Raw genomic sequence first — 114,851 nt, 5'->3', positions numbered from 1 at the left:
CAGCTGCCATATCTTTGACCACTCTTCCAGTTTCCTTAGATCCCGTCTCATTCTCTCCACTCCTTCCGGCGTGTCCACTCTGTTGCAGATCTTAGTGTCATCCGCAAAAAGACAAACCTTACCTTCTATCCCGTCCGCAATGTCGCTCACAAAGATATTGAACAGGACCGGTCCCAACACCGATCCTTGCGGTACACCACTTAAAACCGCTCTCTCTTCAGAGAAGGTTCCATTTACCATCACACGTTGTCTTCTGTCCATCAACCAATTTGCAATCCAGGTCACCACCTCGGCACTCACTCCCAAGCTTCTCGTTTTATTCACCAGTCTCCTGTGCGGAACCGTATCAAAAGCTTACCTCAGTTTCAGAAAGAAAGCAAAAGCATGGAAGTTTGACCAAGCTTCTCCCACCTTACTCGACAAATAACCTTATCCAGCCACCAATGAACTTACCATGGAAGGCAACTCAAGCAACGAGACGCTGATAGAGAACGGCATTTCTGAATCACTCGAAGATACTGCAGTCAGTCTGTGTTGCTACTTCGCTATCAGCTGGCGCCTTCACCACTCGATGGGAGGTCAATAGTGCTATCGTTCTTTTCGTCATAGAAACATAGAAATGACGGCAGAAAAAGACCAATCGGCCTATCTAGTCTGCCCAGCAAGCTCCCACACTTATTTTCCCATACTTATCTGTTTCACCAACCACCAACTTCAGGGCTCTTGTTGGTAACTGTTTGATTCAAATTTCCTGCCATCCCCTTGTCTTTGATGCAGAGAGTAATGTTGGAGTTGCAAAGGTGAGCATAAGGCTTATGGTTAAGGGTAGTAACTGCCGCATCAAGCAAGTTACCCCGATGCTTGTTTACCCAGACTGCACAGATCGATGCCTTGTTGGATGATGTCTGAATGTAAATCCTGTTTTCCTCACTTTCCCCTGCCAGAGAAGCAAAGAGCAATGCTGTATATGCTTTCAAAGTGATGTATCAGGCTTAATTGGTTTAGGGTAGTAACCGCCGTAATAAGCAAGCTACCCCCATGTTTATTTATTTACCCAGATTGTGAAGTTCAGTCCTTTTTGGTTGTTATCTGAATGCAAATCCTCTTTTCCACATTTCCCTTTGCCGTTGAAGCAGAGAGCAATGTTGGGTTTGCATTAACTGTGCAAGGGATTTTTTGAGTAAGGGTAGTTTCTGTTTTGTCTTACACTGAATATTAAGTTATATTAGTTCTGGTACTGTCTGTCAAAGTTTGAACCCATATTTTGTGCTATGTTAAATTAAAATAATTTTGTACTGTTGGTTAAGATACTGATTTGTTAAGCTGCTCTGATTTATTGTAATCTGCTTTGAGTCTGGTCCGGATAAAAGTGGAATATCAAATGTTTGGAAATAAATAAATAGAAGGTTCTTAGACCGGCTTGGTGGGTGAGGGGCAGTGCTGCACATGGACCTCCGCTGCTTGGGCCAGTCAAGGCTGGGGACCAGGGTGGGGGTGGGGAAGTCATGGACATCGTGACTGGATTTAGGACCCGTGATTGCAGAGGTTCTGGGTTGCCCCAATGACTGGACTAAGGTGAATGGGGAGGGAAATCCCCAGGTAGTTTGTGAACAAATGTACCTCGCCCCACAGAGGCTGCTTCTCTCTCAGGCCTAAATGTGCGCAGAAAACGGGCGCTCAGAGTTGAAGGCCCTGCTTTCCTAACGCACGCCCAGCCACTTCTGGGCACGTGGTTGAATATTTAAATGAGGCGTCATGCTAAAAAGGAGGCATTAGGGACAAATGTGCAGCCCTAGTGCCTCCTCGGCATCAGGCCGTCAAGTGAGCTGGGAAAATAGATGCTCGATCTACGAGCGTCCGTTTTCTCCTGCTACCGAATAGACACGCACAAGATGCACGGCCTGGACCATGTAACTTGGGTGTGTATTGGATGTCCAGGATTTTTTTTTTTTCAAAACCTTTTTTTTTTAACTAAATCTGCTTTATTTGGTTCCTTCTACTCAGTGTCGCTACAATAGTATTAGGAGGAATCACAGAAAGCAGGAGTTTTCCTTTTTTTTCCAATGCTTCCTTGAGCGTGGCAGACCTTTATGCCAGCGCTGGACTGTTGTAAAACTTGCTGCTTTGCAAAGGTGCTGAGGCCGCGTGGAAGATTTGTTGGATCGTGGGGATTAGCTAACAGCCTCATCTACATGGATTTACAGGTGATGAGCGCTGTCAGCTACGCGGTGTTTTGGAAGCGCATTCCGGATGCGCTGATCCCCATCTTGGATCGGGGTTTTGGGCGTGCATCAAAATCGTGCATCCAATCGTGTGCTAAGCGATGCGCAGCGGCTAGCGCACAGTATTATTTCGGCCTGATTGAGCTGCAAGCCCAAAGAATAGGAGAAAACTGCCAGGCAAAAAAAAAAAAAAAACCCTATTCCTAGTCACTGGTTTTGTGTCAGATTCTGTTCTGACTCATTACTGACTCTTCTGCCCTTCTTTTGTTAACATTAAGCAGCTACTCACATAACAGAAAAGAAAAATATTAGGAAGCTAAAAAAAAAAAGAAACGAAACAAGGCTTTAACCTGGGGGAACCCGCTGAGCTGGTTCAACCACGGGCAGACAGCAAATAATGAAAGAAAATGAGATCAGAGGAGAAGGGACCCCCCTCGTCCACCTCTGCAGCAGAGCGGCACAGAAAGCAGGAGTTAGGGGGATTATTATTCCTGCAGCGTGACCAGTGTACCCAGCACTGTACCCAGCTCGGGAATCACACTGCCGGCCCTTCACAGTGAGGGAGCAGACTTTTAAAGAGAATTTATTGTGGCATTTGGGGGAATCTGTAAAGATTCCTGTAAGAAGTCATTAGGTGTCCTTCAATCATGATTCTCATGTCAGACTGAAGCAATAATCCCTACCAGACCTAAAATTCATTCAAAGCCTCTCATTTATGTATTTATCTATCTATTTGATAACATGTTGAACTCTAATGAGGGTTATTTGCTGAAAGAGAGCTTGGGCTGGAATAAGCCAGAAGAAGTCTTCGGTGGTCCGGAGAACATTTGTTAAAACAATGTTATTAATTTGAACAGTAATAATTACTCAAAAGAAAAGCAAGAAACCCTTGCTGTTCTGCTCACCAATTCATCAACTCTTATGCCATCTTCTATTATTTGAATTATTTTATTTCAAGTTTATAACTATAAATAATTTCACCATCTTTTCACATGTTTACATTATACACTCACACATCATTCACACCATTCCTGTAAACCCCTAAACTCCCTTAAACCTCCATTAAAAATCACCCATATGTTTGCACAATGTAAAACCACCCTCACTTATCTCATACCCAAAAACATTCCACTTATACACTTAATAGGGTTATTCACTTAGAAAGTCCCAGTGTATCGAACCTCCTTCTCATGTATGAATTGGTGAGCAGAACAGCAAAGGTTTCTTGTTTTTCTTTTGAGTAATTATTATAGAACAAGGGATTATCGGTGTTATTCATTGAGTGTAGGTATTCATTTGAACAGACCAGGTCTAGGGCTTTTGCTTGGCTTGCACCCACTATGTGGAATTTGTTGCCAGAGCAGCTGAGAAAGGAGAATAGCAAGACAGATTAAGGCACTATTGTTTAATGAAACTTTTTGTGCTTAGTTGATTTCTTATTTTAATTGTGATTTTATGTATTATTTTAAGTTGATTTTTTAAATATATTTATATATGTGTTGTTAATATATTTATATATGTCTGTATTGCATTGAAAAATATTTGTTTGGATTTTCTGGTATATAAGATTTAAAATACATAAATAAACAGTAGAACCTCCCTTCTTCGGAAGGATAATAATGACCGATGCTGCAGTTCCCTGCCAGAAATTGCTGGAAGATGCTAAAGGTCTGGGAGGCCGGACATTGGTGGGACATTAATGACAGATTCCTGAGATCCGTTTCACCATTAGAAGCCATGGGAGAGTGATAAAGAGCCAAAGTTGATAGTTATTTGATGTATTTGAAGGAGAATGCTCTCAGGTCCAGTGAGGCAGTGGGCATTTTCTGTCCGTTTCATCTTTGATTTTCTCTATGTTTCCATTCAGCATTACAGAGTAGACTCCAGTCTCAGCCTCCTTAGCCTTGTAATATGGGGTCAGGAAGATTATTTTTAATTAAAAGTTTGAAAGTTTGGATGTACAGTATTTGAAAGGAAAATCAGAAGATTATAAAGTATATAAACTAAGAAATTCAACCCAAATCATAATTACAATCCATACTTCTGGTCCACTGTCAGACCAGAGAACATAAGGTATACCATACTGGGTCAGACCAAGGGTCCATCAAGCCCAGTACCCTGTTTCCAACAGTGGCCAATCTAAGTCACAAGTCACCTGGCAGGAACCCAAACATTAAATAAATCCCATGCTACTAATGCCAGCAACAAGCAGTGGCTACTTCCTATTGATTAATAGCAGTTTGTTTTAAATGTGCTACTGGCTAGCTTCATGGAGTGCCTCTAATCCTTATATTACCCAAAAGCGTAAATAATTGTTTCGCATTTACCCATTCAAGTCCTATCATATCCCCCTTCAGCTGTCTCTTCTCCTGTCTGAACAGCCCTAACCACTTTAGCCTTTCCTCATAGGGGAGCTGTTCCATTCCCTTTATCATTTTGATTGCCTTCTCTGTACCTTCTCCATCGCAATTATATCTTTTTTGAGCTGCGGCGACCAGAATTGTACACAGTATTCAAGGTGGGGTCTCACCATGGAGCGATACAGAGGCATTATGACATTTCCATTTTATTCATTCCCTTCCTAATAATTCCTAACATTCTGTTTGCTTTTTTGACTGCCACAGCAGACTATTTCAATGTCCTGAGTGGTAACTCCTAAGATAGAACCTAACATTGTGTAACTACAGCAAGGGTTATTTTTCCCTATATGCAATATCTTGCACTTGTCCATGTTAAATTTCATCTGCCATATGGACGCCCAATCTTACGATCTTGCAAGGTCCTCCTGCGATTCATAACAATCCGCTTGTGCCTTAATTACTCTGAATAATTTTGTGTCATCTGCAAGTTTGATCACCTCACTCAGTCCTCCAAACAATTCTATTTTCAAAAATTGATTACTGCAACTCTCTGCTAATTGGCCTTCCAGCTACCACCACCAAACCACTACAAATGTTGCAGAACTCGGCTGCCAGGATCCTAACCAACTCTAGTAGAGGAGAACACATCACACCTATACTAAAAAACCTCCACTGGCTCCCTATCAAATCTAGAATCATATTCAAAGTACTAACCATAACCCACAAGACCATTCATTCCCAAACTTCGCTAGATCTAAGCTGCCCACTTCGTCCTCACGCATCATCCAGATCAATCAGAACCAGCTACTTAGGCACCCTATATGCACCTCCAGCCAAGTCATTGCTCAAGAAACGTGCATTCTCGACTGCCAGCCCCTTTCACTGGAATGCCCTCCCCACGGACCTTCGTCTAGAAACTTGTAGTCGAACGTTCAAAAAGAAGCTCAAAACTTGGCTTTTCATAAAAGCCTTCACTTAAAGGTCTCTCCCCGAGCCTTGACTCAGGGCTAGATTCACACACTTCATACTCCAATACGCTAGATGTCTGATGCCGTAACCATTTAATCTTAAAATTTAGTCTCATGATTCCACCTGTTAGATGTATGTTATGCTACACTCATGCTTATTAAGTCTGATGTAAATCTAAGTTTGTTGACTGTTATTTGTAATAATTTTTAAGTCTTGTTCTCTGCTTTATCTATAAGTTCTTACGAAGTTAGCCTTGTTATTTGTACCCACTTGTTTCATGTAATTTCCAGTTTCCAACTTTGGTTCTACGTAAACCGACGTGATATGTACTAGTACATGAACAGTGGTATATAAAAGCCTTTAAATAAATAAATAAATAAATAAATAAATAAATAAATACAAAAAGACATCACCTCCTATTCCATGACTTTTTAGTTTCCTAGAAGGCTCTCATGTGGTACTTTGTCAAATGCCTTCTGAAAATCCAAATACACCACGTCTTTATCCACATGCTTATTCCACCCATCAAAAAAAAAAAAGTAGGCGATTTTTGAGGAAGACTTCCCCTGGGTTAATCCATGTTGGTTGTGTCTTATTTTCTGTGATTTTATTTATTATAATAGTTTCTACAATTTTTCCCAGCAGTGAAGTCAGGCTCACCAGTCTATAGTTTCCTGGATCTCCTCTGGAGCCCTTTTTATATATTGGGGATACATTGGCCACCTTCTAGTTTTTAGGTACAATGGATGATTTTAATGATAGATTACAAATTACTTACAATAGGTCTGAAATTTCAGTTTTCAGTTCTTTCAGAACTCTTTGGAGAAAATCCAAGTGAAAAAGTCAGTAGGACAATGACATAAAACTATTAATGTAATCAATAGAATCTAGGTACTGTTTTGGAATATTTTAAGTAGTGATTGTATTATGAATGTAAAATGTGTTACCTGCACCGAACACTGCATGGTTATAAGTGCTGCAATACAATGCAGGCATATTTACCTATATCACAATACCGCCAATGCAGATCCTAGTCAAAGTTAGTGCTCTTACACCTTAGAATTCAAAAAGGATCTCTAATGTACAAGTTCATAAAAATACATTTCACTGCCTCTATAACAACAATGCATTTCCATGGAAAATGAATACAACAACTGACCCTTAAAGCCAAGACCTGAATGTGTCCAGTTACACCTGGTCTAGCTTTGAAAAAATGAATTAAAGCTAAGGCTTCCTTTGGATGGCCCAGAGTGACATCAGGGATCCTTGAACTCTCCGGGGAAGAGCAGCTACTCAAAAGCCACATCTTTACAGTAGCAAAGCTGAAAAACCCCATTTCATAGCCCTCAAAATTGTAATGTCTCAAATTATAAATATAGAAAAAGTGGGAAAGGAATGACATAATCCTGAAGATTAATAAATGGAGAGGTGAATTTTGTATTCCTGTGGTAAATGCATGGAGAGATGAGTCCTGTTCTGGGAACCCAATGTTATAACATGTCATCAGCTTTCCTGTCGGTGAGATGCGTGTCGTGCCTGAGGAATGCAGAGGCAGAGGAGCGCACCTGTACAAAGTGGTAAAACCACTTCCATCTCAGGTGATAGCTGCAACATTGCATCACTGTCACACCCCTGGTTTCACAGAAAAGCCCCACACCCTGCAATGAAAAGCCCTCGGCTTATCTGCAACTTAAACAGAATCCCCACACGCTCTGCTCAGGTCTCCCAGAGGATCCCTCTTCTCCCAGCACAGGTAAGTGCGTTCCTGCTGAAAAGAGGGGGTAGAGCTTCCTGTGGAAGGGGGTTTGCCTACAGGGAAGTAATTCACAAAGCTACTGTAACAATAACATTCACCCGGTTACATTATAGGCTTCTATGGAAGCAACACTGTATCCAGTACCAGTTAAATATATCAAAGAATTACTCCAGGATCAGCAATAGCTCCTGTAACCCTAGCTTAATTATATTTGCTGCTATTTTGCTTCTTCAGGATTTGTTACCTTCTGCCATTCAGATTTCATGATATTTGCTGTTATTTTCTCTCATAGATCTGCACAAGCAAATGCACTTAATGTAGGTTATGGTAACAGCCTTTATTAGAAAGGGTTTATGTCCTGTACTGTTATTTAATGGGGAGACTACTCCATGAGATGCTGACCCACAAAGGCTAGAGGTCTGAGACATGAAGAAAAGGGTGCATGGGGGTAACCTGCATGGAGAGACGGACGGCATGGGAATTACTGCCTTTAACCAATTAGCCTTGATGCTACTGATGCAACTGCAAACATTGTTCTCTGCTTCAACGGCAGGGGCAAAAGGCAGAAAGGAGCAAAGGATCCAGACGACAGCCAATGCTGGGCCCTCTACTTTTATGGTCCGAGGTACTGATATGCAGACAGGGAAAGAGCACAGGGCTGCATCCATGGCCAAATCCAAAAGCATTGTCTAAATTATCAGGAAGGCTGCTCACCCTGTAAAAACACTGCTAGCAGTAACTTGGCTATTTATTTATTTATTTATTTTTCGGGTTTTATATACTTTCGTTCGGTTTCGCCATCACAACGGTTTACAAAGTTTTGATGTTTAACAGAGTTTTCAAAAGGTTCGTTCAAATGGTTGTTAACATAGATATTATCATTTCACATAGATATTATCGTTTTATAAACTTAGTTCGTAGGATAGATTACACATGTTTCAGTTCATTGTTATGTTATTTTCTCACATTGGTTCAGTATTTTTTGTTGGTGTCAATGTGGGGGGAGTGGTGATTTAGAGTCATTGGGTGAGTTGGTCGGCTTTGGTAAACATCCAGGTTTTTAGATCTTTTTGAAAGTTTTTAGGTTTTCTTGTGTTCGGAGTTCGGTTGGGAGGGAGTTCCAGAGTTTGGGGCTTCCAAGTGAGATTGCTCTCTTGAGTTGAGGTGAGTTCTTTAGAGCGAGCAGGAGGAATCTTTAGAAGTCCTTTATTTGCTGATCTGAGGTTTCTGTTTGGAGAATGCAGTTTTATGGATGAGCTTAGCCAGTTTGTTTGTTTTTCATATATTATTTTGTGTAGTATGGAAAGAATTTTGTATTCAATCCTAAATTTTATTGGGAGCCAGTGAAGTGATATAAGTGTAGGGGTAATGTGATCATGTTTTTTCGATCCAGTGAGGATTCTTGCAGTTGCGTTTTGTAGGATTGGGAGAGGTCGGATGGTGTTAAGGGGTAAGTTGAATAGTAGGGAGTTGCAGTAGTCCAGGTTGGAGAAGATGAGTAGTTGAAAGACTGATTTGAAGTCATTGGGGGAGAGGAAAGGTTTTAATTGACGTAGTGTTAGAAGTTTGTGATATCCATCTTTGATTTTAGTTGTGATGTGGTTCTTAAAGGAAAGTTCCTTGTCAATTATAGGGTTGACAGTTGCTTGGTTTTGATTGTAAATATTATTACCCTTAACATAAGGCTTGGGGGTAACTTGCACAGAGTGGCAGTTACTACCCTTAACAGAAACATGGGGTAACCTGCACAGAGCAGCAGTTACTGCCCTTATCAGAAACAGGGGTAACTTGCACGGAGTGGCAGTTACTACCCTTAACAGAAACATGGGGTAACTTGCACGGAGTGGCAGTTACTACCCTTAACAGAAACATGGGGGTAACCTGCATGGAGTGGCAGTTACTACCCTTAACAGAAACATGGGGTAACCTGCATGGAGTGGCAGTTACTACCCTTAACAGAAACATGGGGTAACCTGCATGGAGCGGCAGTTACTACCCTTAACAGAAACATGGGGTAACCTGCATGGAGTGGCAGTTACTACCCTTAACAGAAACATGGGGTAACCTGCATGGAGCGGCAGTTACTCCTTTAACAGAAACATGGGAATAGCCTGCACAGAGCAGCATTTACTACCATAAGAAACTTGCTGGGCAGACTGGATGGACCATTTGGTCTTTACCGCTGTTGTTACTATCTTAGTATGTTACGTACACTCCCCGAGCTTTTATCTGGTGAGAGAGATAGCCCCATGATCTGCTGACCTTTACATTCCTGTGTTGTCCCATATACTTCCTGTGCTGGGAAATGCTGACCCGCACCTCTCTCTCATGCCATGTTCTAGGAGGTGCTGACCTGAACATGGTCCATGCTGACCTTTAAACATCCTTTGCTGTTATCTGGTGGGGGAGGCAGCCCCATGAGATGCTGACCCTTGCACACCCCATGTTGCGCTGCCATTTCAGACTTATGTTAGGAGATGAGATTTTATCGAATGGAAGTCTATTATGTATTTTAAACAAATCTCAGTCATTAGATAAAGGTTTTATGCATGAGCAAAGAGCAACGGTCAAAGCAGGAGAATAAAACTTACATCTACTAATGGTTGATAAGATGTTACATGAACTCTTGAGCGTAGCTATTTTGCTTGGATTGTCACTGTCAGAGTGAATTTGAATTGAATTTAAATTTATTAAAATTTATAGCTGCTCCCTTCACAAGCATATGAAGCAGACTACAACATTAAAATAACATACATAAAATATTCAGACATAACATCATGGTAAATCCAAAAAAGGCATGGCCTGAACTCTTTCTGCTTACACATCAAGCCGAATAGAACTTTCCAGAATGAAAGCGGACAATAATAATTTATAAGGAATAACAGTAAGAAACTTGCCTCATGCTATTAGTGAGACTGTTACATGCCAGATAATTAAGCTAAATAAAGTCAAAAGGCCTATTTCAAATAAGATTGACAGCTAAGCATGTGCCACGCTCTCTTGAACTTATCGTGGGACTCAATAGCTTGTATTTGATTGGGCAGAGATTTCCAAAGAAGTGGTCCAGGAATTGAAAGTGTCCTGACTCTTGTAATGTCCAGATGTGCAGTCTTCATTGACGGAACTTCCAGCAAACACTTTCTCTCTGATCTTAATGCATGGGAAAGTTTACCCAGTAATCAGAGCCCCTTGAATGATTTTATGAATCAGGGATGCTAGTTTAAACTGAATTCTGCATTTAACTGATAGCCACTGCAAACAGAACTGTATTGGGGTTTATTTATTTATTTATTTAAACAGTTTTGTATACCGTTATATGGTCCTGCACAGGGTACCTGTCAAAATAGCATATTTTTCAATAAAATCAATAAGTTGTGCATGTACCACATTTCAATTATCTTGGCCAGATAGGGCAACGTAGAAATGGGTCTATAGTTAGATAAGAGAATGGCTTTTTAAAAAGGGCATGAATAGACGCTCATTTCAGTGGAGAACTCCAAATGACAAAGATAAACTTACAAGGTCAGCAATAGGAATGTCTAACATCTTCTCTCAAAGTCTTAATGAAAATGGTTGGGTAGGAGTTAAGATGATATGAGGATGAATTCCTCTCTGCTAGAATGTTGATAGCTTCTTCTTTGGAGGTTGGCTCAAATGAATCCCATTTCGACTCAGACTGAACATCCACAGTGGAAGATTGTACCAACAGCAAAGTTGGATGCAAAAAATCCCACAAATTCATTACAATGGTCTGTGAGACCCTCATTCATTGGTTTAGGTCCAGTTGATCGAGATGTCAAAGATTTCACTATGCAAAACAATTCTGAAGAATTGTTTAACAAACAGCGGATCCTCACAGCATAATATTGTTTCTTGGTAGCATTTATTTTTGCATGGTAAAGTGTGAGTTTTAGGTAGTAAATATTTTTTACATTTTTTGATGGATATTTTTGTCATTAATGCTCACATCCTCTTAATAATAGTTGTTTCAAAACATGTAGGCGCCTAGCTGAGAACCATGGGGCAGATTGATGATGCCTAATCAGGAAGGTCTTTTGAGGAGTGTATCTGAAATACAGGGGTTCCAGAAGTCGGTTGTCTCCTCAATATTACTACTTGGAAGCCTAGATAAGCTAATAAATATGAACCCTTTACATTATTCAGAGTCGGTATATCCATGCTTTTTTCTTAGCTGTAGCTGAACTTGAGTTAATATAACAGGTGATATTCAATAAATAGTAGTCAGACCAGGGGATCATCTGATGTTTGATCTTTATAGACTCCTGTGGGATGGAGATAGTGTTCATAAAGAACACTATCTCCATTCAAGGTATGCTGGTATCTATGCACGGAAATGCAAATTTGTTGTTCCCACCCTAAGCCACACATTGCAGTCAAAAAGGATTCAGCAACTGAAGGAATTGGGTCTTGATCAATGTTAATATTAAAGTCGTCTGAGCTAATGATGATAATAGCTCTGTTACTGGAGAGGCATCACGAGAAAGGCACCTCGGTGGACAATAAGATAAACAGAAATTCACGATAGTAGATGTTTCCAGTAAGGAGCGGCAGCAACACTGAGATGTCATCAAACAATGGGAGAACAGCTCCTCTCTGCTGTGGTAGATTGTAGTGGCTCATTACCCCACAGTGAAGACGAATAAGATAACAATAATGTTTTCATACAATGCCTCTTATAGGTATAATAAAGGGGTTATAACGCTGTAGGAATCCTGACCCACCTCTGGGGGTGATGGGGAGAATTTCAAGGCACCACAGGACGTTATACGGAGGAGGAGGAGGAGGAAGAAGGGTGCTTTCCTTGCTGCATTATACTAGAGGAGGGGCATTTGTGTTTTTTGTGCTGCTTTTCATGAATAGGAGGACTAATTATCTGAATGAACAATCTGAGCATGAGAGAGCTTCGGGTATTGATTACCCAACAGAAGGCTTTATTTATTTATGTCACCTAATTCGAGAAGGCTCCAGGTGCATAGAACAACTTGAAAGAATACAAATAGTACATAACATAAACTTGTCTATATATGATGGCGTGCGAGAGAGTCCCTGTGGTTATTAAAGGCTTTCAGCAGTCACTTCTGCCTTCAGCTCTGTCTGCAGGCTCCAGAGCTCTCACTGCAATGCTAAGGGTGCGGGCTGAAGGACCTGTTTAGCACGATTCAGAGCCAGCGGGAGAAGGGGTTGGATGAAAAGTTCAGATTGGTCGTTTCCTGCTCAGATTGTCTTTTCTTTTCCTAAACTGATCGATGGAGATCGTAGGCAGCAGCCTCAGTCTCCGAGTCACCAATTTTCTTAGAAGAAATGGTTGGGGGGTTTTCTGCCCACTGCCAGAAGCCTCCCATGGCGTGCAGACAGAGGGCAGAGGAATATCCACTGCGCGTGATGTGCTGCACAAGAAAATGGAGAAGTTGATGTAACATTATATTATACTCGTATCCCACCTTCCTTGAATTATAGTTTAATGATCCGTGTGGCAAAATAAAATAAAATGAAGCAGGTTAGGGGCACATTCAGTGAGCTGATCCCAAGCCCTTCAGTAGATGTTTCTGTCATAACACAGTCACTAATGTGGAATAACACAGTATCAACTCAGAGGTAAAAGGAGAAGACGTGAAGGCTGAGACCACTGGACTAAAGTTATGAGACATGGGACTGTAAACTAATACATCTAAATTGGGTTGTAATCTTATCGCCAAGCCTTTGGGAGAAAACTTAAAAATTACCCCATGGATTGGACTGGAATAGGAATAAAAGGATTAATTGATTGAGATTACAGAGTCACAAATTTATTGAGGATCAATACTATAAAGAGACTATAAATCACTAGAACTTGCAATTGAATATTTCCATCAACTTTCCAAATTTAATCAGTAAAGGTTAAACCATCAGTTGCTTCCAGCGTGATTGTTGATGCTGTATTCAAGAGACTATAGAGTTGAATTAAATGTGGACCAACGCTCAGGACCTAAAAGATAATCTCCCCCCACTCCTGACGGGGAATTTTGGATTTTCAGAGAGGCGTAATGTCAGGAGAGGAAAGTTTCACACTTAAGCCCATAACGAGGTGTGGTCCCTGGGGTCCAATGAGGGGACACTAGCCCAGAGGTTATATAAATAACCAAGTTAGAACTGAGCCTCTCTATTCAAACATACAAGTCAATGGGAATATAAAAACGGTTAATTACAGCCCAAATGCTGTATGCAAAGCGCAGACTCTACGGACCACAAAAGATCATTCTTCTGTTGCTTCCATGCGTGTCTCATTTGAAAATGTCCATCCTCCAACCAATGAAGTGACAGAAATAAGATAAGCCATGACATTCAACACCCGGCAGAGCTTAACAACAAAAACTACTAAAATCAACACAGTTCTGAGGTGGTCAAGTAGATATTGGCTACTCCATTATTAGATCTTATACTACTTCAGTTTGTAAAGGTACAGAGGAAAAGAGTTAGTGGCTTGGTGGGGTTAATTATCAACTCCTCTGTGAGTATAAGTAGCATCTTCTGGTCCAAGGCTGAAAAGCTGGAAAGCTCCCATTTTTGGGGAACGTGATGGAGAGGGCAGATCTTTCCCAAATCCAGGAATATCTCTTGTGATCTGGGCCAGTCCAAATTCTAGGCTGGTTATGGGCTGGAAATGTTATTGGTTGTCTTTATGGATGACTGGTTCGGACCATGGACAAGGGCCTATGTTTACTGCTGATATTCTTGCTCTTCTCTGCTGCTTTTGACCTGGTGGATTGTCAGCGGTTGCTAGCCAGTTTTCATGGAACCATGCTGAATGGGTTTAGGTCATTTTTGAAAGATCATATTCTCGTGTTCAACCCTAGTGGGGCACCTGTTGTCCCTCCTATTATTTACTGTTTTTAAAACCATTTGGAAAGTTGATCAGGGGATTCCTCGTATATGTGGATGATGCCCAGCTGTATATGGCTATGGGGGTAGATGGTTTAAAAGGAAGTCACCAGCAGAAACAGAATGTTTATGGACTTCCAGAAAGAAAGATTGATGGCCTTTCCTTGGACTAACTTGAGCTCTGCTACCTTCATTACGTCAGTCCTGAGGAAGAGAGCAGAGCTCTAGGAAGATTGTCACAACTGTTAATCCAATAAATAAATGTGTTGCTGACATCTCGTTTGTTGATTTGATTTCTGTGCATCCAAGCCGAATAACCCGGCTATCATACAACTTCATTTTTGACTTCCAGAACTGACCTTGCTGTTGCAGTTGTCGTGGGAGATTGCTATCCAGTGGTTGAGTTCTCTGTTTCTAGCATTAACAGTGGGGATGCTTAGTAAATGTCCTTCCGTGGTGGAAAGGCGCTGAAAATGAAGTTTTGTCTTGCGCCCATGAATTCTCTCAGCCTCTCAGCATTCTGTGCAGCAGAGCAGCATTTTATTATCAAAGCAGCTTTAAAATATCCCCACGTTTACATTTCTGACTAGCAGAGAGGGCCCTATCTCTCCCCGCAGGGATTTCTGCAGACCTCCTACATCTCAGTGTAGGAATAGCTGAATTCAAGGGGCATGACACAGCTTGCCAAAGTCCAATAGTGACTTTCTGACCAATCTTGTCAACCAGGGAGAAAAATGGTTCTGCTTTAGATGTCCATTTCACGTTGAACTGCTGTGAGGTCGTTACCATAACTTGTAGGCTTGGTGGGAGCTGTAAAATTGCAAGGGACCTTCCAGTCTGACCCAGGCAGGTAGGCTGAGTAAATCCTTTGATAGCACAAATGAAATGAATATTAAATTACGCTAACTTGTTTAAAAACGTAGAATCGAGCAGAGTGTGGTCAGGTTGAGTCAGCCGTGAAAGCGCCTTGATCCAAATGGCGCCATATCCATCAGCCAACTTGGGAACCCAAAAGACTGCAGCTGGAGCACAGTCAGCTCACATATTCCTATAATAACAGCTCAGTAACTGCAGATTGTGCTAATTTTATGTCTTCCAGGCAGGCTTATGCATTTTCTTTAAGATCTCCACACCTACCCATCAACCATGGTGCACATCTCACAAGGATTCCTGCTTCTCGCCATCTCCTTGGGTGCGTAAACTCCTTTCTTTATGTGCTTCAAAATCAACCCAAATTTAATTCCCCCCATCTGTAAAACTGGATCTACAGGGGCAGCTGAGTGGCTCATGCAGAGGGCCAGGGTTGTCAGACTGGCTGGGACTGGCCATGCAGTGGAGGTAGCGTTCATAACCTCTGGGGGGTGAATGGAGTCTGGGCCAGACTCTGGGTCCACTGTAGCCAGGTACTAGAGGGGGCTGCAGTTTGTGGCTGTGGACTGTCGCTGCAGTGGTGGGTAATGTTAGGAGCAGGATATAAAACAGAGGAAGTGAGGGATCATGATTCTCGGTTCCAGTCCCAGCCCTAATGAACCTGGAAGGACAAAGGAGCAGGAGAAAAAATCTGGGTCCCCTCCCAAAAACCTGGATCTATCATCCCTTTATTCCTTCAGCTGTTAAGTCAAACATGCAGGGCCATCCGAGCTTTGGAGGGTCCCACATTTCGATCCTCTCCCTTCCCTCAGTGCACTCATCCTTCCCCCACTCCCCATTCCTCCCACTGGCAGGAAGAGAGCAGCCCTATTTAGCTCCACAGTGGTCTGTCTCCTCCTGTGCCAGCTTGAGTCTGAGGCCCTGCTGGCAGCCACATTCAGACTTCAGATTGAAGCTCACAGAGGAGGAGGCAGGCACAGGTAAGAAGCGCTGCTCCCCTGCTAGTGCCGGCTCCACACTGGCCAGGATTCTGCACCCAGTGAGTAACTTCCTCCCGGGCTGATGCCTGCTTGAGCTGGCGTGTGCATGAACGCCTGTAACCTGCCCCTGAGTCCCTCAGCCTAGCATGGCAAGAAAGAACATTCACCGTGCGCTGGTTAAAGTGTTCCTGTGCACTTGTTAATTTTGAAAAACTTCAAGCTGCTTTCCTGTCATTCTTCCGAGGCCACCTGTGAAAGGCTCAGCTCTGCAAAGTAACATTTGACTTTGTAAATCTGAGCTTTTGCATCTGACATTTCAGCCATTGATTTGGTTGTAGGGAAGAAAATAATTCATAATAGAACATGTTAATATCTTCCTGAACATTGTTTACTATTTATTAACCTTCTCATCTCCAATTTATTAACGCATCAGAGCAGGAGGAAGAAACAATTTAGAGTCCTGGGGCACGGTGAAAGCTTCTCTGCCACTGACTCTTTTCTTTCATTCCAGGTGTCATAGTGCCCATAGTCACTGCTGCAGTGGTAAGTGATTTGTAGTCACTCTTTTCCATAAAGTACACGCATGCATAAGACCTGGACTGCTTTATACATTAGTATTCATGACTGGGCAGAAATCATCACAGGACTGATTTATTTCATAGTTATCTGCAAATCTCTTTGACCTAAGCTAATTTAAGTTCTTTTTCTTAAAATGAGCAGTGAGGTGCATGTGCCTTCTGTTTTACGGCTCTCAATGCAGTGAGCATAGTGACATCTTTCTATTATGGCTTATTGGCTTTTGCTGCAGTGAGCGTGGTGATGTCTTAGTTTGTACTATGGCTCTCACAGCAGTGAATGCAGTGATGTACCTGTATCACAGTTTTTGCTGCACTGAATCAGGTGATGTGTATGTATTATAGCTCTCCCTACAGTGAGCACAGTGATGTGTCTGTATTATGGATCTCACTGCAATGAGCACAGTGATGTGCCTTTATTATGGTTTTTGCTGCAATGAATCTGGTGATATGTCTGTATTACGGCTCTCCCTACAGTGAGCACAGTGATGTGTCTGTATTACAGCTTACAGTGAGCATGGTGATGTGGCTATATTACAGCTCTCACTGCAGTGAGCACAGTGATGTGTCTGTATTATGGATCTCACTGCAATGAGCACAGTGATGTGCCTTTATTATGGTTTTTGCTGCAATGAATCTGGTGATATGTCTGTATTACGGCTCTCCCTACAGTGAGCACAGTGATGTGTCTGTATTACAGCTTACAGTGAGCATGGTGATGTGGCTATATTACAGCTCTCACTGCAGTGAGCACAGTGATGTGTCTGTATTATGGATCTCACTGCAATGAGCACAGTGATGTGCCTTTATTACGACTTTTGCTGCAATGAATCTGGTGATATGTCTGTATTATGGCTGTCACTACAGTGAGCACAGTGATGAGTCTGTATTTCAGCTCTCGCTGCAGTGAGCACGGTGATGTGTCTGTATTACGGCTGTCACTGCAGTGAGCACAGTGATGTGTCTGTATTACAGCTTACAGTGAGCATGGTGATGTGGCTATATTACAGCTCTCACTGCAGTGAGCACAGTTATGTGCCTGTATTACAGCTTACAGTGAGCATGGTGATGTGGCTATATTACAGCTCTCACTGTAGTGTGCACAGTGATGTGTCTGTATTATGGATCTCACTGCAATGAGCACAGTGATGTGCCTTTATTACGGCTTTTGCTGCAATGAATCTGGTGATATGTCTGTATTACGGCTCTTGCTGCAGTGAGCACAGTGATGTGTCTGTATTACAGCTTACAGTGAGCATGGTGATGTGGCTATATTACAGCTCTCACTGCAGTGAGCACAGTGATATGTCTGTATTATGGCTTTTGTTGCAATGAGCACAGTGATGTATCTGTATTATGGCTCTCGCTGCAGTGAGCACGGTGATGTGTCTATATTATGGTTCTTGCTGCAGTGAACATAGAGATGTGTCTGTATTATGGCTCTCGCTGCAGTGAGCACAATGATGTGTCTTATTAAAGCTCTTGCTGCAGTGAATCTGGAGATGTGTCTGTATTATGGCTCTGCTTCCGTGAGCACAGTGACATGTCTGTATTATGGCTTTTTTTTCAGTGAGCACAGTGATGTGCCTGTTTTAAAGCTCTCGCTGCAGTGAGCATGGTGATGTATCTGTATTATGGCGCTTGCTGCAGTGAGCATGGTGATGTATGTGTATTATGGCTTTAGCTGCAGTGAGCACGGTGATGTATGTGTATTACGGCTCTCGCTGCAGTGAGCACGGTGATGTATCTGTATTATGGCTTTAGCTGCAGTGAGCATGGTGATGTATTTGTGTTTTGGCTGTCACTATTTTACTTTGACTTTACAAAAATGATTTAACGCTATATATTTAATATTTTTTTTAGTGTCCTGGCAGAACAATAAATGGTAGGTCTGATTCTTTTTCTGGTTTCCATGCTATAAATATTTTTACTTTGATTCTATGTTATATATGATTTTGTAGGTTTTATTATTATATGTTTTATTGTAAACCACTTGTGTAGTTTGATTGAATGATTATGCAGTATATTAGTATGTTAAATAAAATAAAATAAATAATTTCATCTTATGTGGAAATCAAAGATTAATTCTGCGTTGTTTTTATTTTGTTTTGTATCAGAGACAGAGATTTGCCAGAATGTAAACAGGTAATTGGCTCTTATTTTTCAGTTGCCCTGGCCTTAGTGTACATTTCAGAAGCTTTATTGCTAATAAAAAGCCCATTAAATAAATTCATCTGAATTTTTAAATACTAAAATGTTAGGAAGAATTCCTCCCCTGTGAATGGTTGCCAGTGGTTCTGTGCAGTTATAGAAGTGTCTGCACTGCCCAATCAGAACTGGAAGAGATGTCCACGTAGCCGTCTAAATGACTTACCAGGCTATATTCAGCCTTTATCCAGCTAAATTCCAGCCGGCTAACTTATGGGACAGGTTTGGGAAGCTGTTATCCTCCTGGGTCATATATCAGCCCCTGTCCATTTCTAAAACAAGATACTGAGCAGGTAATAAAGACCTGAACTTCAACAAACACATGGGATCTGGACCTAACAATACTGTGTAAAACTGGAGCATTAACTAAGAAATTGTCATTTAAGCCCCAGCGACAGAGCAAATCTCCTGTAATCACTATGTGCTCTTCTGACAGAGGTGTGGAGCAGTTCAAACCTTTCATCCCTCCATCTAAGGGAAGCTTAGGGGGTGAAGTCCTTCCATCCATCCAGTACACCACCTCTTAAAAGACCCCGGGAATATTTGCTTTAATATCTTGGAATTTTGCAGAGAGATTGGAAAGAAAATAATAACCATAACTTGTGCTCTATTTTCTTTCTCTCACTGCCTGCCACAGCACTGGTCGCATTGCACAGCTGCCTTTGATAGTCCCAGGAAACCTCTCTCAGTTTGCATGCGGAAATGTAAGTTTCTAGACTCTTTCTGTCAGTTATTCCAAATCCACTTGTGTAGGGGCTGCAGCTCTACCCTCGTCCAGTGGGGTCCTAGAAGCTAAGCAGGGCTGGCTCTGGCCAGGTACAGCGGGATCAGCAGGGCTTTGTATTTTGGAGGCAGTGCCGGCTGAAAAATCCTCTCACCACCTCCACTGATTGGCTACATTTAAACCCACCTCAATTGACAAGGCAGCTAAATTTAGCTGCTCGAAAAATGGGCAGCCACAGAGGCAGAGTTTGGGTGGGGAGTAAAAGTTAACCAGCTAGTACAAATTTTCAACAGCCAAAGCCAGGTGCACCTATTTCCGGATTAATTGGCCAAATTGCCCATCTAGATTGAAGTATATTTTCAGCCATTGCCTAATTGGTTACGTTGTGTTTGGAAATCAGCTTAATTTACCGTTCAGATTTTGGCCAGCTATGAAAGGTGCCTAGCAGTGCTTTGAAGCATAGGGCTTTCAGTGCAGTGCATCCTTTTGGAAGTCCTTCGTTCCGTATACCTTTCTGAAGGTGCAGCATCCAGAACAGGACACAAGACTGCAGACGTCTTGTACAGAGGAATAATCACTTCCTTTTTGGGTGCATTTCATCCTAAAGTGACGTGCCTCTTGTCATCATTCAGCCTGCCCATCTGTTTGTCCATCCATATGCATGGACTGAGGGGGCTTCTGCACGGATCGGAGCACTCCTGCCAATTTTTGCAGAAATAAATGGAAGGAGAGAGCCCCTGATCCAGATGGTAGCAAAGTGGGAGCCGCCTACTTTGTGTTACACTGCAAGTAGAGACTTTACCAACGTCTTTCTTCTGGTTATACCTCTCGCCAATGTCTGCTTCTGCTCTAAGAGTAGATTTGGTGTTTGATGTTGGTGGCGTTGAGGACGGTATCTGAAAGCACGAAAGCCTAGGACAGGGCAGGCCCAGGAGATCTGCGAGGCAGTGGTGTGGGTGGGGAGACCAGATAGGCAGATTGGTCTTTTCCTGCCTATGCTTCAGTGACTGTAGCCAGTGCTGGAAAAGGTCACAGTTAACTTTCTGGACTATGAAGTAGAAATTCTCTCAGAATAGGCAGAGCATCCACCACTGAAACCTGCAGGGACTGATGATGACTTGGACGCATTATTGCCTCCCTTATTCAATGCCCAATGTATTGCGCTGCGGTACGAACACTTTCCACTCTCCTTCCTTCCCTCCAGGCCAGCGATCTCGCAGCTCTGAACAGCAGTAATATCCTCACTTTGTTGAACAACATGGGTGTAAATATCAACATCAACGGAGATCAACTGATCTTGTTCTTCAGCAAAGTCAATGGGACAGCACTGGAAAATGCCCTGGACAGCTTTAACAACCAGGTAAGGAAGAACAAGCAGGTAAGGAAGAACAAGCAGGTAAGGAAGAACAAGCAGGTAAGGAAGGCCCAGACACCGGGCTCTGGCATAAATACCTGGCTGCATATACCCACATTTACCCAACACTTCTGGAGCAAGGATTGTCACCTGCTCTGCACCCCCTTTCCCTCTCTCTCTCCTGCCCATTGCTCTGCTCTGCACCCCCTTTCCCCCTCTCTCTCCTGCCCATCATTGTCTGCTCTGCACCCCCTTTACCCCCCTCTCTCATGCCCATTGCAAACAGTCCATCTGCAACTCACCCAACTCCTTCAGCTCCTGCTATTGCCTCTGAGTGAGCGTTTATATTTGCAGAAAGATCCCACCCAATGGGGATGGACTTTGTAACTAAAACTCCACTCCTTTATACCCATTTCTAGAACATAACTTCATCCTGAATAGCCTGTGCCTTAGCAAAGCCATTAAATTATAAATGATAATACTTCTCAAATGCTAATGCAGACGGGGGAATGTTTCATTTGCAGACTGTCAGCACCTCAGTGGTTCCATCCAAGGACCTCTTCCTAGCTGCTCTCTGGGAGGTAAAGCTGAGGAACGCAACCCAGTACAATCAGACGGACTTTGTGCAGAGCTGGTTCCAGGCCAGGCTACAGCCCTTCCTGTCGGCCATTAACACCAGCGTGCTCCAGTGTCTGCAGAACGTGTCCATGGGCTGTCAGCAGTACCAGGCAATGTAAGTCCTATTCGACCCGCTTGCTTCTCCTAGACCCCGACTCCGAGGGGGGGTTGGCTCGATTCGGCCTTGTCTTTCAGTTCCTGATGCAGCTGGGTTTGTTTTTGCAGGAATTGAAAATGTTTTGTAGACAACATTGCTGTCAGTGGGGAATGCAAATGTTAGGTAACTTATTGAGGGGGCCCTGGCTTCTCGCTACAGGCAGTAACGCAGGCAACCACACAGCCCTAGGGATGTTCACATGCAAATGCAGAGGCCCGGAAACAGCGGACCCTGGACCAAAACAGGGAGGGCAATGATGAAAGGCATTAGCTGTGCAAATGAGCTCTTTCATTATAGCCTGCCATGCCCACAGGTAACAGTTTGTGCATTTACCAGCAACGTGTGTACTTTTATCTGCATAGAAACGCAGGCAGTCCTGGTCCTGTGCAACAGCGCCCACAGTGCGGCTGCTGCCGACAAATTACCTGCAGAGCAAGGAGGCACAAATCTCTGCCTTGGGCAGTAATCAAAGGCAGAGTATGGGAGTGTGCGCTGGTTACTAACGTATGGGAGTGTGCGCTGGTTACTAACGTACGGGAGTGTGAGCTGGTTACTAAAGTATGGGAGTGTGAGCTGGTTACTAAAGAATGGGAGTGTGCGCCGGTTACTAATGTATGGGAGTGTGCGCTGGTTACTATAGAATGGGAGTGTGCGCTGGTTACTAACGTATGGGAGTGTGCGCTGGTTACTATAGAATGGGAGTGTGAGCTGGTTACTAAAGTATGGGAGTGTGAGCTGGTTACTAAAGAATGGGAGTGTGCGCTGGTTACTAACGTATGGGAGTGTGCGCCGGTTACTATAGAATGGGAGTGTGCGCTGGTTACTAAAGTATGGGAGTGTGAGCTGGTTACTAAAGAATGGGAGTGTGCGCCGGTTACTAAAGTATGGGAGTGTGCGCCGGTTACTAACGTATGGGAGTGTGCGCCGGTTACTATAGAATGGGAGTGTGCGCTGGTTACTAACATATGGGAGTGTGCGCTGGTTACTATAGAATGGGAGTGTGCGCTGGTTACTAAAGTATGGGAGTGTGAGCTGGTTACTAAAGAATGGGAGTGTGCGCCGGTTACTAAAGTATGGGAGTGTGCGCCGGTTACTAACGTATGGGAGTGTGCGCCGGTTACTAAAGAATGGGAGTGTGCGCTGGTTACTAACGTATGGGAGTGTGCGCTGGTTACTATAGAATGGGAGTGTGCGCTGGTTACTAAAGTATGGGAGTGTGAGCTGGTTACTAAAGTATGGGAGTGTGAGCTGGTTACTAAAGAATGGGAGTGTGCGCCGGTTACTAAAGTATGGGAGTGTGCGCCGGTTACTAACGTATGGGAGTGTGCGCTGGTTACTAACGTATGGGAGTGTGCGCTGGTTACTATAGAATGGGAGTGTGTGCCGGTTACTAACGTATGGGAGTGTGCGCCGGTTACTAAAGTATGGGAGTGTGCGCCGGTTACTAACGTATGGGAGTGTGCGCTGGTTACTAAAGTATGGGAGTGTGCGCTGGTTACTAACATATGGGAGTGTGAGCTGGTTACTAACGTATGGGAGTGTGCGCTGGTTACTATAGAATGGGAGTGTGCGCTGGTTACTAACGTATGGGAGTGTGCGCTAGTTACTAACGTTTGTGAGTGTGCGCTGGTTACTAACGTATGGGAGTGTGCGCTGGTTACTATAGAATGGGAGTGTGCGCTGGTTACTAACGTTTGTGAGTGTGCGCTGGTTACTATAGAATGGGAGTGTGCGCTGGTTACTCACCGGCCTGAGAGCTGGAACAAGTTCATGGTGAATTAATGCTTTAACAGGCAGCCACTGCAAAATTAGAACAATGCTTCTGCTTTTGGTCAATTTCTTTGCATTTTATTTTTCCTCTTTTTATTAAATGATTCTGCTTTGGGTTTTCCTTTCTCTTATTTCTATGGCGTAACTTCTTAGAGGAGTTGCCCATCCAAAAACTGAGATGTCAACATTTTCCCCCAATCCCTGGCTAAATATTGTCCTGCCTAATTTATACCCCCATTGTATTTTGTCTCAACGTGATATGTGCATAGCACCAGATTTTCAGACTCAATGTCCATGGGTACCTTGTGTTTGAAAATGGCCTTGGTCTCATTGGGTTTATTGGTAGCTGTGTAAGTTTGCAGTTCGATGTCTTACTGAATTTGTACCCCTAGATGTTCACAGATCACATTTATTGAGTGAGTTGCACTTACCAAGTGTTTAATTGCTGGACTGGGCATCCATTCTGATATTCTGTTATGGTTTCAAATGTCTAACGTGCAGTCTAACTGTTCCCAGTGTTGTGTGCATGTAAGCCTCACACACAGTTGCACAAATGCCCACCTTGACATTTTACTCTTAAGTGTGCCAATCTTTTCTGATGAGTGGAAATGCCCACGAGATGCCCTGTAAGTTGGCAATCACTCACAACAAGGCCACTTCTCTGCCTACTGCCTAGGCCAGCCTCCTGCATGAGTTGGGCACAAAGAGCGTAAGAGGTATTCTGACTTTAGTCATGTGATCTTGACAGCTCTGTTCTGTGTTCCAGGATGAAAGGATTGACTATGCAGTTTAACTCAATGTCTCCTGATACGCAGACGAGTGTATACAACAGCCTGGCCTTACCTTACCTGCAGAGTTTAAACATCAACAACTCCTCAGGTAAGAGAGTGCTGTGCTGAATGCATGAGCCGTGGGCAGGGCAGGCAGTGCAAATACGCATAGTCAGCTGCAGTCCGTTCTAGATGAGAACCTATGTCTCAGAATTCATGTGCTGCCCAGTTCACGCTCTGCAAAACCAGAGGGAGCATGGAAACAAAAGGGAATGCCTTCAGTATTTCAGGAGGGACGCATCATGTGGCCAACTGTGCATGGACATCATCTCTTGTACTTACTCTCAAGCCTGCACTCGTTCACACACACATTCTCCAGTGCTCACAGGTGTGCTCATTCCTTCTCTGTTACACACTCATTCTCAGTCATTCATTCACACATGCTATCACTTATTCGTACACTCATTCTCCATGTTACACACTCACTCACTCGTAATCAGTCATTCACACATACACATATTCTCCAGTGCTCACACATGCGTTCATTCTTTCTCAGTTATACACTCACTCTCAATCATTCATTCACACATGCTATCACTTATTCGTACACTCATTCTCCAGCGCTCACATGTTCACCTATTCCTTCTTTGTTACACACTCACTCACAATCATTCACACACACACACACACACACACACACATCCTCCAGTGCTTGCATGTGCATTGATTACTTCTCTGTTACACATTCACTCGTAATCATTCATTCACACTCACACACATTCTCCAGTGCTCACATGTGCGTTCATTCTTTCTCAGTTATACACTCACTCTCAATCATTCATTCACACATGCTATCACTTATTCGTACACTCATTCTCCAGCGCTCACATGTTCACCTATTCCTTCTTTGTTACACACTCACTCACAATCATTCACACACACACACACACACACACACATCCTCCAGTGCTTGCATGTGCATTGATTACTTCTCTGTTACACATTCACTCGTAATCATTCATTCACACTCACACACATTCTCCAGTGCTCACATGTGCGTTCATTCTTTCTCAGTTATACACTCACTCTCAATCATTCATTCACACATGCTATCACTTATTCGTACACTCATTCTCCAGCGCTCACATGTACACCTATTCCTTCTTTGTTACACACTCACTCACAATCATTCAATCATTCACATACATTCTCCAGCACTCACATATGCGCTCATTCCTTCTCTGTTACACACTCACTCTCAGTCATTCATTCATTCACACACACACACACACACACACATATCCTCCAGTGCTTGCATGTGCATTGATTACTTCTCTGTTACACATTCACTCGTAATCATTCATTCACACTCACACACATTCTCCAGTGCTCACATGTGCGTTCATTCTTTCTCAGTTATACACTCACTCTCAATCATTCATTCACACACGCTATCACTTATTCGTACACTCATTCTCCAGCGCTCACATGTACACCTATTCCTTCTTTGTTACACACTCACTCACAATCATTTTCACACACACACACACACACACATCCTCCAGTGCTTGCATGTGCATTGATTACTTCTCTGTTACACATTCACTCGTAATCATTCATTCACACTCACACACATTCTCCAGTGCTCACATGTGCGTTCATTCTTTCTCAGTTATACACTCACTCTCAATCATTCATTTACACTCACACACATTCTCCAGTGCTCACATATGTGCTCATTCCTTCTCTGTTATACACTCACTCTCAGTCATTCATTCATTCACACACACACGCATTCTCCAGTGCTCATACATGCATTGATTCGTTCTCTGTTACACACTCACTCATAATCATTCATTCACATATACACACATTCTCCAGTGCTCACACGTGCGTTCATTCTTTCTCAGTTATACACTCACTCTCAATCATTCATTCAAAATCACACACATTCTCCAGTGCTCACACGTGCATTCATTCTTTCTCAGTTATACACTCACTCTCAATCATTCATTCACACATGCTATCACTTATTCATAAAAGCATTCTCCAGTGCTCACACGTATGCTCATTCCTTCTGTTACACACTCAATTGCAATCATTCATTCACACACACATTCTCCAGTGTTCACACACGCACTCATTCCTTCTATTATACACTCACTCTCAATCTTTCATTCACACAAGCTATCACTTATTCACACACACATTCTCCAGTGCTCACACGTGCGTACATTCCTTCTTTGTTACACACTCACTCTCAGTCATTCATTCACACACGCTATCACTTATTCACATACACATTCTCCAGCCTCACATGTGCGTACTGTTACACACTCACTCTCAATCACTCATTCACACACGCTATCACTTATTCACACACACATTCTCCAGCCTCACATGTGCGAACTGTTACACACTCACTCTCAATCACTCATTCACACACGCTATCACTTATTCACACACACATTCTCCAGCCTCACATGTGTGTACATTCCTTCTCTGTTACACACTCACTCTCAATCTTTCATTCACACACGCTATCACTTATTCACACACACATTCTCCAGCGCTCACACATGCGTACTGTTACACACTCATTCTCAAACCTTCTTTGTTTTGGGGAAAAAGCTTACAGGTCACTTTACAGCAGGATTTAGCCACCTAACTAAAAAGATGGATGGATCGTTTCCTCAGAGGTATTCCCAAGGTTAGGGAAGGAGAATTTAGTCGCTGACTGTGAAGATGGAACTTAAACAGTTCTGTCTTTTTTTTTTTTTGTAACAATTTAACAAAAGTAATTTTCAATACAAATATTTTGGGGATTTAAAATATTATATATTATGTATAAGTAATGTTTCTTATGATCTTCTGCAAATTCCTTACATGACAAAGAAGTAAAACAGAAACACATGAATACATTATTAATATGACTTCTGTAATTATTATGCAATCTATAAAAATTGAGCAAAATATAGAAAGATACAGCTCAAAACCAGAAGTTTTCAAGGTGTGGATGTTGTTAATTTGCAGGTCTGGTCTGTACTGATGGTCTGAATGGCAGTGCTGCTTGGCTAAGCGCAAACTTTGGAAACTTCAGCGTATTTGCTATGCATAAGGACTTGGCCTCTCTGAATATGAACTTCAATGGGGTAAGAACCCCTGATAGACATGAACATATAGGAGTTGCATGCATAAAACCTAAACCTTTGGAAAATTACCTCCACAATGATTCCATGTCCCCATGGTATTAGGTGTTTTGTATGAGACGGTAAGAAAATGCTTTATTTTATATTGCAAAGGTGTCTGCAAGCTTGAGATGCCGAGATGTTGTCTCAGCTCAGCGAATGCTGGGGAGCCCATTGCCCTAGAATCAGCTTTATGTAAGGATAATGTACGTAGATTACTGACTGTGGGAACCCGAGACACAGAATCTCATGGCCAATCTAGGCCCTAAGGGCCACCGTTTCCTCTTGCATTACCATAGCCTTCCCTGCCCTCCTTTGTTTTGGTTGCTCCTCGCCCCTCATCCCGGGCCTTCTTAAATTCTGGTGCTGCTGTGTCTTCCTCAAGAGCACAGTAAGAGGTGAGGGTAGAAGTAGGATTAGAGTCCGGCAGCCATATTAAAGAGTAAAAAATAACCTGGGGGTCTCCGGAGGCACGTTACTCACTCTAATCAGCTTTTGGTAATGTTCCAGAGGAAGATCCTCCATGGGTACATGAGACATTAATCGTGCCACACATGCACACACAACTGGTGTCGTCATGGTTGGTGTAACTGATTGTTTTTTGGTTTACCAAGAACGTGGCCTCACATTATCTTAGTGTCCTGCTGTTGCCTTCCTGTTCACAGCTTACTGTCCTGAATCTCCTCACTGCCGTACAAATAGCGGATGCTACGGTGGAATCTGGTGCTCTGAACAACACCGACAGCATTACCACGATCTTTGGCAGACTGCAAAAGAGCAGCTACACAGTGCTAAAGGAATACTACACGAGATTCTACAATGTAAATATAACGGGATGATTATTTTGTGTGTTCATTATTGATACATAGGATTGTCAGTTGTGTACAAATTATGGATGTACGCATGTGATCCACAATGAACACCTTTTGCGGGAAGCAACGACATACAAGAATTTATAAATAATAAATATATTTTCAAAAGCTTATGCGGGGGTTGTGGGTGTAAAACTGGCACGTGCACACACGAGTAGCCTCTGTGCGCAGTAAGGGAATTAGCAGAAAGGTGGCGCGCACGCTGCCGCGAGAAAAAATATGAACATATAAAGAGCCTGTTTCAAGGGCATCCCAGCGCGGAGCTTGGAAGCACATGCATTGCACGCATCATCAAAGCTGTGTGCATGCTTTTACAAACTGCAAATCAGATAGTGGAAATGAAATCCCACCTGTATTTTCTGCGGTTTTTGGGTCTGGAGAAAGTTGTGGCGGGCGTGGGTTACACGTGCAGCAGTATTTTCATAAACGAGATAGGCGCATAGGTCAGCCAGCTTTATAAACTCTCTGCCTCCGTGCACAAACTCCAATTATTTCACACATAAAATACACATGCGTACATATTTATAAAAAAAGGGTGCTCAAACCGTGCGGATGCCTACATTAAAAAAATGCGTGTGTCCTGAAACCGATGTGTTTGCTTTTGGAGTGGTGTACGTGGCTTTTTATCTGCTGTGTGGCATCCGCTGCAGAATTTATAAAATCCAGGCCTAACGTTAGGCGTTTATGTGCCGAGCTATGTGCACGATTGCAAATAATCCTCAATATGTAGTTAGCAAACAGAATATTTAACAGCTCTCATGGGGAAGTTTTGTGGCTGAAGATTTTAATACTAAGACGTTTCGAACAAGGAATAGCGTGCAGAGCCTTTTTTGTATTGCAAATGCCCTTAGGGTTGTGTGAAAGGGTGAAACACTGGGGTTAATTTTCATATCAAGCCTGGTTTATGCCTGTAAATGCACCGGGGATCAGTGTGTGCATCTTGATTACAGGTGTACACGTGTGAAGCATTTGCGGGACGAGCAGGTGAGGTGGGGGAAGGATTTACATGTATTCTTTTGATTTTCTAAAACGTGCGTGTATACCTGCTTAAACAAAGTTACACCTGTTCACAGCCAGAAATTTTCAAAGTGGTCATACGTAGAAGTCTGCTTTGAAAATTCAGGCTAAAGGCTGTGGGTACTCAGACTGCTGAAAATTACCCTCTGTTAGAACAATCTTGCAGATTCAATTCAATGATTAAAAATGGCTAACTCACAAGGGTGTAATCTCGTATTTTGTCTCAAAAGCGAACTGCAACAAACGTAAACGTAAATGCAACAGTCGGAGCCATCATGCTGAACACGACCCTGGGGCTGCTCTACCCACAGCTGCAAAACTTCAGCACATCGAACTATTCAGACTGGTTCAGGCACAAGCTAATTCTCCTCCTGCCCGTTATCACCTCATCCCAGCTGAGCCAGATCATTACCAACACGACCTGTGACTCCTACCAAGTTGTGTAAGGATCATTCAGGATTTTCTGTCCAGTTGCATCTTTACTGCTGTGGAATAAACTGAGCACCCAATAAAAAGGTTATGCTTTCCATCTTCCTGTATAGTTTTTTTTTGTAATCCCCAGGATTAAGTGATGACCATTCAGATGATTAACCTTTAGCCTCAGGTAGCTTGCAGGACTCCAGGAGGACATCTTTATTGGGGAAATGGATGCCTTTGTTCACCATGTGTAATGTCTCCATTCTCATCTGAAATGTCTTTGTTGTTGCAGGGTGAGTGGTTTGAATGTTGCATATCCATCTATGACTACTGCAACAAGGCAAGACATCTATGGAGCTCTGAAAGTCTATCTGACCAATCACACTGCAGGCGGTAAGACTGATTGTAAAAGCAGGAGAAGGAAATGCAACCAGAAAAGGATGAAATAGTGGAAGTACAGTTTTTCTGAAGAGAAAGGCTAACTTACATAAGGACTAATCATATTAGTATAATATACTGAGAGCTTTATTTATTTTGAGACCGGGCAATTGAGGCGTAAATTTTCAGTGATGTGTCTAACTGCAAAGTTCCATGCATGATTTCAAACATGCGGAGGATGAATATCAGGTGGTAATTCAGCAAAATATTTGTGAATAATGGGGGAAATTTCCATACTCGCCACATCGGTGCACGTGAACGCCTACGCTTCACCTGTGCACCTTTCCCATATGCTTGTGCTTTCAGTGAGAGAATTACCTAAGAAAAAAGTGACGGCAGAGATTTGAACCCGATCAAACCTATGTGAAAAGCTTTGAAAATCCAAAACGATGCATTAAATTTTCTCCCCTGACCTCAGTCTGTCCTGGGAATGGTTTAACTACAAAGCGGCTAAATATACACTGCTTACACAACTCCAAGCATGGGTGGGCAGTATTCAGACATGTGATTTACATGGGCAAAGCACTTTTTATCCATGGAAATCCCTTCCAGAATTGCTCTCATTATAATGTGTGGCAAAACTGAGATTAAAGATAGTGATGGGAACGGAATAACCAGGGCCGGTGCAAGAGTATTGGGTACTCTAGGCAAAGCTTTGGTCATGCACCCGCATCCCCAACGTACCTACGGGTGGCAGCTCCAGCAAGCGCTCTCTTCTTTGGTGGAATTGTCTCTGGCACAGCACCTTCTGGAACTCATGCGGGTAGGATTTTGCTGTCCCCCAATTTTTCCCGCTACAGACAACTGCCTAACTTGTCTAATGGAAGCACCGGCCCTGGGAATGACATTTATGAGTGAAAATTGAAGTTTTGTTCACAAATGCATAATACGTGCATTCATTGTCTCCCTGGAATGCCTCTTCTTCATTTAGTCCAATTTATGTCTGTTGTGAACGTAAACGTGTAATTATTGGGAGCTGAAAATCCACTTAAGTGCATCCAGCCAATGTACATGCAAAGCTCCTTATTTCCACATGTAAGTCTCGATGAAAGTTTTGAAATAATTCCAGATTCATTGATTGGAACTGGAATAGAAATCCACTCACCTTTGGGACTGCAAAGCTCAGGGGCTGGGCACTGGAAGATCATCCCGAATCTGCAGAGGAATGCGTAACCTTTGATCTCTAGGGCCGTATGACTCTGGGGACTGGTACAACAATACAGAGCCTCTCACCTCTAGGGTCAGACATTGCAATAGAGAACTTGTCATCTTTAAAACCTTTAATCTTTAGGATTAGATGGTTCAGGACCCTGGTTCTCACTTTGCATGTTTACTGTACCTCCTGCAAGTGTGTGAGATGTCACATAAATTCAAAATTTATAGCAAAAGTAGCCCTTGTGCCCATCCAGGACACAGGGACTCATGGGGAGGGTCACAGCCTAGAGCAGGCCCTGTCCAAAAAGTACAAAACCAAATCTCAGTCTCTTTCAAAAGCTGCAGTCACTGTGGGGCAGAAAGGCTCCTTCCTTGGGGCTCCCCAGGAACCTCCCCTTCCATCTCTCTAGCCTCTCTCACTCTGGCAAGCTCCTGTCTGACTCTTCTGACAGTCAGGAATGTCTTTGGGGTCCTTCCTCAGATGGGCAGCCTTTCTCCTTGCAAGCGTCCACCACAGCTCCTAGAGCTCTCTCAGGAAGACGATGAGATACATTCAGGGCCGTTGGTCTCCCGCAATTCCACGGCTGCAGAAAGGAGCACAAAATTCAGTGCTTCCCACAGAATTGACCAGTCTTGGCCAGATTGCCAACGGAGATAGTGACCCTCTCAAAGCATTGTTGGCAATGGACGGCACATTTCCCATCCCCCTACTTGCATGCACCAGCTTGCCTGCCCTGGAAAAGAAACATAGGTAGGAGTGGGACAGCGCCATGCACCCTCCCCTCCATGATCTCTTCATTAAACACTGCTGCAGTGAAACAGTAAGAGGAAGCTGCCAGCCTTAGAGTGCCCCAAGCACAATGTCCTTCTCCTCCTCTCTTACTGAGCAGAGCATTGCACATTAAAGCACATGGTTGTGGTCTGGTTGTGCACTCATTGACAGGCTTGCAGCCACCCCTGCTTGAAAACCACTGGTTCAGGGGATTTACACAGGGGTGCAGAAACATTGATTTCTTGGACTTGGTGACTCACTTGATTCACACCAATGAAACTCTGGAATTTATTGCCAGAGGATGTGGTTAGTGCAGTTAGTGTATCTGGGTTTAAAAAAGGATTGGATAAGTTCTTGGAGGAAAAGTCCATTACCTGCTATTAAGTTCACTTAGAGAATAGCCACTGCCTTTAGCAATGGTAACATGGAATAGACTTAGTTTTTGGGTACTTGCCAGGTTCTTATGGCCTGGATTGGCCACTATTGGAAACAGGATGCTGGGCTTGATGGACCCTTGGTCTGACTCAGTATGGCATGTTCTTATGTTCTTCTTATGTTCTTGATACAATACAGGCCTGAAGCTCAGGGTGACCCTTACCAGCTGAGCAGAATGTGGAGCAGATTTCCTGACCAGATGTTGCCATTATGTCCCCTGCAGGTGTTGCGTGTAGCACGTATGGCAGTAATGTCACGAATGAGAACAGAGACTGGCTGCAGAAGAATCTGGCTGCATTCAGCGCCAACGCCCAATATATGGATTTACGTCTTCTGAAAAACAACTTTTCTGGCGTAAGTCATGGGCATGGAGGACAGTGTCTAGTAGTAGTGTTGGACTTTTGGATATGACTTGTGACCCTGTGGAGAACAGGCGTGCGCTACAGATGCCGCCCTTGACCCCCACAAAGGCTCAATCTCAAAATGTCATACTATTGAGAGATTAAGTTTATTTTAGTCTAGCAACATCCATTGATTATTTTGTAATAACACCAGCAATATTGAGAATATATTTTTAATTGTAAGCTTCCAAAGTCACATTAATACACACCCACGTCGGGTCAATGCTCCCGTCTGATCTATTGCAGGTTTTTGGTATTTTCCCATACCAGTGTGCATGTCACCGGTTTATATTGAAAGTGTTGTTGCATGAGTAATGACCCAACAGAAACCTTTCCTCTGCCTCCAGTGTGCATGGGATAAGGTGGGGAGACGTGGGAGTATCAGATAGCATCAGTGGTTCTGCCTCTGTGAAAGGTCACTTAGAAGTTTTCAAAATGAATAATCTGCTGAGCATGGCAGAGACCTCACCACATGGTGTTTTCTTCTTACAGTTTGATCTCCTGGATCAACTCACATCCACCCAGTTGGCAGATTTGTCTGTGGACTCTGGGGCCACCAACAGCTTATCCAATATCACCATCATCTTTGGTAGCTTGAAGAGGAGGAATCTGGCTGAACTGGCTGCATACTTCAAGGAATTTAATGCTGTAAATATACAATTTATTCCACATATGTGATCACTGTTACCAGGGAAGCAATGTCTAGGCTTCCCTGAACAGGACTGAGTATATTGGATTCTACTTGCAAAATATTTTTCCCTCATTCTTTGCTTGTGTTACAAAAAAATCTTTGAAGTTAGGTCCCATTGAGTTTTGTATTATCGTTGTGGACATTGGTCAAACCAATTATGAATCTGACTGGTGCTATCAACCAATAGCGCATCTCCATGCCTAATGCATTGGCCAAGCTTCTACAACTTCCATTCTACTCTGCTTTTAAGAATAAGAATTTGGCACAAACACATGTGGGACGTTGGTAGAGGTGGTGCGGTCTTTCAAAGTTTTATTTGTATTTATCATCAATAGCCAGTAGCCCTGTGTTAGTGGGGAGATGGGGTGGTTTGGCAGGGCTGTTTGTGGGGGTTTGGAAGTTCCCGCGTCAGTAAGCGGAATTCACACACACATTAGTGAAGCTCCACGCACACGTTTTCACCTCTTAACTGGGTCGTGGAAATTAAATCACAGTGGTGTTTTGTCTGCAGTTTTTGGGTGATTGGTCTGGGTGGGGGCAAAGGTGAAGTGCTGAACTGATGATTGCACGTGCGTACCCACAAGTAATTCCATAAGTGGAGTACTTGCATGCTGTAGATAATAGATTTTAAAACGTGTACATACTGAAACAAACCCGCACACATTTGGGGCTCCCGTCATAGCGTTTATAAGATACATCCCCCATACCTGCCTCTGTCTGAATCTGCTGACTTATGCATACTGCTGAAAATTTCCGTCTGTATGAGGAATTCTTTCTAATACAAGGAAAACATCTGTACTAAGAGCATCTCTAAGCATAACTACCCTCCAGAAGGGTTTCCTCTTTCCTCATTCTTTAGGATTTGTATTCTAGCTGGCTCTTTTTTCTGACTAAGCTTCTCTATCCAGCCCTGCTCTACCTTGACATTGACTACTGTGGGCCAAACATGACTTAGCTTGCTGCATTGACTGGATATTATCATGGAAAGTTAGATGACATCTTTGACCACTTGGCTTCTCTCTCCTATGACCTGCTCTAATCATCAGTGAAAGTCTATAGGAATAAGTGCATGGGGTGGTGGAGCTCACCTTACTGAGTAACTGGTAAGCAGGGCTAGGCAGCTGCATGCTGTGCTCTCCAAGAGGTCATTGCAAGCCGCATAGTAAAGAAATCACCATAGCCCTCAGAAGAGATCCTTCCGGTCCCATGTGACTTCCTGGAATCTGAAGGTTCCTGCAGGGTAACAAATTCTTTTCCTTCTTGCAGAGAAATGTCTCAGCACAGAATCTGACAGCTGCGGCTACAATGCTGAATAAAACCCTGGAGATGCTCTCCCCACAGCTGCAAAACTTCAGCACATCGAACTATACAGACTGGTTCCAGAACAATATTCCTATCCTCCTGCCCGTGATCACCTCATCCCAGCTGAGCCAGATCATTACCAGCACCTCCTGCGACTCCTACCAAGCTGTGTAAGGATCATTCAGGATTTTCTGTCCAGTTGCATCTTTACTGCTATGGAATAAACTGAGCACCCAATAAAAAGGCTCTGGCTTTCCATCTTCCTGAGCCTGTTCCTGTATAGTTTTTTGCTAATCTCCAGGATTAAGTGATGACCATTCAGAGGTGATTAACCTTCAGCCTCAGGTAGCTTGCAGGACTCCAGGTGGACATCATTGTTGGGGAAATGGATGCCTTTGTTCATCAGGTGTAAAGTCTCCATTCTCATCTGAAATGTCTTTGTTGTTGCAGGGTGAGTGGTCTGAATGTTGCATATCCATCTATGACTCCTGCAAGAAGGCAAGACATCTATGGAGCTCTGAACGTCTACCTGATCAATCACACTGCAGGCGGTAAGACTGATTGTAAAAGCAGGAGAAGGAAATGCAACCAGAAAAGGATGAAATAGTGGAAGTACAGTTTTTCTGAAGAGAAAGGCTAACTTACATAAGGACTAATCATATTAGTATAATATACTGAGAGCTTTATTTATTTTGAGACCGGGCAATTGAGGCGTAAATATTCAGTGATGTGTCTAACTGCAAAGTTCCATGCATGATTTCAAACATGCGGAGGATGAATGTCAGGTGGTAATTCAGCAAAATATTTGTGAATAATGGGGGAAATTTCCATACTCGCCACATCGGTGCACGGGAACGTCTACGCTTCACCTGTGCACCTTTCCCATATGCTTGTGCTTTCAGTGAGAGAATTACCTAAGAAAAAAGTGACGGCAGAGATTTCAACCCGATCAAACCTATGTGAAAAGCTTTGAAAATCCAAAACGATGCATTAAATTTTCTCCCCTGACCTCAGTCTGTCCTGGGAATGGTTTAACTACAAAGCGGCTACACATAAGCTCCGGACACAACTCCGTGCACGGGTGGGCAATATTCAGACATGTGATTTACATGGGCAAAGCACTTTTTATCCATGGAAATCCCTTTCAGAATTGCTTTCATTATAATGTGTGGCAAAACTGAGGTTAAAGATAGTGATGGGAACGGAATAACCAGGGCCGGTGCAAAGCTTTGGTCATGCACCCGCATCCCCAACGTACCTACGGGTGGCAGCTCCAGCAAGCGCTCTCTTCTTTGGTGGAATTGTCTCTGGCACAGCACCTTCTGGAACTCATGCGGGTAGGATTTTGCTGTCCCCCAATTTTTCCCGCTACAGGCAACTGCCTAACTTGTCTAATGGAAGCACCGGCCCTGGGAATGACATTTATGAGTGAAAATTGAAGTTTTGTTCACAAATGCATAATACGTGCATTCATTGTCTCCCTGGAATGCCTCTTCTTCATTTAGTCCAATTTATGTCTGTTGTGAACGTAAACGTGTAATTATTGGGAGCTGAAAATCCACTTAAGTGCATCCAGCCAATGTACATGCAAAGCTCCTTATTTCCACATGTAAGTCTCGATGAAAGTTTTGAAATAATTCCAGATTCATTGATTGGAACTGGAATAGAAATCCACTCACCTTTGGGACTGCAAAGCTCAGGGGCTGGGCACTGGAAGATCATCCCGAATCTGCAGAGGAATGCGTAACCTTTGATCTCTAGGGCCGTATGACTCTGGGGACTGGTACAACAATACAGAGCCTCTCACCTCTAGGGTCAGACATTGCAATAGAGAACTTGTCATCTTTAAAACCTTTAATCTTTAGGATTAGATGGTTCAGGACCCTGGTTCTCACTTTGCATGTTTACTGTACCTCCTGCAAGTGTGTGAGATGTCACATAAATTCAAAATTTATAGCAAAAGTAGCCCTTGTGCCCATCCAGGACACAGGGACTCATGGGGAGGGTCACAGCCTAGAGCAGGCCCCGTCCAAAAAGTACAAAACCAAATCTCAGTCTCTTTCAAAAGCTGCAGTCACTGTGGGGCAGAAAGGCTCCTTCCTTGGGGCTCCCCAGGAACCTCCCCTTCCATCTCTCTAGCCTCTCTCACTCTGGCAAGCTCCTGTCTGACTCTTCTGACAGTCAGGAATGTCTTTGGGGTCCTTCCTCAGATGGGCAGCCTTTCTCCTTGCAAGCGTCCACCACAGCTCCTAGAGCTCTCTCAGGAAGACGATGAGATACATTCAGGGCCGTTGGTCTCCCGCAATTCCACAGCTGCAGAAAGGACCACAAAATTCAGTGCTTCCCACAGAATTGACCAGTCTCACTTGATTCACATCAAGATACAGAATCTTTCTTCTCCAAGAGTTGATATCTTTGGCTTATTTGTGGATAAGGATCCTTATACCTTGGGTACAATACAAGCTCAGGGTAAAGCAGTACCAGCTGAGCAGAATGTGGAGCAGATTTCCTGACCAGATGTTGCCATTATGTCCCCTGCAGGTGTTGCGTGTAGCACGTATGGCAGTAATGTCACGAATGAGAACAGAGACTGGCTGCAGAAGAATCTGGCTGCATTCAGCGCCAACGCCCAATATATGGATTTACGTCTTCTGAAAAACAACTTTTCTGGCGTAAGTCATGGGCATGGAGGACAGTGTCTAGTAGTAGTGTTGGACTTTTGGATATGACTTGTGACCCTGTGGAGAACAGGCGTGCGCTACAGATGCCGCCCTTGACCCCCACAAAGGCTCAATCTCAAAATGTCATACTATTGAGAGATTACATTTATTTCAGTCTAGCAACATCCATTGATTATTTTGTAATAACACCAGCAATATTGAGAATATATTTTTAATTGTAAGCTTCCAAAGTCACATTAATACACACCCACGTCGGGTCAATGCTCCCGTCTGATCTATTGCAGGTTTTTGGTATTTTCCCATACCAGTGTGCATGTCACCGGTTTATATTGAAAGTATTGTTGCATGAGTAATGACCCAACAGAAACCTTTCCTCTGCCTCCAGTGTGCATGGGATAAGGTGGGGAGACGTGGGAGTATCAGATAGCATCAGTGGTTCTGCCTCTGTGAAAGGTCACTTAGAAGTTTTCAAAATGAATAATCTGCTGAGCATGGCAGAGACCTCACCACATGGTGTTTTCTTCTTACAGTTTGATCTCCTGGATCAACTCACATCCACCCAGTTGGCAGATTTGACTGTGGACTCTGGGGCCACCAGCAGCTCATCCAATATCACCATCATCTTTGATAGCATGAAGAACAGGTCTACGACCGAACTGGCTGCATACTTCAAGGAATTTAATGCTGTAAATATACAATTTATTCCATATATGTGATCACTGTTACCAGGGAAGCAATGTCTAGGCTTCCCTTAACAGGATTCTAAACATCAAACCATTCAATATATTAGTTTTTACTTGTAAAATATTTCTCCTCATTCTTTGCTTGTGTTAAAAAAAAAAATCTTTGACGGTAGATCCCATTGAATTTTGTATTATCTTTGTGGACACTGGTCAGACCAATTATGAATCTGACTGATGCTATCAGTCGCTGAATATACCCGGATAATTTACAGTTAGCCGTATACATATAATTGACTAAGTTTAGACCTGCCTATGGTTAACTTAACCGGCTAACTCAGCTCCTCCCTGAAACACCTACCTTATCCGTCTAAATGGCTTTTCAATATGTAGCTCTCTATGTTGTTGTGTAACACCAGATACATTTCTAGTTGCTAAGGGACAAGGCATGGGTCCAGAGTGAGACCTCAGGGAGGAATGTATGGCCTCTAGAGCAATTTCCCAAACAGCTGCAGCTGTCGGCTGAACTGAGCAAGACACCCTGTGACCCATTACCTCCCTCCATGCCGCCCTCTGTATCTTAACCTTACCATGCTCCCCATGTGTCTGCCTTCCCTTTCCTCCCCTTCTGTCTCTGTCTCCTTTGTCTCTCTCCTCTCCTCACCCTGTACCTCCATCTGTCTATCTGTTTCTCCATCTTCTCCTCTGTGCCTGTATCTGTCTCAGCTGGCTCACTGCAGGCCCTCTCTCGGGTCCTGATGATTTCTACAGAAATCTGTGGAGCCATTGGTTGCTGAGAGCTCTGCTGGGTCCCACATCCTCTCCCTATGCTGTCCAATCACAGCATAAGAAAAGAGTTGGGGGCAGGACAAGAACGCAGCTCTCCTCTGAGAGGCTCTGACCTTGCCTTTCTGTGGGAGAGAGGAGGGGCAACCTGCAAAACCGGACTTTTAACATCTGGTACTTTTGACTGGACACTGCACAGCATGCCTGAAAACCTAGCTGTCTGGTTCAAAACCAGGCAGATGGCAACCTAGCAGAGGGACAAAGTTTTATTTGTATTTGTCCCAGAGTTGAGCCAAGACATGTAGTGTTTGGTCAGATATATATATATATATATATATATAAACCTTTATTCCTATACAAACGAACAGCAATAATATAACCTCAGCAAATATGTCCCAAAAGTCTAAGCAATATAACATAATCTAATAGCAAAGCATTTAGATAATATCCTAACCAATGACTAGATAGGTACAGTATATGGTAGCACACAAGAATAAAAAGATAGCAATGAAATATATATAGGACTACTTATGAGAATGGCCCAAGAGAAAGTATATATACAGTAGATACATCTCTGATCAATTATTCCCCTGGAACTGTCAGCTGTGTCTCTGGAAAAGGTGGTTTCAGAGGGAGATGGTCAGTGTACTGCTGAATAACTGTCATCTCAAGTGGTCTCGTGGTCAGTGCTTTGGTATTACAGTGATCCCTTTTTTGAGCTTTCCAGATTGGACCTGGCTTGCATAGGTACAATCTTATTTTCTTTGTTCTCAGCTACTCAGAGCTGCCAATCCATCACCCCAGCCAGGAAATATGGGAGAGGGAAAGGAGACAGAGGTCCAGCAGCAACATGTTGGAAGTCATTTATACATTCTTAGCATCATCTTTTGCAAAGGCAGAAAAATAGTTCCTCATTCTGAGCTGTAGTACTACTTCCTGTTCTGAACCATAGTGCCTCTTAAAACCTAAGCAAAACATTAAATATATTTAAGAAGAGTTTCTGTAATTTAGCTATAATATTTCAAGAAAGTTTCTCATCTTTAAGCTACAGAGTCTCTTCCATCCTATCTGGCTTTATATTCATCTATACTATTCCTTAGACAAAATAGTTCCTCATTCTTTAACTTGCAATGTTCTTGCCAGAGACTTATCTTTTTACAACAAATACAGAATTTATCTCCAGTAGCCTAGCCCCTATCATTCTGAGGTTTCCAGTTACATTGCTTAAAAGAAAGATTAAGAACTTCAGAAGAACCAAAAAATTGATATAAATTAGAAAACAGAAAAGGAAAGAATATGAATTATATGTATGTTATGGGGTCATTTTCAAAAGGGTTCAATATGTAAGTAGTCTTCTATAAAAGCCTGAAGTACAAGCACACATGTTAAATTAGAAAAAAAGGGCAGTTAAGGGTTTGGAAGTTCACACACTAGTAAGCGGTATTCACATGTGCCTTAGCGAAGTTCTACGTACACTTTTACACCTGTTAACTGAGACATGGAAATTAAATCACAGTTATGTTTTGTTTGCAGTTTTTGGATGATAGGTCTGGTTAGGGGCAAACGTGAAATGCTGGAGAGCGTGGGTGAACGGATGATAGCAAGTGCGTACGCACAAGTAATTCCACAAGTGGAGTACTCGCATGCTGTAGATAATACATTACAAAAATGTGTACATACTGAAACATACACACATACATTTGGGACTTCCACAATATACTTTATAAATAACAGGTATAACGTTCCCCATACCTGCCTCTGTCTGAATCTTCTGACTTACGCATACGATTGAAAATTACGCTCTTTGGAGTAGATTTTAAGAAGGTGCGTGCGCTACCCAGCGCGCTCGCTCATGTGCACCTGATTTTATAACTTGCACGAGCAGGCGCGCGCAAGTTATAAAATCAAGGGTCGGCATGTGGAAGGGGGTGCACAATTATGCACCTTGTGTGTGCCGAGCCGCGCTGCCTTCCCCTGTTCCCTAACCTGACCTTCCCACCCCTTCCCCTAACCACCTCACCCCCCCGATCTTTGTTTTACCTTTTAAGCCTGGCGAGCTGGCCGATTGCCCGCTCGCGTAGGTCTTTGAAAATCTGCCCCATTATGAGGAATTCTTTCTAACAAAATGAAAACATCTGTAGTAGGAGCATCCCTAAGTATAAATAACCTCCAGAAGGGTTTCCTCTTTCCTTAGGTGTAGATTTTAAAAGAAGCGCACACAGCCTCTAGGTCGGCGCGCACACATATACGCCCGATTTTCAAGCCCCCGGACTTACACGCGTCCCGGGCCTTTTGAAAATAGGCCCGGCGCGCGTAACCGACTTACGCTCGTGGGTCTTTGAAAATCTGCCCCTTATTGTGTAAGATTTGTATTCCGTCTGGCTCTTTTTTCTGACTAAGCTTCTCTATCTAGCCTTACTCTAACTTAACTTTGAAAAATCTGGGCAAACATGGCGTAACTCGCTGCACGGTCTGGATTTTATCATGGGCAGTTTAGGTGACATCTTTGGTACGTGTTATAACGGTCAGTGAAAGACCATGGGAATATTTGCATCATGGGGTGATGCATCTCACCTGTTGGATGACTGGATAGGCAGGGGTAGAGACTGCAGGCTCCAGGACGTCATTGCTAGCCTTATAACAAAGAAATTAGCCATCTCAAAAGAAATCTGAAAAGACATCATTGTCTGTTCCGGAATCTGAGGGTTCCTGCAGGGTAACAGACGCTTTTCCTTCTTGCAGAGAAATGTCTCAGCACAGAATCTGACAGCTGCGGCTACAATGCTGAATAAAACCCTGGACCTGCTCTCCCCACACCTGAAATACTTCAGCACATCGAACTATGCTGACTGGTTCCAGAACAAGATTCCTATCCTCCTGCCCGTGATCACCTCATCCCAGCTGAGCCAGATCATTACCAGCACCTCCTGCAACTCCTACCAAGCTGTGTAAGGATCATTCAGGATTTTCTGTCCAGTTGCATCTTTACTGCTATGGAATAAACTGAGTGCCCAATAAAAAGATTCTGGCTTTCCATCTTCCTGTATAGTTTTTTGCTAATCTCCAGGATTAAGTGATGGCCATTTAGAGGTGATTAACCTTCAGCCTCAGGTAGCTTGCAGGACTCCAGGTGGACATCTTTGTTGGGGAAATGGATGACTTTGTTCATCAGGGGTAAAGTCTCCATTCTCATCTGAAATGTCTTTGTTACTGCAGGGTGAGTGGTTTGAATGTTTCGTATCCATCTATGACTCCTGCAACAAGGCAAGACATCTATGGAGCTCTGAACGTCTACCTGACCAATCACACTGCAGGCGGTAAGACTGATTGTAAAAGCAGGAGATCTGCTGTCCATTCTCCATTAGAAACCTCACTTCACTAGGCCCTGTTTTCAAATGCCTGTCTCCTGTTCTTGAGTGAGTGACTGTAAGGCATTGCCCGTTAGCTCAGACTGGGAAATTGCTCCTGACCTCAGCATGGCCCAAGTGGTATTAGTGTTCACAAATAGTGTCCAGCAGGGAAAATAATGCTTGTAGGACTATGGGAGCATAATGTTATCAATGGAATGAAAAAAAAAACATTGAGGGTAATATAGAGAGCCGTGGACAGTGGGAAGTGGCCAAGTAAATTCACCCAGGCAATTTTGGCCAGGATATTCAATGGGAGACTTAACCAGTTAGGTGCTGTTGAATACAGCAAGTTAAAGTTAGCAGTGCAAGTTTTATCCGGCTATCTGCAGAGCTGCCTCCACCATGAGCAGACTTAGCCAGGCAGCACTGACTATCAGCGCCATCAGGTTCTTAGCTGATTAATGACTAAACTTACCTGTTCAGCGGGGGCAGGAAACGGAAACCTTGGCTTTGTCTGGATAAACCCACTTGAAGAAAATCAAGTATATTTTATTAGGAGTTAAAGTTAGAAATGTATGATTTTGTCCATAAATAAAGTGATGAGCAGTATGGTGGAAAGGGAGTATGATATAGACTTGAGTGCTTCTAATGCCCGTGGGCATGCATAAGATTTGCTCTTTATATACATTGTGCATGGCTTGAGATGACATTTGCCTGACATGCTTGTGATTTGCGTTTTAGGTTTTGCCTGTGCGAATAACAGTAATTGGATGCAGATGAATTATGGTCTGTTTAGTAGACTTGGTGCTATCCAAGATTTTGTTGCAGTGAACAAAAATTTTAGTGGGGTGAGTACTGCAGTGGTGTTTCTTTTTGGGGTTCCTCTGTCATCTCCCTTCGTCCTGCTTTTCTAGACCTTCCGATGTGATTGACTTGCCAGCTTCCACCTGCTGGGCACAGCTGAGGTGGGAAGAAATGACACAAGAACTGCAGAAGGAGAAGCCGGCACTCCCATACTGAATTGAATTTCAAACAGAAAACATGTGACCTTTTATTTTAAAAAAATGTGTGTCTTTCACCCATAAGCTTGCCTTTACATTTTTTTCTAAATTTCATTGCAATTCGATTGGTAGCATATTCCACGAAGCTGGTGCTGCATAACAGAAAGCTTTGTTTCATGTTTCTTGTAATCTAAAATCTTTAAGAGATGCATTTCTGGTCCACTGAGCGCAAAGCACCTGGGGGCTTCATAACAGCTGTGAGACCGTTAGGGGTATCACTTTACATCACTTTATGGATCACCATTAAAACATTAAACTGAATCCTTTGCTGTACTAGTTCCAATGAAGCTCTTCCAATTTTTGGATTAACACTCTCTCTGTAACTGGAGTCTGTTATTATTCTGACTGAACACCCTTAATTAGGGGAGCCTAAGTATAAGGGGGTCTATGATAACATACGAGTGGTCCTAGGCTTACAGAGCAGTCTGGACTCTGGGCCTTTCCTTCACAGGGCAGTTTTATAATACACTGTTGCGGTGATTCACCAAGTTTTACCTGAGTCCTTGCATAGACAAATGCAGGTTATCCTGCAAACAGGGGAGAAAACCAAGATGGCCGCACAGGGAACTACATTTCCCAGAGGTCTTTGATGCACAGCATTAGTAGCTTACCCAGCTGTATAAAGGGGGAAGTTGCTGCTGTAGAGGGGAACCTGGGCAGAGATGAGGAGATGCAGTGGTTGCTCCCAGAGCAGAGCACAGTACAGTCCAGGGGTTGTAATGACTATGGAGCTGGAAACTGAGGAGGAGATTCCAAGCTATGCAATTATTAAGCTATGTACATTTTCCATTACCTTAGGCTCCTTAATAGAGACAGGACTGGCATTGCTGGTGATTTGGGAAAAGGACTTGTAAAGTAGAGAAACTGTTATGGACACTACCCTTAGGAGCCAGCAGTTTAATACAGAGCATGAGGAATGAGTGTTGCCTCAAGTTTTGGAGTGTTTTTAAAATACTGAAGAGCACAGAGCTGCTGTAAGGACACAGGTGGGCTCTGATATCCTAGAGAAGCAAAGCAGGATGAGAACTTGAAGAGGAGTAAACTTTTCCTGGATTAGCAAATCAGAGTGGGAACATGGGATTTGGCTAAGAGTTCCAATTAAGCCCCAGTCTTACTTGGTAACTGTAAGGGAAGAGAATGCTAAGCAGGAAGGAACTGCAAAGCGAGGTAGAGCTTGCATTTTTGTAAAGTGCATTTGTGAAAGTTTCAGCGAAGTGAGGCTGTTTCAAGCAGCCTGCTCGAACCTCAGTGTGCATGGCAGTAAAGCCGAATTAGTTCAGCGGGCAATGCAAACTGCGAGGGTGAAAATAGCGCCTGTCGAAGCTCTGGGGAGCTAGAAGCTGAAAAACTGTCTTTTGAACTGACAAAGTAAAACTTGAATGTTCGGGAAAGAACAATCCTGTGCGATCAGCCAGCGAGGTGATGTAAGCAAACCAAGTCTCAAACCCGCACTTATTCACTGACAAAGAATCCAGGCTTCATAGTCAAGAATTGGTTTTCCTGATTAACAGGCGGATGCGATATTTAAATGGGCTGCTGCGTTAAAAAGGAGGCGCTGGGGAAGTTGTGTGTCTCTCGCGCCTCCTCGGCATCGGGCGCCCAGGAGAGGCGGCGCTCGGCGCGGGTTAGGAAAAGGGACGCTCGTTCATCGCGTCTCCATTTTCCTAACCACACCACTGGCGACTTTTTTTTTTCTTACTCTTTTTTTAATGCTCCTCCGACTTAATACTGCCATGATATTAAGTCAGAGGAACCGAAAAAAGGAAGAGAAAGCAGTATTTTCTGCTTTTCTGTTAACTTTAGGGGCTGCTCAAGAATTAATGCCTGCTCCGGGGCAGATGTTAATTTTCAAGAGTGAAAATGTGAATGTCAGGGGCACTTTTTTGTTTTTGCATCAGGGGTGAAAGCTAATAGCCTCATTAACGTGAATTCACGTGTGACGAGCGCTATTAGCAAGGCGCTGCTTAGGACACGCGTTTTGGGCTCGCTGATCCCCTTATTGCACTGCGTCGGCCTGTAAGTGGGGGAGCTGTGGGTGCAGTCCTGAGCTGCTCCAACTGGGAGAGAAGACGTGGAGCGGAAAGGATTCTGCTGGGTCTGCCTGAACTGGGGAATCTGCTAGGAGCAATGCTAACCAACCCAAACCTTATAACCCAGGCTGGAGAAACGGGCAGCTGTTTTATTTGAAAGTGATTTATGATTAACATTTGGAGGAAGAAGATGTTTCTGAGTGAAGAATCTCTCTATAGTCTTGATGAATGGAAATAAAAGCCATTGTATGAAGCATTTCTGCCGCTGGGGACTCCGAGACTGGCCTAGTAGTTAGGAGACAGGTTTACTGTGATGGTAGCCACTGCTACTGATCACCCTGAAATATTAGCCAGAATCCAACAAGAGACCCAGAGTCCTAGCAGGTACAAGTGAATACACCCTCAGCCTTCTGGTCTGCAAGCGGCCACTATAGACACTGAGCAAGGCAGATGTGGACAGAGGTCTCTCCTCATATAAAGAGGGTCTAGGTAGGTTGGAATAGAAGCCCTAGAGAAAGGAAAGGTGGCACCCCCTACAGGCCATCCAAGCCACTCCTCTGATTCCTATTGATTTACTAAACATTGTTGTAGATTAACTACAATTGAAGTCCGAAGTAGCATTATCAGCCGTCCAGCGGTCCTGTACCCTCTCCAAGGCTGGCTCCTCATCACAACTGCAGAACAGAAAACAGCAGGAAAAGGTCTGCTTACCTCAGCAGCTTTAAATCAGAAGTCACAGCAATCACAAGGGGATAGTTTTAGTGTAGGAGCTGCCTTCTCCTCTGCTCCTCCCTGGGTCTGAAATGCCCTGTCTTGGCTTTGCCTCCTGGCTCCTTTAAGGTGGACTGCGCTAGATGGGCTGGAGCAGGTCCTTTTTTGTGTTCTGAGGGATTCTCCCGTATACCCCTTCACAAGGCACCGGGAATCAATTCTGCTCAAGCCCAAGGCTTGCACTCCTGCTCTCAGATCCCTTACAGAAAGTGATTAATCTAGGATCTGAATGCTCTAACCATCTTCAATGTAAAAAACGCTGCTTTTGCTACCATTCTTACTTGACTTTTAAAAGAAAGACCTGAATCAAGATAGACCCCTAGATCCTGCCCTTCCATCTCTATAGGAATATTAATACCCCCAGTTCTTAATGAGAGCTTATGATCCAGGTGCTTTGCTCATCTTTACCTGGGCATTTAATTTTTATTTCCATATTCAAAGGCATTTAGCGCTAAGTGAATATGTGGACATACATCCAGCATAACTTAGGGGCGATCCAAGGGCATAAACGTGAGGAGTTGAATCAGCTGGCTACCTCCGATATTCAGAGTTTGCCGGATGACTTAGCTGGTTACCTCCGATATTCAGAGTTAGCCGGATGACTTAGCTGGCTAAGTCTGGTCGGACCTAAAGTTAGCTGCACAACTGCAAGATAGCCGCTTATGTTTAATAGTGCGGCTGCACTACTGAATACAGCTCCGAAGTTAGCCGGATAGGTTTATCCAGCTAACATTGCTCTCCGGGCAGTGATTTTTGCAAGTTAAGTGCTCTTCCTTGTTCTTGTCACAGCAGTGGACAGGACTGCTCTGATCCTAGGCATCCTCTGGAAAACCTGATTTGTTTTCTTTAGTTTGTTCTGTTATTTTCCCAGCATCTGAAACTCTTCCAAGAATAATCCTCTTTTCTTATCTTCTAAAGTACCTTTAGGAAGGGATAATGGATTGCTCTTTCCTGAAAGAGCAGCAGGGTCCTTAGTTAGTGCTCTGCTCTCTGAGTCTCCTGGGCCATAATATTGGAAAGATTAATCTTTATTTATTTATGTAGATGGACAAAATAGGATGTAATGAGTGTGTAAGGGCCGAGTTTTTGGGAGATTTTGGTGGAATGTATGTGTGTGGATTGTGGGATGTTTTTTTCAGAGTGATATGCTGTTGTGTTATGTTTGGTTATTTGTCTTGCTGTTGTATTCAGCTCTTTGTATTGTACTCCAATTAGAGTGTATCTTTTGATAAGTGCTAATAAATTAATAAATAAACTAAAAAAGCCTGACAAATATGAATAAAACAGAAAATAGAAGAGGTATTTGAGCTTCTCACTGCTTGTTTTGTTCATTGTGATATTAACATGAACTTTTTCTCATCTCAGCTCGATATATTGAATCTTTTGACTGTGAAGCAATTGGCACAGTTATCGGCCTCCAACGGGACGCTGAAGACCCCGGGTGACGTGCAGAGCGTGATGCGTTATGTGAACAGCTCCGTGATCACTGAGTACATGGATGAGTTTAATAATCAGGTATTTCCTGGGAGGTCAATTACTGTAACACTGCATTGGGGGGGATTAGTCACTGTAATGTGGCATCAGGGCAGTCATTCCCCCCTCCCCCAGCCAGTTCCCAGGATCATTTGCATCATGGGGATCATTTTTAACATGGATCTTCCCTTTCTTCACTGTTGATTAGTTCACTGGTCCCAGGATCCACCTTACTGCAGGAACAGTGTTATTAGTAGTATTTATTTTCTTTGTTTTATATGCCAGTGTTCTAGTACAGTCATACCACTTTACAACAATGTAAAATACAACATAATAAAACTTTAAAATAAGCATCAATAATAAAATCAACAAAATCAATTATAATCCAAAATAAAATAATAGAAAAGACTGTATCATGGCTCTAAATATGGATAATTGATAGGGGTTCAAAAAATATACTTTAAAATAGAATAATATAAAAAATTTCTGTCCTCTAAATCAACTTTATATTATTCTCCTTCTTCTCCAAACCCTTGTATAAACAGCCATGTTTTAAGATTTTTTTTAAGGGATTGAAAGTTAGTTTCTAATCTCAATTCCATTGGCAAAGAATTTGATATTTTAGGGATCTCTCTCTCACTTTGTTCAATCGTGCGGTTTTCAGAGATGGAATAGTTAAAAGCCCTTTGTTCCGTGACCGGAGGTTTCGCTGTGAAGCGTTTAACCATTCGATATTATCATTATTTAAGGATTTGTGTATTAAACATAGTACTTTATATTGAACTCTGTATGTAGTGGGCAGCCAGTGCAATCCTCTTAATATCGGAGTAAGATATGGTCATATTTTTTTGTTCCAGTTAGAATTCTGGCTGCCACATTCTGCAATAAGAGAAGATGATGTGAGATCTAGCAACGGCACATTACAGTGGTCTAATTTAGAAAAAACCAGGGATTGCAAAACAGTTCTAAAATCATTAAAATTTAGTAGGGGTTTTAGTTTCTGTAGAATGTGTAACTTATTAAAACCATCCCTGATTATATTTGAAATACATTTTTTCATACTGAGTTCACTGTCAAGCACAACCCTGAAATCTCTGGCCTGAGATTAGTGTTCTGCAGATTAAAGTAATCCTCTTCTCTGTCCACCAAATTCAGATTTCTTTCCACTGATGAGAACATTTCAGTGCTCCTAAGATGCTAACCTGAAGGACCCCTCCTCAAGCACTGGGAGGATCAGAAGGACTGAAGTGTCCAAAATATAAGCCCCTCCGTTTCCTGACTGACTGACGTTCCTCACCATCAGTGTTTCTGTGCTTTTGTCTTGCAGAATAACATCACCCTTCCACGGGACGTGAGGTCTGAGCTATTGTTTCAAGTTCTCAATATTTCTGCACCTCAAAGGACAAATGAGATGCAGTTTGGGACCTGGCTGAGTCCTCGCCTCAGTAACTTACTCCCAGGACTGAACAGCACCAGCGCACCACTGCTATTCAGAGCCCTGACATCCAGCAACTGCAGTGCCCTCAGCAATCTGTACGTACCTCTAGCTTCTGTTCTCTGCAGGCCAGAGGGGGGAGATTGCACTTAATTATAAAAAAAAATCTCTGTTGAATCTGTGTCATGCAGAGAAACGCAGTTTGCAAATAATGAATACTGCATGATTGAGAGTTAACCTCGATTGTTGAAGATACACATCTGTATCACTAGCACCCATGGGCAAAACCACTCACGGTGGAAAGGAAAAGGCCATTTTGCCTTTATGGAAAGTTTTGCAAAAAATGCTTCTGCAGATGTTTTCACCATAAAATGAAATAGAAAACTTTTTAAACTAAACGGGTGGGAAGTGGTAAAATTCCCCTTTTATGCTGCATTCCAAAACCCAAATTAAGAAAACTGAAAATGCTGCAGAACTGGCAAATGTAGATTTTTTCCTCCGATTCCCCATTCTTCTTTTGCAGTGAGAATACTTCCAGATGCACAGTAGCCAGGGATGTGCAGGCCCGGGATGGATATTCATTGCGCTTTATTTTCTCATTTTAGGGATCTTTTAGTTTTCAGTTTTATAATATATATATTTTTAGGTTCAGTTTGTTTGCCAAAATAAAATGAAAACATAAAAAAAACAAAAAAAACTCCTTCTCCCCTTAAAAAAAATGAAGCTGGTCTTCCTGCCCTACCTTTAGTGAAGGTGGAATATCACCTGCTGCTCATAAATGAATAAACCTCTCTGTTACAGGACCACGCAGCTGAATTCCTCCATCAGCCAGTTTGATAACAGCACCCAGCAGGCCATCTACACGCAGATCCTTGCATTGGCAGGTGAGGGCATTATTTAACGCTTCCTTTTACATTTATTAAGGGGGAAACCTATATACTATGTACATTATGGGGCTGATTTTCAATGCCATTTGCACACATAAAACACAAGTTTATGCAGGCAGTGGCTTGGGTCTTTTTGGTTGAATTCATTAATGATGATTTAAATGGGATTGTTTGTTGCACTAAGAATTACAGTTTGGGGTTTTTTTACAATTGGTTTCTATAAAACTTGAAAAGTTTTTCGAGTGTAAGTGAATTAGTGTGTCCTTGATGATATAAATATTGTTATAAAATTGCAGGGAGTTTGTTTGCATGACCTGTTTTGTGCCTACTTTTATGTACACAAAACACAGGCCTTGGGGGGGGTGGGGGGTGTCAGAGTTGGGCTTTATACACAAACGTTTGATTTTACAAAGCTTGCACAGAAATGGACTCACACCCTGCAAAGAGCAGGTGGGGGAGAGGGAGTTGTGGTGTCTGAGGGAACCTATGGGGGTAATTTTCAAAAGGAGTTACATGCGTAAATGTAGCTACTATTGTAGCAATTTTCAAAAACCCACTTACTCGAGTAAAGTGAATTTACCCTAGTAAACCTGGTTTTTACTCGAGTAAATGCTTTTTAAAATCAGGCCCAGTGCGTGCAGCGTGAGCCGCATATTGCAGGCGGCCACACCCGTACTTTCAGATATTCTAAACTGTGCAAAAATACAAAATGCAGGTACACATTGGTGCAGATGATTTTTTTTGGATGGGGGAGGAGCAATAATTAAAGAAGAACTACCTCCATAGCTTTGCGTTGATTGCGATAAAACCAGCGGTGGGGGTTTGCGGGAGCGCGGGCATCGATTAGGTAAGAACGATAGCGCGCGCGCAGGGTCCTTCCCGAGCGCCAGAGCTTTCGCGCAGCAGTCGCGGCCGCGCAAGGCTCGTGTTTAGCAGCACAGTCGCACCTGCCAGTTTGTCTGAAGAAGTAAAGGAGGCGGGCGGTTCCCCCTCTCCATCCCCGGGAGCGCTGCGTGCCCTTTTACCCCCAACGGGGCAGGCTCAGCCTCATTCAAGGCCCCCGCCGGGGCAGATCGCCCGGTCTGTGTCGTTTTCTGTTTGTGATTATAAAATGAAAGAAACAAAACGAAATGAAATAAAAATTGGTGTTGGGTCTGGGGTAAAGCTAGCGCGTGGAAAGCGCGCGTCCGAATGCGAGTTACAGTGCGCTCCACTGGAGCGCACTGTATCGTCCTGCTTGTGAGGTGTAAGTCATAAAATAAAAGGATCCACCCGTTTCTGAGGGGTTTAAAGGGTCTGGGGTAACTGGGGGGGGTGGGAGTTGGAGGACCTAACTGTTAACTGGGTGAACTGGTGGGTGAAGTGGTGAAACTGGCAATGGCGAGGGCGCGCACCCCTTTTAAAATTTCCCCGACTTAAGCGGGATTTCTGCACCCACGTAAAATTAGGCGCAGGTGTCCTCGCGGCCAGGTTATTTTATATGCACGCAAGTTGTATAATGACCACGTCCCCGGGCGCAGGCCCACGCTCGCACACGCACATGCACACGTGCATCCGTGCACGCACACGCACACGTGCATCCGTGCACGGGAGTGAAAGTCACCGGCCCTGTGAGGAATCCCCTGCTGTTAGAGGTGAGGCTGGAAAAGAATTGCTTGAGATTCAGGAAGGATGTGAAGCAGGCTTTGATGGGTTTTTAAGCAAGATTTTAGCTCATTTTACAGGAATCACTGTTGAATGGATGATGTTTTATAGAGGACATGCTTTATTGTCGTGTGTGTTGTGCTGATTTGGGTTTAATTTTATTTTTTCTAAAATAAATATTTTATCATTTTGATTTTATTGTACCCCGTTTTTATCTTTATTAGAATAATGGTATATCAAATAAATAAAATCTAAATCAATCCCACATCCACCCGAAATAGCCGATCTTCATCTGACCTTCACAATGGGAGGTCCTAACGCTGTAGGCATGGTGGTTAAGGCATCCTGATTAATAATATTGTTGGCGAACTCACATTAAAAATGCTTTTATTGAGCTGGCTTTCTATTTTCCTACTTGTCTTTCAGATCCTTCGCTTCCTTGTTACAACACCTCATCCAGTTTTTCCAAGTACTTGAAGAATACTTTCCAGGGCTATTATACATTTTTGAATTTGGGAGATGCTTTCTCTGTGGTCTCATCTGCCAGAGTCCCTGTGGTAATGCTGAGATGCACTTCTCATACAGTATTTCATGCTGTAGTAAAGGGTTTTCCCATTTTGTGTCTTTGGGAAAAATGCTTAATACACCTGGCCCTCCACTAGATTAAGAAGCGTATTAAACATTTTAATACTATGTATTCAAGATCAAATTAATTTTGAAGTTTGACACTAACCTGGTTAACCTGTCTCAGATGGGTAACTTGTGGGATGAGTCAGCCAGTTTTGTTGTTTAATCCACATTAAAGGCTAGATAATAACTAGTATTTCTGACCTCAAGATTGCCTCGTTTTTCCATTTATTTGGATATTGTGGTCAGGCCAATCAACTCAGCCTTAGGATACAAACTTTCACTATCAGTCAACTCTGTACTTTCAGGGGAGGCTACAGTAAGAGGCATACACATAGTGGATGCCATTTCCATGAGCCTCCATTCTGCTAACTGGGAGTGACAGAAGAGGGGCTATGACAGAGGCAGATAACTGGGAGTGACAGAAGAGAGGCTATGACAGACGCAGATAACTAGGAGTGACAGAAGAGAGGCTATGACAGATGCAGATAACTGTGAGTGACAGAAGAGGGGCTAGGACAGACGCAGATAACTGGGAGTGACAGAAGAGGGGGTATGACAGATGCAGATAACTGGGAGTGACAGAAGAGGGGCTATGACAGACGCAGATAACTAGGAGTGACAGAAGAGAGGCTATGACAGAGGCAGATAACTGTGAGTGACAGAAGAGGGGCTAGGACAGACGCAGATAACTGGGAGTGACAGAAGAGGGGCTATGACAGATGCAGATAACTGGGAGTGACAGAAGAGGGGCTATGACAGATGCAGATAACTGGGAGTGACAGAAGAGGGGCTATGACAGACGCAGATAACTGGGAGTGACAGAACAGGGACTATGACAGACGCAGATAACTGGGAGTGACAGAAGAGGGGCTATGACAGACGCAGATAACTGGGAGTGACAGAAGAGGGGTTATGACAGATGCAGATAACTGGGAGTGACAGAAGAGGGGCTATGACAGACGAGGTTACCGGGAGTGACAGAAGAGGGACTATGACAGACACAGATACTCTGCCTGGCACTTCTGACCCCTTGACTTGCTAGAATCTGATCATCGTATATCAGTTCCTTAATATGGTCAGTGCTGCTGCTGGTACTTATTGGCTGCTCTGTGCTGTTTGCTTCCATAATTCATATTTCTCTTCCTGTCTCCTTTTTCTTTTCAGGTTGTGAACTCAATGGCACCGGCAGACTTTGCTGACATGTTGGGGTCACCTAGATTCATAAATAACAACAGTCTTCTCATCACTCTTCTGTCAAATTATAACCAGACAAGTTCATTTATTGATGAATTCAACAGCAGGACTATAGTGGTAAGAAAGAGAGTCTGACAGCTCTTGTGCGGTGCTGATGGAAGTAGACGAGCCCTTCTGTCAGGTCACTGTCTCACAGAGCACAGTCTGAATTTTATTTTACATTTCGTTGTCCGTTCCAAATGACATGAAGAGAGAGGTTTCTCTGCCTTCTTTGATTTCCTGTAAAGTATTGGAAGACAGCGATGTGTTCACCCTTTGAATCCTGTTGCTTCCCTCGAACATGTAAGATAAGCAGTGAAAAAGAAAGTGGGGCACTATTTCCTCTTAGATCACACGGAGGGAGACGTTCTCTGGAGTTGGTGGTGCCATTGGATTACCCATACAAAGCCCCAGCAGATACGCAGTGAAAGAAAGAGCAAAGCATGCTCAGTGTTTACTCCCTACAAGTCTGCCTTCTTCTTCATACAGCAGACAACAGGCGGTTTTCAGCTCAGTCGCATCCAAACCCTGAACAGAGATCTAAGTCCAAAAGGGACCTGCTGATTCCAGCTTGCCAAGGTTTATTTAAACTCAGAAACAGGGATTTCTTCCACAAAAATGAAACCACAAGTCCAACAGTAAATTGTACAGACAGACAGCACACACAATAAAGATATAGCACCAATTCAGTCTCGTTTAAATCAGAAAGTCATCTCCTGGCTAAATGCAGCACGAATCCTTTCTAACTCATGTAACTTACTCCATTAAAGGTGAATTTTAAAAGCCCAGCGCATGCATCGATTGGGGGGATGTGCGTCCGAGTTAAGTTTATAACCGCCCCCACCCTGTTTTAGAAACTCGGAAATGCGCGCACATCTCACGGAGTTTCAGAAAGGGCAGGACATGGCATTCCAGGATGGGGCCACAACGTTCTACGTGGCCGGCCACGTGCCCAGCTCCGAGCCTCGCACAGTTACTTCTGCTATGGAGGAGGCGTACGTTTAAAAAAAACCAACAACAAACCCCCAGCTGTTTTGGAGAGGTTTAAAGGGTCTGGGGTAACTGGGGAGAGTGCAGGGGTTTGGAGGACCTAGCTCTTAATTGGGTGAACTGGTGGATGAAGTGGTGAAACTGGAAATGAAATTTCCCTGACTTATGCAGGGAGTTACGCGCCTACGCACAAGTCCTTTAAAATTCAAACTTAAATTCAACATTTAAAAAACTTTACTCCTCCTAAATGCATCACCTTATGGACTCCTACATGGGCAGAGTTTACATTATTAACTCTTAAGGGTACAATCTCCTTATGCAAGTCCTGCGTTAACAAATACAGACTAGGCGAAGGACTGACAATTTGGGATCAGTGTCACATGTATATTTATTTATTTAAAACATTTATATACCGGAGGTTCCTGTATAGTATACATATCACCCCGGTTTACAAGGAACCGTAACAATCGCTTCATTTAGCGGTTTACATTGAACAGAAATTAAACGAAGTAAATAAATTTTTACATTGAACAAATTAATTGAAGTAAGCAAAATAGTATATAATACTATATATATATATATATATATATTATATATATATATATATATAACCAATGATAAATGTAATGTTCCTGAATAGTTTGTTACTGTCAGATTGCACTACAGCCAGAGACACCCAAGTTCTCCAGTACAAGGGCAGCAACATCTCACTAACTAGATTTTCATTACAAGGGAAGGCATCTGATTTACATCTGATGTACTAAATTGCATATGTGTTAAAATGCAGTAATGAGGTAACATGATTATATTGCATTTAACACATGACTGAAAATGCAAAATATGTAATGAGCTGAAAAATTAAGCAAATCAATTCGTTACATATGTTTGCATAGTTAAATATTTCGTGCAAAACTGCATTTTATGCATGAAACTTACCTACACTTTGGGGGAGGTATAGTTACTTTTTTTTATGAAAACAAATCAGTGATGTCATGCAAACCTTACTGCAAAAATTTGCCTGTGGATGCAATTTGCATAATATGTAAATGGACTGGTATTACATGAAAACATCTGGCGCTCCTAGACTATATCTGTGGAATCCTTTACAGAATGGCACGTCATCCCTTTATGCTGTTTTTGTTACATGTGATATCTGAGACCTGCATCTTTTCCCTTCAACTTAGAATACGCTCTCCAACGACACTAAGGCTGCCATTCTGAAGAGTGTGTGGCCAGCTGTGGTAAATAACAACAACGAGTCGGACCTCAATGTGTGGCTTGGCCCAAGACTGCAGCCTTATTACCTCTGCATCAACCAAGATTTGTTGAACTCAAATGCCACGCAGAATGCCACGTGTCTAAGCTTCAAGAAGATGTAAGTCCAATACTCTTTAGAAATATATTAATGAGATGTTGCAGTTCTGTCTGCTGGACTGAAAGTGCTTGTGACTGAGATGTATCGGGTGCGATGAAGACTGTAAAAATATAAATGGATAATACTATGTGATGAATATGTACCTGCTGAGAAACCCAAGGGCAAGTCAATAGGGACTCACTTTGCAGCCAGATTTCTGCCAGAGTATCATATGAGAGTGTGTAAGCATAGCCATAGTGTTATTAAGCAGTGAATTCAGCACATAATATAGAGTTGCATGCAAAAGTGTAGGCAACCTTGATCAAATTGTATGTTTCAATGAATCTCTAAGTGAATAGAAGCTAACACAACCTCTACATGGTACAAAGTTAAATGTGAGATCTTTCTGCAATTTTTAATGCAAAATTATTATATATTTGCTGATTTTAACAGTTTGAAAATAATAAAATGGTAAATATAACATGTGCAAGAATGTGGACACATTTCCAGTTGATTTATTTCTACTTTTTTAAAAAAGTTGTTAAGAAGACAGGCGAAGACAATTTTATGGTTGCACAAATACTCTAAACTTTCTAATCACAGGTTTTAATTACTGTTCTGTCTACTTTCAACAACCATGGGCTCTTCAAAACAGCTGTCTGAAGATTTGAAAATTAAAATAATTCATGCTTATAAATCAGGGAAAGGCTATACAAAAATCTCTAAATGCTTCCAGCTAGCAATGTTAACTGTTAGAAACATTGTTAAGAATGAGAAGTTTCTACAGTATCTTGTGTAGTTGTGGTAGAACAGTTCAATTTTTGTTTCATCAGTCCAAAGTACTTTGTTCCAAAAATATTCAGTCTTATCAAGGTTATGTTTTGCATACTTTAGACAATGGCTTTTATGATGAAGTCATGGAAATAATTTTCTTCTAACAACTCTCCCATGAAGATCATAGTTTTGTAAGTATTGCAGTACTGTGCACCTATAGACAACTATTCCAGTGTCAGCTAAACTTTTCAGCAGGTTGTTTATAGTGATCTCTGAGTTCTATTTTGCAGATTTGACTAGTTTTGGGGCAATTTTATTAGAGATTTTTCCTGGCCGTTCAGATCTTGCTTTGATTTTAACAGTTTTGTTCCAGTTCCATGTAACTTCCATTTCTTAATAGTGTTTCTGATAGTTGAAATTGCTAGCTGAAAGTGTTTGGAGATTTTTTTTATAGCCTTCCCCTGCTTTGTAAGAATAAATTATCTTTATTTTCAAATGCTCAAAGAGCTGCTTTGAGGAGCTTTTAGTTGTTGAAAGTAAACAGAACAATCACAACCTGAGAGATTAGAAGGATCAGAGTGGCTGACTATTTGAAGGCTTATGAGCCAGTCATTGTTTTGGGCCTTATTAACAGCTTCTTAAAAAAAGTAGAAAAGAATCAACTGGAAGGGTATCTAGGCCTTTGCTCTTGCCATATCATTTTATTATTTTCAATCTGTTAAAATAAGCAAATAAATAGTAATTTTTGTATTAAATATTGCAAAAAATATGTCATGTTTAACTTTGCACGCAGAGGTTGTGTCAACTTTTGTTCACTCACAGATTCATTGAAACAATTTGACCAGGGGTACTTTCAACTTTTGCATGTAACCGCATAAATAATATACCTGAGCTGTCTCTTCAGGGAGGTTCTTATCGTAGGGGTTGTGACCCCATGTAAGAGAATCCTGCTCTTTAAGACCTTCTTAGCTTCTAGACCTGGTCTATGAACACACTTCTTTCTGTGAACCCAAACATGGTCAATATGCTTCATTCCAAGACGTCTAAAAGTAATATTGTGAGCTTCCATTAATGGCCCCATCTCCTCCACTCCTGCCCCACCCAACTCTAGCTGTAACACAAAATACATCTTGATGTCTTTAAATTTGCTGGTTTCTCCTTTTGATCTGAATAGTCAAAGGCATTTCTGCGGGTAAAATTCTGTTTGATTATTGCCCACCCTCTGTGTAGTTCTGCATGTATATCAACAATGAGTGTACTTTTACCTGTCAAGTTTTACGGCGTTTCTGCCAGCGGAGTTGGGTCAGGGGAGGTAAAATGTTCATAGTTTTAGAGTTTCAAAATTATGCATGTCTTGCCTTAAAAAAAAAAAAAAGCACTTTGGAGGAGGCAACAATGAAAGCAAAGCCATTCACATTGCTTTTATAATTGTGATAAATCTCATGGGCAAAAAATACCCACAGGGTTTGCAAGATCGCAGGTGGTTTCATTACACCATTTTTTGGCAAATTGGTGGAAAGAGCAGTTGTTCTGCAACAAACCTCATTTTTGGAAGAGACAGGGGGCTTGGACCCTAATCAGGCAGGATTTAGACAAGGCCATGGTACAGAGATGGCTTTAGCCAGCATTATTTAGATAAGAGTCAGGAGGTATTGCTAATTGTGCTAGATAGCATTTGATTTGCTGGATCATAATATTTTGCTGAAGAGATGCACTATCTTGGGGTTAATGTAGGCATTTCAAGGTGCACTCCAGCGTTGATGAAATGGGGGGTCTCTCCTATGCAATATCTTTTTACAACCATTAGGAATTTTATTATACGCTGATGGTGTCCAAATTGTGGTCCCGTTAAATAAGAATAGGGTAGGGGATGTGGCAAAATTAGAGGCTAAGATACCGGCGGGCGGGTGCACATGTTCACGCGCATGCTGGCTCGTGCCAAAGGACGCCTCCATTTTAAAACATATGTGAGTATATGCACACATGATATAAAATAAGCTGTACATGTGCGCACAATTTTATACAGACACACGCATGCATGCACAAATGCCACCTCAACCCATGTAAGTGGGGGATTTTAATAGACATGCCCACCAATGTAGTTACCAGTTTCCCCAGTTTGTTCCCAGTTCACCCAGGTAAGGGGTAGGGTTTTCTAATCCCCTTAGTTAAATTACCTCCCTTTTATCCTGTTAGCTCCAGCCCTTAAAACCCCGCTGACTAGCCTGGAATTTGTTATTTTATTACTTACACGCTGTCCATAGCAGTAACAAAGTTACGCAACGGGGACCTCAGCGCGCGCTTGTGCACCTAATACTTACGCCGCGCACATTTAATATTAAAGTCCCAGCATGGACGTGTCCCATTCAGACCACACCCACACCCACACCCACCCCGGGAGGTACGTGCATACACGGGCAGCTTTTAAAATCTGCTCGGTGCGCCGGCCGGACATACTTGTATATCTCCCGGTTTTGGTTCTCACCGGGCTTTTAAAATTCACCCCTGAATTGGAAATTGTGTCAAAATGGTTTTCGCAAAGTCAGTTGAAGTTAAATGTTAAGAAGACAGAGCTTTTGGGAATAGGATTTGTTTTAACTCTTTATTTATACATTTTAATGTACACCCTAATAAAACTTTGCAGGTTCTTTGGGCTGTAATGAGTTTGTATACAAAGTTTGGACCCTTGGGTATAATCTCAATCCACATCAAGGGGAGAAAACAATCAAAACTGAAAAAGAATCCCAAAAAGGAAACAGTCCAGCAATGCAGAGTACAGGCCACTGTTCAGGTTGCAGATGATTGATTTCCCCTTTTAGGATTTTCAGCCAGCGACTATGATGACTGGTAGTGATAAGGTGCATTAGTGGGAGAGGGACAAGATTTAGGGGTTAAATTAAGCTCAGATTTCTCAATGGATTCCCAGATATCACAGTTACTTTGTGAAATATACCACAGGTTGAAGCTGGTAAAGAGACTTTGCCCATTTCTGCAAATGGCCACGTTTAAGACACTGATTCAAGCCCAGCTTGTGTCTCAGACAGACTATTGCAATGGCCTCTGTGCGGGTCTTCCGGATAGACTGATCAGTAAGCTTCAAGTAGAACAAAATACCATGGCGAATCCCGTACAGTGGCAGCTAGGCTGCTTTTGTTTGAATTGCATTGGCCGCCTATAAATAAACGTTCCGAATTTAAGATCTTGATTCTGACTTTCTGGATAGTGAGGGGAAAAGGAATGGAGTATTTACAGAAGAAATTGCAGAGTATATGCCTACCCGACTATTGCGATCTAATCAAGGGGCGATACTGGTGCCGCCCAGTTTTAGGGTGTTAAGGCATTCCCGGTTATGAGCAACAGCTCTCTCAACTGTCTCCCCAACGTTGTGGAATTCCCTCTGGCTAGAAGCTAAAGTGCAGCTAAATTACTTGACTTTCCGTAAGAAAATCAAAACATGCCTATTTTCACGAGTATTTTATTCTTTGGGGTTGTTAAACAGAGTAAGGATGGACTGGAATGATTTGAGTATGTTATAATATTGCAGTCATGTTTTATGTGTTTTATGCTTTTTAGTTTTTTCTTATGCTTGCAATTTGTATACCGCAATTTAATTAAATCAGGGAGGCAGGCAATAATCTGTCAAATAAATAAATAAATACATAAATCTAGCCCTTTAAGCCCACGAGGCATGGGGCGAGATGGGGAATAGCCCAGGGGAATGCAATACGCCCTGGCCATCACCTGGGTGCTCTTCATGTCCTGATTATTTTCCACACTGCCATCTTCCTTTACAGCGTCAACAAACTGGGAACCAACCTCGCAGATTTCAGTGGTCAAGAGCAAGGCTTTTATTCTTCCATCAGGAACTATCTCACAGGTAGTTATGATGCTGTGTGTAATGGGATCTACTACCTCGAACGTTTACGGGAACAATCGCTGCACTAATGCAAAACCTGTACTTTCCAGAATCCAGAAATCCAAAAATAAGTGTTCAATGTTGAGAAATCACATATTGGATAATAATGCATGGCAGAGATGCTTTCCCTCATTGTGGAGTGGATTTTCAACAGGGTTTTGCATGTAAAAGTAGCATATTCTGCATAGAAATAGCTTGTACTCACGTTCATGCTATTTTATAAGCCTCAAACACATGCATGTACTTTGGGTTTCGGTACATATTTACCTGGGCTATCTAGGGGCATTCCAGGATGGGCCAAGAGGTACACTCGGGTTCTAGTGCTTAAAGCATAAGTCGGGGTATTTGGGTTCCAGTCCTGCCTCTGACCTTCTATGGCAAGTTACGATGTGCCCCTTCCCCATTCCCTAGCAGCTTACCCAACTCTGATTGACGAAATGCCAACTGCCTGCCCAGTCTAGTCCTTTCCCTTGTGTCTCCCTTTCATCAGTACTAATAATGTCCTGGTGTACATGGTATGTCGCCTCCTGAGCCTGAGGTGCAGTTGTGCTGATATCCTGTGATTTATTGTACAGCAGGTGTCACTGGCTCGCCTCGATGTTACAATTCCAGCGATTCATCCTGGTTGGCCACCAACCTCGGGCCATTCATCCAGTACAGCAGCTTGGATGACATCGTAGCAATGGTTCCCAATGCAAACATTGTAAGTCTGCCTTTTAGCCTGAGACTTCATGGATTGTCTTTTGCAGGGGAGAGTCATTTTTATAAATGAAAAAGAGGCAACTTTCTCTCTGAATCATCTCATACCTCACAGTCCTGTACAAGTTAGGGACGTGCACACTGATTCTTTCCATTTCATCTCTTTTTGGGGGGTTATATACTCTGTTTTATTTTTCATTTTACTTTTATTTTAGTGCATGCTATTTGCATTTAGTGTGCACTATTTATGAATGGCACACACTAAAACAAAATGAAATGAATTTCAATGGTGATTTTTTTTTCAAGTTTGTTTTGCAACAACATGAAATAAAATAGTCTGGTTTTTTTTTTCATTTCTCATGTTGCAAAATGAATGCAAATTTCTAATAAAAGCTCCAGCGGGACATCTCAGATGATAACATGAGGGGGGATATGATAGAGGTCGTCAAAATCATGAAAGGAATTGAACAAGTTCATATAAATTGGTTATTTACTCTCTCAGATAATATGAAGGACCAGGGGGTACTCCATGAAGTTAGCAAGTAGCTCATTTAAAACAAATTGAAGAAAATTCTTTTTCACTCAGTGCATAGTTAACCTCTGGAATTCATTGCCAGAGGATGTGGTTATGGCAGTTAGTGTAGCTGGGTTTAAAATTGGTTTGGATAAGTTCCTAGAGGAAAAATCCATAAACTGCTATTAAATAATAAACAATTGTAGCTTGAGATTTATTTAATGTTTGGGTAAATATTTATTTAATGTTTGCCAGATACTTGTAGCCTGGGTTGGCCACTGTTGGAAACAGGATGCGGGGCTTGATGGACCCCTGGTCTAACCCAGTATGGCAATTCTTATGTTCTTGTGTTATGATCAAAGATAAATGAATCAAGTTTCCAAAGAGCAGACCTGATGTATCCACCTAAATTATAGTTACAGTACAAAAACAGTGGAATATACTAATATATAAAGAGGTGTATTGGGAATAGTTACTAATCCATTACGGTTCTTTTTGTGTGCCTATTATATGGGGAATCGCGTGCGCGCTGTAATCATATGGAGTGATACCAAACTCCCTCTTGGTGCCTTTACCGCATCTCATATGTTCATAGCCCCATATTTTTTTAATGTAGCCTTATTTTTAAAAATGAAAAATTTCTGTGTAGCATCACGTATATGATAGGCTAGAGCCCACCTCTCAGTGCAGCAGCATATGATGAAAATAATGGTTTTTGAGGGACCTCTTGGTAAAACAACATTTGGTGCAAAAAGTGCATTTCAGGACATTCAAAGAACACTAGTGACAGCCTCTGCTCAGAAAAATAATCTGTGTAGAATAATGCTAATCTCATGCAATAATCAAGAGATGTCAATAGAATAATGCTTATCTCATGCAGTAATCAAGAGATGTCAATAGAATAATGCTTATCACATGCAATAATCAAGAGATGTCAATAGAATAATGCTAATCTCATGCAATAATCAAGAGATGTCAATAGAATAATGCTTTTCTCATGCAATAATCAAGAGATGTCAATAGAATAATGCTTATCACATGCAATAATCAAGAGATGTCAATAGATAATGCTAATCTCATGCAATAATCAAGAGATGTCAATAAAATAATGCTAATCTCATGCAATAATCATGAGATGTCAATAGAATAATGCTTTTCTATTGACATCAAGAGATGTCAATAGACTGTTACAGAAATTCCTTTCCTTCCATAACTTGATAGAGCTCTCAAACTGACATAGCTGTGTTTTGGCGCTTAAATAAATACGTCTGCTTGCAGGGTTTCTGCTTATGTTGAAAACTTGAGGTGCTGCCTCTTGCAATATTAGCATATTCCACTGATTTTGTGCTAAGATGAGCCATTTCAGCATTTGGGACAATGTATCTTGAAGAAATCTTGCAGCAGTGCCCTCACCGGCCCAGAAAGCGACTGGCAGATGCACTGTATTGGAATTATGCCATGTGTAGGTTTCATTTACCTGCTTGCCTAAGATGTTTTCAGAAACTTCTCTTTCCCCTTCCAGCTTCAAAATCTAACTGTAAATCAGGCAAATCTTAACCTGATTAATGTCACAGTGATACCAAATGATGTGGCAGAGCTGTTCGCTTCCTCCTTGTTTAGTAAGGATCCAAATTTTAATATTTCAAGGTAAGCAAAAAAATATTTGTGTTGCATCATCAACATGAAAGGTTTCAATAGAAAAAAAGTTTGTGTGTAGCAAGGGAAGGGCTACAAAGCTAGATTAGGCCTGGTGCAGCCACAATGAGGCTAATCAAGCTGGTTTTGGAAAAGCTGACAAACGTCTGTTCTGCTGTCTATAACCATGGAGTAAGAGTGCACAACCGTAAACCTTTGGGTTATGGGAGGGACATTTATGGCAGGGTTGATGAGAGAGATGGAAGGGATCAAGTTAACCCGGAGGGAGGACCCGCCTTGGAGGATCTTCAGAAGAAGTAGGCTGAGGTGGAGTAAAGCGTTAAGGTCACCGAACTAGGAAACTATTTAGACAATTCAGTTTCCTGTCCAAACAAATCAAATCTTTACAAGTCCTCTTTCTGTTCTAACTTTTAGAGTGATTAGTGTTTCTAGTTTTTGAATGTTTTCCTGCCATTATAAATTCAAATAAATCAGGGACACTGCTCTACTGATCCTCATGAGAACTTCATGCAGGCATCACACAAATATATTATATATATATGTTAAGTATAAAAATAGTATGAAATACTGCAGAGTAGATATTTAAAAAGTAGTGGTGTGATCATAATGAAATGTGAACCTTGTTTTTAAAAGGTGTAAAAATATTAAAGATAAAATAATAAAACTGCAACCAAAACTGGAAGGAGAGCAAAGAATAAGGCTAAGACCCAAGTTAATATGTTGAAGCATCCGGTTCCCTCTTCAGCTTTAAAATGGTCAAGACTAGGCAGGGTAGCAGCGAGGCATCCTTGGAAGACACAAAGATGATACACAGTTGGCTGTTCCCAGTATAACAATGTTAACAGTGGTGGCAACACTTAATATACAAAAACCCATGCAGGTTGGAGCAACCAAAAATATAGTATCACAACAGATCCAGTAATGTATAGAAATGATATAGGCATACTAGGTAGAGATTGTACATGGGCATACGTTGCTACATTAAACATTGTCACATTACAGCTGCCCATCATTATAATTATCTGGTCTTAGTTATTTTTATAAAATATTGTCTTTGTCGAAAAAATCATGGTGATGATGGCAAACCAGCGTTATAACAAGCTTTCCTGAAGCAGAGGATCACTTGAAACATGGCGCCATGTTGGTTATTCGGGAATGAATCAAGTTTGGAGACCGTCTATAATTCCATTCACAGTTTTGAGATTAGTAATGTTTCTACACAGCTGAAGTTGGGAACTTATTTTTGCCACAAAGGCCCGATACAAAACTCCATGCCCGGATGATTATATTGATGAGTAGTTATAATGTGAAGGGTCTGATGTAGCAGCTTAAGACCATGTATGATAATTTTCCTAACAAATATCTGCAGGGCTTGAGACTGATTCATGCCTACATCATTTTTATACATTGGGGGGATTGTTGTGACAGAAGCGGTGAATCATTTCAGGGAGAGAGATTTCTTGGCCCAAAGCAAGAATTGTTTCTAATTATAGCGAGATTAATTTCATTTTTGTTCTCCTTGAAGTCTTCCCATTAAGCTCCTGTGCTTTGCCAAGAATCCTAAAGGCCTGCAAGCCCTGAACTCCGACCAACTGATGAACGTCATTGGCACAATCAATGCGCAGTGCGGACCTTCAGGCGCCGGCAATAACACCGGGTCCGGTTCTTCTGTTCAGGTACAGGGAGGACCTAGGAGGCCTGCTGGGTCCTGGATTTTAAAGAGACAAAAGCCGTTCTGTCTATAGCAGAAGTGGGTCATTTTGGTCCTGGAGGGCCACAAACCGGTCAGGCTTGGAGGATGTCTCTGATGACAGAGATTAGCGCACATGTACTGCCTCAGATGTCACGCACATTCATTACGGATATCCTGAAAACCCAACCGGTTTGTGGCCCTCCAGGACCAGAATCGCCTAACCCGGTCCTTAGGGTGGGCTGGGCCCATCAGGATGAAGTTACCAGGCTGTAGTAGGGAAAGGGGCCTGCCTGCCATCCCACCAGCCTCTTCATGGAGCCGTTCAAAGCTCTCCAGCCCCTGCTGAACTTAGTGTTCCCTCTGACTTTTTATGACTTGTATGGGCCAAAAGGTTCTCGTGTGCACCCTAGTGTGCAAGGTTGTGTGCCATGTTCTTGAAACACCATTGTAATTTCCTTTCCTTGTTTATTTACAGTCTAACCCATTTTATATTGTGCCATTTCCATACGTTCAAATTTACAAACATAAATTAATCATCAACCACATACAACATAGTGACAGCAATAACATACATCATCAAAAGAAAAGTCAATAGATGTCAAAGTGAAAACTCTGCACATATTTGTCAATTAGCTGTGACTGTTTCATGACCCTTGTGCCCTGGCATCTGAGATGTGGCACATAGTGGCTCTATGGGATACAGTCTGCTTGCACTTCAGGTCTGAGGGTGGGTTTTCATGCTTCTCTCCACATCTACCGTAAATATTTATAAGCCAGAGAGTCCCACTCCAGACCCAGCTGCTCCAGCAAGGCCTTCCTGTTTAACAGGATCGGGGTTCAAGGGAACTAACTACTATTGCCTCAGTATTCAAAGCAATCTGTTTAGGTAAGTTAACTGGATCAGACTTACATGGGATATTCAGCAGCACGGCTCTGCTAAGACCTTCTCTATGGCAGGTCTGATTTATCCGATTAACTTAACCAGTCAAGTATGAACATCGGCCCCAATCCACCCACTGCCCGCCCACAACCTATTCACTAAACCACTTAGCAGGACAAATGACTCGTCTGGCTCAGTGGTGGCCGCTGAACGTAGCCGGATATTCGGCAGCTGGATAAGCCTAACTTACCTGGCTAAATAACATTTGAGAATTGGGCTCCCCGTTACTGAGTTTTTTGAGTGATGGGTAACGTTTAGTTACTTTCAGTTCAACGTTTTGCAAAGGCACAATATTTCCAGTGATTTGTCTTGCAAAAAGGGAAACGCATGAAAAGATGGCTGGAGATTTGCTAACGTGGGCAGTCCTTGGAGCCCACTTACCTTTCTGTAGAAATTTCAGGTTTTGCCATAATCTTCCAAAGTTCTGTTTTGGAAATGTGCCTTCCAGCCTCGGAGCCCCGTCAGCTCTCTGCTTGTGTGGCAGGAAATCGACGATCCAATGGAAGAATCACTGTAAGAACAGAAAGGCTCTTAAAGACAGCTTAAGCAGCTTCATTGGCTCTTGGTCATGGCTCTCACCTGGTGCTCTCTGGCTATGATTCATAGAAGGTGTTGATAAACTCTTCTGCCTGCCATGTTGGTGCACGTAGATATGTAGAAAGAGAAGGGTCAGCCAGCAGCTGGTCTTCTGACTTACATTTCAACTAGAGATTAAACCATGCTGGAGAGAGGATAGGTCTGAAGTAACTAGTTATTTTGCTTTCTGAGCAATGAGAGAGAATTAATTTTACAAAGCTGGGTAGTAGGGGGAGTATTGAACATGTTTTATTTACAGTAGCTTTGGACCGCATGTTTTTGGCTCTGCTCTTCCCCGCCAGCTCTCTCCTCTCTCTCTCCTATCAGTGGTTATTACTGGAGATTATTTGATGCATGGTGTTATAAGATAATAATCCCCATTCTCCTTGCTGTCCTTGGCAGATGGCCATGGGGCTAGTTAGCCAGTTTCCTTCCATGAATAGCTCCATTCTGCAGACTCTGGGGCAGCAGGCAGTCGGCCTGAGCACAGTGCAAATTGCTAAGATGAGCAGTGCGGATGTGAAGAATTCTATAGGACAACTTGGGAAGATCCAAGGCTGGGACGCTGGGCAAGCACAGGGCCTGGTTAGCAAGTTACTTGCTAGCAACATGTCGGTAAGAATTAGCATTTCATGCCTTGTTTTGGTACTACATAGCTTGTTTTGGCACTGATATTATAGCTTGTGTACAAAAGGATGCACTTGGCATGCATTTAAAGGATCTCAGAAATGTTTCACCTTTGGAGAGCGAATGCAAATCATACCACTCTCCTTCGCAGGGTCCCATTCCCATTTGTGTGATTTTATTTAAGGGGATCTCATGAGGCTGATACCTCATTAGCTTTTTGATTAATGATTTCCCTCAGGAAGAGGATTTTAGTCATTTTCTTACAATTAAATTGTAAGTGCAACCAAAAATGTTAGAAACTGTTCCCTCTCAGCCTGTGGACTGTGATTTGTGTAAAAAGACTGTAGCCTCCCCACACATGCTGTTACCAGTTTGTGAGCGGAATTCGTGATAACAGTGATAACAAGGCCAAAATAAATAATAACATTTACAAATCATTCTTGGACACCAGAAAGTCACTCAAATAAACAAATATTTTATTAGAATTGCTGTAATTCTAATCTCAGTCACGTTATAGCGTACATGGCTAGAGAAATGTGGATGTCAGAGAGAACTTCTGAACAGAGAGTACGATTCAGCTAGAGGAGCACAATAGGACCTGCCAACAGTTGTGCTAAAACCACTTCTTGTAGCTCAGATAAGTCTGCACCCAAAATCTGCTTCCCAATGTTGGTGATGATGACGGCTCCGCAGTTCCTTTCTTTTGTTTCGCTTCTTTTACCTCTATGGCGGTGATGTCATCCCTGTCAATCATGGGTCACTTTGCATGCGCTCTGGACGTTCCTCTTAGCATGGGTCTGCTTTGGTAAAACAGGAGAATAAGAGGGCAGTGGTCATGTGAGCCTGCACATATGGGCAGAGGCTTCAGTTTCACTCAGACATTGTTAATAATTGCTCTTTTGCTGGTGTCAGCATGTTTTTGTAGTGTAGAGTGGTTTTTATTCAGTTCAGCAGTTAGCATGAATGGTTGCAGGCTTCTTGGCCTCTATGTGCATGGAATCTTGTTTTGTGTAGTAGTTAATACAATGCATAATTCAGCAAAACCAAAACGGACTACCCCGATGCCAACATTTCAAAAGTTGTTAGAAAGAAACTTGCCATGAGGGAGGGAGTGCTCTTCACTCCTCATTTCTAATGCACTGGAAGAATAAACATTTTTAGAAGGAACATGAGGAAAAAAAGGTAATGCTCTTAGTCAAAAATAAGGATCTCACTCCTAAATAAGGGGAATTGGCAACTCTGCTTCCAGCAGGCGGCCATTTTGTATATTATATTATACCGTACCTTCCAAACACACAGCCATTTTTTATAATACACCTTTCAAGCAGTCATTTTAAGTGTTGTGTATTATGGTTAAGGATGAGCACGTTGGCTACTTATGGCTGACCTTGGATCCTGGTTCTGATCCCTTAGGCCTCAGTTGGCTTGACTCTGTGAGGAACTCCCCCCCAGTTAGTGTTGGTATCTAATTGTACTCTGTCTTTCTGCTTCACAGTTTACTACTGCAGACAGCTTTTTGCAGCTCGGAAGTCTTGTGAGTGGCATGCCTAGTGCAGTCTTCAATGGCATGCCAGGCAACGTCGCTGTCAACTTGACTAATAATGCAGACTTTATTTCCAGCATTGCAAGTGCTCCTGTTTATGTACAACAAGCCTTTGTTGGCAAAGTAAGAAGATATTTTTCTTTCCATAAGCTCTATTTGTTTGTATGAAATGTCTCCCAGTTCTCAGGTCCCATATTCCTTGACAGCTCGTTTTGGAAGACTCTTGATTGAGCCACAGTCTGCTAAAACTAATCAGCTTTATAAAATTATAATGCCATATCAATAAGAGACTACCAGCATTGTATATCCCCATACATGAACATGTGTAATTCAAGACGTTCTAAATTTGTTATGTAATACACTGGAATTTGTGTATTTATTTTATTTATAATATTTGATATGCTGATGTTCTGTATGCAGTCATAACAATTCACATTATAAATATAATTAACAAATAAATTAAATACAAATTAAAACAATTATCATAAATTCAAAATAATTACAAAAGCAATTCAAATAAAATCATTAATAAATGAGTAACAAGTAAAATAAAATCAATCACAAATAAAATCTTAAGATAAACATAAAACCAAGTTAAAACAAAAAATCAATAAACATGCATAGTGACATAACTGGTTGGGTTAAAAACAGAATGGATGTCCATCAAGTCCAGCCTGTGAATGTCTAACAGCTGCCCTTTTTTATTTTTATTTATTTAGTTCTTTTTTATACCGACATTTATGATACAGATCATATCATATCGGTTTACAAGGAACGAAGGGTAATAACGTTAACAGAACCATAGAAGAAGGCAGAAAGTTACAATAAAACAGGGGTACTGGAACTGTGGAGGAGAGAAGCCAATAGCAGAAGATAACTCGTTAACTATAACAATAACAGATCATTTACAATTCATTTCCCTTACCTGGAAATAAAATCATTTCCCTTACCTGGAAATGCAGGAGAAAGTGATAATTGAAGCCAGTCTTGGAGTTCTGAAAAAACAAATTTTCCCATCCCCAAATTTTCCATGCAGTTTAGAATTGCAATAATGGGATTGTTTATTTAGTGATGAGTAAATTAATTCAAACTGTATTGCTATGACTGGTGATTATCCCTTGGAAAAATAGATGCCTTAGTTTCTACCACAAGATCTAGATTAGACAGGCTTGACTGTAGATCAGTGCCTTCTACACTGTAGGGATCCTGTCGCAATTCTCTCCTTCTTCCCATTGCAAGAGTTCCACTCATTCCTCCCTAGCTGGCTTCAGACACTTCAAGGGGATCTTGGTGTCCAGGGCCAGCCTTACCATTAGGCAATTCCTAAAGCACCAAAACTGAAGGGAGAACAGCAAGAGCTCCCCATTGCCAGAGCTCAGCCAGCAGAAGATGAGCGGGTGTCATGGGGCGGACCGGCATGACTGGTGGGCACCCCAGGTCCTGTCAGCTGAAGAGAGAGGAAAGAGAGGTGACGAGGGACAGAGCAGCATGACTGGTGGGCACCCCAGGTCCTGTCAGCTGAAGAGAGAGGAAAGAGAGGTGACGAGGGACAGAGCAGCATGACTGGTGGGCACCCCAGGTCCTGTCAGCTGAAGAGAGAGGAAAGAGAGGTGACGAGGGACAGAGCAGCATGACTGGTGGGCACCCCAGGTCCTGTCAGCTGAAGAGAGAGGAAAGAGAGGTGACGAGGGACAGAGCAGCATGACTGGTGGGCACCCCAGGTCCTGTCAGCTGAAGAGAGAGGAAAGAGAGGTGACGAGGGACAGAGCAGCATGACTGGTGGGCACCCCCAGGTCCTGTCAGCTGAAGAGAGAGGAAAGAGAGGTGACGAGGGACAGAGCAGCATGACTGGTGGGCACCCCCAGGTCCTGTCAGCTGAAGAGAGAGGAAAGAGAGGTGACGAGGGACAGAGCAGCGTGACTGGTGGGCGCCCCAGGTCCTGTCAGCTGAAGAGAGAGGAAAGAGAGGTGACGAGGGACAGAGCAGCATGACTGGTGGGCACCCCAGGTCCTGTCAGCTGAAGAGAGAGGAAAGAGAGGTGACGAGGGACAGAGCAGCATGACTGGTGGGCACCCCCAGGTCCTGTCAGCTGAAGAGAGAGGAAAGAGAGGTGACGAGGGACAGAGCAGCATGACTGGTGGGCACCCCAGGTCCTGTCAGCTGAAGAGAGAGGAAAGAGAGGTGACGAGGGACAGAGCAGCATGACTGGTGGGCACCCCAGGTCCTGTCAGCTGAAGAGAGAGGAAAGAGAGGTGACGAGGGACAGAGCAGCATGACTGGTGGGCACCCCAGGTCCTGTCAGCTGAAGAGAGAGGAAAGAGAGGTGACGAGGGACAGAGCAGCGTGACTGGTGGGCACCCCAGGTCCTGTCAGCTGAAGAGAGAGGAAAGAGAGGTGACGAGGGACAGAGCAGCGTGACTGGTGGGCACCCCCAGGTCCTGTCAGCTGAAGAGAGAGGAAAGAGAGGTGACGAGGGACAGAGCAGCATGACTGGTGGGCACCCCAGGTCCTGTCAGCTGAAGAGAGAGGAAAGAGAGGTGAGGAGGGACAGAGCAGCATGACTGGTGGGCACCCCAGGTCCTGTCAGCTGAAGAGAGAGGAAAGAGAGGTGACGAGGGACAGAGCAGCATGACTGGTGGGCACCCCAGGTCCTGTCAGCTGAAGAGAGAGGAAAGAGAGGTGACGAGGGACAGAGCAGCATGACTGGTGGGCACCCCAGGTCCTGTCAGCTGAAGAGAGAGGAAAGAGAGGTGACGAGGGACAGAGCAGCATGACTGGTGGGCACCCCAGGTCCTGTCAGCTGAAGAGAGAGGAAAGAGAGGTGACGAGGGACAGAGCAGCATGACTGGTGGGCACCCCAGGCCCTGTCAGCTGAAGAGAGAGGAAAGAGAGGTGACGAGGGACAGAGCAGCATGACTGGTGGGCACCCCAGGTCCTGTCAGCTGAAGAGAGAGGAAAGAGAGGTGACGAGGGACAGAGCAGCATGACTGGTGGGCACCCCAGGTCCTGTCAGCTGAAGAGAGAGGAAAGAGAGGTGACGAGGGACAGAGCAGCATGACTGGTGGGCACCCCAGGCCCTGTCAGCTGAAGAGAGAGGAAAGAGAGGTGACGAGGGACAGAGCAGCATGACTGGTGGGCACCCCAGGCCCTGTCAGCTGAAGAGAGAGGAAAGAGAGGTGACGAGGGACAGAGCAGCATGACTGGTGGGCACCCCCAGGTCCTGTCAGCTGAAGAGAGAGGAAAGAGAGGTGACGAGGGACAGAGCAGCATGACTGGTGGGCACCCCAGGTCCTGTCAGCTGAAGAGAGAGGAAAGAGAGGTGACGAGGGACAGAGCAGCATGACTGGTGGGCGCCCCAGGTCCTGTCAGCTGAAGAGAGAGGAAAGAGAGGTGACGAGGGACAGAGCAGCATGACTGGTGGGCACCCCCAGGTCCTGTCAGCTGAAGAGAGAGGAAAGAGAGGTGAGGAGGGACAGAGCAGCATGACTGGTGGGCACCCCAGGTCCTGTCAGCTGAAGAGAGAGGTGACGAGGGACAGAGCAGCATGACTGGTGGGCACCCCCAGGTCCTGTCAGCTGAAGAGAGAGGAAAGAGAGGTGAGGAGGGACAGAGCAGCGTGACTGGTGGGCACCCCAGGTCCTGTCAGCTGAAGAGAGAGGTGACGAGGGACAGAGCAGCATGACTGGTGGGCACCCCAGGTCCTGTCAGCTGAAGAGAGAGGAAAGAGAGGTGACGAGGGACAGAGCAGCATGACTGGTGGGCACCCCAGGTCCTGTCAGCTGAAGAGAGAGGTGACGAGGGACAGAGCAGCATGACTGGTGGGCACCCCCAGGTCCTGTCAGCTGAAGAGAGAGGAAAGAGAGGTGACGAGGGACAGAGCAGCATGACTGGTGGGCACCCCAGGTCCTGTCAGCTGAAGAGAGAGGAAAGAGAGGTGACGAGGGACAGAGCAGCATGACTGGTGGGCACCCCAGGTCCTGTCAGCTGAAGAGAGAGGAAAGAGAGGTGACGAGGGACAGAGCAGCGTGACTGGTGGGCACCCCCAGGTCCTGTCAGCTGAAGAGAGAGGAAAGAGAGGTGAGGAGGGACAGAGCAGCATGACTGGTGGGCACCCCAGGTCCTGTCAGCTGAAGAGAGAGGAAAGAGAGGTGACGAGGGACAGAGCAGCATGACTGGTGGGCACCCCCAGGTCCTGTCAGCTGAAGAGAGAGGAAAGAGAGGTGAGGAGGGACAGAGCAGCATGACTGGTGGGCACCCCAGGTCCTGTCAGCTGAAGAGAGAGGAAAGAGAGGTGACGAGGGACAGAGCAGCATGACTGGTGGGCACCCCAGGTCCTGTCAGCTGAAGAGAGAGGAAAGAGAGGTGACGAGGGACAGAGCAGCGTGACTGGTGGGCACCCCAGGTCCTGTCAGCTGAAGAGAGAGGAAAGAGAGGTGACGAGGGACAGAGCAGCATGACTGGTGGGCACCCCAGGTCCTGTCAGCTGAAGAGAGAGGAAAGAGAGGTGACGAGGGACAGAGCAGCGTGACTGGTGGGCACCCCAGGTCCTGTCAGCTGAAGAGAGAGGAAAGAGAGGTGACGAGGGACAGAGCAGCGTGACTGGTGGGCACCCCAGGTCCTGTCAGCTGAAGAGAGAGGAAAGAGAGGTGACGAGGGACAGAGCAGCATGACTGGTGGGCACCCCAGGTCCTGTCAGCTGAAGAGAGAGGAAAGAGAGGTGACGAGGGACAGAGCAGCATGACTGGTGGGCACCCCAGGTCCTGTCAGCTGAAGAGAGAGGAAAGAGAGGTGACGAGGGACAGAGCAGCATGACTGGTGGGCACCCCAGGTCCTGTCAGCTGAAGAGAGAGGAAAGAGAGGTGACGAGGGACAGAGCAGCATGACTGGTGGGCACCCCCAGGTCCTGTCAGCTGAAGAGAGAGGAAAGAGAGGTGACGAGGGACAGAGCAGCATGACTGGTGGGCACCCCAGGTCCTGTCAGCTGAAGAGAGAGGAAAGAGAGGTGACGAGGGACAGAGCAGCATGACTGGTGGGCACCCCAGGCCCTGTCAGCTGAAGACAGAGGAAAGAGAGGTGACGAGGGACAGAGCAGCATGACTGGTGGGCACCCCAGGCCCTGTCAGCTGAAGAAGGAACCAGAAAGTGGTGCAGTGGGAGCCGTGCCGAAGCTCCCCATCCTTCTACCACTCCCTCAAACCTCGCAGGCTAGCAGCAGTGCTTCCTCACGCCGATCTTGTGCATTGTGAAAGAGACGCCCCCGACCTCTGCTGCGCTGGATGGAGGAGGGGGAGTACTGCGCGGTGCCAGAGCTGCCACCGCTAGGAGAGTGCTGGAGCTGCTGCTGGTAACTCAATGGGGGAGGGGATTCGCTTAGGGTGTCCCCTTGCCCCAGCACTGCTGTAAGTCCATTAAAAGGGCAATTTGAACTCCTATGATTTTGAGTCCTGGGCACTGGTACACAGCATAATGTAAATGGATTACGATGTCTCACTCATGAATGTTTTATCGTTTGAAGGAAAGACCTTTTTCTCTGCGCTGTGAGCTTACATGTGCTGCATTTTGATTTTCCAGGTGTGTTCAAATACCACAGACTTTATAAATAAAGTGCCCGACAGCCTAGCGAGTGCAATTCCCAATTCCCTGCTTCTCTCCGGAATTAATCTTCCTGATATAAAGAGCATGAGCAAGAAACAGTGGAGCAAAGACCAGGTAAAACTCATCTCACCCTAGCAAGGGGCATCGTGAGGGGCTGCGGATTGCCCGTGGCCTCTCTCGTTCCACTCTGGCTGCTCCCAGTCCTTTTGGTGCTTGGGTGCTGACAGGGATTCTCCTTTAGCTCGTGCCAGACTATTTCGTAGACACGTAGGGGTCCGGCTGAGAAAGTTAGCTGCATAAACATATCCAGTAACTTACCTGGGACATTCGGTGGCACAGCTGCGCTGCTACAGATACCCCGCTATCCAGAGGTTTCGTGGCACAGCTGCGCCGCTCCAGATACCCCGCTATCCAGAGGTTTCGTGGCACAGCTGCGCCGCTCCAGATACCCCGCTATCCAGAGGTTTCATGGCACAGCTGCGCCGCTCCAGATACCCCGCTATCCAGAGGTTTCGTGGCACAGCTGCGCCGCTCCAGATACCCCGCTATCCAGAGGTTTCGTGGCACAGCTGCGCCGCTCCAGATACCCCGCTATCCAGAGGTTTCGTGGCACAGCTGCGCCGCTCCAGATACCCCGCTATCCAGAGGTTTCGTGGCACAGCTGCGCCGCTCCAGATACCCCGCTATCCAGAGGTTTCGTGGCACAGCTGCGCCGCTCCAGATACCCCGCTATCCAGAGGTTTCGTGGCACAGCTGCGCCGCTCCAGATACCCCACTATCCAGAGGTTTCCTGGATGAGTTTATCTCATTTATCCGGCCAAGGCCTAGATGCATCAAGCCGCGATGTATAATCACAGGAGGGTTCCCTCTAAGCTGCGACAGTGGGACCCTCCCCCTCCCAAAAATTGTGGCTTGATGGTGCATTTTGTCTTGCAGCAAAACCCCGTGGGACAAAGCAACACGGCGTGTGGCCCTTTAGGAACGATGGCGGCCCCAGTCTTACAGGACCAGAGGCTGTCGCTGTCCCCACCCCTAAAGTAACCCAAAACTGTCGGGGTATGGTACTCCCAGCCCCTAAATGTACGACAGAAATCATTGGTACCCCCCAAACCCAAAAGTTGTAGAGGATCCTGTGATGGGGCCCGGGACGCCCCTAGCTCCAGGCCTGGGTGGGGCCCATTTTTCAGAATGGCAGAGACCTGACTGTGCTCGTCACATGAGTGGGGCAGGGATGTGACCGGAGCCCACCACAGGATCCCTTGACAACCTTTGGAGGTTTGGGGGGGTCAGGGAGTCCCATTAACTATCAATGACTTTTGTCATCCATTTAGGGGATGGGGGCACTAAGCCACCACCAGTTTGGGTTATTATTGGGGTGGGGGCACTAAGCCACCACCAGTTTGGGTTATTATTGGGGTGGGGGCACTAAGCCAGCACCAGTTTGGGTTATTATTGGGGTGGGGGCAGTAACAGCCTTTGTGTATTTGGAAAGAGGGAATTGGGGACAGAATTTCTTTACTGATGACAGGGTTGAGGGGTGGGGGCTTTAAACATTCTTTAAATTTCTGGATGTCGGGGCCACATCAAGTGGTAGCCCCGGGTTGAGCGGGGGCCGTCAGCCTTGACCCCCGCTACACTTTTTTATGTTGTTGTTGTGGCCCTCGTACTGGGGACCTAGGGCTCCAATGATAGATTTAACGTTGCCCAGGCAGATGTTAATTTATTGCGGCCACAATTAATTATTAACATAGAACTGCCTATTAATGAACTGCTTTGCAAAATCCATGCATGCAAATCGCATGCAATGCAGCTCATTGTAATAGCAGAGGGACCTCCTGTATTGCATGATATTGCCTGCCATGGTAGGGCTCTGGTACGCGATATCTGCTGTTTAATGCGTGTTAGCGCCCTATCCTGGCTTCATGCATCTCCCAGTAAGCCAGCTGGATATGTAGGCACACCCTGGACGCCTCATCCGACCCAACACTTAGCCAGATAACTATTAAGCTGGATAAATAGTTATTTGTCTACGTGGCAGCTGCTGAATGTGGCTGAATATTCAGATGGATCTTATCTGGCTAAGTGGCACCGAATATCTACCTCATACCCTTATAGAATACGGATCTGAAATGCAGAAGTGCATCCATAAATATATCTGGGAAAGGAATCGTGGTGCACCTTCAGAATCAGATCTCACCATTCTGGCCACTGCTAAGGTTGATTTTAAGCAGAGATTGTTCCATAACCGGACAGGGCAGTGTGATGTGCTGAATAATGGAATTGTGCTACCTTCACATTCGATGGTCTTCTGTATTTTACAAAGTTTGCATCGACTTTGAGAAATCAAAGCTGTTGATAGAAAGTCTTGAAAGATTTCCCATTTCAGCAAGAACGTCTTTGATGAAAATTTAATAGCCTACTTCAGAGAAGTAAAACCTGAGCTACTGACAGTGGTTAAAATCCAGCTGTGATTCTGTACTGATAAATAAAGGGTCCTGTTGATGTCGCATAGTAAGTTCTCCTTGTGCCTGACTGTGCTTTCCTCTCTCTCTCAGGCTGCACCATTGTTTGGAAAGTTTGTGAACTCTAGCACCTCAGACTATACCGAGTAAGTGCAGTCTTTAAATTTATAGGGCAATATCAGCAGTGTGAGGAGCAGGCAATGGATACTGCTAAAGATAACCAGATAAAATGTCACAGATATTTAGCAGAGCGCTACTAATTAGGTGCTGAATATAACTAGATAAAGCCCTAGTTAGCGAGATAACCTTATCTAGCTAACTTTAAAATGGCTCTCTGGCATGGCCAGACATAGCCAGATAAGTTCTGGTAACTTAATTCCATCCTGGAATGCCCTTGGAAAGTTTCCAACTTAATCGACTAACTTTTATCTGGCTAAAAAGTTAGATGGATAATTCAAAGGTGGCCAGAATGTATGGAAATTTAAAACCCGCGGTTTGTCTGGCTAAGGGGATATGATAGAGGTCTATAAAATCATGATAGAGGTCTATAAAATATGATAGAGGTCTATAAAATATGATAGAGGTCTATAAAATCAAGCTGCACGTTCTCTGTTCAATACTTTGTCTATTGTTTAATGTACTCCCTTTACCTTTACCATGTTTAATGTAACGCCTTACCGGCGACAGTTTTGTTATATGGAAACCGACTTGATTTGATGTGTATATATCGAGAATGTCGGTATATAAAAACCCTAAATAAAAATAAATAAATAAATAAATAGAACTGGTAAATGTGAATCAATTATTTACTCTTTCAAATAATACAAAAACCAGGGGACACTCCATGAAGTTAATAAGTAGCACATTTAAAACAAAATGAGAAAATTCTTTTTCACTCAATGCACAATTGAGCTCTGGAATTCATTGCTGTAGGATTTGGTAAAGGCAGTTAGCATAGCTGGATTTAAAACAAATTTGGAGCAGTTCCTGAAGGAGACGTCCATGAACCGTAATTAAGCAGATAGATGTGGGGAAAGCCACTACTTATCCCTGGACACTAGCAGCATGGGATCTACTTTGAAGTGATTGAAAGGCAAAATATAAATAAAAGAAATACAAATACAATACAAATGTCAGGATCCCAAACAGTGGTGTGTATTGGCCACTGATGGGAACAGGATACTGGGCTTGACCCATTCTGGCAATTCTTATGTTCTTATGTTTTAAGTTCTGAACTTAGCCAGACAAACTATCTCAAAATATTGATGACATATTTTAGAAATGGAAATATATGGAGTGCCTGTGTTTTGCCATGTGTACATGTTCTTTGAGTGTTTCTTTTTCATGTGTGTACATAGGATGAAGGTGAATTGTTTTCACTATTAGTATATGTGCGTGCGTACAGGGAGTAGGGTTGATGACCACATCAGCTTCATATTTTCCTCTAAACTGACTTGGAGAGACTATTGACAATTCATTTAAAACTGATGTAATCAGTTTCCAAGAATTTCTTATACTGATAGATGGAAGATACTGACCCCGACCCTGTAATAATTCTGCTAGGATCACGTTCTCTGGTAGTTTTATTTATCACCTTGAGCAAACACGGTTCCATCGCCTGAAGATTTTTTTGTTAGTGAAACTGATCAAAGATTAATTTGCGAAGAGAAGAATTTAATTTCTGCTATCTATATCCAATTCAGTTTTTCAGCTTCAGTCCTGCAAGGATTCCAGTGCAACTCTGCAAGCCAGCTGAGCGCGTCCAACTTCAATTCGCTGGTCTCCAAAATCAAAAGTACACAGACTGCCCTGGATGCCTCTCAGGTAAGGATTTAGAATGAGTAGGAAGATGCAAACCATGTAACATGAAACAAGATTCAGACTGGATTAGCATGCCAGTCTCTCTTTTCCCCCATCGCTGCTTGCTCCACCATGTCTAAAGGCCCAGGTTGGTAGTCAGGGGCAGGACAGGAAGAGGTGAAAGGTGAGCGGGAGTCCATCAGGAAAGCTGAGAGATGATGGCTGGGGTTGGGGGGAATAAGCTCTCTGGGGTATCAGAGAATGGAGGCGTGCAGGCGATAAGAGACGGGAATATGAAAATAGGGCTGCAGAGAGCTCTCCTTGACATGCACCGCGTATTCTCTGTCCTGTGTTCTCTGTCATTTTTAGCCTATAAATGCTTATTTCTGCATTAGATACTGCAATTATTGGTTAATGTATATGGCATTAAGTACATTACTTGCTGCATTGCTGCCATTAAATGTTATTGCTGTATTGTTGTTATCCACTTTCTCTTTCTTCCAGTTAAATTGCTTGGCCAAATTAAACAAGAAACAATCAACTGATTACAGCGGCCTTCCAGCAGACGCCCTGCTATTCTATGAGTAAGTGTCCAATGCAGACAGAACTTGCTGCTGCCGCTCTATCAAGGGAGGCTATTGGACTAAATTCATTAAGCTGCTTATGAAATGTAAGGGGGAGACAGGGGTTACATTATCCAGTGGGGTAGTGTCTAAGCCTGGCACCAGTGGGACGGGGGTTATGTTACTCAGTGGGGTAGTGTCTAAGCCTGGCACCAGTGCGACGGGGGTTATGTTACTCAGTGGGGTAGTACTTAAGCCTGACACCAGTGGGACGGGGGTTATGTTACTCAGTGGGGTAGTACCTAAGCCTGACACCAGTGGGAAGGGAGTTATGTTACTCAGTGGGGTAGTGACTAAGCCTGGTGCCAGTGGGACGGGGGTTATGTTACTCAGTGGGGTAGTACTTAAGCCTGACACCAGTGGGACGGGGATTATGTTACTCAGTGGGGTAGTGACTAAGCCTGGTGCCAGTGGGATGGGGATTATGTTACTCAGTGGGGTAGTACTTAAGCCTGACACCAGTGGGACGGGGATTATGTTACTCAGTGGGGTAGTGACTAAGCCTGGTGCCAGTGGGATGGGGATTATGTTACTCAGTGGGGTAGTACCTAAGCCTGGTGCCAGTGGGACGGGGATTATGTTGCTCAGTGGGGTAGTGACTAAGCCTGGTGCCAGTGGGACGGGGGTTATGTTACTCAGTGGGGTAGTACCTAAGCCTGACACCAGTGGGAAGGGGGTTATGTTACTCAGTGGGGTAGTGACTAAGCCTGACACCAGTGGGAAGGGGGTTATGTTACTCAGTGGGGTAGTGACTAAGCCTGACACCAGTGGGAAGGGGGTTATGTTACTCAGTGGGGGTAGTGACTAAGCCTGACACCAGTGGGAAGGGGGTTATGTTACTCAGTGGGGTAGTGACTAAGCCTGACACCAGTGGGAAGGGGGTTATGTTACTCAGTGGGGTAGTGACTAAGCCTGACACCAGTGGGAAGGGGGTTATGTTACTCAGTGGGGTAGTGACTAAGCCTGACACCAGTGGGAAGGGGGTTATGTTACTCAGTGGGGTAGTACCTAAGCCTGACACCAGTGGGACGGGGGTTATGTTATTCAGTGGGGTAGTAACTAAGCCTGACACCAGTGGGAAGGGGGTTATGTTACTCAGTGGGGTAGTACCTAAGCCTGACGCCAGTGGGACGGGGGTTATGTTACTTAGTGGGGTAGTGACTAAGCCTGGTGCCAGTGGGACGGGGGTTATGTTACTCAGTGGGGTAGTGACTAAGCCTGGTGCCAGTGGGACGGGGGTTATGTTACTCAATGGGGTAGTGACTAAGCCTGACACCAGTGGGAAGGGGGTTATGTTACTCAGTGGGGTAGTGACTAAGCCTGACACCAGTGGGAAGGGGTTATGTTACTCAGTGGAGTAGTGACTAAGCCTGGTGCCAGTGGGACAGGGGTTATGTTACTCAGTGGGGTAGTGACTAAGCCTGGTGCCAGTGGGACGGGGGTTATGTTACTCAGTGGGGTAGTACCTAAGCCTGACACCAGTGGGAATGGGGTTATGTTACTCAGTGGGGTAGTGACTAAGCCTGACACCAGTGGGAAGGGGGTTATGTTACTCAGTGGGGTAGTACCTAAGCCTGACACCAGTGGGAAGGGGGTTATGTTACTCAGTGGGGTAGTGACTAAGCCTGACACCAGTGGGAAGGGGGTTATGTTACTTAGTGGGGTAGTGACTAAGCCTGATGCCAGTGGGACGGGGGTTATGTTACTCAGTGGGGTAGTGACTAAGCCTGGTGCCAGTGGGACGGGGGTTATGTTACTCAATGGGGTAGTGACTAAGCCTGACACCAGTGGGAAGGGGGTTATGTTACTCAGTGGGGTAGTGACTAAGCCTGGTGCCAGTGGGACGGGGGTTATGTTACTCAGTGGGGTAGTGACTAAGCCTGACACCAGTGGGAAGGGGGTTATGTTACTCAGTGGGGTAGTGACTAAGCCTGGTGCCAGTGGGATGGGGGTTATGTTACTCAGTGGGGTAGTGACTAAGCCTGGTGCCAGTGGGACGGGGGTTATGTTACTCAGTGGGGTAGTACCTAAGCCTGACACCAGTGGGAAGGGGGTTATGGTACTCAGTGGGGTAGTGACTAAGCCTGACACCAGTGGGACGGGGGTTATGTTACTCAGTGGAGTAGTACCTAAGCCTGACACCAGTGGGACGGGGGTTATGTTACTCAGTGGGGTAGTACCTAAGCCTGGCATCAGTGGGACAGGGGTTATGTTACTCAGTGGGGTAGTGACTAAGCCTGGCACCAGTGGGACGAGGGTTATGTTACTCAGTGGGGTAGTGACTAAGCCTGGCGCCAGTGGGACAGGGGTTATGTTACTCAGTGGGGTAGTATCTAAGCATGGCGCCAGTGGGACAGGGGTTATGTTACTCAGTGGGGTAGTACCTAAGCCTGGCGCCAGTGGGAAGGGGGTTATGTTACTCAGTGGGGTAGTGACTAAGCCTGGCACCAGTGGGACAGGGGTTATGTTACTCAGTGGGATAGTACCTAAGCCTGGTGCCAGTGGGACGGGGGTTATGTTACTCAGTGGGGTAGTGACTAAGCCTGACACCAGTGGAACAGGGGTTATGTTACTCAGTGGGGTAGTGACTAAGCCTGGCGCCAGTGGGACGGGGGTTATGTTACTCAGTGGGGTAGTACCTAAGCCTGGTGCCAGTGGGACAGGGGTTATGTTACTCAGTGGGGTAGTGACTAAGCCTGGCACCAGTGGAACAGGGGTTATGTTACTCAGTGGGGTAGTGACTAAGCCTGGCACCAGTGGGACAGGGGTTATGTTACTCAGTGGGGTAGTGACTAAGCCTGGCGCCAGTGGAACAGGGGTTATGTTACTCAGTGGGGTAGTGACTAAGCCTGGTGCCAGTGGGACGGGGGTTATGTTACTCAGTGGGGTAGTGACTAAGCCTGACACCAGTGGAACAGGGGTTATGTTACTCAGTGGGGTAGTGACTAAGACTGGCACCAGTGGGACAGGGGTTATGTTACTCAGTGGGGTAGTACCTAAGCCTGGTGCCAGTGGGACGGGGGTTATGTTACTCAGTGGGGTAGTGACTAAGCCTGGCACCAGTGGAACAGGGGTTATGTTACTCAGTGGAGTAGTGACTAAGCCTGGTGCCAGTGGGACAGGGGTTTTGTTACTCAGTGGGGTAGTACCTAAGCCTGGCACCAGTGGGACGGGGGTTATGTTACTCAGTGGGATAGTTCCTAAGCCTGGCACCAGTGGGACAGGGGTTATGTTACTCAGTGGGGTAGTACCTAAGCCTGGCATCAGTGGGACAGGGGTTATGTTACTCAGTGGGGTAGTACCTAAGCCTGGCACCAGTGGGACAGGGGGTATGTTACTCAGTGGGGTAGTGTCTAAGCCTGGCACTAGTGGGACGGGGGTTATGTTACTCAGTGGGGTAGTGTCTAAGCCTGGCACTAGTGGGACGGGGGTTATGTTACTCAGTGGGGTAGTACCTAAGCCTGGCACCAGTGGGACAGGGGTTATGTTACTCAGTGGGGTAGTACTTAAGCCTGGCACCAGTGGGACAGTATTATGTTACTCAGTGGGGGTAGTGTCTAAGCCTGGCACCAGTGGGACAGGGGTTATGTTACTCAGTGGGGTAGTACTTAAGCCTGGCAACAGTGGGACAGGGGTTATGTTACTCAGTGGGGTGGTACTTAAGCCTGGCACCAGTGGGACAGGGGTTATGTTACTCAGTGGGGTAGTACCTAAGCCTGGCACCAGTGGGACGGGGGTTATGTTACTCAGTGGGGTAGTACCTAAGCCTGGCACCAGTGGGACGGGGGTTATGTTACTCAGTGGGGTAGTACTTAAGCCTGGCAACAGTGGGACGGGGGTTATGTTACTCAGTGGGGTAGTACTTAAGCCTGGCACCAGTGGGACAGGGGTACATTACTCAGTGGGGTAGTACCTAAGCCTGGCATCAGTGGGACAGGGGTTATGTTACTCAGTGGGGTAGTACTTAAGCCTGGCATCAGTGGGACGGGGGTTATGTTACTCAGTGGGGTAGTACTTAAGCCTGGCACCAGTGGGACAGGGGTTATGTTACTCAGTGGGGTAGTACCTAAGCCTGGTACCTGTGGGACAGGGGTTATGTTACTCAGTGGGGTAGTACTTAAGCCTGGCACCAGTGGGACAGGGGTACATTACTCAGTGGGGTAGTACCTAAGCCTGGCACCAGTGGGACGGGGGTTATGTTACTCAGTGGGGTAGTACCTAAGCCTGGCACCAGTGGGACGGGGGTTATGTTACTCAGTGGGGTAGTACCTAAGCCTGGCACCAGTGGGACGGGGGTTATGTTACTCAGTGGAGTAGTACCTAAGCCTGACATCAGTGGGACGGGGGTTATGTTACTCAGTGGGGTAGTACCTAAGCCTGGCATCAGTGGGACGGGGGTTATGTTACTCAGTGGGGTAGTACTTAAGCCTGGCGCCAGTGGGACAGGGGTTATGTTACTCAGTGGGGTAGTACTTAAGCCTGGCACCAGTGGGACGGGGGTTATGTTACTCAGTGGGGTTGTACCTAAGCCTGGCATCAGTGGGACGGGGGTTATGTTACTCAGTGGGGTAGTACCTAAGCCTGGCATCAGTGGGACGGGGGTTATGTTACTCAGTGGGGTAGTACTTAAGCCTGGCGCCAGTGGGACAGGGGTACATTACTCAGTGGGGTAGTACCTAAGCCTGGTGCCATTGCCTTAGAGAAATGTTCCTCGAGGGTGCAGACCCGAATCTCACATCTTCAGTGTCAGCAGTTTTAGGAAGGAGTCACTTTTGTCTTTTGAAGGAATACTTTAAAGATTTGCCCAGCTTCTCAGCTCCTAAGCGAATGTTACTGAGGCCTCTCTCTTCCTGTCACACAGGTTGTGAACTCATTGTTGCAATACTCTCAGTGTTATTGTTTAATAGATACCTCTTAATCCAAATACAATTTGACTTCTTGCAGCACGGACAGCGTGAAAGACAACTGCAAAGATTTTTTCACTCAAGCTTCTCAAGGAAATATAAATAATTTGGCTCAAAATCAAGTTCAGATAAACAAACTCCTAGCGAGATCATCCAGCTGCCTGGTAAGAAGTTTGCTTCCCATTGAAATAGGAACTGCACCCCTGTGCCTCCAGCAGGCAATAGTATTCACCAGCTTTTGTGGAAAAGTGACAGCCGCTACCCAGGAAGAATTGTGTAGTCAAGAGTCACAACCGTGAAGCAATTTATCCATAAGATGATGAGCATGGGAGCCATTTTCCAAGTATCCACTTGGCAGAAAGAGATCACGTATACGTTTTACCTGCAAGCTTCTGCCAATTTTCAAAGCAAAAGTAGGCATGTACTCTTCCTCCCTTCTCCTAAGCACTCCTGCCCCCCTCCCAGTAATGCCTGCTCTGAAAGGGGCCGATGCACTAAGCTGTGCTGAGCCTACCGCAGGTTTCTACTCACTGGCCCCCATGCACGGAGACAGCTCCTCCCCATGGCAGCCTGTGGAGAGAGGAGGAGCACCTGCAGGGATGAGGAGGAAGTGCTGCTGCGCACAGCCTCATCCCCTCCTCTCCACGCCTGCAGCAGGTGTGACCTTTGAATCACAAGTAGAATTGCAAATACCGGGAATCCAATGCAGTCTTTTTCAAAAGTGAATCTACCCTTAGTATTTTCCCTTCAGCAGGAACCTGCTTAGGAAGAGCCATCACTTTTACAGCACAAACTATTTCCCTACATATTCGGGATGGTTGATTAGTTTTGGAAGCTTCATTTGATTGGCACACGGAGGGGCTTGCCCTTTTATACACCTGAGCCCTTTGCAAACAAACAGAGATTATTCTCCCACTTCAGAGTGCAATCAGAACCGTTTCTGTTCAGTCCCTCCAGTCCCTGGGTGAATGCCCGGATTGTGGGCAGAGTTTGCAGCAGTAACTGTGTCATCAGGTGCAGCTCCATCTTATTCTTTGGCGTAAAAGAATCACATTGTGGTCCCTAAAGAGCCATATCTGGCCCCCAAAGGATCAGCATGAGCAGCCCATGTAGGGCAGACTCCAACATTCATGGCTGTGCCTCTTAAAATATGTTTAGCTTTTCACGTACGTGGGAGAGCACTAACCTCAGGACGTTCCCCTCCTCAGAGCGTAAGTGGCAATACCCTGAATGCAGACCAGCTGACGAGCCTGGGTGGCTTGGTGTGCTATATGGATCCATCTGTCATCAGCGCATCAGATCCTCAGGTTGTGGAAAACCTGAAGAAGTGCCCAAGCCTTTCGGACGCTCAGCAAGCGGCGCTGGTGACTGTGCTGAAGAGCGGCAAGACACAGTATGGGTAAGTCCTGCTGCCCGAGGTCAGATCATGATCCCCTCTCTCCTTCTCTTTGTCCTGCTGCTTTCCAGTAGAGGTGAAGAGTTGTCAAGAGATGGGGACAAATATCGGCAACATTAATATAATAACGGTGTTTTGGCCTCCATTCTGTCTCTTTGGGAACACATCTGGTCCTAAGACGAGAATTAAACCCTATGGCCTGCATTCTGAGAAATCCAGAGATGTGCAAAAAATTATGCACAAGACAACGACAAACATCCCCCAAGCCAGGCTGACTACTTTACTGCAAAATAAGAAAAGAGAAATGCTGTGGGGTCTGAATCTGTTTCCACAGCTCAGGGATTCTGCAGGAGTGAGCGTGAGATCAGCTGCTGGGAGCTGAGTGAGTGCTTTGCTCAGATCTTTTAACTGCGAATTGCTGTCCCTGTCCCAGGTCTTCCCCTCACTCCTCACTGCTGAAGAGCAGTCTGTGTGCTGTGCTCAGAAGCAATGAGAAATGTCTGAGAGACAAGCAGCCAGTGCGCTGGAGCAGGGAAGGGAGCAGCACTTTGGGAAATGTCAGCAGTTTGCATTTAAACAGGTTTCCTCGTAGAGACTGTGGTAACCTGAAGTAAAGATCTTTCCATGGCTTATGCACGAGTGAGTGATGCTGGTGCACGAGTGAGTGATGCTGGTGCACGAGTGAATGATGCTGGTGCACGAGTGAGTGATGCTGGTGCACGAGTGAATGATGCTGGTGCACGAGTGAATGATGCTGGTGCACAAGTGAGTGATGCTGATGCACGAGTGAATGATGCTGGTGCACGAGTGAATGATGCTGGTGCACGAGTGAGTGATGCTGATGCACGAGTGAATGATGCTGGTGCACGAGTGAATGATGCTGGTGCACGAGTGAGTGACTGACGCAGCAATGCAAAAAGTGTTGACTGGTTGAAAATTCAATGGGAAGCGTTTATTTAGAGAGAGCCCTTTCTCATAGGTCCTGTGACTACCTTTTGAGTGTCTTTCACCATTGAGGAGAAAAGGTACCTGGCCATTGTATTTCTCAACTTGTATCAGACTTTTGCTGTTTTGTCTGTAATTCTTGCCACATGCTGTGCCTGTTTAGCTTTTCAAGGTGCCTGGTTATTATGGCTGAGTTCAAGGCTCGCATAGCTTTCAGCAGGTTTTAGATTTTATTTCAATAAACAGTGTTATTAATCTATGCCACCTCTCACCACTATTTATTATTATTTTTAGGCTGTTTATCAAACATTGTGTGGGGTCATTTCTTCTTCTTTTTTGCATTACTATTACTTACTTATTTGCCTTACTATTACTTTGGTTGTTCCAGTATTACAGTAGCCAAGGGGTCAATATTCAGAAGATTTACCTAGCTAAAATTGGGTTTAGAACTACCCATGTAAAAATCTGACCCCCTCTAACCAGCTGCATCTTTTGGGACCCTAAATCCGATCAGGGAAAATTGCAAGCTGCAGAAAGTTAGGTAGGCATAAAAGGGACTAGATCAGAGCCATTTCTGGAATGGGTGTTTAGATTTAGCTGGTCACTGCAATATTCAGCACTAATGGCAACACATTCTGTGTGGGTAGATTTAGACAGATATTTAGCCGAAAATATAGAAAGTCTGTCTAGCCAGTAGCCACATCTCCTATTCAGCTTTACAATCTCTTCCTCTCTCTCAGAGACCCCCTGTGCATGTCCCAGGCTCTCCTGAATTCAGATCCTGTCCTCATCTCCACCACCTCCACTGGGAGTCTGTTCCATGCATCCACCACCCTCTCTGTAACATAGAAACATGAGAACAGACAAAGACCGTACAGCCATCCACACACCCCCTCCCTCAGAGACCCCCTGTGCATGTCCCAGGCTCTCCTGAATTCAGATCCTGTCATCTCCACCACCTCCACTGGGAGTCTGTTCCATGCATCCACCACCCTCTCTGTAACATAGAAACGTGAGAACAGACAAAGACCGTACAGCCATCCACACACCCCTCCCTCAGAGACCCCCTGTGCATGTCCCAGGCTCTCCTGAATTCAGATCCTGTCCTCATCTCCACCACCTCCACTGGGAGTCTGTTCCATGCATCCACCACCCTCTCTGTAACATAGAAACATGAGAACAGACAAAGACCATACAGCCATCCACACACCCCCTCCCTCAGAGACCCCCCTGTGCATGTCCCAGGCTCTCCTGAATTCAGATCCTGTCCTCATCTCCACCACCTCCACTGGGAGTCTGTTCCATGCATCCACCACCCTCTCTGTAACATAGAAACATGAGAACAGACAAAGACCGTACAGCCATCCACACACCCGTCCCTCAGAGACCCCCTGTGCCTGTCCCAGGCTCTCCTGAATTCAGATCCTGTCATCTCCACCACCTCCACTGGGAGTCTGTTCCATGCATCCACCACCCTCTCTGTAACATAGAAACATGAGAACAGACAAAGACCGTACAGCCATCCACACACCCCTCCCTCAGAGCCCCCCTGTGCCTGTCCCAGGCTCTCCTGAATTCAGATCCTGTCCTCCTCTCCACCACCTCCACTGGGAGTCTGTTCCATGCATCCACCACCCTCTCTGTAACATAGAAACGTGAGAACAGACAAAGACCGTACAGCCATCCACACACCCCCTCCCTCAGAGATTCCCTGTGCCTGTCCCAGGCTCTCCTGAATTCAGATCCTGTCCTCATCTCCACCACCTCCACTGGGAGTCTGTTCCATGCATCCACCACCCTCTCTGTAACATAGAAACATGAGAACAGACAAAGACCATACAGCCATCCACACACCCCCTCCCTCAGAGACCCCCTGTGCATGTCCCAGGCTCTCCTGAATTCAGATCCTGTCATCTCCACCACCTCCACTGGGAGTCTGTTCCATGCATCCACCACCCTCTCTGTAACATAGAAACATGAGAACAGACAAAGACCATACAGCCATCCACACACCCCTCCCTCAGAGACCCCCTGTGCCTGTCCCAGGCTCTCCTGAATTCAGATCCTGTCCTCATCTCCACCACCTCCACTGGGAGTCTGTTCCTTGCATTCACCACCCTCTCTGTAACATAGAAACATGAGAACAAAGACCGTACAGCCATTCACACACCCCTCCCTCAGAGACCCCCTGTGCCTGTCCCAGGCTCTCCTGAATTCAGATCCTGTCCTCATCTCCACCACCTCCACTGGGAGTCTGTTCCATGCATCCACCACCCTCTCTGTAACATAGAAACGTGAGAACAGACAAAGACCGTACAGCCATCCACACACCCCTCCCTCAGAGACCCCCTGTGCCTGTCCCAGGCTCTCCTGAATTCAGATCCTGTCCTCATCTCCACCACCTCCACTGGGAGTCTGTTCCATGCATCCACCACCCTCCCTGTAACATAGAAACATGGGAACAGACAAAGACCATACAGCCATCCACACACCCCCTCCCTCAGAGACCCCCTGTGCATGTCCCAGGCTCTCCTGAATTCAGATCCTGTCATCTCCACCACCTCCACTGGGAGTCTGTTCCATGCATCCACCACCCTCTCTGTAACATAGAAACATGAGAACAGACAAAGACCATACAGCCATCCACACACCCCTCCCTCAGAGACCCCCTGTGCCTGTCCCAGGCTCTCCTGAATTCAGATCCTGTCCTCATCTCCACCACCTCCACTGGGAGTCTGTTCCATGCATCCACCACCCTCTCTGTAAAGAAAGATTTTCTAAGATTACTCCTGAGTTTACCCCTCTTACCCTCAACTCATAAATCCTCGTTCAAGAGCCTCCTGTGTAAGGAAACCTTGGAGGTAATTCAATGTCGCTGTCATATCTCCTCTATCCCGTCTTTCTTCATGCTGCTTCTCTTCAATTGAAGTCCTTGTATCTTTATGTGCTCAGGGGGCTTTACATATCGACCCGCATCCCCAAAATAAATTTAAATTTAGCTTTCAAACCTAAACTTGTGGATTTTGTTGTGAAATCCCCTGAATGACCCTTGACCTTTCCATGCCTTGCACAGAGCCCCTTCAGGCTGGAACCTCGGCACAGTTGACAAGTTGGGTTCTCTCCTATTATTTATGGACAATGGCATTTCCAGCAACATCAACCCGGTAAGTTCCTTATCTGTGATGTGCGGGAGGGATCCCAGCAGCGAGTCTGCAGAGGGGCAATTCCTTTCCCAGGGCTTTGCTCAGAGCTGCAATCTGTCATTTATAGCATCACTTTCCACTCCTGCTTCCATCTCTGCACTGCCCAGAGCCGCCGCCATGCTAAGAACAGGCGAGACCTGGTCACAGCGCCCTTCAGTGTAATGGCTGGGCTTCAACATTGCCACATATCTCCCTGCAAGGGTCCTGCATGGTTCTGGATCACTCAGGAGGGAAAAGCAACTTCTCAGCTGTAGTGACAAGCAGGAACATCAAGTCCCTACCCAGCTGATCCCTTATCAAAGTCAATTAAAAGTACTAATTTTGTAACAACAAAATTCAGACATACTACAAATTGTCACCTATATAAAAAATTAAGTATGACTTAGATGGAAGAATTTTATAGTCATCGTGTAGGCAAGTAACAGAATTATGTCTTACTCACCGTAACTGCTCTTCATTTTCTCTGCCTACCTACGAACATGAGGAACTGTTCGTCTATTGAGGCTCCAAGAGTAGAACCAGGACTGTCTCTTGTCATCTGGAGCTGTCCTACCACCTTTTATTATTTAGTTACAAAGAAAAGACGAAAAACTATCATGCCAAACAATTAAATATCATCAGGAAAACTCTTTTATACAACCCTAAGAACAATGGACAGGAGGAAAGAGAGCAAGCCAAAGATTAGGTCAGAAACCGGATAGTGTGAAAGCAATATAGACATTTCTTCTCCTCGTAATTCTGAGCTTCCACGATCAACAGAAAAGACCCAAGTTGCTTTAATCATTTGTATCAAGGACGTTGCACTTATGAATGTACAACAAGCTACGATAACTGGGAGTTCATTGAATAGTTTTTCCCTTCTGCTTTTGTAGAACATTAAAAATGATTTCTTTACGAAATGTGTTGGAAAATTCAAAACGACAACTTCTCAAGGCAGGTTGCAGACATTCGCCAAGTCTTTTATATCGTCTACCGTGCCTCATCGAAGAAAACGGGGAGCAGGTAGGTGTTCATAATCAACATTTCATTGTGGATATTAAATACAGCTGTCAGGGTGTCGCTCTGGGAAAGGGGGGAGGGGCTCTCAGTACATCCCAACACTGTGATTGTGGGAAACTGGAAGGGTGTGATAGGGGATGGATCACCTGCCCTGTTCCTTGTCACTTCCTCTAAGCACCCACCACTTGGCACTGTCAGCCACAGGATGCCGGAAGGACTCTTCATCTGACCCCTGCTCTAGGGTTTAAGGGTTTTATTGTTACTATCTTCCCTGAAGCCCACTTTTCAGGCACTTATGCTGTACTCAAAATGTACATGTCATAGACACCTTAAAGAACCTCCAAAATGTATGATAAGTTGGGCCTGTCATGCCCACATGGAGATCTGATGTGGTTTGGCATTTTCCTATCTGCCGATATAAATTATTCTGTTTTGTGTTACTTAAACAGTGTTCCTTTATGCCATCATGTTGAACCATGAAATGTAAAAAACCTTATTCTCAACAGGATGCATCGCTGGAAATATAACAGCTGCCAGCATTAAAGATCCACTCTTCCTCTTAAATTATAATACTGCCCAGGACTTTAACAACTGCTTGGATGATGATGTCTTGGTGGCAAACCTGGCAGCCTTGGCAGAGCAACCTCTGCCAGATGAATATCTCCAAGTTATGAAGAGCAGGCTGGATAAGGTAATTATGACTGAGGTGTAATAGCTTTGCTGTGCAGCAGAGGAGGTCTTCAAGTTTGGTGTCCAGATGAAACCCAGGACAAAGATATAAGGGAAGGTAGTTGAGGGTGACCTGGGAGCCTTGCTCTCAAACTGTTGATGAGATTGTGATTTTCATGGCCTGATTGATCAGTGAGAGAGAAGCCTTACTGATAAGAGGCCCGTAGCATTAGAACACTGGGTGTGATATCACCGATGAGGAGGTGGCTGTTCACGCCTTAATAACAAATCATGCTTACAGAGCAATTGTACAGGCATGTATGATACTGGTTACGGCAGTCAGGAGTCCATCCACATATCTTCTTTGTACAGACAAATCTCTAGATTCCCCACAAAAGGTTGGATTCAGACCAAATATTCTGGTGAACACAGTGTAAGATTCGCTAGTCACATTCTAACCTTTGCTTTGATTTCAGATTTACCCACAAGGGTTACAAGACGACCAAATCAAGCTGCTGGGGGGTGCACTGTCCCGGTTATACACCGATGCTGATATCAGCAAGTGGAACATAACTTCCAGTGACACCCTTGCCATCCTGATGAATCCGAATGACCCCCTCTGGAATGATAGTCAGGTAGAATTCAGACCCTTCCCGGATGTAGCACATGGTGATGGCCTTCCTTGAACTGGAAGCCTCATAGAACATTGGTCATTGATAAAGGACAAAACCTATACTGTAGCCCATTTATCACGACTGGTGATGCAGTCGGAAGCTGTTGCTCTCAAGAGCTTCACCCCACACTTGCCAGCAAGCTCATTTTGAAATGTGGGGTGCCAGCTCAGGGATACAGTATGATAGCGGGGGGGGGGGGAGTACACCCAGATTACCCAGTGTTCCTTTCTCCAGAACCTCAGTTTCATTTCTGGCTTATCCCAATCCCACCCTCATAAGTCATGTCTTGTTGGGTCAAGACATCAGTGCATGGTTTGGAGCTAGTCTGCCAGTGAGAGGTAGAAGTGGAATAGCTAAACACAGTCATCAACACTTTAAAGAGTCTGCAAAATGTGAGAAATCAGGCATGTACAAGACTTCTGTTAATGTATGTGCACTGTATACTGCCTTGAAAAATAAATGAGACAGGTCAGGCCTGCCTAGAAGGGGTCTAGCACATACAGGACAGTTGACAAGTTGGCCTCCCATGGGCTGCTGCAGTTCATGGCTTGTCCAGGTGAGACCCTGTGAGAGCAGGAAGCCTGGCAAACAAACTGGCTAAAACTGGAGATCATGCATGGAAGCTCCCTGATGAGAGCTAGATGACAGTTTCCGGGGAGAAGGCTTGCAGGGAAAGCAGAAATCTGAAGAGGAGGGATCTGGCTGCAGGCCTCCGGTAGTTGTATTTTACTGGCTTTCAGCTGGCATCTGATTTCTTAGCTCCGTCTTTTCATACCACGGAGATAAATAGGGCATAAACAGGCCAACTCTGGTACGTAGAATGATGATGGCAGTGAAGTCCAGGGGTGTTTTCTTGTTTTTACCTAAAACTACTGATCTCTTGGAATGTTTATTTCCAGGCCAAACAAATTCTAACAAGGTATCAGCAGGCAGGCAACCCGCTGACAGGAGCCATCCTGAAAAACATGAATGGCCGCTACCTCTGCAGCCTGGACTCTGCCGTGATTGCTAATATCTCTTCAGATGCTTTGAAGTGAGTACTTAGAAAGCTGAGTGGTGAGGTTTTGGCCTTGTGTTTGTTTTCTGCACGTGGAAGGTCATGTAACACACACCCTGGTCTAGGGCACCGCAGCATTGCAAAGGAAACAGAAATCTTAACAGCACTGCAGACCACGGAGGTCACCATGGCAGAGGCTGTGGGTGCGATCGGCGAGTCTCAGTGTAAATGAAATCCACAACTGAGATGTGAGGATCCCAGGCTGTAATCTCTTGTAAGACAGTCAAAAATGTACTAATAACTTGTTACTACTTATCATTTCTATAATGCCACTGGACATCACAGAGCTGTAATGAGACAGCTCCTGCTCTGTGGAGCTTACAGTAAAAGCTAAAATCAACAAGCCTATGATTGGAAAAATTCAAGACTTAAAATGAAAAGCAATCTCAGAAAGGTCAGGCCCAGAACGAGTGAAGCTGAAGCCAGCCTCGGGTCCCTGTTAGTCAGGTTCCAGAAGGAGCCACCGGGTGTGGCCCCTGGCTGAGTATTGTCTCCACAAAAGCTGGGATAACTGACCCCTAGATTCGTCAAAACGTTTTAATAACACAGTGATAACAAAAAGGGGAACTGTGTGAGAGAGAGACTACAAGGCCCTCATAGTAGTGAAGTATCTAAATCTCTATAGGAGGGCCACCTAATAGGTGGAGGTGAGGTGTTAGTGGTGGATTTGGGTTTAGGGGCCAGTTTCGCATGTAGAGTGAGATGTACGAACAGCACAGTACACCTTGGTGAAGATTTGATGTCATTTGGAGTGAGGAAAGTCTAACAAAGATGAAATTTTGTACTATGTTCTCTCACCCTAGCTTGATGGACTCTACAACAGGGCACCATCAGAGACAGACAGTAAGATGCTAAGAGAAATTAGGGAAGCTAACCAAATTGGTAGTGCGGTAATAATGGGAGACTTCAATTACCCACACACTATCTCAACAGTTGTATTCAAGACACAACGAATACATATCTCACCAAAAAGACGTCATGCAATTATAATTCTTCTTAGTCACTGTGCTGTATCGTTATTTATAGGGCCATCATAACACCTATGGGCATACCAGCATTTTTTGCTTGAAGGTTTTGCCACTTCAGGTCATGTGTAATCATTGGCCCGAGTCCTTTATTATATCTTTTATATGCTTTTTTTGCTTTTTAATATTTTTTTATAAAAATGTATCGGGGTGATACCTTCCTTAGCGTGGCTCAGCTTACAAAAACCGTGGTTATTTACAGTCCAGTCCGACGCTCGTTTCGCATCGCTGCTTCAGGGACTGAAACGAAACACTTCACTTCTGTGTTTGGTCACTAACAGGTATATTTATCACTGCCCCGTTACTCATTTGCTTTATGAGTAACGGGGCCGGCGCCATTTTGTACAGCAAAACAATTCGAGTGCAGGAGGTCGTTCCCTGACCCCCGCTGGACTTTTGGAAAGTCTTGTGGGGGTCAGGAGGCCCCCCAAGCTGGTCAAAAGTCCCTGGGGGTCCAGCGGGGGTCCGGGAGCGATCTCCTACGCTCCTGACGTCGGGGGACAAAAAACAAAATGGCGCCGGCCATTTCTACAACGCACCGGAGGCCCGAGAGTAAAAGATCACACTGGGACACCCCCCCCCCCCCCCCCACTGGACCCCAGGTAATTTAAGGCATTTTGGGGGGGTTCGGGAGGGTGGGGGATTTATTTTAAAGGGTCGGGTGGGTTTTAGGGTTGTTTTAGTGTGCCGGTTTTCCCGCCCTCCCCCTTCCCCTCCCCCTTCCCCCGATTTACGATTTTTGACGATAAATCGGGGGAATTCCTATTAAATATCGCCTCTAACGATTTTTGACAATTTAAAATATATCGGACGATATTTTAAATCGTCAAAAAACGATTCACATCCCTAAGAATTATAATTGCATGACGTCTTTTTGGTGAGACTTCAATTACCCCAATAATGACTGGGTAAATGTATCATCGGGTCACACTAGAGAGATAACGTTCCTGGATGGAATAAATGATAGCTTTATGGAGCAATTGGTTCAGGAACCAACGAGAGAGGGAGTAATTTTAGATCTAATTCTCAGTGGAGCACAGGATTAGGTGAGAGAGGTAATAGTGGTGGGACCGCTTGGCAATAGTGAACATAATATGATCAAATTTGAATTAATGACTGGAAGGGGGACAGAAAGCAAATCCATGGCTCTCATGCTAAACTTTCAAAAGGGAAACTCTGATAAAATGAGAAAAATAGTTAGAAAAAAACTGAAAGGAGCAGCTACAAAGGCAAAAAATGTACAAGAGGCGTGGTCATTGTTAAAAAATACCATTCTAGAAGCACAGTCCAGATGTATTCCACACATTAAGAAAGGTGGAAAGAAGGCAAAACGATTACCGGCATGGTTAAAAGGGGAGGTGAAAGAGGCTATTTTAGCCAAAAGATCTTCATTCAAAAATTGGAAGAAGGATCCAACAGAAGAAAATAGGATAAAGCATAAACGTTGGCAAGTTAAATGTAAGACATTGATAAGACAGGCTAAGAGAGAATTTGAAAAGAAGTTGGCCAAAGAGGCAAAAACTCAAACTTTTTAAATATATCCAAAGCAGAAAGCCTGTGAGGGAATCAGTTGGATTGTTAGATGATCGAGGGGTCAAAAGAGCACTTAAAGAAGATAAGGCCATTGCGGAAAGATTAAATGATTTCTTTGCTTCAGTGTTTTCTGAAGAAGATATTGGGGAACTACCTGTTCCGGAGAATTTCATGGGTAATGATGCAGATAAACTGAACCAAATCACGGTGAACCTAGGAGATGTGGTAGGCCTGATTGATAAACTGAAGAGTAGCAAATCACCTAGACTGGATGGTATACACCTCAGGGTATGGAGAAGGTACAGAGAAGGGCAACCAAAATGATAAAGGGATGGAACAGCTCCCCTATGAGGAAAGGATAAGGAAGTTAGAGCTGTTCGTTTTGCAGAAGAGACGGTTGAGGGGGGATATGATAAAGGTCTACAAAATCATGAAAGAATTTGAACAAGTTAATGTAAATCAGTTATTTCCTCATTCAGATAATAGGAGGACTAGGGGGCACTCCATGAAGTTAGCAAGTAGCTCATTTAAAACAAACTGAAGAAAATTCTTTTTCACTCAGTGCATGGTTAAGCTCTGGAATTCATTGCCAGGGATGTGGTTACAGCAGTTAGTGTAACTGGGTTTAACAAAGGTTTGGATAAGTTCCTAGAAGATAAATCCACAAACTGCTATTATGGTAATTAATAAGCAATAGCAGCTTGTGATCTATCTAATGTTTGGGTACTTGCCAGGTTCTTATGGCCTGGATTGAGCACTGTTGGAAACAGGACGCTGGACTTGAAGGACCCTTGCTCTGACCCAGTATGGCATGTTCTTAAGTTCTTATGTTCTTGCCCATTCCTGACATCATCTCAGACACTGCAATGGTCTTTCCTTTGCTGATACAGAAATTATTCCTGTTTCAGCGTAAATCCCTCAAATTGTTTTTGGTGGCTGTAAGCCACTTCTTAATCTTGTGCCGTTTCTCTTCCTGTAGGGATGCTGGAAGCTTAGACATCTCCGCATGTTCCCAAGATAAAAAGAACATTCTGTATGCAAAAGCTAAGACTGCATTTGATGCCTCGAGAAGTACAAGTTCTTACTACCCTCTGGTAAAGTCGTACGTTGGTAGGTCTATGCCCTCTATTATTGCAGATATGTTTCTTACTGCCCTCTGATAAAGTCGTACGTTGGTAGGTCTATGACTTCTATTATTGCAGATATGTTTCTTACTACCCTCTGATGAAGTCGTACGTTGGTAGGTCTATGACTTCTATTATTGCAGATATGTTTGGACCCTGGCAGACAAGATTCTCTTCTTCTATAAGTTTTATTTCTTTTATTTAACTCCTTTGTATCCTGTCTGACAAACAGGGCTGCCAATTGTTAGTAAAAAAAAAAAAAGAGATGTCTGTAATCTCGGGCCAGTAAAACTGTCCGGAGCGACAGGGTCGGTGTCTCCAGCTGCGTGGGAGAGGGCTGCAGCACTCAGGAGTGAGGGCCAGATTTAAAAAAGCCGACGCAAATGGCCGCTGTGCCGGTAACCTCTGACCCCGCCCCCGCACCGCCCCTTTTTGCAAGCCCCGGGACTTAGATGCGTCTCGGGGCTTTATGCGCGTCGCCGGGCCTTTATAAAATAGGCCCGGCGCGCGAAAGGATGGAACTTCCCTACCCCCCCACCGCACCTCCCCCGCCCTTACCCCTCTACCTTTTTCTTCTTCTTTTTTTTGTTTTAAAACTTACTTCAGCCCTTTATAAAATAGGCCCGGCGCGCGTAAAGTGATTTATGCGAGTAGAGCTTTTAAAATCTGGCCCTAAATGTGTGTGCATTAAACGTGTGCATGTTAAACGTGTCTTTGGAAAATGCCTGTGTATTAAATATGTGTGCGTTAAATGTGCACATATTAAAGGTGTCTGCATGAAATTGTGCATGATAAATACGTCTGCATTAAATACATGTGTATTAAATACATGTGTATTAAATATGTGTGAGTTAAATGTGCACACATTAAAGGTGTCTGCATGAAATTGCGCATGATAAATACGTCTGCATTAAATGCATGTGTATTAAATATGTGTGCATATTAAATGTCTGCATTAAATGCATGTGTATTAAATATATGTGCATTAAATGTCTGCATTAAATACATGTGTATTAAATATGTGTGAGTTAAATGTGCACACATTAAATATGTCTGCATTAAATACATGTGTATTAAATATGTGTGCATATTAAATGTCTGCATTAAATGCATGTGTATTAAATATGTGTGCATATTAAATGTCTGCATTAAATACATGTGTATTAAATGTGTGTGCATATTAAATGTCTGCATTAAATGCATGTGTATTAAATATGTGTGCATATTAAATGTCTGCATTAAATGCATGTGCATACTTAATACTTGCTGTTGGTGCTGGCAGTGGGGCCACACATATCTGACAGTCACATGTATGCGCACTGTTTTACTTCCCCAACTTAAACCCACATTTGGAAATACCTATTTTCCCCGCAGCTAAAAGCACGCAGCTGTGGAAGTTGGCGTGTCATTTTAACTGGGCTCAGGAAGGCAACTTTTAATAAGGCTCTTTTACCCAAGTAAATGATTGTAAATTGCCCTCTCCAAGTCCAGCTATGCACAAATGTCAAAGGTCAAACTTATGTTGGTGAAAAAGTTTGGCAGTCAGCAAAAATCCGGTAGATTGTTAGTTAAATAAAATCATCTTCATAAATTGGCACCCCTGCTTGCAGAGTCTTCTCTCCTTACCCCTTCCCATCTGGTTCTCCTCAGGAAGTCATTGTGCCCTCTAGCATGCTGCCATGCATTAAGCCGAGTACTCTGGTGCCCTCTTGTGGCTGAGACAGCAGGGTGCAGCGCCCTGTGTTACGCGCAGCACTCAGCTGAGCGTCCTCTCAGATGCAGCTCCCACCCCTGAGAAAACTGAGCTGAGACCCACGTTTGATCAACAAGTCTCTCATTTATTGACCAAAGCCCTCTAGGTGCAGAGGCTGGGCCTGGAGGCTGTGAGGGCAGCAGAGTTTGGTTGCATTGGTCAGACTCAGCAACAAGGAAGGGAAATCTGTGCCAAGCTAAACCTTTTCCACAGTGCGCAGAGCTCAAAACATGTTCCTTCCATAATTGATACCAGAAAATGATGGCATCAGTTGCCAAAATAAAATGCCTGCCCTGGTGTTGTCTGCACGGTTATCCTGCCTGCCGCAGTGAGGAGGGCTGTAGGACACCCTCTGCCATCAATCATCTCATCAGTCCTTGCTACTGTTTGTTTCTTGAGGTGGGGCGACGGCTCCTGATCTGAAGAGCCTGGCTCAGTCCAACGTGAATATGGATATTCAGACGTTCCTCTCGCTGAACCCTAGTGAGGTCCAGGTATGTGCACGCTCTCATCTCCTCCTGCTTCTCACAGGCCTCCTGGCCAGCCATCTCTCTCCACTGCAATCTGCTTATCAGCATCCCAGACCATGTAAATCTGAATCCAATTCCTCTTTTCCCCCTGCCGTCTAAGCGGGGAGCAAGGTTGCAGTTGCATTAAAAGCATCAAAGCATATAAAAGGAATCACTTCACTCTAATCCTTAAAAATATCAGTTGTCATACCCAATATTTTATCACCACCTAAACTGCAAATATATAAGATAGTACAAATATTGCAGTAAATACTATAAAAAAAATACCTTAAAAATATAGAAAACATTGCCATCAACCATACTCTCAAGTTAACTTACCAACATATCTAAAGAAATGTAAAAAAAATTAAAAGAATCTTTATTTAATTATTTTTCCACGCTAATTCCTTAACCTCATAGGTTAAGGGGGCTTCCTATGATTACTGTGCACATTAAATAAAGGAATTAGCGTGGTAAAAATACATAAATAAAAATTATTTTTAATATTTTAAAATTTCATTAGATATGAAATACATTGGATTAAAACATATTTTTAAATGTATTACACTATTTTTTGCATATTAGGTATAGGTTCTTTTCTTTTCTGTGTAAGTGAAATTAGCCAGACCAACTGCTTTGAATATTGCCCTCAAAGTGCCCAACTTGAATGATTCAACAACAATTGTTGAGGCTGGAAACACAGGCAATCTCCCACTGATTCTGTCTGACAGATTGTAGCCTGATGATAGCATTAATTAGCAGCTGTGCATACCTGGCAAGCTGCAGCGGGATGATAGCATTAATTAGCAGCTGGGCGTGCCTGGCAGGCTGCAGCAGGATGATAGCATTAATTAGCAGCTGTGCATACCTGGCAAGCTGCAGCGGGATGATAGCATTAATTAGCAGCTGGGCGTGCCTGGCAGGCTGCAGCAGGATGATAGCATTAATTAGCAGCTGGGAGTGTCTGGAGGGCTGCAGCAAGATGATAGCAATAATTAGCAGCTGGGCGTGCCTGGCAGGCTGCAGCGGGATAGCATTAATTAGCAGCTGGGCGTGTCTGGCAGGCTGCAGCAGGATGATAGCATTAATTAGCAGCTGGGAGTGTCTGGAGGGCTGCAGCAAGATGATAGCAATAATTAGCAGCTGGGCGTGCCTGGCAGGCTGCAGCGGGATGATAGCATTAATTAGCAGCTGGGCGTGTCTGGCAGGCTGCAGCGGGATGATAGCATTAATTAGCAGCTGGGCATGCCTGGCAAGCTGCAGCGGGATGATAGCATTAATTAGCAGCTGGGCATGCCTGGCAAGCTGCAGCGGGATGATAGCATTAATTAGCTGCTGGGCATGCCTGGCAGGCTGCAGCAGGATGATAGCATTAATTAGCAGCTGGGCGTGCCTGGCAGGCTGCAGCAGGATGATAGCATTAATTAGCAGCTGGGCATGCCTGGCAAGCTGCAGCAGGATGATAGCATTAATTAGCAGCTGGGTATGCCTGGCAGCCTGCAGCAGGATGATAGCATTAATTAGCAGCTGGGTATGCCTGGCAAGCTGCAGCAGGATGATAGCATTAATTAGCAGCTGTGCGTAGCTGGCAGGCTGCAGCAGGATGATAGCATTAATTAGCAGCTGGGTGTGCCTGGCAGGCTGCAGCAGGATGATAGCATTAATTAGCAGCTGGGCGTGCCTGGCAGGCTGCAGCAGGATGATAGCATTAATTAGCAGCTGGGTGTGCCTGGCAGGCTGCAGCAGGATGATAGCATTAATTAGCTGCTGGGCGTGCCTGGCAGGCTGCAGCGGGATGATAGCATTAATTAGCAGCTGGGCGTGCCTGGCAGGCTGCAGCGGGATGATAGCATTAATTAGCAGCTGGGCGTGCCTGGCAGGCTGCAGCGGGATGATAGCATTAATTAGCAGCTGGGCATGCCTGGCAGGCTGCAGCGGGATGATAGCATTAATTATCTGCTGGGCGTGCCTGGCAGGCTGCAGCGGGATGATAGCATTAATTAGCAGCTGGGCGTGCCTGGCAGGCTGCAGCGGGATGATAGCATTAATTAGCTGCTGGGCGTGCCTGGCAGGCTGCAGCGGGATGATAGCATTAATTAGCAGCTGGGCGTGCCTGGCAGGCTGCAGCGGGATGATAGCATTAATTAGCAGCTGGGCGTGCCTGGCAGGCTGCAGCGGGATGATAGCATTAATTAGCAGCTGGGCGTGCCTGGCAGGCTGCAGCGGGATGATAGCATTAATTAGCAGCTGGGCGTGCCTGGCAGGCTGCAGCGGGATGATAGCATTAATTAGCAGCTGGGCGTGCCTGGCAGGCTGCAGCGGGATGATAGCATTAATTAGCAGCTGGGCGTGCCTGGCAGGCTGCAGCGGGATGATAGCATTAATTAGCAGCTGGGCGTGCCTGGCAGGCTGCAGCGGGATGATAGCATTAATTAGCAGCTGGGCGTGCCTGGCAGGCTGCAGCGGGATGATAGCATTAATTAGCAGCTGGGCGTGCCTGGCAGGCTGCAGCGGGATGATAGCATTAATTAGCAGCTGGGCGTGCCTGGCAGGCTGCAGCGGGATGATAGCATTAATTAGCAGCTGGGCGTGCCTGGCAGGCTGCAGCGGGATGATAGCATTAATTAGCAGCTGGGCGTGCCTGGCAGGCTGCAGCGGGATGATAGCATTAATTAGCAGCTGGGAGTGCCTGGCAGGCTGCAGCGGGATGATAGCATTAATTTGCAGCTGGGAGTGCCTGGCAGGCTGCAGCGGGATGATAGCATTAATTAGCAGCTGGGAGTGTCTGGCAGGCTGCAGCGGGATGATAGCATTAATTAGCAGCTGGGAGTGTCTGGCAGGCTAGCAGTACAGAAGGAAGTAGAAGTCCTAGTGGAAACAGGTACTCATATAGTTGGGTCCATCTGTGCAGGGGACCTAGGAGACCGGATGTTCAGGCAATAGCCCCACGAGTATTGTATTACAAAGTCTTGTGTTTAGATGGGTATGAATGGGGGTGGGGGTAAGCTCTTTTGCCCAGCATAGTGGAGTAGTAGACAGAAAGATGACAAAAATTGTCATGGATAAGAAGGGAGACCTTACGAGTGGTCCCGCTCTTTGGCTGGTAGCTGGGATTTCCTTGCAGGGTGGAGAGGTCGCTCTTTATCTGTTGTCTCCTGTTAGGTTCCTGTGTCCACTCCTTGTCAGAAGGCCCTTCGTACTGTTTTGGATGCTCTGTAGGAGATGATCAAGTCTGGGACTGCCATGTGTGTCCTTTGGCCACTCCTTGGTCACTCACTAAGTGTTTCTGAAGGGCAGCACACAATGTTCATTGTTCCCCCCTCTTGAGAACAGCAAGATGATGATCTATCGCACATTTTTTTTGCAGCAACTCAATACCACAGACGTAGCAGGTTTGCTTGGCACAAATATTGCTGATCTGAAAGCCCAGGAGGCAAATCCACTTGTGCAGAATTGGACCGCACTGCAGCTGCAGAGCGATCTGGACAAGCTCGGTATTGGACTTACAGGTGGAAGAGCTGCAACTCCAACAACCACAGCAGCGCCAGGAAACGCAACAGCTCCAACAAACGCAACAGCTCCAACAAACGCATCAGCGCCAGGAAACGCAGGAGCTCCAACCACCGCAGCCGCGCCAGGAAACGCAGGAGCTCCAGCGTCAGGAGTGACCCCTGTAGGGTACATTGTGATTTCAGTCATCTCTGGTACGTGGCTTTCAGATAAATGAAGACAGACTGAAGACATGGCCTGAATTATCCAAGGGATGGAGAGTCAGACGCTTGATCCCATGGGGCCAGGGGTGGGTGGGGAAGTGCGGGGTGCAGAGAATTTCCCCCTGTCAATTGCTAAATTTGTGGCCCCGGAGAAGGGTTAGGTTGCAGGAGGGATTTTAGGTGCCGAAGCCTATGCTCAGCGCTAGGCCCCTGACTCAGATGCCAAACCTCGGTGCTGCAGAAGAGCCTTGAATCTAGGTGACCTGATTTGGGTGAATTTTCAGGCAAAAACTTTGCCGCCTAGATTGAGGGTCAGCTGCACCCAAAAATGTTCACCGCAGTGATTGCTGTCAGCAATAAGTGAATGACACGAATTTAAAGGGCTCCTCCAGGGATCTTAACCACACGAAGGCATTTGGTTTGCATGGGAGCAGCTGCCACATGGCTTCTAGGTCATACTTACTGAGATTGGTGGTAGAAATCTTTTTTTTTTGTACAGAAAATATCTCAAGAAGCTTGGTTAGATTTTTTTCCTGAGCTGACGTCAGTAAATAATAGGTGGGTTATGATGTGGTGCCAGTTAATTCCCTGTAGATGTTCCCTGTCAGACGCTGGGAATGTAACAGCCCAGGGCTCAGGCATCATCTCCTACTCTACTTCTACTATTGCCATTAAGCACTACATTATAGCACTACAATGTGTACACAGCACTGTACCAGCACGTAGAAGAGACAGTTCCTGCTCCATGGAGCTTACAACCTAGTCAAGACACACAGATAAAACAGAAAAGAGGCTTTGGGCTAAAATCTATTTATTTATTTAAAATCTTTTATATATCGCCTATACCATATATGTAGGTCTAAGCAGTTTACAAAGACTGAAACATACATAATTAACATACATACATAATTAACATACATAATTAAAACATGAAATGAACGGTACAACTGGGAATAACCAAAGCAAGGGGCAATTCATTAAGGGAGTATTTTATTATTTTATCTTTATAAATCAGGTCTGTGCTTTCTGAAAGTCTACATGACTGGGGTGGAAGCTCTGTCCAGACCTGCACTCATCAGCAGTGCCAGGCAAGCGCTGTCAGAATCACACGGGCCTCAGTCAGACAAAGTCTATCCAGTACTACCTGGAGTCACCTCGGCCATTTGCATTGTAAAACCTTTACGGGTTCCTCCTGACTGTTTGCTTGGCCACACACTCACACACACACACACTCACATACACACAGAGACACACTCACACACTCACATACACACACACATACACACACACTCACACACAGAGAGAAACACTCACACACTCACACACACACACATAGAGAAACACAGAGTCACACACACAGAGAAACACACACACACTCACTCACACACACACACACACACACACACACACACACAGAGAAACACACACTCACACACTTATTTATATTTGAAGAGCATCCATCATAATAATACTTTCATGATATTTCTGCAGCTGGATCTATCATGAAGCGATCTAATCTGAAGTGACATCCTTCTTGTATTCTGTCAGGTGTTACCTCTAGTAAACGTTCTTTAAGGCGCATTGTAAAGTGATGCTGTTGTAATCTTCTCATGATGGTTTGTGATGTTCTCTAGCTGTCTGGAGAGAAACATGGCTAGAGGTGAGAGCATAGATTCAGGGACTATAAAAGGCACGGACGCTGTGGATAGACAGGGTTGGTTGAACTAATGACGTCTTCTGCTTTGCCTTTTCATACAGGATCAGGCCCTGCCCCCTCGGGCTATTCACTGCAAACATTGGTGATGGCACTTGGAATTTCGGTGTTCAGGAGGTTTCTGTGATACCAGCGTGATGCCAGCATGCATGCTCTGTCTTTCATATGCTAAATATTCATGTAGCTGCTATTAATAATCTACCCAGAATGGTCATACTCACAACTGAACTCTACGTAGTCTTCCGAGTCTTTGGGATGACAGACGGAAAGCGCCAAGTTTGATGAAGTCATGGTGCCCTCTTGGGAAGCCCCTGGAAGCTGAAATCTCTTTTGGTGATGAAATGGACCTATGGGCTGTGGACGACAGTGTGCTCGGAGAGTCCCAGCTCAGCCTTCCTGCGCATCTGATAAGAATCGCGTTCTCACGGAGCCGAGGGTGGTCACCTCCTTTATGGGTGCCGGCCGACTCCGTTATTTTAGCACAAGCTGATCCAGCCCTGACCTTTTGTAACTGAATCCATGCATGAGCCTGTAATTGTAATTTCCCTCTGGTAAGGCAGATAAAACCAGGGCTGGATGAGCCTGGTCGGAAACAAAAAATGGAGCCTTCTGGTGCCCCTGACCACTACAGTTTCCCCTGTTTCTGTTTCAGCTGCAGTAAAGTTTAAATTAAGAACATTATGGAGCCTTCTGGTCACTCATAATTATGCCTCTAGCCAAACTCTTAGATACAGACTCTGAAGTACATTTTCAAAGAGGTTTCATGCATAAAAACAGCATCTACGCACGTAAGTGGCACGCACACAATGATGCGCTATTTTATAAATGTCGAGAGTGTGCGTGTCTTTTCTATTTCACATTGGCGGAAAAAAGCAGCAGGCTAGGGGTATTGCAGGCTGGTGTTCAGAAGTTCCCATGAAAGAGCTGCACACGTATACATTACTTTATTCAGCACTTTTACACCTGCTCACTGACTCGTGCAAGTGAAATTGGATTTGCCTGTTGTCTGTAGTTTTTGGGCGAGCTGGTCAGGATGAAGTGCTAGAGTGAACTGGAGAAGGACTGGGTGAACTGGAAGAGGTATCAGCGAACTGGTGATATCAAATATGCGCATGCATTCTCTCTATAATCCCTGCCTCTTTATGTAAATCAAGAGCATGTGCTCTTGCTAGTTTTTTACACACCTAGAATATACATGACTATGTTTATAAAATCGGGTGAAAAGTATGTGTTCTCTTTCAGAGCAGAAGTGCACAGTATTTTATAAATTGTGCAATGCCACACAGTTTGTAAAATCCCAAGATAAATCTCTGTGCGTCTCCATGTAAATGCTGCACCATGAATAGGTCTGAAAGTTAGACTCCTAGTGTTAAGTAGCAAATTCCTTCATCTTGTTACACTCAGGCCCGTCATCACCCAAATGAGAACTGGTCAAGTCCAATTGAAACTGAATTTACTTTTATTTTTTTAAAATTAAAAAAAGCAACACTGCACCGAGCTTGGCGGATTCCTTGCATTTGATTTAGGATGCTAGTGTTGCTGTTATCCTCAGGCTACAGACGTAAGTGAATGCGCAGGTCTCGTTTGGGGCTGAGAAATGAGAGACTAACTCAAGCTTCGCGGTGTCCGTCTGCGCTGTCATCTCTGGCAGTTAGGGGAGAAAAGAAATTAGCCGGCAGTCTCCCTCCTAATCTACTCACACGCGCTTACATCTGCTAAAATGGGTGCAGATATTCTCCATGGAAATTTGCATAAATGCTTTGTAAAATCGTAAAGTATGCGGCCAGCGCAAATCTCTCGCTCGCATGTATGAGTTTACAGAAGCCTTCAGTGCCTGTGCAGTGCAGAGAGGGAGGACTTCAGATCTGGAACAGGGACATAAAATGTATCTGCCAGTTTTAGGATGTTTACTACTGGATGCACCTGCAGAAGCCTTTAGTGCAGAGAGGGAGGTCCTCAGATCTGGAATAGGGACATAAAATGTATCTGCCAGTTTTAGGATGTTTACTACTGGATGCACCTGCAGAAGCCTTTAGTGCAGAGAGGGAGGTCTTCAGATCTGGAACAGGGACATAAAATGTATCTGCCAGTTTTAGGATGTTTACTACTGGATGCACCTGCAGAAGCCTTTAGTGCAGAGAGGGAGGTCCTCAGATCTGGAACAGGGACATAAAATGTATCTGCCAGCTTTAGGATGTTTACTACTGGATGCACCTGCAGAAGTCCTCAGTGCAGAGAGGGAGGTCCTCAGATCTGGAACAGGGACATAAAATGTATCTGCCAGTTTTAGGATGTTTACTACTGGATGCACCTGCAGAAGTCCTCAGTGCAGAGAGGGAGGTCCTCAGATCTGGAACAGGGACATAAAATGTATCTGCCAGCTTTAGGATGTTTACTACTGGATGCACCTGCAGAAGCCTTTAGTGCAGAGAGGGAGGTCCTCAGATCTGGAATAGGGACATAAAATGTATCTGCCAGTTTTAGGATGTTTACTACTGGATGCACCTGCAGAAGTCCTCAGTGCAGAGAGGGAGGTCCTCAGATCTGGAACAGGGACATAAAATGTATCTGCCAGCTTTAGGATGTTTACTACTGGATGCACCTGCAGAAGCCTTTAGTGCAGAGAGGGAGGTCCTCAGATCTGGAACAGGGACATAAAATGTATCTGCCAGTTTTAGGATGTTTACTACTGGATGCACCTGCAGAAGCCTTTAGTGCAGAGAGGGAGGTCCTCAGATCTGGAACAGGGACATAAAATGTATCTGCCAGCTTTAGGATGTTTACTACTGGATGCACCTGCAGAAGTCCTCAGTGCAGAGAGGGAGGTCCTCAGATCTGGAACAGGGACATAAAATGTATCTGCCAGCTTTAGGATGTTTACTACTGGATGCACCTGCAGAAGCCTTTAGTGCAGAGAGGGAGGTCCTCAGATCTGGAACAGGGACATAAAATGTATCTGCCAGCTTTAGGATGTTTACTACTGGATGCACCTGCAGAAGTCCTCAGTGCAGAGAGGGAGGTCCTCAGATCTGGAACAGGGACATAAAATGTATCTGCCAGCTTTAGGATGTTTACTACTGGATGCACCTGCAGAAGCCTTTAGTGCAGAGAGGGAGGTCCTCAGATCTGGAACAGGGACATAAAATGTATCTGCCAGCTTTAGGATGTTTACTACTGGATGCACCTGCAGAAGTCCTCAGTGCAGAGAGGGAGGTCCTCAGATCTGGAACAGGGACATAAAATGTATCTGCCAGCTTTAGGATGTTTACTACTGGATGCACCTGCAGAAGTCCTCAGTGCAGAGAGGGAGGTCTTCAGATCTGGAACAGGGACATAAAATGTATCTGCCAGCTTTAGGATGTTTACTACTGGATGCACCTGCAGAAGCCTTTAGTGCAGAGAGGGAGGTCCTCAGATCTGGAACAGGGACATAAAATGTATCTGCCAGTTTTAGGATGTTTACTACTGGATGCACCTGCAGAAGCCTTTAGTGCAGAGAGGGAGGTCCTCAGATCTGGAACAGGGACATAAAATGTATCTGCCAGCTTTAGGATGTTGCCAGGTCTCTCTGTTCCTTGCCAGGTTCTCTGCCCAGGAAGGGGGCACAGTCTCAATCTATTCTCATAGATCCAGTAATTCATTCTTTGCTCCACATTTACATCTGGATCTTGTAAAATAATTTACAGAAGAGGCTTGGGGACTAAAAAATGTTGTTGTTTCATGGTTTTTTTTTTTTGCAAGGGGATTTCATTTCTTTTGTTTATTTCTGTTTGCTTTGTTGATTTGAAACAAACATCAAAAGGAACAGGAATTGAAAGCAAAAATAAATGCACCCCCGCCATGGAGTCTTCAAAGTTCAAACGGGCAGGAGCCATCCCCCGTCCCTCCTGACCTGCTGGGCGCCCATCGAGCCTGAGGATGGAAGCCTAGGGACGTAGGGGAGGATGCAGCTCCCTGACAGGGGACCAGGGACGAGCAGGCTGCAGGAAGACAGGAGCAGCCTGGGGAATCAGCAGGCAAAAGAGCAGAGACTCCTGGGCTGGAGCGGGAAGCAACCGGGGGCAGAGACTTGGGTGAGGTAGAAAGGAGGAGACGGTGAATCCTGGAAGAAGCAGTGCTAGGACCTGCAAGGAATCGCAGCGATACCTTTGTTTGCTGCACCTAACAACATTTCTACCTGGAAATGGAGTCTGGGCAGCAGAGTGAACTCTCGGTGTCACACCGGCTTCCCCGAACTGAGTTCTCTTTGCAAAATATGGAATATGGACTTTGAGCTATAGGGGCTGGAACCAAGACCCAGGCTTATCCCAGGCTTTACCCCTCACCCTCCCACAGCTAAGGATCCTCTGTGCTTATCCCAGGCTTTACCCCTCACTCCCCCACAGCTAAGGATCCTCTGTGCTTATCCCAGGCTTTACCCCTCACTCCCCCACAGCTAAGGATCCTCTGTGCTTATCCCAGGCTTTACCCCTCACTCCCCCACAGCTAAGGATCCTCTGTGCTTATCCCAGGCTTTACCCCTCACTCCCCCACAGCTAAGGATCCTCTGGGCTTATCCCAGGCTTTACCCCTCACTCCCCCACAGCTAAGGATCCTCTGGGCTTATCCCAGGCTTTACCCCTCACTACCCCACAGCTAAGGATCCTCTGTGCTTATCCCAGGCTTTACCCCTCACTCCCCCACAGCTAAGGATCCTCTGGGCTTATCCCAGGCTTTACCCCTCACTCCCCCACAGCTAAGGATCCTCTGTGCTTATCCCAGGCTTTACCCCTCACTCCCTCACAGCTAAGGATCCTCTGTGCTTATCCCAGGCTTTATCCCTCACTCCCTCAACAGCTAAGGATCATCTGTGCTTATCCCAGGCTTTACTCCTCACTCCCCCTCAGCTAAGGATCCTCTGTGCTTATCCCAGGCTTTACCCCTCACTCCCCCACAGCTAAGGATCCTCTGTGCTTATCCCAGGCTTTACCCCTCACTCCCCCACAGCTAAGTATCCTTTGTGCTTATCCCAGGCTTTACCTCTCTGTGATAAGAGTATATGACAGAGAACCTCAGAATGTCTTAACGGACCGGCTCCAGCTATCTGGCCCGGTCCACCTTAAGACAGACAGGAAAGGGATCCTCGGGTGGGGGCGGTTCCCTGAGGTAAGGGATACAAAAGTGAGGCCCTGAGAGAGTTAGATAGGCCTCAGGGAGAGGAAGGAAGCTGTAATGGAGTGCTGTGCTTGTTTGGAAAACTGTTCTTGCATTGTCAGTCTGCTGAGGTAAGCAGCCATTTTGATTCTGTCTTGCTGAATTTTTTTGTAATTGTTCTGCTTTTCAACAGTTTAGACTCTAGCCTGGTCTGTTCTCTGACCTTCTCCTGTCTTAGACCTCTCCAAGGGCATCACACCCTCACTCCCCCACAGCTAAGGATCCTCTGTGCTTATCCCAGGCTTTACCCCTCACTCCCCCACAGCTAAGGATCCTCTGTGCTTATCCCAGGCTTTACCCCTCACTCCCTCACAGCTAAGGATCCTCTGTGCTTATCCCAGGCTTTACCCCTCACTCCCTCACAGCTAAGGATCCTCTGTGCTTATCCCAGGCTTTACCCCTCACTCCCTCACAGCTAAGGATCCTCTGTGCTTATCCCAGGCTTTACCCCTCACTCCCCCACAGCTAAGGATCCTCTGTGCTTATCCCAGGCTTTACCCCTCACAGCTAAGGATCCTCTGTGCTTATCCCAGGCTTTACTGTAATCTCTCCCTATTGGAGAAGGTACATTGATAAATTTATCTGTTTTCTATGTAATTTAGAATGGGTATGTGTCACAGACCAACATAACTAAAGGTTCTTCCAGGAGCAGAAAACATTAAAAAATAACAAAATATAAGCAAAATCAGTGCATGCACATTTGTAACACACTTAGACTCATATTCTATAGGAGACAGGAACTCAAGGCTTTATAGTAATGAGAGGGTTTGTTAGCATAGAAAAAGTGAGAAAAATTAGCTTTTTGCAATTTATAACCAGAAAACCAACCTCCTCCCCTGCCCCTTTCTCTCAGTACTCAGTTCAAGCAAATTAGATTTAAGTTCTCATAATCCCTAATTAAACTCTGGCCAGAATGTCAGCCCATGATTTGTTACCTTTCAGTCAGTTTTTCTCAAGGCCCGGTGCACAGACGAGCAGCAGCACTGTCGCAGGTTCACGCCCGCTCTCAGCGCGCCGGCGTCCCCTGGCTCTTCACGACCACCGGCACTGAACAACTAACTGGGACAGCTGATTGAACGTGAGCATCAGGTTCAGCTAAGTCCTGGCCTAACCCCACCCGGGCTCTGTAAATAAACAGAAAAACATTCATTGGATGCTGGTTATGGGGCCACAAAAGCTGTTGTATGGGCCCAGGCTGGGGTTTGCTAATAGGCACATTAGGCCTGTGACTGGGGGGTAGCAGAATCTCACTGAGCAGAGAAGAGCCTTCCGGTTCCTGCTGCAGCCCCTCCCCTCCCAGTGCAGAGATCAGGAGGGGAAGGGTGAGGCTGGAAGGGACAGAGCAAAGAAAAGCTGCTCTACCCCCCCTATTCTATACCCCCCCCCCTCACACACACACATCATTCAGGAAAAGGATCCAGGTGTCATCGTTGAAAATGCATAGAAATCCTCAGCTCAGCGTGCAGCAGCAGCAGCCGAGAAAGCAAATAGCATGCTGGGGATTATTAGGAAAGGAACGGGAGAATAAAACAGAGAATATCACAATGTTCCTGTATCGATCCATAGAGAAACCATACAATGAGCATTGTGTGTGGCAGCAGCCAAGAAAGCAAACAGAATGCTGGGGATTATTAGGAAAGGAACGGAGAATAAAACAGAGAATATCACAATGTTCCTGTATCGATCCATAGAGAAACCATACAATGAGCATTGTGTGCAGCAGCAGCCAAGAAAGCAAACAGAATGCTGGGGATTATTAGGGAAGGAACGGGGAATAACACTGATAATATCACAATGTTCCTGTATCGATCCATAGAGAAACCATACAATGAGCATTGTGTGCAGCAGCAGCCAAGAAAGCAAACAGAATGCTGGGGATTATTAGGGAAGGAACAGGAGAATAAAACAGAGAATATCACAATGTTCCTGTATCGATCCATAGAGAAACCATACAATGAGCATCACCTGATACAGTCTCTTCTCCCCCCAATATTTCTGTTCCAAAGCTAATTCTATCACTGTGCCTTGGGAAGCCAATAGGGGGCAGCATAAGAGCAGGCTTGGCTTAGGCCTGGTCAAAGCTTTCTGAGCACAGGGTGGAGAACAGTTTCGTAGCCACCCTCCCCTATCCTGTTTCTTCTCTCGTGCCCATTCCCACCCCTCCTACTGATTGCAACAGTCTGGCTTGCCTCCTGGGATAGGCCCTTTGGCTGCCGTGTTTCCTCACCCCACAGGTAAAGCTAGAAATTCAGTCCATGGGGTAAAAAAAACTTTAGTTTAACTGAATTGGCTGAAAGACACAGTATGTGCTACAGCACACAGGCCTGTACCTGGGGAAGCTGCTTTGAAAAAGCCACCCAGGGCTTTCAGTGTGGAAGTCGACCACTCGGAAGGAAACCTTGGAAGAAAGGGAAAATATAAAGAGGGAAAGAAAACAAACAATTGAATTATAAAAAAAATCTTCTACATGAGGTAGTTGTGTTTATGACTGATATGACCTTTGCGGTCAGTTCATCACATTTCATAGCGCTCTGTACCCCAGGAAAGATACAGGAGCGGCCCACAACAAAAGCTTCTTTAAACGCACCCAAGATGTGTCTTTCTACTGCTGATGGCCTTCCTAATGTGGTGCTCCTGGGCTGCAAAGTCTTGCTGAATGTCTCCAGCTAGGATCCTTCCAGGGCAGTCTCGTGCCAGAAATGTTCTCAACGCGGAAAAAAACAAAACAGGGAAGAGGAGAAGGAGGAATGAAGACTTAACCTGATCATTTCCTTCTGCTACTCCAGTTGAACATGTGGCTTTGGTCCTCTCATCCAGCAGATGGAGACAGAGGTCTTTCTGTTCTAGAATTGACATCTGATGAGGCCAGTGCACTGCTGTCAAAGCTAAAATCAAAATATATGGCATTTACCAACAAGCAAAACAAAAAAATACAAACATAGCAAACTAAAACCGTCTCAAAGATTGAGCACTCTTACCAAGAACTTCAATCCTAAACAAAAACCGGAAAACTAAACACTTCCACATTTAATAACTCTCTCTTCCGGTTGGAGGGACTAGATGGGCGCCGCACAGCAGACGCGTTTTAGAGCTGCTCCTCAGGTATCCCCTTAACTTTTTTCTCTGAATTCTACAAAATGTTTTTGCTTTACTAATGATGTATATTTACTGCTTATATTGCCTATTTTTCTTTGTCAAATATTTTTTTATATTTCTGATTTGAAATTATAAATAGAAAAATTACCCTCTTCCTTTTTTTAAATATTATCCTTAAAATCTTTTAACAGATTGCATGCATGACATCTGTGCACTTATGCAGCGACCTCAGCAAAGGGCGTCGGGGGGGGGGGGCATAAGTGTGGCACAGGATTCAAAGGCGTTGCGCGACAAAGGGGCCAGACCCTTTGTGCAGCACCGAGATCAGTGTTTGAGTAGTTACCAAATACCAGACGCAACGAAAATCTATCCCAACTTCACCAGAAACATTCCAGTGATAATGAATAAAGGCAAATACTCGCAGACAACAAGGCAAGTGAAAATAAAGAAATCAAAAAGAGAAATGCGAAAGCGAAAAAACATTTATATCCTAACTTGATTAACATTAAGTCAAAAGACTTTAACATAATGAGTAATTGTTTAGTGTTATCATTCCTACTGATAAATATTCAAGCATTAATGAAAAAGACTATGATACTTGATGATATGATAAGGGATAGTAATCCAGATTTTATTGCAGTGACAGAGACGTGGCTTAAAGTTGGATACGGTGATATTAAACCAAATTGCAAATGAGAAATAATAGGTAGATTCAGTCCCAAGACTACAACGAAAGGGGGAAGGATAATTCTTTTTAGCAAAAAAAGTTTAGAATTAAAGAGAATTATAATAGAATCACCTGAAAAACATGAAATTGATTCAAATACAGCAATCTTCAAATTTGTATTCTATACTGTTCCCCCCCCCCCCCCCCAGTTTATTAGAATTTAATATATCTCCTATGATTGAATACTTGTTAATGGTTATGGACCCAAATAAACCTGCCATCGTATTACGTGATTCTAATTTACATAGGACTATATATTACCATTCTCCCCAGCCTGTAATACACTGATTGAAGCACTACAAGCAATAGGCTTTGATCGAATCGAAACCAATGCCACCCACAGAGGAGAAAATGCATTAGATCTGATTTTTTTTTTAAACTCTAAATTCATAACAGATGTTAATACAATCGTAGAACCAGTCCCTTGGTCGGACCATCATTTGATACATATAAACAGTACTTTATATCACACAGCATGATTAAACCAAAGAAGAAACTGGAGTTTCAGTATAGACAACCATTTAATATAGAAATTCTTCAGAGAGAATTATTAGATTATAAAGCAAAGTTAAAGCTGGAAACGGCTCAAGACTCTACTGAAGAACGGTACAAAATGTCACAAATTGCTGAAAAAATAAATCCACTCAGAACTAAATTAGTTAATGAAACAAAGAAGCAAAATCTGTGGCACAATAGTAATTTGGGTCAAATAAAGAAAGGATTGAAAGTAAGAGAAAGTGGCAAAAAGAGAAAACAACTTTAGCCCTAACAAGTTATCGGGTGTGTTTATCATTTTTTTATAATATGCCAAACACAAGACAAAGAGAGAGCACTATGATACAAAAATTCAGAGATTCACAAATAATCAGAAAGCACTTTTTGACATTGTAAAAAATTAACAAGTAATTCATCTGAGAGAGAGGAGAATCTATCAGAATCTATCAAATCTATCAGAGAGGAGATCTATCTATCCTCAGGCAAGAAACTTGTCTACTAACTTTTAAAAAGAAACTAAAGACATGGCTGTTCTGCCGAGCCTTCCCTGCCTCTTGTCCAACAGCCTGACTTGAATTATGCCAGCAATTATGTAAATAAATAACATTCCAGCAATTATGTAAGGAAATATATGCTAAATCATGTTACAAGTTACCACGAGGACGGCTCATTGCCCCTCATATTCTCTTGTATATTGCACTTTATCTTCGTTCCCCCTTTCTTTTTCCTACTCCCAGTTAAGGCACCCTTGTTATAATGTAACTTTATTCTCCTTCAAATTGTCTCTTGTTGTTTGGTT

At 44.5% G+C, this 114,851-nt stretch overlaps 1 protein-coding gene across 4 annotated transcripts; it reads left to right on the top strand.

Annotated features, from left to right (window-relative positions):
• Positions 1–7,192: 7,192 nt before the first annotated feature.
• LOC115076060 lies at positions 7,193–106,039 on the top strand. 4 transcript variants are annotated; one of them, XM_029577168.1, is made up of 49 exons: positions 7,193–7,304; positions 15,286–15,378; positions 16,548–16,579; positions 18,475–18,496; positions 18,729–18,756; positions 19,457–19,523; positions 20,748–20,903; positions 21,422–21,630; positions 24,209–24,321; positions 27,246–27,364; positions 28,066–28,221; positions 29,520–29,731; positions 29,999–30,099; positions 32,730–32,860; positions 33,400–33,555; positions 34,865–35,070; positions 35,351–35,451; positions 37,442–37,572; positions 38,112–38,267; positions 41,790–41,995; positions 42,264–42,364; positions 43,139–43,245; positions 47,625–47,774; positions 49,060–49,265; positions 49,969–50,051; positions 52,125–52,255; positions 53,493–53,639; positions 55,736–55,926; positions 60,474–60,556; positions 61,174–61,298; positions 63,331–63,455; positions 64,990–65,140; positions 67,076–67,288; positions 68,796–68,966; positions 74,415–74,552; positions 76,994–77,046; positions 78,604–78,724; positions 79,205–79,284; positions 84,268–84,391; positions 85,436–85,626; positions 89,642–89,732; positions 90,644–90,773; positions 91,277–91,461; positions 91,916–92,074; positions 93,013–93,146; positions 96,708–96,838; positions 99,005–99,099; positions 102,482–102,818; positions 104,586–106,039. In XM_029577168.1, exons 2-49 carry the CDS (start codon positions 15,333–15,335, stop codon positions 104,666–104,668), a joined length of 6,384 nt encoding a protein of 2,127 aa, XP_029433028.1. In that variant the 5' UTR covers positions 7,193–7,304; positions 15,286–15,332; the 3' UTR covers positions 104,669–106,039. The 4 variants fall into 4 exon arrangements, with proteins under 4 accessions (XP_029433028.1, XP_029433027.1, XP_029433029.1 ...); XM_029577167.1 differs by having other exon boundaries at positions 61,171–61,298; XM_029577169.1 differs by lacking the exon at positions 67,076–67,288 and having other exon boundaries at positions 61,171–61,298.
• The last annotated feature ends 8,812 nt before the right edge of the window (positions 106,040–114,851 follow it).

Source organism: Rhinatrema bivittatum, chromosome 14 (assembly GCF_901001135.1).
Source record: "Rhinatrema bivittatum chromosome 14, aRhiBiv1.1, whole genome shotgun sequence".
Classification (NCBI taxonomy): Eukaryota; Metazoa; Chordata; class Amphibia; order Gymnophiona; family Rhinatrematidae; genus Rhinatrema; species Rhinatrema bivittatum.
The sequence above is the reverse complement of the archived record's forward strand: the minus strand, read 5'-3'. Positions and strand labels throughout refer to the sequence as shown.

Bases quoted from the DNA above. Each gene is read 5' to 3' on its own strand.
- LOC115076060 (XM_029577167.1), top strand. From the start codon at position 15,333: ATGGTGCACATCTCACAAGGATTCCTGCTTCTCGCCATCTCCTTGG. The intron at 21,631-24,208 runs GTAAGTCCTATT...TCTGTGTTCCAG, and splicing joins TGTCAGCAGTACCAGGCAAT to GATGAAAGGATTGACTATGC. The intron at 92,075-93,012 runs GTAGAATTCAGA...GTTTATTTCCAG, and splicing joins CCCTCTGGAATGATAGTCAG to GCCAAACAAATTCTAACAAG.